At 44.8% G+C, this 141,627-nt stretch overlaps 2 protein-coding genes and 2 long non-coding RNA genes across 21 annotated transcripts in view; 3 read left to right on the top strand and 1 right to left on the bottom strand.

Annotated features, from left to right (window-relative positions):
- The window catches only part of LOC137858149 (uncharacterized), a 4,736-nt gene extending 378 nt beyond the window's left edge, over positions 1-4,358 (bottom strand). Inside the window, exons 1-3 of the long non-coding RNA XR_011097519.1 lie at positions 4,221-4,358; positions 2,619-2,819; positions 1-336 (exon numbers count right to left, since the gene is read on the bottom strand). The exon at positions 1-336 is cut by the window's left edge and continues 378 nt beyond it. This is a non-coding gene — a long non-coding RNA (uncharacterized lncRNA). The remainder of the gene's footprint in view (positions 337-2,618; positions 2,820-4,220) is intronic.
- Positions 4,359-11,306: 6,948 nt separating this feature from the next.
- On the top strand, positions 11,307-38,211 carry LOC137856867 (uncharacterized). Its single transcript, XR_011096833.1, has 5 exons — positions 11,307-11,431; positions 30,000-30,186; positions 30,364-30,472; positions 33,229-33,443; positions 37,542-38,211. It is a non-coding gene; the product is annotated as an uncharacterized lncRNA (long non-coding RNA).
- Positions 38,212-46,046: 7,835 nt separating this feature from the next.
- TRAF3 (TNF receptor associated factor 3) lies at positions 46,047-117,903 on the top strand. 16 transcript variants are annotated; one of them, XM_068682694.1, is made up of 15 exons: positions 47,136-47,338; positions 47,493-47,584; positions 48,233-48,288; positions 63,060-63,202; positions 68,074-68,211; positions 83,463-83,719; positions 86,525-86,576; positions 88,854-88,958; positions 89,863-90,030; positions 94,130-94,210; positions 96,914-96,988; positions 98,796-98,888; positions 103,541-103,681; positions 108,659-108,833; positions 110,057-117,903. In XM_068682694.1, the coding sequence occupies exons 6-15, from the start codon at positions 83,478-83,480 to the stop codon at positions 110,626-110,628; spliced, it is 1,704 nt and encodes a 567-aa protein (XP_068538795.1). In that variant the 5' UTR covers positions 47,136-47,338; positions 47,493-47,584; positions 48,233-48,288; positions 63,060-63,202; positions 68,074-68,211; positions 83,463-83,477; the 3' UTR covers positions 110,629-117,903. The 16 variants fall into 16 exon arrangements, with proteins under 16 accessions (XP_068538797.1, XP_068538801.1, XP_068538809.1 ...); XM_068682696.1 differs by lacking the exons at positions 47,136-47,338; positions 68,074-68,211 and adding an exon at positions 46,047-46,187; XM_068682698.1 differs by lacking the exon at positions 68,074-68,211 and having other exon boundaries at positions 47,138-47,338; positions 63,063-63,202.
- A 6,487-nt stretch (positions 117,904-124,390) lies between these two features.
- AMN (amnion associated transmembrane protein) lies at positions 124,391-141,423 on the top strand. Of its 3 annotated transcripts, XM_068682690.1 has the most exons (12): positions 124,742-124,894; positions 127,206-127,324; positions 127,455-127,499; positions 134,232-134,319; positions 135,328-135,563; positions 136,797-136,934; positions 137,045-137,147; positions 137,932-138,014; positions 138,244-138,430; positions 138,988-139,162; positions 140,990-141,092; positions 141,226-141,423. In XM_068682690.1, the coding sequence occupies exons 1-12, from the start codon at positions 124,825-124,827 to the stop codon at positions 141,334-141,336; spliced, it is 1,458 nt and encodes a 485-aa protein (XP_068538791.1). In that variant the 5' UTR covers positions 124,742-124,824; the 3' UTR covers positions 141,337-141,423. The 3 variants fall into 3 exon arrangements, with proteins under 3 accessions (XP_068538792.1, XP_068538791.1, XP_068538790.1); XM_068682691.1 differs by lacking the exons at positions 124,742-124,894; positions 140,990-141,092; positions 141,226-141,423 and adding exons at positions 124,391-124,520; positions 140,122-140,386; XM_068682689.1 differs by lacking the exons at positions 140,990-141,092; positions 141,226-141,423 and adding an exon at positions 140,122-140,386.
- Positions 141,424-141,627: the final 204 nt, after the last annotated feature.

The raw sequence follows: 141,627 nt of genomic DNA, 5'->3' as shown, positions 1-141,627 counted from the left end.
CTAAAAAGTTTAATGTTTACTTAATGCCCCATAAACACTCAGGAGAATAAACCTTTGTTTAAAAATTCAGAACCTGGTAAAGGCTTCAAGCGACTGCTGTTCGCTTGGGGGGACTGACAGCACTGCTGAGAGCCATTAACAGGCTCCTGGAGGAGGAGCAAACTATAATTTCTGCTAATTTCTGCCAGAGCTAAGCTGATGATAACTCACCTGTGAACACAGGGTAGAGAGTGGTAATGCCAGTGTGAAAGGGGACTGGAAGTACTGGGATGCGTCCTTTCTGTGGATGTTAAAGAAGTCCTAGTATAACGCTCAGGTAGGGCTTGGTTTTCCAGTCTGTTGGAGAAAAAAATGTAATGTGGCACACTGTAGAGGAGCAGTTATGTCTATAAGGAAGAAAGTGTTTCCCAATAGCCATGATGCAGGGCTACCAAAAGTGCCAAGAGTGCCATTTTGGGCAGCTCAGGCAAATAAAGTGTCATACAAGAGATTTGGAGCATATGCTTAGTAGCAAAGGATGGCTTTCGGCTTGTGTAGAATAAACCCTATGAAACCTCAGTGCTGGTGGGAAGGAGGCTGACCTGAGGAGCTGCGTGTGGCTGTGTGCCTGGCCCTGCTGGGGGAACACTGCAGAGGCTGAGGTCGAGTGTCTGAACGTCAGGCTGGAGGGGTGAGTCCCTGGCTGGGTGCAAGAAACTTCTGGAGAGGGACGTCCATGCAGGCCTGCTCCTGAAGGCCTGTGTTTCCTGCCCTTGGCACTGGCTTGCTCTGTGGCACTAATGGTGTTTGTAGCAGATTTTCTGGAAAGTCCTACCCAGGGATAACCAAAGCGCAGCTGAAAATGCTCAGATAACTGAGGATTGCTGTTAACAGATAACTGTTCACTCTGCCTCGGTCCCACTGTTCCTGAGTGAGCAATTTGGCCTGTTTTCCAGGCTGGCTCTGGTTGCACGTCACAAGATCCATTTTTCATGATAAACTTTATGGCAGGTTGTTTTCTTAATATAGCTGGGGCTTTGGAGAATGCTGTCCAAATTTCTTTAGCCTGTGACTATTTTGTTTCTAAATGAGTTGTTTTCGTCGACGGACCCCAAGGGCTGCTTGCCTGGGTGGCTCTAGCTCGGTCTGTTTTATTTTTCATATACTAATTATTCCTATGAGATTCAGTTTGTGATTTCTGTTCAGCTGTTTAGGTGTCTCAGTTGTGAAGACAAAGTAACATGTCATTTAAGTAAATTAGTATGTGAAAATTGTGTGTCCTCAAGTGCTTGATTAATGCTTGCAGAAGTCTTTGGAAGCCACGTGTGTGTAGCTGGAAGCCGGGCAGTGTGTGCTGCTGTCTTAAACATTACCTGCAGCAGAAGCTTGGGAATAAATCACAGACCCTACAGGAGGAAGGGGCACGGATGTGTGCTCTCATTTCCTCTCTTCTGCCCCCAACAAGAAAAAGGGATTTCATGTGCTAAGCTTGATGCAAGCCCAGATTCCTCTGGCCATTCAAAGATACTGAAATCAGCATCTTAATTAAATTAAAGCATCTATCTATTGTCGGGTTGTGAAGCTGAGGTTTCAGGAGGGTGATGGCAGGAATGGAGAGGTGTTGGAGGAAAGTGGTGCGAGTTCTTTGCATGCAGAAAGGAGGCACCTGGTGTGTGTCACACTGCAGGAGCAGAGAGGAGCCCACAGCTGGAAGGGCTTCTGGGGGAGACAGCTTCTGGCCACAGAAGGTGGGCAGGTGCTGCTGCAGCCCAGGCTGCCACAGGGCCAGAAATCAGCTCTTGACAAAGGAAGTCCTGGAAATGAGGCGGCGAAGGGAATTAATCGTTAGCAGAGCTGAGTGACAGGTGTGCCACATCCTTTATTGCTGCGAAACTTTGAGTTCGGAAGTCTTTCTACGCAAACTGTTCCTTGACAGTTTGTGTTCAGCACAGGATTGCCAGGTGGCACTTCCAGCCGGTGTTTTGCCAGCACTGGTAAAGCTCTGAGGGGAAGAGGCTGGGAAAGGTGTTCCCAATGGCTCCTGAAAGCTATTAATCTTGTCAGATGACAGCCCAAGTAATATGTAGCCCAACGGCTTGGGAAATGCTTGAATAAATTATGAATCACAGATGATTTATTCGGGGGGTTTCTCTGAAGAGAAATCTAGATGGCTGTAATTTGAGGGGGAGGCATAACCTGTGCTGGAAAGCATGAAGGACCCGCACCTGTAGTGATAAATGACCAAGTGGGATGAATTCATGCGGGTTTTGAAGGCCAGCAAGGCCCATACTGATGATTTGTGTGGATTATCCCGCCTATTTCCACTCAGGCTTTAATAGCCCTAATCCATCTCAGACTCTGCCCCACAGCTTCTGCACAGGGACCCCTTCCTGACCCTCATCTGGCCGTACTCACAGCTCTCCTGGGCCTCCTCGGGGACTGCAGGTCTTTCTGGTGCCTCTGTCCCGTGTTCCTCCAGTGCCTCCGGGGTAGGGTTGTAAAACTGCAGCTGCTTTCTGATTTACTGTGGTGATTTCCATGCATCTGACTTCAGGTGGGCCTCCACAGCTGTCAGGGGCAGCAGCAGCCCCAGACGCCCTCCCACAACACACGCATGTGTGTGTTCACGTGTCCCTCACCTTCTGCAGGGCGAGATGCTTCCCCCGGGTCTGGCAGCGCTGGTATTTAGCTCGAGGGCCTCGTCGGGCCTTCTGAACCAACGGTGCTGTTTTCTTCAGGAGGTGATGTCTCAGAGGACAAACCATCTATGTAGGCAATGGCAGGAGCTTGCCTTAATTGCCCCTTTCCCCCCTTTCCTCTCCCACACACTTCAGCAGTTCCTGTAGGGTAAGAATACCAATTTATTCGTAACGACTTCTGCTTGATGTGACTGTTTCCCTGGCCTTCATCATATCTCTGTGCTTCCAGAACATCAGCTCTGTCACACCTGTAATTTATTTTTTGAGCTGTAGCTCTTGGAAAGGTGCCCAGGCTTGACTTCAAGCAACAATGAATTCACAAGGTCCCTAAGCAAGTTGCTTCAATAGTAAGTTACCTCTGCTGCCTTAATTTGCGCAGCATTTTTTTTTCTTTCCACTTGGTATATCTCACTGCATCTCCTTCTGCTAGACTAAAGGCTTTTATCAGGCAATTCTTCCCAGCCAGGTACTTATAGGTGTGTCAGAGTCTCACTTGGGATGGACCGAGTAGCACAGTTTGTCTGCTCTTCTCATGAAAAAGCAAGCTTTATAAAATTGAAATCACTCCTGTCACCCTCCCCTCAGAACCATGGTGTTTGGCATTGGCTAGCACGTGGCGGTGAGTCTCCCTTCGCCCTTGTTTCCTGGGATAAATTGTCTGATATTTATGTTATCAGATAGGTTTCTGCTTTATAGCTACGTTGAAGATGCTTTGGAAGCCAGAGAGCCCTTTTAGCATGATCTTATTTACGAGGCGTTTCTCTTAGAAAACTGATTTCCTTTCTTTGTGTGTGTCCTTGTGTGTTGGCCGCAGCTTGCAAGGGAAATAAATGTATGTGTGTGGCTGCTCTGCCTGTTGGAGCAACCTGGCAAGAGCCCATCTCCCAGCATGGTGGAGGATACTGAGTGCAGACAGTGATTAAATGTTTGTCTAGCAAGCAGAGCAGTGTGTTAAGCTGCCTGGAGGAAAAGCAGGCTTGTGGGACTGGAGCTAAGCTCATTCATTTTCTGATCCCTGAGCTAATCTAACTGAAAAAATGAAATACAAAATGAGAGCAATTCTGCAGTCGCTGCAACTATGCCTCTAATTGGCAAAGGCCAGAGGAGAGGCTTCAGGTGTTAAAAGCACGTCCCTAGGGCAGGTTGTGGCTGTCAGGGCCTGAGGGGGGGCACTGAGATCTGGAGGCAAAACCTGTCCCTGGGGCAGGAAAGGGGGCTTCAGCTAACGGGGCAGGGGGAGCTCCCGTCCCCGTGTCCCTTCACAAGGATGCTGGAGGTGATGGGGAGCACGATAGACCAAGTGTGCCGGTCTCTTCCTGCAGCATTTTCCTGATGTTGCCTCTCATTCAGAGGCACTGCTGTCGGGCTGCTGTTCCCCGCAGCGCTCCTCTGTGCCGTGCTTTCGCCGCCGTAAGGAGCGATGGGGAAATCATCCTCCAGCAGCGCACCGAGGTGGCTCATCAGTATGCCAGGCAGGTTGGCTTCAGCCTTTAACTTCTCCTCCTCCTCTTCTTCCCCCCCCCCTTTATCTCCCGTGCCCACCTGTTGCAGTTTGATCCAAAAAACTGGGGGGGATCCAGTGCTGCCTGTGAGCACGGTGCCCAGGAAAACCAAGCGCCGATCCCTGCTGCAGCTCCTGCGAGCAAATACTGAGCACGGCGAGGGATTATCGATAAGAGCCCTGCGTAGACTTGTTGGGCAGGAAATGCCGGGCACAGACGGGAGAGCCTGGTACAAAGCTGAGGACACTCGTCAGTACGCAGTAACTGTAGAAACCGACGGAGCAAAAATAAACACGTTCTAGCAGCATTGCTAAATTGCTCATAAACCTTTACCCTGACAGCACGGCCTGTGTTGTTCCAACTCAACCCAAGTGCAATCGGTTGAAATGGGAAAAGGGCACGGGGTGCTCGGTGCCAGTCGGAGGCGGCTGACGGCTGAACCCTCGTGAAGGTGAGCTTCCAGCTGGGGATGGCAGCGCTCGCACCTCATCTCCTGGAGGATCGCTTTGCCCCTCAGTTGATGAAAGCATCTCCGGAGTCTGAAATAATTGGAAGGCTCTGGGATCTGTAAAGGAGGCTAAAGGAACAATAAATGAAACTATTGAAATCACCCCCCGTTAGCACTGACATGAAAGTGCGGGCAGCGCTTCAGTCGGTTGGTTAGGAGGAATCATTATGTAGATGCTCGATTCTGACCGAGTGGGATTTATTGGAGTCAGCCTGCTGCCATCCATGAGCAACAGACAGAAATTATGTTCTGCACTGGGAGAGAAATTTGCAAACCCCGGTACAAAATGAGTAATAAGGGTAAATCAATTTGAGATGCACTGTGCTTATTCTGGGAACAGCAGAATGTGCAGCACAGCATTTAGCTCAATTGGTAGTGTTAGATAAAATGCTACATTTCATACGCAGACATTTACTGGTATTTCCTTTATTTTTAGAAATACACTTGGCTTTTATAATCACACTTCATTTTGGTGCTGCAACAGGATTATTGGGAAGAGGACCCAGCGGCATAGATGCTGGGTTTCTTCTTGAGCACCGTCCCTGTGTTTCTTCGGGTCTTGGCAGTAATTAGGGCCTGAAGTCCCTGTGATTTACAGCAATCCCAGGGTGAGGCACGCTGCCCATGTCCCCCACCATGTCCCCGTGCTGTGCCGCGGGCTCTGTCCCCAGCCTTTGAACAGCACCTTCAGGAACGTGTCCCCTCACAGGGCATGTCCCCAGGCCACTGCGCTCCGCAAAGGATGAATAAAAATGATCGTGGCTTTTTTTTCTCCCCCCTCTAACAGAGAACTGTAATTAAATGTCCCTTTCCTTAATGGCTCCTATGGTAATTTGAGACAACTTATTAAAGGCTCAATTACTGCTGGTACTGTACAGCGCTGCCTAAGCGTGCCCAGCACCCCGAGCAAGGTCAGGGGCTGCGGTGGGAGATGCGGCGCTGATGTACATCAGGATGCGGCTCCTGCCTTAATGACCTTGTTCTCAGCACAGGGTTGGTGTGTGTGAGCCCCTGAAGGAGGCCTTTTTTTAGAAATCTTCCCTGAAAAATAGGAACTAGAAGAATACCATATTTCTCTGTGATTGCTTTTAAAGAGAAATGGTAAGTCGCTGGAAATGTTACACAGACCTTTGTCAGTCCACGCTTGGGCATCTTGATGTGATGGACCAAAGGGGAAGCAGCTGCATTCAGTAAAACAGTAGGAAATTTCCTACATGAAAATCTACCTGAGTAAGGGCAATGCAGAGATGAAGTGTCAACATGAAGCTTCAGCTGAGGAAAGGAAAATATATTACAGCTGTGAGGAGAAAAGAAATTCAGCTTGCTTTACATGTACGCTTTGCTAGGACTTCTACCGTTCAGTCAGGCTTCCTTGCATTAAAAAAAAAAAATAAAAAAATTACAGTTGGTTAAAAATTAAACTGTCCCATGTGTACGAGTTCAAGGGACCGGGCCGTTTTTTGAAATGTTTACTTCATGCACTTACACTAATTGAAATGCTAGTTATATTGAATGAGTCTTTAAAAAAGCCCTGGCCTCACTATATCCTAGCAAATGTCACGGGAAAAGGACATTTAATTATAGCCTGCTTCAGGAAAGAAAAAAAAAATCAAGATTAAATTAATACTAATGTCTGTTTGAAAAATATAATAAATGTTAGACTAGGTGAGGAAGCATGAACAATCACCCAAAGCTTTGCAGGATACTGCTGCTTGCAAATTCATGGAAAATTAAAACCCATTAGCATCTCAAGCGCTTTGTCCACGGACCGGTTTTAGCAGAAGCCGTGGCAATTCCCGGGGGCCACCGAGGAGGCAGAAGGTAGGATCCTATCCCACCGTGGGAGCTGGGGCCTTGTGCAGCTGCCAGCAGCATCCCCGTGGGTCTCCAGGAGTCATGGGAAGGGGAATCGGGGGTCTCACAGCTTGATGAGGGGTGAGGCTGCAGGGTGCACGTGGCTCCTGGCTGCCCGTGATGGATGGGGCACAAATCCCATCACTACCTGGCTGGATGTAATGCTTGGATGTAGCAAATTGTTAAATATTCTTGCCAGCCGAGGAAAGGCATCTTCTGCTTGTCTCTGGCTGCAGGCACTGGTTATTCCCAGAAGTGCTCTGTCTGGAGTGCTCTGGGACTCCGCGTTTCGGCCCTGGGGTCTCACAGGGTGAGTAGGAAGGAAGGATTTGTGCAGCACTGCAAAAGCAAAGCAGCAGGACCTGCTTGTGCTCAGAGCTGGCCTTGCTCCTGTGTGTCCCAAGCACCTCTGCACCCACCCCTGGTCCCCCTCACCGCTGTTACTCTGCAGTGAGCTCAGCCCCAGCAGGTTTGGGTCTGCACTGAGGATGAACAGAGCTGCCACCTCCCCTTGCTCTGAGGGAACTTGAAAGGATTTCTGTTGCTTTTACAGGAGAGCTTTCCTTTTTCCTTTGGCAATTCTTTGTAGGCATGAGGAATGTGGAACTGCCTCCCTGCACGGAGAAAAACACCTTGTTACAGGCTTGTATGCTGCCCTGGGACTGCGAGCATCACTTCCCATGAGGTGGATGAGTGTGATCCCAGGCAGAGCCAAACTGCCTCAGACTCTAAGGAGTTCCTTCACTATCACCCCCAAAACAAACAAACAAAAAGAAAGAAAGAAAAACAACAACGACTAAAACCCAAAATCACTTAAACTTGTAACAATCAAGCTGTGTTTGGTTAGCGGCTGTTTCCTTAGTTGTTATGCCATGACTGACAGACTTTTAAACAGGAGACCACATGGTTACTGGTTTGTAATCTTTAATAATGTTATTTTTGGATTCTAAGGCCGATGATCTGAAATCAATATCTGTTTTCCCAGCATAAAAAGGCCTGCGCCAGCCTTGGACTGCGAATCTGGCTTCCTCCAGTATGTTCAAAAATGTCAGTTCAGTCTTTTTTTTAAAAAAAAAAATAAATTCTGCCTTTTTTATTTTACTTTAGAGGTATTGCTTTCTCTATTGTCTCCACCTACTATCGGAAATCATGCTTTTATTTTGTTTTTCTTCCCTTCTTGCATGCTGGAGGTGTGGGCTCCTCTCCCTTACCCTCCGAGAGCCCCCGGCCGGGTGCTGCAGATGCAGGTTCCACGCTGGAGATGTGAAAGTTTGGGGAGATGAACCCAAGCTGAGCTGAGCTCAGTGTGTTTTCAGCCCTGAAATAGGAAGCTGTTCCTTGAAACAAACTCTTCGACATTCTGTTTTCCTCTGACATCTAGCTTGGTGATATCTACAGCAGAAATCATTTTCCTACCGCGATATCTGAGTCACTTGTTCAGCAATGGCCACAATTACATTTTCTTTTCAACCCCTTCATTGAAACTTCAGATAATCCACCCTCACATGACCGCTCCGTTTATAAGATGCCTTCACATTTATGCTGACGTTTCCTTCACTGGTTGCTGTGGCTTTCCAAGAAATCCCCGCCAGCCGTTCTCCTCCTTAGCTGCTGTGGCTTGTCTTTGCACCAGGCCACTGAAGGCAGGTTTCTAAAGGTGGTGGTTTCTAAAGGTTTCTGGTGGTTTCTGTGGCTCCTCACGATGTTCTTGGTCATCAACTGGTCCGCAGACAAAGTGCTTGAGCTGCTAGTGGGTTTTAATTTTCCGTTAACCTTTTCTTGGGCCTTGCAGTTCTGGCTTTGGCTCTCTGTTGCGGTGGGATTTGCCGACTCGTCCCCGCCGTGCCACAGCGTGGTTGTGTGCAGGGCTTGCTGCTGTCTGCAGCAGCAGTGGCTCCTTGCTGCTCGTCTCAGGCTGCCATCAAATCAGGCCCTCTTAGCAGGCTCTTTTCCAGCTTTGTGTCTCTGACAGCCCTTGCAATCTAGCCTTAAACTAGGCATTTTGCTAGGCTGTGGGTTTGATATAAATCTGCTATTTCAGACCTTGGCAGCTTCTGTCTTTGTATGAAACTGATATCCCTCTATTTTTTATTTATTTTTTTTTTTGTAAGACTGCAGTGTTCTTCAGTTTCTAGTGTAGTCTAATAACCAGCTTGTTCTTCCCACTTAGCTGTAGACTATTGAGCAAAACTAATCTTTTTGACTGTGAAAAATTTTATTTATTTTAAAGCCACGCTTTGCTTGTCTTCATTTGGAGTACATCTTCATAAAAATAAAATCTTGCATGAGCCTTTTTTGATGGCTTTTCTGGTGCTAGGCACCTCACTGTCTCACATTTCCAAATTCTCACAGGCAAGAGACAAGTGTTATAATCCTTTATTTAATTTCATATCTTGTTTCTCCTTCACCTTTTCTGTTTTATCCACTTGCTTCTTTGGGTTCTTAAAGCTTTGCGTGTTGGTGCCTAACTTTCCTGCGATAAAGGGAAAAGATTTTTTTTTTTTTTTTGAGGAAAAGCAGCAATTTCAGTAAGTTCTGTTGCCTTGATCTTGTCTGCATCCAGCATGCACTGGAGATGTAAATCCTGCCTGCAAAACTGGTGTGGCTTTCCTCCAGTCCCGAAATGCATCGTGCTGGGAAGGGAGACGGGGCTGGGGCATCCAGAGACATTTGGGTGCTTTCGAGGACCAGGAGGTTTCTTTTGACACAAGGACTTGAGACCTGATCCTGCCTTTCCAGACCCACAGGTACACTGTTTTTTGTTTGTTTGTCTGTTTGCTAGTTTTTTCCAGTGCCCCCTTTTTTTGACAAACATGTTCTTAGCTGGCCTACCGAAAACAACACACCTTGCAATGCCATTACATGGTTTGCTTCCTAGATGATTTCTGTGAGCTGCCCTGATGGGAATACAATGATTCAAGCCTGCAGCTGTATCCTCTGGTATACAAAATCCTGAAATGACAAATTAAGCTTTCAAAAATGGGCACAGCGTAATTCCAAACACACTGCAGAGTGTTTTGTGTACATGCTGTTCCTCTGTCTGATCACCCATCATGGCTTATGAGTCTTTCTTCCCCTCCCCTATTATGTGCAGTGAAAAAATGGATTATTCCGAGCATTTGAACAGATATTTCCATCCCTCCTAATCCACAGGCAAGAGATGCTGTAATATTTATTGGCCTGGATAATGAGGATGCCTGGAGAGAAAAAAGGAGGTCCGAAATACAGACATGGGAAACAAACGTATGTATAAATATATATATATATACATATTATTATTTTTTGTATGTGTTATATATATACACATATCAGAGAAGGGAAATGTAGTGCCACATGACAATATTCTGCAAAAACTAGCAAAGAGGAAACAAAGTGGTGTGTCCACTGCCTAGAAGCCAGATGCTCCATCAAAAGCAAGAAGAGCACTCTCTTCTAAAACCTCCCCAAAACTGCAAATCAACATCCTCTGAGCTGAGCCAATGCAAAAGGGGCACCTCTGCATTCTGTTTCTAAATTAATTTGTATTAAAAACAAAAACAAACAAACAAAAAAAACGAAGCACACATGCAAAAACCTTGACAACTCTCCAGCCACCTCTGGTTTGTTTCAGTGGCAACACTATCCAATTTTTCTGTACAATTCCCTGGTGTCAGACTGTTTTCCTGATGCATTTTCCTTGAGCTGGAAACGTTTTGCATCTCCTTTCTCCCCTGCTCCTCGAACTTGGAGGAAGCCCTTCTTGGAGGCTGTCTTCCCCCATCTGTGACTAATTGTTTCACATCCTGGAAAACATAAGGGGAGGTGGCAGGTAAGGCAAAAGCAATAATTCGTTGCTATATGACCAAGATGAGGCTGCAGATGTGTAAAGCTGTGAAGCATTCCCTCACATTTACCAGCAACAGATCTGGATTTGTTGGTGGCTGTGTGTTGGAGTGGTGCCTGCTCTTGTGCTGTATTATCAGCCTGGGTAAGGTGAGGAGTTTCCAGGGGCTGTGGTGAACCAGTAAAGCGGATTATTTGGAGAAGGCTGTTCTCTGCTGCTGCAGGCTTCTGCTTGTGGTGGCCAGCACTCACCTCACGCACACAGCTCGCACCCTTTTGGACTAGTGGGGAAAAAGTCTTTGAAAGGAAATAGAGGTGTGGAGATTTGGGACCGACCTTGGAGGGGGCGCTGATGCTCTTTCCCTGAGCAAGGCACAGCTCCCAGGTCAGTGCTGGGCATGGAACAGGGAGCAAGGCAGGAGGAAGGGCATGTCTCCTGCTCCTGCCACCCTCCCCTGGCCATGCTTTCAAGCTGGGTTTGTGCACCAGGTGCCAAGGCGAACATGATTGCTGAGCTTCCTTCACTTGGTGGTGGTGAGCAATTGAGCAAACAGAGTGTTTCAGAGTGGGGAAACAGCAAATGAGGGCGTATCATGCAAGGGTTGTTAGGTGTCATGCTGTGTCCCCAGCTTCGATTGCATGGTGTTGTAAGAGCATCTCAGGCTGCAGCGAGCACAAAACTCCGGGTCTAGGCTTGTAAATTGAACTATTCCTTGGAATTTGAACATCCTAAGTTTAAATTTCCCTCAGGGCAGATGATCTTCCAGTGATATCATGAGAATTAGTCAGAGGAGGAGGGGGGCAGCCATTAGAGCAGTGGCATCACCCCTGTTCCTGGCTAGTTGCCCGTCACAAAGGAGACCATGGGGTGGTGTAGAGCACAACCCCAGCCAGAATGCTGTCAGCTGTGACTTGAGGTGCAGCCAGATGTGCCAGTTCCTATCAGCAATGAGAAACTTCATGTCCTGGACCTGGTGCTTGCTTCACAGGTCCCGGGCACACCCGTCTTAGCAGCAGGCAGCAAGGTTTCTGCTTTACCAGCTCCTGGACAACTTGGCAATCTGCAGGTCAGTCTCCTGCCAAACTATGATCTACAGCTTATCACAATGTATGCGGTACTGAGTGCTGCTGGCTGGATCTGGCCTTTAAAGGCAATGTGAAATGGGTATTTCAAAGGAACTCCCATTGTTCAGCCAACACAGCCCAGCTCCTTCAGGTACAGGGAGTAGGTGTGCCAAGTGAGGGAGCGCTGGGACTGGGTGCCTGGGCTGTCATCACGGGGACCGCTCTGTGCAAATAAGTGACAGCTCTGCATCTGCTCAGGTTGAGGGCGACATCGTCAAGCACTCTTTGCTCATTTGGGCTCTCCAGACACTGCCTGCAGTGTAAGAGAAAGCAGACAGGAGGTAGAAAAGGAAAATCCAATTCTTATTATCTGTGAGCTTGAAATGCATAATAGAGATAGTAATCCACCCCGCCTTCCGTAACTGTACACAATGTTAGCTAAACCATTGTTTATTTCTGTGTCTGTGGAGTATTGGTAACTCCTGGAGCGCTCTTTCCCTCTGTGTACATAATGTAAGTTGCAAGAGATTTTATGAGAGGCAGCCTGTTAGTGAAATGCTAAACCAGCGCTGCAGCTGACTACGTTTCATTTGGGTGTCTTTTGCTTCTCCGTTCTGGACCAGCAGCCAACTGTGACTCAGGTTCCAGATAAGACGCTAAACAGAAGCAGCTATTGTAAGCAGCCTCCCCTCTGCCTGCTCTGCACTCTTATGGTAGTTTTAGGAGCAGATGACCCAAAGAAATGCATTTAATAACCACGGACTTTAGGATGTGGTGGTCCAAGGAGCTCTGCTCTTTGGCCAGGCTGCAGTCGCTGTCTGCTATTGCTGTCCCAACCCCTGGAAGTTATTGTGTGTGCCTTTAACCTGAGCGGCTGTGCTGCTGGGTTGGGTGCCACCCTGTATAACTCACAGGGAGAGATCAGCCCAAGCAGCCAAATTCATAGCCATGACTATAGGAGATCATTACAGGTCCTTGGTTTTGAAGCAGCGATGCTGTGAACTTCTGAAGGGAAACTTCAGTTCTGCCCCATCTAACCAGGCAGCTCAGGCAGCACTCAGTTTTGTTCATCCTGATGATGGTATATGTTTTTTTTCTTTCAGAGAAGCTTTACCTCCTCCTTTATACAGAGGTAGCAACCAGAAATCAAAAAATATGCGTAGCAAAATGTGGCAGAGCTGTTTTCTGCTGGGATTTGGGTAGTGATGTGAATTGGTGAGGAAAGGAGAGGCCGAGAAAAGCAAGGATAAAGAGCTCTTGCAATGGCAGAGGTGAAGTTCAGGAGGCCACAGAGAGACTGGTGGTTGTAGAGAGCTGGGAAGGGCAGGAGGAGGTGGCTCAGGAGGGCTGTGACACTACTCAGGGGGCACCACCTGGTATTGAAAAAGTGAAGGGCCAAAGAGGAGGCAGGTAAAGTTACCTGAGGACAGAAAAATAGCCACCCTGCTCCCCTATTTTTGATGAAAGGGAACAACGTGTGTGCTGAAGCCCTGCCGTTTGGAAGGCAGCATGTTATGTTTAAGACCAGAGGTAACTTCATTAGAGTTGTTATATTTAGTCGGTCCTGTAAAGACTCGTATTTCTATGGAATAGCACATAGAAACTGTTACTATGTACAGCACAGTAGAAAATGTGCTTTCTATCCCACAGAGCTCACAATTTGCCTCTGCAAATTAACTTTGCTGACAAAGGTTAAATGGCAAAAGGTAGAATATTTGAATCCGTGAATTATCAAATACATGGGTGGTGAACTCTGGGGAGAAGGTCTGGCTGGGAGACCACATCTCCTGTGCTTACGTGACCATACTTCTGAGGTGGTGGAGGTTTGCATGGGCACCAAGGAGCAGAGCTGGTCTGGGGACCTGCAGAGGACATCGGTTTTATGTAGAAGAAGGGAGAGTAGACAAATGGCTGCTCGAGGTCCTCAGCCTCAGCCATCCTGGTGTCTCAAAGCCCCCAGTGCCCTCCAGAGCCTTGTTCAGCTGGGTGGGGGTGTTTGCTGCCCTGCTGCTCCTCCTGCTCCCTCCTTCTGCTTGGGGACACATTTGGTGCATCAAGGCCCTCTTGTAGAGCTCCAGGAGCTTTCCCTGAATGCCTGAAATGCCAAGGAGGCAGCAATAGGCTGGCCCAGGGCATACAGGAGGGCTGGAGGGTTAATTGTGAGAAAGTGGCACCGAAACTCACCTCTGCTCCCTGGGGAGGGCCTGCAGCTGCTGCTTCCCCTCAGAGCCACGTGCGCCCAACAGGGGCCTCCACCCAGCCCCCAGCCCTCGGTCCCCAAAGGGGGACCCTGGAGGGACCCAAGGGATGATCTTGGGGCTGGGGCAGAGCCAGCCTGCACTAACTTGTGCTTGCCATTGACCTGTGTGTTAGCCAGGAGTGATTAATTTGGAAAGAGCGTGCCCCAAAGCAGCCTTGACGAGGTGGAGATGGTGTAGCAGCACATCCCACATGGCTGCGAAACCCGTGCTCTGGGGCAGAGGGCAGAGCCTGGAGGGCAGCTCCCCCCTCAGGCTCATCCCACCCCAGGGAAAGGAGCTTGCTGAGAGAAACCACGAGCCCTTTGGAGACCTTGGGCAGGGGCTGCTCTGGGCAGTGGGCTGGGGCCTGGGTGGACATTGGCTTGCCACGGGTGCTTTGGGACTATGAGGTGCCGCAGGCTTCACGCAGAAAGCGAGGGCTGAGGAACTGCCTTGGGCCATGAGCCTTCCTCGCGTCTCCTCTCACAGGGGAGCGTGCTGTGGGCTGCTTGCTCTTCTTACACAGCAAGCAGCCTGGCCTGGAGAAATGTCAGACAGCTACGAGCTGCAGCAGTGCCGGCGTCTTCTCACCAGAGGAAGGCCGGCCCTCTGCCTTTCCTCATTTTGGGAAGAGCAGCCACCAGGCAGGCTGTGCGTCTCCGCACTGTATCGCCGTCAGCACTGATGGGCTTGTGGGGGGAGATTTGCGACCCGGGGAGTGATTTCTGGGGAAAGGAGATAATGCTCTAGCAGGGCAAAGACTGCCTCTGTCAGAGGCAGGAGCACGCCAAAGGAGGCCTTGCTGCAGTTTCAGCAGCACAGTGCTGCTTGGTCCAGGCAGTCTCAGGGGGTGGATGGGGAGGAGCTGCTCAGGGTGTCAAGTGATGGCAATGAGATAAGAAATACTGCAGGGAAATGATTAACCTCAGCTGTAAATACTCTGTTAAATCACCATAAACTGGATGCAGTCATAGCTTAAGATGCTGGAAACAAATGGTCATTTGTTCAAATGCTGAGCAGGACTCCCAAACCACAATTAACATAGAAATGCTCTACCTCAAAGAGCCGGGGCTGCATCCTATTGCTCTTCTGTTCAGAGCGATATCATAGCACTGGAATGTGCTTCACCAACTTGTTAGCCTCTGACCGTAATAAAGCACAGTAATTTTCCATGTGTTTTTGAAAGAAGTGGCTGTGTTGTCAGCAGCAGGGTCTGAACCCTGTGGAGGGAAATTCCTGTGGGGATAGCCTGACTGTGAGCAAGAGAGGTTCAGGACTTGCTGCTGGAAGGAAGGGATTTGGAGAACAGGCTGCATCTTGTGTTTAATCTGGGCCCTCCTCTTGTATGGGAATGTGAACCCTAATGACAGGTGAGGCAGAGGAGGAAAATGGGGTTAGGGGAGGCTCGAGGGCTTCAGCTTGTGTGGATGGAGCTGTGTGCCCCGTGCCAGAGCAGCAGCACATTAAGCTGTCACTGGTGATATGCGTATCCAGCAGTGGGAGATGCCAGAGATTTCTTAGCCAGTAACCTCAAGTCTGGATGACTGATTTCTTTCCCTCTCTCAGAAATCTCTCTTTTTTCAAGGCTCTGTTAAAATCGATCAGGTTTTGGTCAGTGGTGCCTGGAACATGCTACGGACCAGCAATGTTCCACCTGCTTTACCTTAATGCTTGGACTTTTCCATTTCCCTGCTGTGGCTGCGTGGTCACCTACCTGGTAATTAGGACGTGCATCTTCAAACAAAAAGCCTTGCTTTCCTCCTGTATATTTATCTGCTCCACAAATAGATTTGCATAGCATTAGAGTGGGATTGACCACTTGGCATATTTTCTGTTGAGAAACACCATTTCTGAGAGGAAACTGTTTCAATTTATTTCCAGCAAGGATCTGAATGCACCCAGATTTGAGTAGGTCTTGATTTATGTGTGCCTGCACTTGGTTAGCTGGCAGCCCAGGGCTTTACGTGGAGAAAAGCCTCATCCTGAAAATGATTGTTTTAATTTCATTCTCACACTAAAGGTAGAGGATATTAGAAACCGAAGTCTTAATGGATCACGATAAAATATGGAATAACAACTACCCATTACATTTGTTATTGTCTCTTTCTTCTGTAAATCAATATAATTGAATTTCTCCTAACTTCCCCAGTATTGCATGTAGCCGTGTGCAATCACAGGGGACATTGCACAAAGATGAATAAGCACAACACCGTTTTAAATGAGAAAAGCACGCAGTAGCCTTTATGTGAGATTTGTTTTGCAGCACGCTCACGTCCTCTTGAGCCGTTCTGGCTCTGTCCTAGGGGGAGGACTCCTTTCCCTGCAGCAGCTGGGACTTTCTGCATTATTTAGAGGTAAAACACGAACTTCTATCTGCCCGGATTGTCTGAGTCTCGGTAGTTGACGAGACCCTCTTCTGAGGGCGTCAGTGAATTGGCTCCCAACTTGTTTGTGCTTGTTTCTGCTTCGCTTTCTCCAGCTGTGTCAGGCTTCTCACCTGACTATTCATTTATTTTCCTTTACCCAAGATTATTGCTTTCCTTTCACCTCGGGACCTGTCAAAGGTTGGTCAGAACAGATCAGACCTGTCAGCCCATTTTACAGGGAGAGAAACTGAGGCACAGAGAGAGAAGGGGGTCTTGTATAGGATTACTTGGAGGCAAAGGTGGTGCTTGAAGTAGAGACGTTGTTTCTCAAGGTCTGTGCTCTCAGCTCTGGGTTGCTGATAGCTCAGATGCCTTTTACAAACGTTTATGCTGGTTTGGAGGGCAAGGAGCTGCAACATGTCTCCTCCAGGACGCTGAAAGCCCCTGATACAGGATGGGGCTGCCCCTTCTATCCAGGGGGCAAGCCAGGTTTCGTGCTCTGCTATACACAGTTACAGCTGCACAAAAGCTCCTGAGGGACCCCATGAAAAAGCAAATGAATGAATCGTGCATGCTGGAAATTCCCCAAACAGGGTCTAAAGCTATAAGCTGAAGTGCTGTCGTTTAGCTCTCCTGAGCATCTTCACAGAAAAGCTGCTGGTCTTCTGCTGCTCCTGCCTGCAAAGGCTGCTAACGCAGAGCTCGCTTCTCCTCCGGTGAACCCTTTGCAATGATTTCTTCCTACCAGGACAGCACACCTCCCCCTCAAACAACGGCAGCCAGGGGCTGAGCTAGCTTCTGAGCCTAAGCTAGTCTTAACTGACACGCAGGACAAATCTCCTCAGATTCGAAGTGCCTCCCTCCAGCATGATAAACTGCTCAGATCAGCTCTGACGTTGTAGCCTGTAGCCGAGGCTCATCTTTAATCATGGCAGTCATGAAGAGAGGACCTCTGAACTGGGTGAGCACTGCTCAGGTGGGCAGGACGGTGCCCTGGCTGCTCCTGTGGCCTGTGGCTCCTCTGCCGGGGGGGAAGCAGCTGCCCCTTTGGGGACGCACCAGTAAAAGCCAGCTCTGCAGAGCACCAGCTGAGGATCCCGAGGTCGGTCAGGCTGGAATCACTCTGTTTTTTGGGGGGTTAACCACGCTCCCAGGACACAAACCTCCGGCATGAGTGACCAGTGATGCCGGTGCCTCCAGATGCCACTGTGCATCAAAATGGGCACATCTGCCAGCTGGAAGCGATTGCATGCAGCACCCTGCAAAGAGGGGCTTTGCTTACTGGATGCAAGGGCACGGGCTGCAGTTTGCTCTCCTGACTCACCAAGAGGCCAGCCCGTGAACTTACCAATTGTTAACCTCCTCCCCCACCACCAAGAAACCCCCTAAAAATCCCAAACCACCATAAAAAATGTGTTGGCAGAATGCAAGTGAGACATGCAGGGAGATGTGGAAAACAAGATCTTGTTTTCAAAATAGATTAATGATGGGTTTGGTGCCGGGGAGTCTGCTCCTCCCCCCACCCCCCACCCCCCTTAGAAAAGCATTACGGGCAGGTCTGCAGTCTGGCACTATAACTTCCTAAAAAATAAATAAAAGACTAGCTAATAATAACAGCACCGCTACTATTACTACTAATAGCCCACTTCTGGCTGGCAGCGTCTGTGCTTTTATGAGTCTGCTCTGAATGAGAGGAGACAGAGAATGTGGAGGTCACAAGCCCAATTAAGTGGGCTCCACCCTGGCAGGGGCAGCAGCATTTGCTGATGGGAACTAATGGAGAGGTTAAACCGATGCCCCGCCAGGTCCTAATGCGGTCCATGCCGCTCGGAGCGTGAGCTAATTTGACAAACCAGAGGCTTTTCCCTTGCATCTTGCTCGAGGCCAGGCTCTGGCCTCGCCTCGGTGCTGGCAGAGCTGTGCTAGCTGGAGGTGTGAGGAGAAGCAGTAGGTGCCTGACAGATTTGTGTTGGAAAAAAAAACAAACACAACAAACCTTGGATGTACCCCAAGCAGTTTTTTTTTCCCTCCTAGGGCTTGTTTGGGGCAAGGGGAGCAGAGGAAAGATTAGGAACACTTAGCTGGCAGCAGTTCAGTCTGGCAGATAAATGGTGTCTGCACCCAGGCTGCTTTCCCGGGGTCTACGTCTAGTTGTTGTGGTAAAACCCCACCAGCGCAGCGCCTGCAGAGCGTTCCAGGCTGCCCCGGCCATGTTTTGCTCTGCAGCACTGCCTGGGAGCAGCACAAGCTCTGCTCGCGTGGATTGACGCTGCATCGTGGAGCAAAGGGCTGCATTTCCCGGGCAGGCAGGGCAGAGCAGGGCTCCGGGACCGCAAACAGTCACATGCTGCTGCTGCTGCTGCAGGGCTGGAGCAGAATCGGTAACGCTTGCTGCAGGATTCCCACACCCTTGCAGCACAGACCAGCTCCGCACCCCAGGGGCCTCTGATTCAGCTCTTTCTCCCCTTGGTCTAGCTTGCCAGCAGTCCGTTTCTATCAGGTATTATGGGCTATAAAGTGATTTTCCTAAAAGCTGCTATTGGGAACAATTTGCCCCTACCCTGTGCTATTATTTAATGAAATCAATACACAGCGTTGTTACGTGTTATGTTGTTTGTAAGCTATAAGCTTTCAAGCTAGGAATTGTGTCAACACAATTCAAAGCCTTTTGAATTCGCCATCCCTGCCAACTTATATGTTGATTGTGGTGTTCTGCCCAAATAGTATCAGCTTGCTAAATCACGGGAAGAAGCCTGGGTCTGTTAACAAGAAGGATGAGAATCCGCCTTCAGCATTTACCTGCGTGTCAACAGCGATGTGGCTGCGTGCACTTTGTTTTTCGCTGCCTCAGTTTGCTTGCATGCACGTGTAGCTGTAGCACAGCCTCCTCTCCGGCGCTGTCAGACTGCACCACGCACTGCTTGCGACAACAAAAAGCAAGGCACAAGCCTGCAGAGGCACTGGAAATTGCACTCAGGTTGTGCCGAGCGTCCCTGCATGCCCGAGCACGGCACCCGCTGCTGGGGCAGTGTCAGGGTGCCCTCGCCCCTCGCCCCCACCCGTGCCACTGCAGCGAGGCGTGCGAGAGGGCTCGGGCACGGCCGCTGCCAAGCCAGGCGTGCAGCTTCCCCTTTCTGAGATATTTGTTAAACTGTAATTTTGCAGTCGCGTTAGCACACGGCTCGCTATTGAGCCGCTCTTCTTCTTCGTGGGGAGGAGGCAGGGGGGAAGCGAGCTTTGCTTAATAACGCTATCGATTAAACGGTCCCAACTCATCCATGAAGTTCACTGCTCATTACGGTGCGCAGGCTGCAGCAATGTTTTTTGGCTGTTTGCTGCCTCCAGCAGCGCTCCGCAGATGAAACAGCAGCACTGCAGCTATCACAGACAAAACGCTGTCTCGCTGTTGTTGTTTTTTTTTTTTTTTAATTATTATTTATTTTCCATGAAGCCCATTCAAGCTGTTTCCCTTTGAAACAAAAGCTTTGCAGTTTGCAATGAGAACCGTGGCGATGCTACCGGGTTACATGCTCAGTGAGGTCAGGAGTGAATGAGCGAGTTACTGGGCTGACTCGCAGCATACGGCCCTCGTCTCCCGCAGGTCCTTTGTGTTTGTTTACTCCGGGTTTTGGCTGGATCCTCAGGAGCAGCTAGCAGCACAGCCCTCCCCTTCCCGGCAGACCTGGTGCTGTGTGTGTAAGCAGTGCTGGGGGAAAGTGGGGACGGAGAAGGGGGCACAGGAGGCAGACCCCGTTAGAGGTGCAATGCCCGGTGCTTCTGTTTGCCAGCTTAGTTCCACCGGTTGGAGCAGGGGCTTTTTACCCTTCTCTTGCCAAAAAAAATAGCTGTGCTGGCACAGGTCCCAGTGCTGATGCAGTTGTATCACTTGCAAAGGACTTTGCTGGCACGGTTTACTCTCTCAGGAGCCAGCCTGAGATCTCCAGCCGAAGGACGTTGCGATGAGCTGCGTTTCCGCATGGGTGTTTGCTGGGAGATGTTGCCTGTAACGGGGGAAGGTGGGGATGATTGGAAGGGAAGAATATCCTTTTTACAACATTAACCAACCCCTAGCAAGCCTACATGCATTTCTGTTGCCAGAAAAATGAAGAAACAAACCGCAGGATTTAGGGGTGCTGCACCACGTGCTTTTTGAACCCCCGCAGCTACTGTGGGAGCCAGGCAGGCACAAGTGGAGAAAGGAAGTTGTTTTATCTTTGTGAGGATGGCTAAGCCACAAAGACTAAGGGCTGGGTCAGAGGAGGCCCTCGGGGTCCTGTGGCAACAGTTTGAAGCCTGATTGCCCCTATCTGATCACCCCAGTCCTCGCTGGACGTTACTGTCCGCATAGCTGCAGAGGGGAGTTCCCCTCTCAGCTGCCCCGGCTCCGAGCACAGCTGACAGCTGAAATGTCAGGCCCCAAATGTGGCCCAGAGAGAGTAGCTCGTTACTGGGAGAGGCTTTTTTGGTCTTGGTTTCTTCTTGAGCAATGAATGTACCAGTCCTTGTGATCCTGGTCTTGCAACCCTACCCCTGTTATGAAAGCTCACCTCTGTATTTCACTGCGAGAACAGTCCCTGGCATTAGTGGGTCAGTGAGGAGAAAATAGCACTGGGCACCTACCCATTAGAGGTGTCCCGTTCGAGGTGTGTGACACACACACGTTTTCCATGGCAAACACAGGTCCATGGCACAGGTCCTGCTGCTGCCTGTCCCCTACCCCCCATTTCTACCACTCCGTGGACAGGGAAGAGGCAGCAGCTCATCTTTGCCAGGGTGTCTGGCAAGACTGCAGGCTCACTCTCAGGTGATGCCTGCAGAAGGTTTGTTTATTTTGCTGTAGTACTACCCATTTTCTTTTATTGCACTTGTCTGTTTTACTGGATGGAGTTCCATGGTAGGGCCTCATGATGCTGAGGCTCAGGGTTTTCTCTGAAACTCAGATCTGTTTAAAGCACGAGTGCAGGACAGCCTCCCCAGTGTCTGATGATGAAAATGGTGGCAGCATGGTAGAGATGAGGGATTACAGGCTGTAATTTCCTGCTTGCATTTCAGGAGGAGGATGTGTGTGAGAGCTTGCGACACGCTTTGTGCCAAGGTACCAAGATACCTTAGAGTTGTGCTCAAAGACCATTAATGAGTGCATGTGCTGCCACTGCAAACCAGCGTTGGCACTGACGCAGTTTGGCTGGAGGTGCTCCGGAGGTATTCCAGGGCAGAGACACGAGCAGCGCACACCGAGGCTCCTGCAGACACTCGCAGTGCTGGCACACGTGGGGTATGCCTCTGGGGAGAGCTGTGTTGGCACAGGTGTGGCAGGATCAGCTGGTTACTGAGTCATGGAGCTGAGGGCTGGGCAGGGATTTCTGAAAATTTGCCTGCCTGCCCTCGGTGATACCAGCAGCGCTATCCCTGGCACTGGTGGTGTAGGACAGACTTCTCCTCATGGCCAGATGATCATGGGATGTTCCAAGCTCCTCTCTTACTGGTGTCATGAAACAGTGTGTGAAACTCTCTGGACTCTGAACTCTTTATGGCCTTTAGATACAATTTCTGACCTGGTTCAGCCATCAGCATATGGCAGACAAAGGAGACAGGGGCCAAGCGTGTGTCCTTTGGAGCCTGGAGGAATTGCTTGGCAGACAAGCAATGGATGAAGTATTGTGGAAGCACCATCTCTAGGCTCCTGGCAACAAAGAGAAGGTGAGGGAGAAGTGGGCAGCTCTTCCCCCATGGTCTCAGGGAGCCAAAGGAAAGGGCTAAATTGTGAGGATGCTGGTAGGGGCAGTCCTCTTGGCATGGGCCCTTACCCCACCACAAGGATTGACCCAAGCAAGAGGGATAAATTCCTTTTTAGATGCTGAAATCTAAAACAAAACCAAAAAAGATGGGTCTTCTGTACACAAGAACCTTGAAGTAGGACAAATAATCTCAGTTCAGAAAACAAAACCAATCCAGACACAAGTCTCCAGGTGGAAGTTACAAGAGCAAATGTTCTCCTTTACTAACATTCATAGCAGAATTCACTTTACAGCAGGGTAATGTCATAGCACCTACTACGTTGACACAAACAACATATTTTAGACAAAAATAAAACTTACAGTCTGAATTTTATTTTAAGTTCATCCTTTGTTTTGATGCTATTTATATATGTTATGTCATCCACTCATTTCCTTAAAAGAATTAGGAAATAAAGTCTTGATAGCAGAGGGAGGTGCCTGTATGCTCCTAATATGAGAAAACCTCATTGCTTAACGATGAAGAAAGTGCTGACCCTCAATGCAAACTGTAGGCTTTTGCTAATGCTAAAAAGACGCTACCTGCTTCAGTAACACACCACTATTACCCAAAGTAATTAAAATATCTCTATTTTTTTTCTAGTGTATTCACACGGTAATTTTGAGGATATGTTCTGTATAATCAGTTTTACTGCTATTTTCTTGTAAAATAGGCTATTTTGTTTCCTTTGCAGTTCTTGGCTCTATTCTAGAGTGAAAGGGAAGCTCCGAATGCAACTGAAATTATGCTTCCACAAAAGCATTCAGTGTGGGGAGAAGAGTCAGGTGTAATATGTGAAATTGCTCATACTTTCTAACACTTTCTTAATATCAGGCTGAAAACGTCCCATGAAATTCACAGTCATCTTAAAATAAAAAGGAAAAAACCCCACAGTGTGAGGATTTTCTTGCCTTTGTTCAGATTTTTGGTTAGGTCAGAGAACGCATATTTGCAGTATTCATGCTAATTATTCTCCCTGAAACAAAGCCCTCACAAAGCAATGTTGGAATTTTTTTTCTTTGGGCCAGCTTTTGTGGTGAGCATTGTGTTTGCCTCTGCAGCACATTTTTTCCATTTGTTTTCATGTGCATTCATAACTTCCTGCAAAAAAATAGCTTTTGAAGGATAACATAGGATGAAGTCTTAGTATTTTCCATGGTACAAGTAGTACGCACAGCTCAGCTGGTGATGTACTCCTGTGGCTCTAAAGGCATTTTTTTTGGTGTTGTGGTATCCCACTTAGATAATTACGTAGGTACTAGTGAACACCACTTTTAAGTAGTCAATAAAGTAAGGTGAAAACTTTGAATTATCTTTGTTTTCACACATTTTGGGATGCTGACAGAAAACTTAAGCAGCAATGTGAAGAGAAGTGTGCATTTAAGGCTCAAGAGTGTAATGTCAGTTGGGTGCGATGGATCCCACGGAAGAGGATATGAGACCAGACCTTGTTCTCATTCATTATATGGCACTGACCCATATACTTCTGTTCCAACAGAAAATGTTAGGACTGATTTAGATAAGAGAGCACTTTGTGGTCTGAGGTCTGAAATTACACCTGACGTCGCTGTATGTGCATGCAGACAAGCAGACCCTCGGGGTAAGGAAGGCACAACGCTGTGAGGCACAACTGCACACATCCACCAAGAGCCTTGAAATGGGGTGAATTCAGTTCCACTGAAGCTGGTGGGAGTTTTATCATCAGCTTCAGTGTATTTTGTTCTGACTGTCTGGTTCTTTGGCTCCAAAACACACATTTTTATCTCTTGAGCAAAAAGAGAGTTCCTGCAGCTGTCAGTAGTAATAAGTCTCTTCAAGTCAGTCACCAGGGAACAACTTCACTCATTTGTACACACAAAGCCGGTGTAATGCAGGATGTCAAAAAGCGACAGTGGCCAGCACCTGCAGGCACACTGAAAAAGTCAATTCTCATCGACTCTGGAGAGGTAGTTCCATATTGACTTCCAAAGAGTTTTCCCTGCATGAGAGCGGTGGGGTTTGGAAAATGCTGGAGCGAGGTAAAAGAAAGTGCAATTATAGCTGCTGATCATAGATGAGGAATGTCTGTCGGGATCCCCCTTCCTTCCCTTTCCAACCCAGAGGAGTTGCTTGGATTGGAGAGCAACCAGCACGTGGAACATGAAATGGGTTTAAACTTCAAGTATGTCTTAAAGGTGGCCAGCTGTAACACTTCCTAGCGAGATAACGCTACTTCTGTTCTGAAAGAAGGAAGGTGAACCTCTATTTTTTTATATATTTTATTTTATTATTGTATTATTTTGAAACAATTGACTGCGGAGGATTTATTAGAAAATGAAGCCCAGACTTTTATTCTGCATTTTTGAGTGGTAACTGAACTAATGTTGCTGGCAGTGACAAAGCTGCTACTGAGACAAAAGACAGCCGAGGTTCCTGAGCTTGCCAGCATAGATCCCCCTGGGCTAAGTCTGGCTTGGTAAAAAGTTTTCCATATGGTCCCATATATCCGTATCTATATCATCTATATCTATATCTATATCGAGAGAGAGCTGCTGACATGCATGCATATACATACATGTAAGCAAGAGGGGTTTTTAAATGAAAAACTAAAGTTGAGAAAATAAACCATCCTGTCACCGCCCAAAGGGCTCTGCTCATTTAAAAATGTTTTGTTTCAAAATATTTGTATTATTTAAGGCAGTATTGTCTGTGAGGTCAAGATTCACAAGTACTGTCCCAATAGACTGCATTTGTTGGCCATGTGGAATGGGATGGACGGTGAGGTTAAGTTATCAGAAATATCAACAGCAAGCTGCATTAGCATCGTGTCAGTTATCTGAAAAGTACATTGCGTTTTGTGCTGGGTTCACAGTCTGGTGAAGAGCTGCATCATTATAATTTCCCTGCTGGTATGATGAAGTGAAAACCTGCTCCTCTGCCCGTATTTTGCATGTGGGACAGAAAGAGCTCTGGGACTGTTACTTGTCAATAGGGATGAATTTGGGTTTCAGAACAGGGATTTTTTTTTTTTTTTTCTAGCAGCTGATGTAGGAGGAAAGAGGAAACTAGTTTGCTGGCTTTGTGCACTTGGGCCCATTTACACATACTAATTAAAGTGATGATAGTTTGAAGGTAGTAGTAGGATCATCTGTTAGTCAGACTTTGAGTTAATTAACCAGCCAGCCTGCTCACAGTGTGAGGGGCTCATGTATGATCATGAGTCACCCACTCGGGTAACTGATATTTGTTTATTTTTAGGCAGACGACGAGGCACCCAGACGCCACGGCAATGGGTTCCAGATCAGTACTTTAAATGTATGAAATATATGGGTGATTTGGACCTTGCAGTTGAGAGGAGCGTCTGCTTGCTCACAACCGCTCCTATTGTAGATGATGAGGTCAGGCTCATCACATGAAGACAAATTCCTTATCCTAAGTATAGTTAAGGCTCATTCCTGAAATATATATAAAGCATTATTTTGGGATGGATCTGTGTGTGCTCTTGCAGCACTTGATTGGCCCTGTATTCATGAGTCAAAAAGTTGGTCCTTATCAGTGTAAGAGTATAAATATGTATGGCATTACATTAATGGTTCTAAATTTGTGTTATGTCTTTGTCCTTTACTCTTGAAGTGTGGTGCTGCTGAGTCCATGAAAGCAAGAGAGGTTGGCAAAAGGGGGGCTCAGAAGGCTCGGTGGAATTTGGGAATGGGTTTTGGGGTCTTTGGGATTGTTGAAACAAGTTCCCTGACTTTGTGGGTGATTGCCCCATACAATCCCTTTAATGAGTGCATCACGCTCCATTTCACACCGAATTCAGCTTCTGCCCCTTGCTGCTCCAGAACCACACCTCTCATTTCCCCCTTAAATGTATTCATGGCCACTTCAGACCCATTTGTTCTTGTGCCAGTGCTGACTCTGCTTCAGCAGCTTTTGTTAGAGGGCATGTTCCAATTTGTTTCATCGGGAGCAGGAGGAAAATTGTTCTTGTCCACATTTTTGTATGGGGAATTTGGAAACTGAAGGGAGGCTTTGTCTAGATGGGAGTCAGTGCCTCCCCCTCAAACTGACTGGAGTAATTTTCTTTGTTTTTCCTTCCTTTCATCATTTTTTGCATCCTCAGTCCTTTCCTCTGTGTCACCTTTCTCCCACTGGTCTCTGGCCTTGTTTTCCTTGGCATCTAGCACATGCATTCCCTGTCACTTCTGCCCCCATTTGTCTCCACCATCGCTTTGATGCCCAGGCCTCCTGGAGACCATCTCCTTCACCCCTCTCAGCTCAGTTCAGGCTCCCTTTCCTCCTGGCCAAGCTCTGCTCCATCCAGGGCCAGGCCCAGCTTTACAGAGGTGCCTGAGGCCTTCTACTGCGGGTAGTGTTCAACCCTCAACAGGGGCAAGATGTCACCCAGAGCATCTCTTCTCCATTTCAATGGAAATATTGAGCTCTCAGCCCTTGAGCCCTTACTTGTTCCTCCTTTCAGGGTCTACCCGGCGCTGTTGTGGTGCCTCTCTCAAGGGAGGCCTCATACTGCTGCAGGTGGGCAACGAGGAGCGTGTGGGAGAGAGGGCTGAGGGACATCCCCTGGGATAAGGCAGGGGCTTCCATTGCTTGTTTCTTGCTTGTTGTGCCAGGGGAGGCTTAGGTTGGAAATTAGGAAGAACTTTTTTACTGAGAGGGTTGTTAGGCATTGGAATGGGCTGCCCAGGGAAGTGGTGGAGTCACCATCCCTGGAGGTCTTTAAAAGACGTTTAGATGTAGAGCTGAGTGATATGGTTTAGTGGAGGACTGGTTAGTGTTAGGTCAGAGGTTGGACTGGGTGATCTTGGAGGTCTCTTCCAACCTAGATGATTCTGTGATTCTGTGATTTTATTTTTTTGGGGGGGGAGAGGGGGGTCAGGGGCAAGTATAAGGTAGGGAGACATAAATGTCACCAATTCCCTTGCAGAAGTGGCTTTGGGCTGTGGAGAATGATGGGAGGAGAGACAGCCGTTGTTAAATACAGTCCTGGTAGCTTGGTCGTATTTCTGGATGTCTTGTGTCCCATATATTTAATTTAGCTGTGACTGTGAAATACAGAACACTATTTAAACCATGTAAATAAATCATTTATTTATTCTTACTCTGTGGCCTAGTACATAGAAAGAAAATGTACTGGGAGTAAAGTATCTTTTTGGAAAAGTGACATTTTCATAAGAATGAATTAAGCAGAAACTTGATTTAATTCAGAATTCCCCTTTTGTGGATTTAGGTCTTAATATTTTAATTTTAATGTTGTGGTGTTTGGGTTTCTTTTCAGTGTATTTTGTGTAAGCCGTCATTTAATGGGCATTGACTTTATCTCATCACTACAAAGCTGATTTCTGCGTTTTCTCATATTTGTTTTAGCATTGCAATTACAGAATCAGTCTTTCTGTCAGTTTCCAGACCAAAACCCCCATGTTTTCATTTTCCAGAGATGTAATCTTTTAAGATTTTCTTTGAAATTCTTTTGCTGAATGCATTTCATATTTGGTCACTTCTGCAATGAAATATTTATGAGCTTTCATTATAATAGTTTCCAGTGCAATAGTGCTGCAGCACGAGTGCCATGATTCTGGCAAATGCAGTGAGGTTTTTGCATGGACTCTTTCTATATATTGTGGTTTGGGAGGATATGGCAAACAATTTTTGACAAATAAGGTGAAATTAAGGATGGACCCCTTGTGCATTGGCTCCAGATTTTAATGAGTCTGGCCTCTGAGACAACTTCTCACAGCAGTTTCATCCCAAGTGGTGCTGGCGGGGAGGGGACAGCATTTAGGAGGTTTAGTACTGGGTGATCAGAAAGGGATTTTCTGCAAGCCATGGAGGCCTGGCAACAGCAGCGTGATGGGGGAAGTTTTTCTGCATGCCTTCTGGCACTTGGCTCAAGCCAATAGTACAGATCTCTCGCTATTGCAAACATTCAATTAAATCACCACTGTATTTAATAAACAATTTAAAAATATCAGTTGCAGCAAAACAAACATGGAGATGACAGAATCAGTTTTGTTTTTAGAGGTGGCGGGGAACAGAATGTCCTTTTCTTGGAAATGCTACGCTTCCAAGAGGAAAGCTGCTCTTTCGCAGCATGCGCGTCTCGGCGTCTCGAGATGTTGTTTCCAAAATCTCAGAGAGCCCTGTACCATTGAAAACTGTGTGCCAATGTTTGTAGGAGCATGTGCTGCCCAGCTCTCCCTGGAATTTTGGTTCAGTCTCTCGTCCAAATAAACATCAGTCTTGCAAGACTTGCATACGAGGGCTAACAAGATTTGATAAGAACTTAGGAAATAAGTAAAAAAAAAAGTAATTATAGAGAAAAAAAAATGTTTTTCCAACTTCAAAGTTGTTGTCCATTTTGGAAAAAAAAAAAAAAAAAAGCCTGGATGTAGTCTTGAAATATGTTATTTTAAACTGACCAGCAAGAAGAAGGATGTCTCACCATGCCTTCCACCCAGACAGCTGCAGCCAAGGGCTGGATTTGGCTGGCTGATGTGTGAGAAAGGGAGACCGGCCTCCTATTGTAGGTCTTGGGTTGTGCTGAGGTTTGGCTTGTTTGAAAACATACCAACAGCCTCTTATTTAATAAGGGAAGTGACCGACCCTCAGTTCAATATCCAGAACACCCTGAATACACCGCATTAGTAAATCATTTCCGCAAAGTAACCTTCCAAAATTAAGCTAGAGACAAATCCTCCTTTGTGTTGGTGTCCTAATATACATGAAGTTCTCAAAAAATTGCCTAATTTTTGTTCTATTCAGGCAAATATGCATTTCTTGAAGGCTTCCTTGTGGATTGTCCTGTTGCCCCCATTTCGTGATCACCCATCAGGTGTTGAGGAGCCGCAGTGGTGCTGTCTGTCCTCACTTGTTGGTGTGCTGGTAGAGGTGCTGGTGCAAGGAGAGAAGCTTACAGCGGTGATCCTGAGGGGCTCATCACTATGTATCATGGGTGCAGCAGTTCTGGAAAGCTGCCTTAACTTGTGTGGGTGCTGTATTCCCAATGGGTGTTACAGCAGCAGAGATTACTGGATGCCTCGCTGTATTGGTTTTTGCTCCTTTATCCCTTCTACACCTGGGCCTAGCAGCTCTCTTTGAGGTACAGATTTCCTCTGCTGGAGTCACCCCCCAGGAAAGTTTTACAGTCCTTTTGCCTTGGCTTAGCTACTACATGCCTTGTGGTCTGGGAGAGTCCTGAGGCCTTTACCCCTGTAAGGCAGAGCTGGTCATCCTGAAGGGTCTGGATAACTGGATGAATGAGATGGCCTCTCACAGGACCCTTCTTCTGTCATCATACTCCTCAAAGAGATCCTCCAAGGGATGGTAAAGGGACTAAGGGCTGCCTGAGGGGATGGAGGCAAAGAGACTTAAAGTAGGTATTTCCATGGAAGGGCAGGAAATGGCACTAAGGACTAAAAAAGACTGGGGTCCTCCTGTGAGTGTTTGCAGTTAACTCCCAGTGTCACACATCATCTGTGGGGCTTGGGGGGAACCTAGAGAAACCAGAACACTGCAGCAGCTGGAGAACTCATGTAACTCTTGGCTCCATACCTTTAAAAATGCATTCAAAAGTATATTAAAATATTAACTTCTATTCCGGTAATGTTTAATTTCTGTGAAGGATTACTGGGTTTGTTCTTCAGCCAGCATGCTCTTTGGCTACCTATGTTCCCCAGCGTTAACTCTCCTTCAGCTCCTGAGGCTTCTCTTGAAGCAACGCCCAGGGCTTTCAAAAAGACGACAGTCCCAAAGCAAAATCAAAGACCAAACCAATTCAGAGCATCAAAGTTTATGGGGGGGTGGAGGTAAAAATCTGTTTAGCTTTTTCAGTTTTGCTGGCATAAAATTGAGATGCAGATTCCTGCCAGCAGCCTCCTCAGTTTTCAGCAGCCTGGTTAGGGTCTGAACAGGGCTCTCCTGCCAAACCAGAGACGTTTATATCCTCCTCCCTTCCCGGCAAGTAGAGGGAGCAGAGGCAAGAGAAAATGAAAAATCAAATCTCTTCGCTGGGACCTGGGCAAATAGCTGGCTCTCTGGTGTCTCCAAGTTCTTCCTGTTTAATAAAACACAGCAGAGCAGGCTTTCTCAGGAGGCTCTCTTTGCTTCATTCAGTACTTCAGGGCCAACATTTTAACAACTCATTTTTTCTCACATTTGTACTTTTACAATATGTTTCTGCTGGCATGACTCAGGTGGGACTGGCCACGGTAAGAAACAGGAAGAGGAGAATTAACAACGGGGATCCTCAGCCTGTCACATAACAACTGAATAAGAAAATGACACAGAAATGGGTCCCTGTAGGCAGCAGGTGCTTCCTCGGGTGCTGCTACCCTCTTTGCAGAGGAAGCACACAAACAGCGAGCAGCAGATCTGCACTGGGTAAGTGGGAAACGATCCTGAAAATCCCTCCTGAGCTAAAACCTAGCCAAAAGACCACCTTGGCTTCCAAACTGCAAATTTGCTGGACACCCGATGTTTCCATGTGTGTGGAGGTGCTCCAGCCTTACTTATAGCTGTAAATGTGATGCTAAGATCGTGCCTGTGCTCTTCCCTCAGGGACACCTGTGTGGTGTGTGCTCTGGAAGTGACAACAGGATCCAAATCACCTGCATGAGGATCCAACCCACCTGCCACGTCCTGGCAGCCGTGCTCTCCTTCATTCTGGGTGAGGGGAGGTGAATTTGGCAGAGCCTGTGAGCATTCCCAGGGGACAACCTCACTCTGCAGTGCCTCTCCTGTGCTCCCTTGTTTGGGGCCAAGGCTCTGATCTGGTTTATGAGGGGATCTGAGGCTCCTCAGACCATTTCCAGAGACTGTGCTTCCTGCTCTGGGTGGCCTTGCTTGAGCAGGGCTTGGATCTGGTGGCCTCCAAAGGGCCCTGCCAGCCTCCAGCACTCAGTGATGGGGCAGGTTTCTCTCTTGTGTCACAGGGTTCACAGCTGAGGGGTTCGCTAAGTCTGAGTGTGGCAAACTGAAAGGTCATTAATAAGGATAAAATGGTGGGAGAGTGGGGTTTCTGCCCATCTGGGGTCTGCAGCAGGCACAAGGTGAGGAGGACAGACTGGTGAGGAGGTTGTTGCTTTTGGGGCTGCCCTGCCCAGGCTCTTCTCAAATCTCAGCAACCACTGAGTTATTGATGGGTTTCTTCCACCTGCTTCTGGAAAAATGATTTAGGCAGGGAAATTGAGGTAAAGGAATCATCTGAAATCTTAATTTCCACCAGGGTGGACTTGTACGTGTTATTTTCTTTTTCCTTCTGCTTATTTCTTCCTCTCTCCTCTGTCTCCTTGTGCCCCTGTTTCAAAGTCTGGATCAGCCAGAGCCATGACTGTATTTTTGTTACAGTGCTGTGAGGGTGCTCAGACAGGCTGAGCTGTGCCCTGAACGGCTGAAAACTGGAACAAATCATCTCAAAGGAAATGATAAGACTGCGTGCTGTGCCCTTTCTTTCACAATGAGATGGAGAGGAAGAGTCGGCACCAAAACAGATGCTGTGTTTTCTGTCTCCGCAGCTCTTCCACCTCTCTCTCTCTCTCTCCATTTGTGTGCTCTTGTCTTTTTTCCTCTGGAGGAACAAAAGAAAACAATGTCTGCTCTGGCCCATTTAAAATAACCTTTTCCCTTTTCGCCAAAGCGGACAGTTGTTGTCACCTCCAGTACCTTGTAACAGCCAGCCAAAGAGTGGCTTTCCCCGATATTAGGTCATTCTGTAAGCAGGAAAAATAATGAAGCCTGTTTCTCTGCAGATCTATGTTCCTATCACGTAAAGGGCAGTATTGACTTTTAAGTGAATTATACTCAGGTCTTCTGTTATCTCTGCATAAAGCATAAATGATACTGTGCTCTTCCATGTTCTTCGGCCGTCCTGCCTCCCCGGCCTCGCCAGTGCTTTTCTGCTGCCTTCAGCTGGCTGGCTTTCTTCCTCCTCTCCATCGTCCCTGCACTTCACGGCTTCCCTGCTTTTCTGCTGCTCCAGGCTTCTCTTGAGATTGTCTTGTCGTTTCCTCCTCCTCTTTAACCCATCCCTTTCCCTACCACGAGCGTTCTTCTCTTTGGGGGCCTCGCGAGCTGCGCTTGTGGCCGTAGGGACCGGGAGGGCTGTGCTCAAGCAGCAGCAGCAGCAGCCCCCTGTGCAAGGGGAGCCCCAGGGCAAGGGGAAGACTCCTTCGCCCCACGGCCCCATAGCGGGTGCTCTCTCAAGGTCTCGCGCCTCCCCGTTAGCCACAGCAGACTCCAGAACTGGCCGTGCTCCAGAGATGGGACCCAGCAACTCCTCCACCGCTGGCCATTTACCAGCTGACCATACTCCACTGGGGAACCTCTTTTTTTCTGCTGGCTGCCATTGCACTACGAGGACTACAGCTCGTTCATGCGGCTCCTGACAGCTCGGGGCTCACCTCGGCTCTTTGCACAGGGGTGGGACAGCAGACGTGACACTGGTACCGGGGACCACACAGCACAGCTGCTGAAGGCAGATGAATTGGGCTACAGCTGCTCCCCGCTGGCTTTCACTCAGTCCTTTCTGCACTCCCTCGTTGCCCGCTAGCTCCTATCATGCATTTTTAATTGATTAATTCTTCATCCTTATACTAAGGTCGCACGTTCGTGGCAGTCATTGTCAGCACCCCGTGTTCATCTAATGTAAGCTATATTTAGACATTTCCAGGATGACATGTCCCCTAACGCCCAACCTCCTTTCCTGGCTCATGGAAGTCAGACTTCAGACCTTTAGAGCAGGGTTTGGGCAGTCTTTGCCTGGACCACTCAGAAGTTTATCATTCACAGCAGCATGGCTGCAGCCACACAGCTACACGAGAAGTTTCCTTTGCTTTTTCCTGTGTTCTTGGCATTGCATTAACCTGCCCTCATCCCTTTACCACCCTCCTCGGGCATGCTGTCTGCACACAGCCGGGAGGGCTCCAGTGCTCGGCCTTTACCATGGTGGCACTGGGCGGCTGTTGTGTGTAGCACCCTGTGCGTGCCCACCAAAGCACTCTGCTTCCCCAAGCACTCCACTTCCCCTTTCTTCTCCCTGACAACATTCTGCACACACATTATTTTAAAGATAAGTGATATTCTAAAAACTGGGTGATGGGAGAAAAAGCACCGGAGGTCAACTTGGGAAGGTTCAAACCACACTCTCTGCTTCCTGGCCACTGGCTTTTATAAATCCTGTAAGAATTTAATTATCTCGGAAGAGCTCTACTTTCTCTATTCAATTCTCTTGAGATTGGCTGATGGGGGAAAGAAGATGGGGGAGAGGCATGCATTGCCCGGTTGATCTCATAAGCCTCATTTCTATAGGAAATTGGGATAAAAGGTAATTGGAAATGGAATAAGGAATGTTAAAAATAACAGCCTAACTTGATCCTTTGCGTCTCAGATGCTTTTAATATTTTCTCTCTCTTTCGATACATTAAGGCAAACACGCAAGCCTGAGATGTTGTCTGAAGCCTCGGACTTCATTTAACAAGTTGGAGTTGAGTTAGCACCTTCGAGCCTCTGGGGCTGTGTCTTGCATCAGAAAGAACACAGCTCGTTATCATTCCTGAACTCTGCTCCTCTCAGCCGCTGCGCTAGGTGATGCGAGGTGACACGTGGAGGAAAACAGGATCTCTTCCAGAATATGTGAAAAGGTGGGTTTGACACAGGATTAAATCAATAAGGGGAAGATGGATGAGAAGTTATTACCTGTATTTATAGGGGAGTCTGTAGTAAGAGAAGGGAAAGTTTACCTTAGGACATTTGTTCGCCTCCCTTTTGTTGTACAGCTGCTTGTCAGTCAGCTCTTTGGCTGCCACAGTTGGAAGTGTGTGCTTCAAGGTGAACCACTGCTTATTTTGGTTTGCCTTAAAATGTTGCCTGGCAAACTGAGGTAGTTCAGGAGATGATTGATGAGCAATGAGACAAGCACGCAGCAGGGACAGGCTGGACAGCTGAGATGACTTCAGCCCCGGTCCAGAGCTGATCCTTTCATTTAAAGGGCAGGGTTGGGTTGAAGGGAAAAAGGATGCTAAGGAAGAAAAGATGAATGAGGGAGAGAGAGAGACGGTTTCAACGGCTGCGAGACAGGCTGTGATATGGTAGTCACCATAGTGATAACGAGGGAGGGAGGTAGGAGACAGGACAAAAACAAAGTCAGTCGATAGTAAAAACATTCCAGGTTCAAAAGGCAGTCTGCTGGCTTGGTGCATGTCTGCAGATCGTGAGGACTGGGCAGGCACCAGCTGGCTTCCCCACACCTTCCTGCTGCTATTGGATTTTGGTTGCTGAAGGCAAATTTAAAATTATTCTTTGGACCATCATGTAACACAGACAACAATATTTTAGCTAAAGGATATTCCCTTTAGGAACAACTGGCTCTTGCCTAAGCCTGACTAACTTTGCGGTAAGATTGATATGAGAAAAAATCCCTATCCTAACAGTTATTGGAAAAGCATATTTTTTACATTTTTTGTAAACGACTCCTGTCTTTTACCAATGCCTTCAAATTGTTAGTGCATTTATTCCCTGTGAAGGGAGGATTGTCCTACAGCTGGGCTCATAAGGACACAGAGATACACACCAGCCACAGAGCCCGTGGGTCGGTGTTAGCTCCCTTGGTCCCCCAGCACATGCAGACGGTAAGGGAGTGTCAGGAATGTCATCAGAAGTGTCAAACACCAGTATGCTGAAGTGCTGCTTACCTAAGACAGTCCGAAGGAGGCCCTGGAAAGAGGAGACATCCTTAGATACACACAATCACTTCAGAAGAGGCCGTAGCCATTTAGGACATGATCGTCTTTTCAACTGTTTGCCGTGTCTCTCCCCAAGATTACCACTGTCACCTCAGTGTGGTTCATCCACTCCAGAGCAAAGCCAGACCAGGTGGGTTTTGTACTAAAGAAGATGAGCTATATCATGAGCAACTCTGCCAGCTCTGCTAGCGGAAAGCAGTGGTCTACAGACAAGAAGAAGTAGTGGAAGGGCAAAGAGCTAGTTCCTTAGCTGCCACAGATACATTTTCAAGAGACCGTCTGACCAAAGCTTTAGATCTGCCCCTTCCCATAGACATCTCACTGCATGCCACCAGGCAGTGCCTTTCTCCGTCTGAAATTCAAACTGGAGCTAGATGGCTGAAACTTGGCTCTGTTGCATTAGTCTTTCTGTTGTTGTTTCTGCTGTTTCTGTGTCAGCTGCTGGAGATGAGACAAGAGACAGGGGTTAGAGCACTTGACAAAGAGATCCATTCACCTACTGCCCATCAGCGGAGCATCCAGGCGTAGCTGCAGCTATGCTGGAAGAGAGGACCCCGCAAACCTTTTGAAGCTTTTCTCTGCTGCATGAAATAATTAGAGATTCTGGAGGGAAATGAAAAGGACGGAGGAGAAAGTGTGAGGAAAAATTCTGTTCCAGAGATTTAGGCACCTACCTCTGAGTCCCAGCATCCCAGTCTACACTAATAATTTATGTAGTCAGTCTTGTTTTGTCTTTGTCCCCCCCAAACTTTATTCCAGACTGCAGCATTTCTGTGAACTGTGGGTAAAGAGACACATAAGCTTAGAGAAAAAAAAAACAGGCTTACACAAGTTATTACTGGAATACACCAAGGACATAAACATTTGACACTGATGTATTAAGTGTGTTATTGCTATCACTGAAGGCTTCATGATATGCCATATTTTCTCTGACCCTTTTACTTGCAAGTTGTGTCTTTTCCTAAAGCTTCATGGTAAAATCATTTTTTCTTCTTCTTTTTTTTTTTTTTTCTTTTTTTTTTTTTTTTTCCCTCTTTGTTGAGAAATTAGATGAGTTTTAGATTTCCAAACCTGTTATCCTTGATCTTCTTCAGTGGGGAAAGGCCTCCAACCATGCCACAAGAAAAGTAGTGATTTTTGCCTGATTCTTTAAGGGTGCAAAATGGACCAAGCCCCTGGATTTACCAAATCATTCCACTGTATATCTTCACTTCCAATAAATATCCTGACCAGACTACTCCTCCCATTTCATTTGGGTTGTAAAAACAAGTCTAGGAGCCTCCAGGAGTGATGGTGTCAAGCCTAACGAGCCCTTTTCCTTTGATTTCTTAAGCAGACGGGAGCACATGTTAACATTCTTAATTCTTGGATCCAGCCTTTCAGGTTTTCTCCTATAACTCTTTAAAGTTGTGTAAGTTCTGTGAACTGTATTGTGCAATGGGCTACAGAAATTGTGAACTTGAATTTCAGACAACCATATTAACCCTTACTTCTGGAAGTATTTTTGTGGCATTTCAGTACTTGTGTTAGGTGGTACCAAGCCATAGCTCAGATTATACCATGGCACTCTTCAACAACCTCCTTTTTTATTTATTTATTTATTTTTTTTTGCAAAGATTTCACAGTGGTACCCTGGTATGGGGCATAGGCCTAGAGGTGAGAGGGAGAAAAAGGAAAGGGAAATTAGCAATAGGGAGGAGAAACAGGAATTAACTTCATTGAAAGGCAGCTGTCCTTGGTGAAAAGTCATTGAGAACCGTACTTGGATGGAAAATCCAGAGATGGGGGTTACAAGCAGGTCATCAGAGAAACTGGGATGAGGATGAGATCCCTAAGCAATGGAGAGTGAAGTGAAAACAGTGGGAAAAGTGGATAGTGCAAGAAGCCAGGGTTGTAAAGAAAAGAATGGGGCAGAGATGCAGAAAGGTCTGTATTAGGGGAATGCCCATTAAGCTGTGTGACACCTCCCCATCAGAGCACAGACAGGCAGGCTGGCTGCTGAGCCTCCCTGTTCCGTTATCAATGAATAGCTGTGAAGCTGTGAGGGCAGGATGGGTGCTCTCAGACTACAGGGCATTGTAGTACTGTGAGCAGATATTCCATTAGGTCAAGGAGCAGAAGTGCGTGGAGAGGATCTGAAGAGTCACCTCTTCCTGAGCATGAGGATATGAATGATTCCAGATGCCACATCAAAAAAAAAAAAAAGTATTAAAACTCCTTCCCCACTCCCCAAAATAGAAATCTATACGTGCAAGCGACAATGAGGTTGAAGTTCAGGTGATTCAGAAATTCAGATGACTCAGAAAAATGACAGAATAAAGTCTGCATTATGAGGCAGCTCTTAATGGGATACTATTTTTTTCCAAAGGACTCAAATTTCTTTGGTACAAGAGAGAGGCAGAGGATCCCTTAGTCATTTTGTTTTATCTGCAGCATTTAATGAGTTGTCCCCTACACATTTTATTGCATGTTATACAGACTTGTTTTAAAGACCATCTATTTCCTCCTAGGTAAGGATGCCATATATTTTTTTTTTTTCCCCTGGCACATCCTTCTTTTCTGCCCTTTGAATCACATCCAGGTGATTTTTAGTAAGTAACCAGGATTTTAAAGGGCAGTTTGAGGGATGAGTGCTCTTGGAGTTGGAGGGTGTGAGAGTTAACATCTAAGACTTTTACTCCCCTCACTTTATATTGGCGATACAGTAGCTCAAGCCCTAAAATTTTCTCCAGTGCTCATCACTGCTGGTTTTGAGGGCTTCACAAACATTAAGTTCATCCTCATATCAGCCTGGCAAGGGTTTCATTTTGCTCTGTTATTTTGGGGAAATTATGAGGGGCTTTAGAAATAAATTTCATTATCTGTCTTTTAACTTCGATTATAGAGTACATCTGTCCCTGCAAAGACCTTGCCAAGAGCAATGGGTAACACCCTCTGATTATAGATCAAAAAACTACAAGGTTGACTCCTGGATTGTTTTTTTTTTTTTCTTTTCAGGCCATGTGCTTTTCTTTCGCATTCAAGGTATTTCAAGCAGAACATGGTAAACTCTCTTTGCAATCTTGGACTCCTTACCAGCTGGGTATGCAAATACCCCATTCTCACCTACTTTCTGCTGGACATGGTTTGCGTAGCTCCAAGTACTCCTTAAGATTAAGATGAAACAGAGATCTGGAAGTCAAGAATCTCTCCTGCTGCAGATTTCATACCTACCCCCATCAGAGCGATCTGTTACTTAGAGAGGTAGATGGTCCTGTGGGAAGTATACGATCACATCATTAAAGGCTTCAGAATTAATAATCAGAAGCAGGACAGAAGGGATATCAGTCAAACAGAAGTTGCACACTCAGGCTTAATGTTAGTTCTTCCTCAATTCCCCAGTCACACTATTCTTACTAGATTTTGATATAAATGCTGCAACTAGAAATGGAATGACAAATACACCCAGCAGAACTGATATCAATTCACTGCAAAATATATTAGTTGTGGCCAATAAAGTCAGATTATTTTACTGGATTTACTCTGGATTTACCCTAGTGTAACCCAGAACAGAATGTGGTCCTGTGGGTATAGGAGAAGTTACACTGTAAAGAAATAAATCTCAACTATTTCAAGTTTTATTAGCTTCTTTTTCTGTCGGGCCTTTCAATTTTTATATTTTTCATATACTGGGGGTTGGCTGGGATGAAAGCTATACTTTTCCATTAGTCTTCATTGTGTTATAGAGTTTTTGTAAAGAGTAGATGATGTTTTAAAAAAGCCAAGAATAGACAATATATGTAATTGTTTATAGTGAATTTACTCTTGGCTCAGTTTCGCCTTTAGCGTGACAAAGAATTTTATCCAAGAGCATAGTCAATCTATATAGTATTGCCAAATCAAATAATTTAAAAATCATGAGTCACATCTTAAAATAATAATAACAAAAAATGACATGGGCTTCTAATTATAAAGTTTAGAAGAGAATATATGTTCAACTCATTTTGCTTTGCCTTCTGTTTTCTGAGCCTTTGCAGTGTGCTCAGGTTATATTTTTAAGCCTCCCCTCTGCAGCCATGAGAGCAAGAAAATTACTGCCTTTTTGTTTAAGTGAAAGAAAAATGAGAGCTTCTTGTGTAATCACATCACTCCAGAAGCTGGTACTTTGAGGAAAAAGCCTCAAATATCACAAAACTTATGATAAAAATTGGGAGAATTGGCAATTTGTAGCTCCTCAAAGGTGTCTGAGTTTTAGATATGCCCTTCTTACAAATAAAGCATTTCCTGAAGTATATAAAAGATGCAAGGCTATACTTCTGCAGCAATACCATTACCTGGAGGAAATAACTTTTCCAGGAAAAGACACAGATTGCCACCTTCTCTCCACAACCACTGAAATGGAAGGCCCAGCTAGAGAAAAAAAAAAAATTGATCTCAGCTGAGTCGGCAATATGTTACCACAGTATGGGTTGGGAGCAGCTCCAGGAAAGTCAGTGAAAATGCCACAGCTTTCCACTTTGCATCTCAGATCAGAAAGTTTCCCAATACCTTGTGGAAATTGGAGGTGGCAGGGATACTATTTTTTGGTTTTATGACTGTGTATTATCTCTAAAAGAACAGGAGAGGCTAGGGCCTCCCATCTGCTCTGGCTTACTGTGGTTTAATTCTGCAGAGGCTGCACGAAGACCAACAGCATAGGTAAGACCAAGGCCAAAGAATAATTTAGCTTTCTGCAACTTTCAGTTCCGCACAAAAATGATGTTAGATTTCGTACATTTTTAACTCACATCTGTCTGCATGAGGGGAACGCTTCATTGCTAAGCAGCGAACTAAAGTTAGGCAGCTAGTTTGGGATGTGGAAGCACCCTTCTCAATGCCCCAGGGGAAGTACCCTAGAGGAGACCCTCCAGAAATTGAACCCAGGAGAACAGTGCAGGCTCAGATGTGGGCTCTTATCTCTTCAGGATATAATCTAGGAAGAATGAAAAGAGTGAAGAACCTGGGGACCGTTGTGGGGTGACCTAGTGAATGGTGAAATCCCCCTGTCCCATTCCCCTGTGGATCCTAAGTAAGCTGACCAGACGACTTCTCCATACATCTCCCGCTGCTCCAAGGGTTCTTTACAGAGTTGTAGCCTCAGCATCTCTCCTGAGTTTCAAAGGAGCTCTTTTTTATTGTCACGATGGAAGATACTCTAAGTATTACCTCTCTTTGTCCACTTTTCTGCAGGGTGGATGCCTGTGATTGATATGCCATCCCACAGCTATGGGAGATGACAGCCACCAACAGCAGTAGGTCACTCATTTCTTGTAGAAAAAGATGGGTTTCTTTACAATTTCATGACAATTTTGTCAGACACATTTCTTTCCAGTCATCTGAAGGTTCCAAAGGAATTTTTCTAATACTCCTAGTTCATACCTTTGCAGGATCTGAGCTAATATTTCACCATTTCCACAACAGGCCTTTCAATATCGGGCACAACAGGAGGGGCTTCTTCTCCAGTGGATGTGGCTCTTGTGTGCATTGGTGCCAACAGAACTCGTTTGTTATCCCTCCAGTTTCCAAACAGGAGCCTTACAGCTGAGCAGTTGTGGCTGCTTGGTAACCTCATGTCCAACAGCTCTGTCTGGCTTCTTCCTGCTGTTCAGGCCTTGGTGTGGGTCTGCACCAGAGGCCTGAATAATCCTGCATGACAAAGCAACTCGGGCTAGAGGAGGGGTTCCCTGTACCCCCAACACCACAACTCACTGCAGCTACCTGGCACTGGCCTTCCTCAGGCCACGAGGCCTCCTCCTTCCCTGTCCCCATGCTGGTACGAGCCGTCCCACAGCTCTCCAGCTCTCAGGCTCACCAGAAGCCTTATCCTGATAGCCAGCTCACATTTTTCCTCCTCAGCTTTTCTCCCCAGTCTATCTGCTCTTGAGTCATTGCTTCTTTATGCTAATCACTGGAGCTGGATTCTTTCTAGCTCTGTTTAATTACTGTCTAGCTTATATATAACCCCCTCATACTGTAATCATAGAGATAGTAAAGATTATGCAAATGTTGATTAGGGTGTAATGTGGCTTGCAGAGCATTCATCATAGCTGGTGAGAGGTAAGAAGAAGAGAAGCTTGATTCTTAGGGGCTAGGCTGAATTTGTCTTGAGAGCATTTAGATTTATTTAATTTTTTTACTTGAAAACTGAACATATTTGATATAGAGAATCAGAGAATACTGAAGCTCAACATGGAAAGTATTTGAATATCATCTTGCATCCCTGAAGATACATTTTAAGTAGATGGTCTTGGATCTCACCTGTGCAGTGTGTTGTGGTTGCTAAGACAGTCAGTTGTTTGCATCACAAGACAGCCGCTCTCATCTTGATACCACTCGGAGGCTTTTTGTCATTTTCTTCAAATTCAGAGAGCAGGGACCTCCCAAAACCCTGTGATAAAAAATACAGGTGAAAGTGAAATCATCCTAAATATCAGTCAGCAAGTAGGCTGATCTTTTTTCCTCTCCTAATTCTGAAGACTCGGGGGGATAAGCAGAATCCCAGCTAAGAGGTATCTTCTGACAAACAGCTGGGTAGTTTTTTTCCCCTAGAGTTACCACATTTCCCACATATTATCACGAGGCAGAATGAATGGTAGCTGCGAAACTGTAAATCTGAATTGCTATTTATTACACAAGGTGAGAAAACTGCCAGGAATAGTGGGGGAAAAAAAATGTTGAGTAACAAGAGGCAGACCATCAGGAAACTACATGTACAAGCTGTATGCTAAAAGCCAGAGAGGCAGAAGGACGTGATATTGGTGCGAATATAGGCCTTGGATCCAACACTTGTGGATCCACTAGATTGCTGGATATATATTAGACAAAGGCTGGCAGGGAATTGTTAATGACATGAAGCAAGTCCCAAAACTGTATCTGTAAGACCTAGATCCGGGACAGAGTATCCTTCAATAGGATGATAGTATCTGTCATACACATAGGGTAAGATTCACGCAATTTAACGTAGAGAATCAGGGCTCCACGATGAAAAGCTATAGCTCCCAAGGGAACAATGTTGACAAGAGAAGTTTTATTTTCCTCTAGGCTTCTTGAACAACTATTCTTTACATGATTATTGCTACTGACTGGATTCTGTCCAGGAATCTGCTGGCAATACTGTGCAGAAATACTGAGGTTCCATCTTGCAGTAACCTCTTTGGTACCAAGGCCAGCTGGTCTGCCTGCATCAGGCTGTTGATGAAGTTGGGTTTTCAGGGTTTGGAAACACACCTTTTGCAGGCAGTTTGCTTATGACAGAAGAGCACCCAGAAGCTCAAATGATCTTCAAGAACACTCTGAAACTCCCTTTAAAACTTGCTAGAGCTGTGTCAAAAATAGGGGAAAAAACATGCCTCTTAGCTGGCATGACTGGAACCCAATCTGTTCTGATGCGCTCATGGTGCTGGAGATGATGCACACAGCTAAGCTGGAAGCCAGGGAAGCGATGAGACTCAATGACCACCTCCCAGTCACCTCAAATGCTCAAATTGTTCCTAAGTCTGATTCTCACAGGTTGGTTTGTGTTCCCATGACTACATGTAGAAAAGGTGAAAGTAAAAATAGTTGTGTCACCCTGAAGAAACAGCTATTATTGATTACTGTGAAGAGCCAGTAACAATTTCTACAATAATGAGCAATTCTCAGCATTGAAAGAATACTTATCTGGTCTTTCTGCCAATATTGGGAGAGGCTTTTTTTTTTCTTTTCTGTGATTACATTCTGAGATTCTTGATGGAGAAAAGATCCCAAAGATATTTTCAGAGATGGGTGTATCACCCAGAAAATGAGGGCATCTGGATAAGTCAATACAGCTGTTATATTAATCTCAGCCTTTTAGTTTGCCAGGTATTTCATAGAACCCTTGCACTTGTTAGCAACAAGCTAGTATCATAACAGACATCTTATGTCTGGGGAAAACTTTTGGACCAAATCCTTGATCCCGATAAAGCTGCTTCATGCTGCTGAAAAGGCACAAAGCAGCCTTTAAGATGCTTTTACTGGTTATATTCGGATTCAGCTGTCACAGGGAAATCTCCATATGGTGGAGAGCAGGTCTTGCTGAGTCTGCAGTCTTCCCATCACAGCTCTGGATCTGGAGATGTACTGAGGCACAGACGTGTAGCTGAAGAATCGCTCTGCTCTAGTAATTCCCTGCTGTAGTAACTTGCCTTGTCTCTTCCAGGTACAACTTAGAGTTTATGTGACCCACTCTACAGGCATCTTTGGACATCTGCTCAAAATTTTCATTTGACTCCAAAGCCAATTTGGCACTGGCACAATGGCAGTCTTGGTGGTGGGGGAGCCTGGGGATCTCACTGTGTTTTTTGTTTGTTTGTTTGTTTGTTTTAATGGTCTCAGCAAGAGAATAAGAAAGCCCTAAGATTTCTGAGACACACTTCTGATATGTCATACTAATATTTCTTGTCAATCGCGAAGGATGTCTATAAGCGGACGTGAGAATTACAATTAGCTTGAGAGAAGCATTGAAAAATGTCACATAGCATATTCTTAAACTTCTGGAAGACTTAGGGAATGTTTCACCTCAAATGCTTGTCATTTAAAAAGCCATCACTTTCTAGGAATGTAAAGTACAAATCACTGCTTGGGCAGGGGAAATCTTTTTTTCCTTAAGCAAGAGGGCTATCATGTTAGACTTTCCTGCTTAGCAGCAGTTGAAATAAACTCAGGGGAATCTTTATCTCATGTATAGGATGCAATAAATGAATGTGTATTCCCATGATACAAATTCTCTTCAGCAATACAAAGGAATATAAATTTAATGATTTTATTGTTCTGTTAATTAGCACCTTCAATCCATAGCGTAAGATGAGGAAGCTGCAAGTCAAGAAGCTTCCCCAATGCCAGATGCAGAAGCTGTTTTGTGCTAAGTCCTCCTCAAATGCACAATAGGCATCGATTAGGAACGTGACACAACCGCCTTCTGAAAACACATCTGCAGAAACTGTGGAGAGGGCAGGCACAATGCACACGACTCACAACATTAGAGGTAGCATTATGTATAGGAGCAGTGCCAAAATGCACCTGAAACAGCAGGGCTAATAAGGATGTACTGTATCATCACCGGCTACAATAGTTCAGCTGAATGACTGTTAATTGCAGGAAACCGCTTCACAGAGAAACAATGGTTTGCTGTCCTCTCTCTATCCTTCTCCCAGGTTCACCTCCAGCATTACAAATAATCTGTTGATGCTGCTTTCAGAGAGATAGGACTGGAAATGATCTCCCCCTACAATGGTGAGCAACAACGCAGTGGAGGTTTTGTTCAGGATGTCTCACATAACACCTTTTCTGCAAACCCCATTCATCCAGGGTCACAAAACGCTTCTGAGTATCGGATAATAAACTTAAGAGCTGCAGCAAAAGACCAGACCTCACACGCACAGCATCACAGAGGACTGTGACAGGAGATGACACCAGTATCCCTGCAGCACGGCATTTGCCAAGTAAATTTCCCAGAAGATTCTGAGAAATCGGCAGGGGCGGGGGGCAAAGGGGAAGCAGTCCCCTGCCAGCCTCACCTGAGGGAAAAGGTTTCTTCATGACCCAGATCCGTCAATCAGCTCAACCGTACGCCTATGAGCAAGATGCACCACAAACCACCTGACGATTTCATGTCACCAGTGTCCTTTCTACATCCTGTCTCTGACTAATTTCCAGTGCTTCAGAGGCAGTTGAGAAAACCCTGAGAAGCCAAGTGCAGCTGGGGTAGAGGACCAGAAGCAGCCCTGAAGTTTGGGAATGGTAGAAGTGCAATGGAAAAGGGCAGCAGCTCGGTCCCCGTTAAATTCCCCTTGGACATATCACGGTACCATGCCCCGATTTAAAACCCTTTGTGTGCTTGTGCCTAGGGCACTGTTTGCTCACTCCTGGCATGGTCAGAAAGCTTTCCAGTCCGAGTCCAAGCTCGTGAAAGATTTGTAACCATACATCCTTGTGCTTGTGTAATTCTTTCATTAATTTAAATAATTCTCTTCCTTGATATTTGCTCTTTGAATGTATTTACAGTGAATCATCACGCCTTTTTGCAGCCTTCATTTGGCTAGCTAAGGAAGCCAAGCTTGCGTGCCTGTAGCTCCGGGCCGAGAACACAGGAGCCCCATTCCCCTGTCACCCCGCTGCTCCTCCTCTGCACCTGCTGCAACCTGAGTCAGCCTTTTCTGATCGTAAGTCACCAGAAACATACATAATTTTCCAAATGAGGGGATGGTCCCCAGCAGTGCTGTGTAAAGCCATGTGAATACTTCCCCATCTCTTCTAAAAATACCCCAGCTGGTGCATCATAGGCTCACATAAGCCTTTTCCACACAGCTCTGCGCGCTGGCAACTCACAGTCATTTTCTCACAGACATACACCCCCGTATGAAGGCCAGGCGGGCAGGCCTAATGCCACCATCATCGCTGCCCTCCTCCATTCACTACTTCTAACCTTGAACAAATTGGTTTTGAAATTGTATTTTCATTTGCCAGTTTCTTTTGGTATCTGTGGGTAAAAATCAGCTCTGGGCTCCTCAGTCCCATCATGAGCATCCTTTGTTTCTCCATGTTCTGTGACCCCCGAGCAATTTGTCCCTCTTGCAGTTTAACAGGAGCTGAATTAGTCTGTGATTGCTCAGTTTCAATACTACAGCCTTCTACAAGGCCTTTGCCACTTATTAATACGAGGCCTGAAATAGCATCCTCGTCCATGGACCCCCTGCTTGCCTAGCTCCCATCACCCTCCAGAACATTTAAGCCCTGCCTCTTCCCAGTGATATTTTCCAGCCTGTACCTGAGGAATTATGGTTTCCCTTAATCACACGATATCGACTCGTCCACATTTCCCCCACAGTTTTCACAGATAACTGTCCCTATTCAAGTTTCTAATGGATGACCACCATTCTTTCTATGGATTTTTTTTTAATTCTTCTCACATGCAATTTTCCGAATCGATGCCCTCTCATTTCACTTCTTTGAACCATTTCGCTAAAATCCAGGGTCCCTTTTCCATCATTTCTGTGGCTCCAAGCGGCTGCCCCTCCAGGACCGTGTTGCAGGCACTGCTGCCAGCAGCGCTGCGTGGCGGGGACGTGCAGCGTGCCGCAGCAGCGTTGGCAGGAGCTGCTTTGACTGAAAATGTTGTGTGTGCCATGAAATCCCTTATAGGCCAGGCACAGGGGACACACATCACTGCAATAATCGCGTTTGAATTCTTTGGAATATTGTAATTGTGATAAGGAAAAAGACATAAGGAACCAAGCACTTGGAATGGGAGGTATTTCATCAGATTAATGCTTTATCCCTCCAGCTACCGACATTTTTAAATATGGAAAGGCTCTGTCTGACATCTCGTAGGTAGCGTAAGACTTTGTTTTCAGTCTCTTTTTGGGGAAGAACACGTTAGTACAGCTGCTGGAGGTACCGGCACCGGAATCCTATTATGTTTTTTTTTTTTTTTTTTTTTTTTTTTTCTAGAGCAAAACAAGAGGACGCGCACACACAACAGCAAAAAGAGTGGCAAGGAAGGAAATTGCAGGTTTGCCTCTGACAGAAACTTATTGGCAGCCCCACCACCGGAGAAATCCGGGCTGGCTCCTCGCAGCCTTCCCAGCGCTGGGCAGCCTGGAGGAGGTGAGGGGAAGGTTTCAGACCTCGCTCTCTGCCCGTCCTCCTGCCCGCAGGTTGACGGCAGCGCTTCAGCAGCCGCGGCTGCCTTGACAGCAGCGCCAGCCCCTCGCTGGGGACACGGCAGCGAGAGGAGGGAGCGGGGAAGGAGGTGGGGGGGGGGGGGGGGGGGGGGGGAGAGAAAAATCGGACAAGTGGGGACGAGGAGGGGATTAGCCGAGCCGGTTGTTTAGGGTCTGGTGAGGACACCGCCGGGGCTGGGGACGCCTGCTGCTGCTTCGCCGGGCGTGGGCGTTGCAGGGATGCGGCTGGCAGCGGCTCCGGGGGGCGGCGGGCAGGGGGCTGGGGGCTGGGCTCGCCCCCCCCCCAAACCAGCCCCTTCCCCAGCACCCGCACTGCTCCTCACGGCGGCTGCCACCCCCCTCCTCCTCCTCCTCCTCGCGACATGTCGCGACAGCAGCGCGCTGCGGCCGCCCGCAGGGGCCAGCAGCATCCCCCCCTCCCCTCAGCCCCTCCGAGGGGAGCCCCCCTGAGGGGGGGTGGTGGTGGTGGTGGTCGAGCCGCCCTGCCCCCGGCTCCCTCCTCAGCTTTTCCAGACTCTTCTCCCCCTCCCCTCCCCCCTCTCTCTCTCTCTGTGTGGTGGTGGTGCTGTTTTTTTTTTATTTTTTTGGTATTTTTTCCCCTCCCCTTCCCCCCTCACCCCCCCCCCCCACCTCAGTGGCGTTTTTTAAATAAAGCCGACCGCCTTCCCCACAGCGACCGGCTCCTCTCCCCCACATCCCCTCACACTCCCTGTGTACCCCCCACCCTCCCCCAGCCCCAAAACCCCCTCAGGGGGACCCCCAACCCCTCATCCCGGGGCACTGTGGTGCTGTGGTGATCCGGGGGGGGGGCGCCCAGAGGCATCAGGTGCAGGCGGGCAGGGCAAAGCCCGGCCCCCGGCTGCCGCCTGCGCGCTGGAGCCGGGCCCGCCCCTGTGTGTGCGGGGAGGAGCCGGGCTCGCAGCGGGCTTCGCCGGGGATTTCCAGCCTGAGCGGGCGGGAGAGGAAGTGCGGGGCGGGGGGGAGACGGCGCAGGGCGGCCGGGACTTTCCGCCGGGCTTGGCGGGCGCCTTTCGCCGGGCTCCTGCAGCCGCCGCCGTGCCCGCTCGCTCGCAGGTAGGGGCGGCCGCGGGGTGCTCGCAGCTCCCCCGCCGCCGCTGCTGCTGCTGCTACGGGCTCCGATCGGGGGCTGCTCCCCGGAGCCGTGGTGGAGTTGTTGGGGGGTGTGTGTGGGGGGGGCACGGCGCTGACACGGGGCATCTGCTGGCAGGCGGCGCCCGGTGCCGGGACCTCGGCGGCGGCAGCGGCCGGGGACGGAGCGGCGCGGACTGTGCCTGCCCGGAGGCGCTGGGTGTTGTGCAGGTGCCCCCCGTTTTCTTACTTTATTCCTCCCCCCCCCCCCCTCACTCTCCCCGCTTCCCACCCCCGCTGCCTTGCGGCGTTTGAATGCGGGAGCCTCGCTGCGCCCCTGGCTCGCTCCGTGTGCGGCGCTGGGGGCGGGCCGGCGGCCTTTAAAGAGGCGCTGCCTGCCCGCAGCCCCCGGCACGGCTGCTCCGGGGGGGCCCCGGGCACCTCAGCGCCTTCCCCGGGCTGCCCGGCTCGGCACGGCTCCCTTCGCCCCCCTTTGGCTTAACCCCGGCCCTCTTCGGCCCCCCTTGGGCTCGCTCCGGCTGTCCCCGGGCTGGGGGGGGGGGGGAGGTGTGAGATAAACCCGTGGCCGTGGCTTTATTTTATTCTATTTTATTATTATTATTATTTTTTTTTATCCCCGTCTGCAGCCCGGGCGGCTGGCAGGAGCGGAGCTTTGTGTGTGTTTTGCTTTTTTTTTTTTTTTTTTTTTTCCCTATTTATTTATTTATTTTTAACGCCATTCATTTTTCCTGCGCTGTTTTTCGCAGCATCGCGGCGTCGCCCGCTCGAATTAGTGACCGCGGTGCGGGTTAGGGAGAGAGGGGGGGAAAAAAAAAATAACGAGTGTTTAAAAGTTTATACTGAGTCATTCCTCTGCAGATGAACCTATGACTGACTCATAATCTGAGAACTGCAGCGGCTTGTAAAATAGGAAGGTAAGGCATCCACGTCTTGATTTATTTGTATCCGAAGTGCCTGCGATCCGAATTACATGCGGAGGGACGAGTGAAACCGTGTGAATGCTGAGCGGCGTCAGCTCGCCTGCTGCCAGTCTGAGCTTGTGTGTGACATGAAAGGCTGTACGTGCACCTCTAGGTGGATCTCCGCCGCGCGCTAGGACGTCTTTCTGTCGTTTTCTGTTTCTGTAGTAGTAAAATGTGGGAAGTTCCAGTGATACAATGTGAAATTTGCAGTCTGCTTGGGTCCCTGCCCTCTCTGCCTCGCTGAGATCTAACAGGGTCTTGTGTACCGTAATCCCTGTGTTTCATCTCTTTGGTGGATCTGTGTATTCCTCGCTGTGCGTCTGTCCCGTAGGATTCATGCAGGGTTGTTGTGTACTACTCCGAACTCGCATTCATAGACCGAAAGGGAGCTTAGCCTGTGATGGCAAGGCGTGTTAACCGTATGCAGCTCAGACGGATAAAATAGTTCAATGTGAAATAGTAAAAGTCAGTGTTTAAAATAGCTGTTGACTCGCGTGGAAGCCTGGGTTTAAAGGATGCATTGAGCACTAGAGTTACGACTAAAGAGATGATAACATCATGTATGTTGTCCTTTAGAATGAGCTATTTGGCTAAAAGTGCCTATAAAAGGCAATCTCTACATGCTGAAGTCTATGAGTAACGTGGATGTAAACGTTGTTTATTTAGCTTAGGGAGAGGATTTTTATTTTCAGACAAGGAAACATTTGAATATTTGGACTGAATCTTTTTTTTTTATGGCTGGACTGGGAAACCCCTTGTAATAGGGCTTGATAACGGAAACATTGATGTATCATGAGTTGGGGCATCACAAGCAGACAGCGCTATGAGGTTATAAAAGTTGCTTTGGTACAACGTGAAAATGGTAGGTGTTTTACTGAAATTTGACTTGATTCAACGCTTCCACTAGCAGCTGGATCTAGGATGCAGAAAGGTAAAGCGCATTCAGTATCAAAGCAAATTAATTGTAATGGAAAGAGGACACTAAATGACGGAGTCCTTAGGCTTGCCTGAAGTCCTCCTGCGGTTAGCTGTGATGATCCTGGTTTTGAGAAGCAGTTCTAGTATGGCTTCAGAGAATTTGAGCATCATGAAAGCATATTTACTGTTGGTGTCTGCGAAAACTGTGTAAGATGGCAGTAGTTAACATCAGTAACAGAAAATTCTTAATGAGGTCTTACCAGTCCATGCTAATACGGTTTGTTTCTAAATGATTTCAACAGCCTGCTGCATTTCAGATCTTTGCATTGCTCTTGTTCATAATGAAAAGTTTAAGCGATGGCAGGGGAACGTGTTTTCCAGTGCTGTATTAGTAGCTACGGCAATACTGAAAACAAGGAAAGTCAGCAGTCCTAATTTTTAACTTTTGTTGTTAAACCACTGGTATGTAAATACATTGGTAAGTAGACAATCACAGTTCTGCAGATGAAAAGTGAGGCAGTTTAAAAATAGGCATGACTTAAATCTAATCCAATATCCTAAATTGGCTCTGTATGAATAGATACTGCAAGAATAACAGGTTTTGATCTCAGATAGCCAAGATGATGCAATAACTGGATTTCACGTTTTTTAGCATAATAGTGTTTCTTAATTGGAGGTGCTGAATCTTATGATGTCTTAAAGAGTGCTCATTACACGTTGGTTTCAGATGTCTGTGTTCTTGTGCACCGTTCCTTTAAAGAATTGCCAAGGCTTTTTATTTTTTTATTTTTTTGATTCTTGTGGGTGGGTACTTTCTGCATATGATGCTTGTATTTAAAACCTCCTGGCATTTTTGGCCTGTGGCTCAGGAACACCAAAAGTGGTGGCGGAGAGTGAAATTGGAGATTTCAAGATGTGGTACGGGGTAGAGAAGCCAAGGGAGGGAGGGTTGTGTGGGTTTTTGCAACAATATAAAGGTGTGATTGTAGCACAAGAAAGAGAGCTGTAGCTTTGCAGGGTTTTATCTTACTCTTTTAAACCTGCAGTGATGAAGTAGTGACATAGAAACCACAGCAGCAAAGGGCTGGCAAAGAAAATAGAGCTGGTCTGCCTGCTGGAAGCCCCTGCCGTCATAAGCAGATAGATTGAAGTCAGTGTATGTTTGTTTTGACAAATAACAAAACATTTAACTGTTATGTCTTCAAGCTTTTTTCTTTTGTTTGTTTGTTTCAGATAGAAAGAAAAAGAAAGGACTAGAGAACTCGGAGGAAAGGGGTGGCAGCTTGCAAGGAAAGATGATTAGGTGTCTGCAGATTAGGAAGAGGTGCTCTCTTGGTCTGTGCTGATGGGAGAGAAGAGAAAATAAAGACAACTCCCTCCACCCCTAGCAAATGAGCAAGGAAAGCGTCAGTAGAAAGATCTAAGAGCACAAGAAGAAAATGAGGCAAAAGATGATTTGATATTGGAAATTGTGATATATCCATCTTATGTAGTGGGGTCTGAGAATTGTTTTCTTCTCTTCCTGGATTTTTTTCTACTTCAACACAGACAGCAAAACATTATTGCCCCTGTGACTTCAATTCCTCCTGACTGTTGGCTTTGTAACTAGGTTAACAGGGCGAGTGTCTCTAAAATTATATGCAACAACTGTAGGTCACTAATCTTCTCCACACCCCCAAAATGTTAAGCCTTTGATTTCCATGCTGTTGTTCTTCCATGCCGATTTTCTCTGCACATGTAAGTGTGATTTTTTTGGTAGAATCCTGCAGTCCATCTGGTAAAGGGCAGCACGGGAAGGGAAGGCTCACGGTGTGCAGAAGTTCCATGTTGGACGTGTGGGATGGCCTCCATCTCTGGCTCCCTCCTTGTACTTTAAACTGGGTCGTTGTGTACTCTGACATCATGATTGGCTATTGCAAACTGCAAGCATTGGAACTGTGTTGGCCATAGCAGGAATTCTTTAGGTTGGAACATTTTATAGTTCCGGTATTACTTTATATGCTGTCATAAAATGCTCACTTACGAAACAGATTTAGCTGATGCGTAGAGGAAACGTTCTCTAGGTTATTTACCATGATAAAATCACTGATAATTCTCTAATACAGTGTAAATGCTCTGAGGTGAATATAATGCTTTCACATACAGTATGCGTAGCAAGTGCTCAAGACCAAACCTTAGTGAAAGAAGGGGTGAAACTTCTTTTACATGCTCCAGTGATGGCTGCAGGGAGGCTTGTGATTGCAGAAGCTTAACATTTGGAGTAATATTGAACTTGTCTGACTTCGTTTCTTCATTAAAACAAAAAACATCTTTTGGTAAATCAAGTAAGATGCGCCCATTCAAGACAAGCTTGGAGTGCCTTGAGTCTTCACAGCATTCTTGGGTGTCTAGCAAAATGAATTCTTTTGATTTGGTTGGTCTTGAAAAGCACGTTGCAGATGCTGCTCTAGAAGAAGCAGTCCCTTCCTGGCTGCCACTCTGTTCCCACAAGCTCTGACATCTCTTGAGAGCAAGAAGCTGGCCTGTTGAAGATAGTATAAGATCTGGGAGACCTGGAGGCTGTTGTTTTGTTCCTGTAGATGTTTGCAGTGTAAGTCATTGGAAGGCCAAAGCACTCAGGGCCTTTGATGTTGTGGTGCCGAGCGGTGTGATATCATGCTCACGTCCCCGGGGCAGAAGGGGGATTCCAATCCAACTTTTCTACTTCCCTGGGGAGCATTCTCACAATCAGCTCACAGGCCAGTTAAGCACAGTGTCACTTCCTTCTCTTGAAACTCTTCTGCTATGCCAGGAATAATCAAAACTCGCTGTGCCTGTGAAACGGAGCAAGAGGAAGCGCGATGGCTCAGAAGGGTGGTTAGGATGATTACCGAGATGAGGAAAGGCATGCATGCAGTCTGCTGATGCTTCTCTCCACCGATGTCTTGTTTCTTGTCTTCTGGTGCCTCTGAACCTTATACTGAGGTGCTTGCTGAGGTGACCAGCCTTGTCCTCCAGACAGACTGTTCTTGAAGCACAGAAGATATCTTCAAGGTGCTGTTGGGGTGAGCATACTGGTACTTAGGTGCCTCTAGGGTTAGGTGAGAGCTGACTGGGACTTCTGAGAATACTTGTCATACGGCTTGTGGCTTATGTCTCTCTGCTGGCCTCATGGTCTCGGCTTTTCCTGCTCTGTAAAATGGAAATAGTGGTGCTTTCCTGCCCTCTGAGGACATCAAAGGTGATGAGGTGCTGAGGCGCAGCAGGGCAGTACAAGCTTTATCCATTGATAAATGACATGAATTGCAACAGTTGTGTAGAGGCATCCTGTTTTGTCTTCTCCACAGCGCTGTGCCTTTCTGCACCGTCAGCGTTATGGGACAGGAAGCAGAATTTGCTTCACAGCTCTTGCACTGCTGCATACAGCAAGCATGCAGGGCTCCATGAACCTGAGTGTCCGGGACAGAATCTGTCAAAGTGGTGCCTGTTCTGGTGCTCTTAAGTGTTCCCAGCTTTCTGCCTTGGATGCTCTAGAACAGCAATGGGCTTTCCTTAGTCTACGGAACCAGGTTACTTGCACAATAAAGGTGCCTAAAATAACTTTAATGGCAAAGCCCAAAATTTGGCTCATGAGCTGGCAATGTGAATAAAATTCACTTTGTGAGCTGGTCCATGTACTTGTGAGAGATAATTAGAATAATTGTTAGAGTTTTCTGTTACGGATATGTTGCGTACTGTATCAGTTTGTACCTATCCCCTATCTTTTCTCTTTCCACAGAGAAGAACCTTCCAAGAGTAAGTTTGCTTGAGTAATGTGTCCTCTGACCATTTATTTAATGTCTTGCAGCTTTAAGGAATTGTCTTATCTTGATTTTATTTTTTTGCTTAGGAAGTACTGCCTTAAAATTTCCATTAATCTTCCACTTGTTTTAATCTTTAAAGCATCCGAAGTCACTCGTCTTTCTGTGTTTTATGCTCTTTAGCTACCAATGAAATACTCTTATCACAGTGTTTCTATTCCATCTTAAGTTGTTTGGCCAAACAGTGTAAACGCTCTTAATTTTGTAAGTTGGTTCTTCTGATTCTGAGAAGTGGCTTATTTTGAACTGCTTTCAGTTGTTCCATATCTCCTGTAATTTTAAGTTGTGCAGGGATGACTTTTATTCCAAGGTGGTCTCATCCTTTTACTTGACCAATATGACTGACTTCACTTTCCCATTCACTTTCCTTTCCATTTGCATCACTTTTCTCTTGAAATACTTGCTTCCAGGCTTGTACTTATTTTCATACTTCCGGCTAATAGTCCTTATCTGTAAGTCAATTTTTCTTTGACCTCTCTGTAGCTGCCTGTTTCTTTCATTTTCCCCCAACCCAAGGCGAATTAGCAAGCTCTTCCATGCCACTAAAGATGGATCTACATAATACCCTCCTATTGTCTGAAGTATACATGTCCTTAGATGTACAAATGCTCTCTTTCCATCCTTTTCACTGTCCTCTTTTCTGTTTTCCTTGAGAGAGGAGTATTGTGCTTTTACCTGGGAACGTTTTAGTTCTGACTGTTGTAGCTTCACGTGATGAGGGTACCAGTTCTACGTTCAACAGGTGCCAAAGGTAAAGTGCATGTGGTTGTAAAGCTGCATATTCTCAAAATCTTGTCATTAGTTTAAGTGGAAGGAGGTTGCCTTCTTAAAAAAGTGAATGCTGTTGATACACGTGTGTATATCTAGTAGTTTTCAGACAGTCTCATGCAGTAGTATTTCTGTTGCCTTTTAGAACTTACAACTTTTTTTGGGGGAAAAAAAGGATTTGAGCCAGCTTAATTTGAAATTCTTAACACCCAGTGCTGATTTGGAGTGCAAATGTCTTCTCTGTTTTCTGTTAGGAGTTGAACTGTTCTTCTACATGCAGAACCTGAGCGTGCTACACTTAATATTAGTAAATGTGCCTTACTGCTCACTGGTGGTGTTGGTGAGTAATGGAAATGGCAATGGATCCCGCGTTGTAGTTAGAGTAGCAGACATGGCTGTTGTGTTGCTCTTACTGTTTGGCAGGGTTTTTTTTTGTTTTAATCTGTGTTAAAGTGAGATAGTTTCACACTTTCTTGGAGCATGTGCAGAAGAATGCTCTTGGCAGTATCCAGGAACATAAAGCAAGTTTATTGCAGTTTGTGTGCTGTACTTTGTCAGCGATTTTTTCAATACCTTGGCCTGTAAATTCCCCTTCTTCCTCTTTCCTTCTTGCAAATTCCTGAAAGCTTCACTTTCATTTTGGAAAGGATTATTTAGATACGTAACTTTCAGTACTCCAGCCAGTAACTTTTTGAGGGAGTTTTGGGGGATTTACTCTCTTGGCAGTTTGTTTGTTTTGTGTGTTCTTTTTTTTTTTTTTTTTTTTTTTTAAATTGTTAGGACAAGCAAACAAATATCCGCCTACTACATTCTGTGTATCTTCTGCTGAGGAGATTTTCCTAAAATAAGCGAAGAAGTGATTTGGAGTTTTCCTCTTTGTGCATGTAAATCCTGTAGTACATGTAGCTGAAGTCTGACGTGTAGTGTAGCTTTGCAGACTTGTTTACCGGGAGTTGTCTTCTAATACAAACTCTCAGTGTATCAGTTGACTGTTCTGAGGTGAGTTGGGGCAGCCAGCCTTTGAAAGTCCTTTGAGCTGTACATAAAAAGGCAGCTATTCCAGAACAAGAGTGTCAGTGTGCTGAGTTAACTGGCGAAGTTCAAAGTAGTTGAACCCTTCCTTGAAATGCTGTGATTTAACAAACCATCCAAAGAACAAGGAAGGTGAAATGAGGTGAGGAAAAAAGTTCGTATAGGTCAATTACATCTGTAACTATATACTTTCCTGTCATGTTTTCATGAGAAAATGTTAATGAGATGACTATTGGCAGTTCCCGCTATCTATTGTGCTACATGCTTTAGTGATGCTTTTTCTTGATCTGCTGCCCATCTCCTGTAGCAAAAGAGCAACCTTCAGGATGTCTTGGAGTGCTCAGCTTCATTTTGAGCAGGTGCAGGTAGTGACTTGGGTTACTATGGTTAAGATCCAGGGTTGTCCGTATTCCTTAGACTTCAGAGGCACTGGCATCTCTTTTTCTCTTTTGGAGAGAAAGCTTAAACATTCTTAAGGTGTTTTTAAACTGGCATTGCTTTTTTCCACAATTCCATATTCAAATACTTAAACTAAAATCTTATCTCCTGATTAAGCAAACTCCCTGTTGTACTTATGTCATATCTGTGAAAAAGGGCTGTCTGACTGTTCATGGAGAAATGGTTCGTCTTCTCTTGTAGCTAATCAGTTTCTGCAGAGTATTAGATAGGCTATGTGTTAAAATATCAGTTGTTATCATCTCCAAAACGTTTGTCATGTTAAGGGGGAAAAAATTGGTGAGCTCTCCATTAGATGGTGCTGCTGGTATTGAAATATTTAGGTACCTAATAGAAACGGGTTTCTGCCTAGAACTGTTTTTACACTTTTTTTAAAGGACTGCTTTTTAATAAAATACTTTCCAAAGGCAGTGATACTTGCAAAGATGTTTTTTTTTTTTTCAGTTTGAAATGAATAGGTAAGATGCTGAAAAGACAGGCTGTCTCCATGGGAAGGAGATATGGCAGAAGTAAAGCATATGCTTTTCGCATGGATGATTTCAATTCTAGCAGCTGCCTCTTTTGTTGTATCCCTCATCTGTTTAAATGACGACTCTGTGTTACCTTCATACACTGCTATCATGTGGATGGGGATGCTACAGTATTAAAGAAATTCAGTGTCAAGAAATACTTGATTTTAAAATCCCCAAGTGAATTAGATTGACCACTGCAGCATTAACACCCTGGTGAATTTGAGTTCCTGTCTTCTTGCTGTTCCCTGTCCACCTGCATTTCTTTTTTAAGTTGAAACAAAACACTGCTAATTAAATGTGTAGTGATAGCATTCATTTGCCTGAACCATGGCTGACTAGCTAGTTTAGAAAAAAAAATACAGGAACAGAAATGGTGCCTACATGTAGGCACATGGTACCATCTTAAATGCTGTAGGTTATCCCAGACAGTCTCAAGTTACTGCTCCAAGACTGTGCTCCATATGTCCAAGCATGTATCTGCCAGTCCTGTACATCTTGGGTGCTTTAGAGCATCTAAAATTGCACCAAACTCCCATGATTGGACACCTAACTCTTCATATATATTAATTGAAAATGTGCACTATCAAGTGTATCCATGCTGTTAGGACTCCTTCAAAGATGGTGAGGCTGGGTTGCTGAGGTCATTGAATTCTTCTGTGCCATGAAGGCTGCAAGTAGAAAAATAACCAGTTTTTAGAACTGGTGTTGGATAAGAGAAATAGAAGTTGATTTTGGGCTAGAACTAGCTGATCCTTAAGGTCTCTTCCAACCCAAACCACTCTGTGATTCTAGGTTGGGTTCATGAAGTCACAGCTCTTTTCCCATTACAGGTAGAAGTATTTTTAGTATGATTTAACAAGTGCAGGTGATTGTGACTAGTCAGCAAAAGAGTTTCATAGCATGAAATAACACTTAGCAAGAAATATAGATGAAATCTTTTTTAAGAAACAGATTTTTTTTCTTTTGGGAAGGTTTTTATTGAAAAGCATTCATGAAAGCTGGCTAGCAGAAATGGCTTAAAAACTCTACCTCTAGGGGTTGGAAATTTTAAATAATTTTGTACTCAGCAACAGGAAGCCTAATGTAACAGACTTGGCTGGAGTTTAACAGCCTTTTAAAGCTGGTAAGGAGCAGCCAGTGGATTTCATATGTAATTTTCTAGCTTCAAGAGAAGTAAGTGAGCAGCTTGCAGATTCTTGGTTCACTTTCTGACCTTAACTGGGTTTAGAAGGTGTGACTACAAGGTGCTGTTAATTCCCCAAAATCTAGCAAGTTGGAGTAATAAGGCAGAGGGATGGTTCTCTCTTCTGATCTTAACGATCCATTTGGGGGAAAACTCAAACAGGAAAAGTTCCCAGTTATGAGGTAACTGGGAAAACGGACAAGCTGTTGAGAACGAGAACTTTGCCATAATTACCTTACCAGTTTGCTAAAAGTAACGTGCAGCTTGCTCATAATAACAACCCTTTAAGGACAGTTAAAAGATTATGATGTATGACAGATTAGCTAGAATTCAGAAAACTTGTAGGTAAGATGCCTTGGGAAGCATGACTAAGACTAAGGAATTCAGTGAAGTTGTTCCTTAAAGAGCAGGTAAGTGTGAATTACTAATTTGTACTTCTTTTGCACTGACACATAGCAACAGACTGCTTTGGCTAAATCAGTACACTGCTAATGATCTGAAATCCAAGAAGAAACTGTATGAAATTAGGGGACAGCGTTAAAGATGAGCAAGACAGAATGGCACGGGCATGTAGGGAAAAAAATTGGAGTGTTTGAGGCAAAGAACAATATCAAACTAATGAGGGAGATAAAAATATGTTCTTGTTATTCTTTCATGCGGTCTTGAGCAGTTAAGAGGATATTGTTCTAATAGTCAATATGAAGGAAAAAGTAACAACAGTTGATGCCAAGAGAAATGAAGTAATTAATGCTGCTTTCTTCTATGTAAGAATGAAATATTACAATGCATAACCCAATTAGCTATTAACTCTTCAGCATATTTATGGTAATTCCTGGAGGGTAAATGCAATTCCAGATGTTTTCCATATTTGATTTTGTGACTTCTGTAACAAGTAACAAGAGTGGTGTGAAACTGTGTAATATAATTTTATTTACCAGAGAAAAATAGAAAAAATGTTTTGTTTGTAAACATCTGCAAGATAGCAGAATGATCCTAAGGGTTATATGAAACTTCTCCGTAGTATTTCTATTGCAGTTCTTTCTGTGTCATGATTAAGGATGTAGGGGGACTGGGGAGAACCATCCCATTTTAAAAAGGACAGCTGCAGGACTAGTATGGAATGGATTGGAGAAGAGAGAGGAAATATGCTGGTAGCTGTGATCATCCTGGGATGTATTGCCTAAGCGTCTATGGGATGGTTATAATTTTCAACAGTGACTTAAAGGATTGAATAATAGGGAATAAACCTATTACATTCCAAGATGGATACCAAACCAGGAATACCTGCAAGTATTTTGGAGAACAGAATTCCAATTCAAAACGAACAGGTCTTGATTGGGCTTGGTTGTTGGCTTTGGGTAGCTGACTGCTCTTAAGTTTTCATATAGCCTACAATTTTCTTGCAGCCAGGGTGCAGCCTCAATTTCTCTTGATCTTCCGAATTTCAATACTGAATCCAAATCAAGATGTCATTGAGCTTCGAAGTACTTGTCCTACAGCCTCATCTTAAATGAGATGCCTGAATCTGAAGTTAGACTAACTGCAACGTGTCAGTCCTGATGCCATTACTAGCAGTGAAATGAAATTGCATCTTTTCCCCGTTTGTAGAGTAGACCCAGAGCTGCAGCGTGCTAGAACTCACTTTATACCATGGGCAATGTTTAAATGATCAGTGAACATGAGTTTTGTTATATAAAGCTGTGAAGTGAACTGTAAAATGAAGGAGCTGTTTTTTAAGTCCTTTTTTTTTTTTAACTACCACAAGTATAGCAAATGCAAAGGGAAAGATGGGAAGGCCAAATAAAGATGTAGCAGTATCCTAATGGCTGTAATTAGTCACTAGGGCTCAGGCGTCAGAGCCTATTGCTAAATATTACATACAATAAGAACAATAGGAGCAAAAGTATTTAGAGAGTGTTTAATAATTCACATGTGTCTGTATGGCCTGATTGTCCTGGAAGAGCTCCCTGAGCCCTTGTGATGACTCTCCTTAAACTGGTGTTGTCTCTTTGTTCCTCTGATCTCTACTATTCCTTCTGTAAATAAAAATGTTTTTAAGAAGCCTTCAATGTTTGCATGTCTGAGAGACTCTTCTACGGCCTCTAATTAAACCTCCCTGCTTATTGAGATGTTCGGTGCTCGAATAAAGAGGTTAACATATAATGGCTGTAAATTAGTGTGGCTCCTGTTATTCTAGGCTAATGTAGAATATTCATCCATTCTCAATAGCCAGGATGAGACTAAGTGGTGACTGGGTCATTCTTCCTGCGGATACTCAGAATGGTCAGTCCTCATCGTGACAGTGTCACAGCTTTGCCATGATTGCGGCAGAACGAGTTAAGAAGACAGCCAAAATTAACCAACTTTGGACAAACAGGCAGGATGAGAATTGAAGCCAGGCTGACTTCTCAGGATTATTTCAGTCGATTAAAACTAACTTCCTGTCAATACTGAGCTTGGCAAAAATGCATAGGGGAAAAGAGATCGTGGAATGTTACATGTCTTAAATCAGTAATAACATTGCCTGGAATTTGCCAAGACATAACTGCTTCTGGTGGTTGCACAGGAGGCTTCAGAGTTGTCTCCAATTCTAACTTGGGAATAGCTGGATTGGAGGTATAAGGTCTGGGCAGTCAGTTTGTAAGTAGAGAACTCTTCACTGTTTTAAAATAGTGATATAGGGGGCTTTTCTGTTATCCTCTTATTCTGTCCACAAGTGGAATGCTTTGGAAGGACAGAAGTCTCTAATACAGGAAAAAAAAAAAAAAAGGAGTCTTTCAGTTGTGTGGTGGTGTTCTGTTTGCCTCCATCCTCTCTGTTCTTCCTTTCAGTAGAGGATTACATCATGGGCTGGAATGCATGCTTGCTGCTGCAAGGATTGAATTTTTTAATTCATCCTTTGCCCCTTGTTTAGTCTGCTAGTACTGTGTGCTCTCACTGTGCAGTTCTGGACTGCTGTACTTGAGGCCTCTCCCTAAAGCACATGGAAATGTGTTGTTTGACCAGACTTACTGAACCCTCTGTAGCACTGTATCCCTATCAGAATAAAGGAAAGGTGCTTTGATGGCATGGCTCTCGTTTATGGCAGAAGCTCAGATACTTCTGACCTTTGTAGGGCTGTCTAGCAAAAGAGCAGGTTAAGCTCGCTCCAGCATGACTTCCAGATGTGTAACGCCCTAGGAGCAGCAATGCTCACCCTTACGGTATGAAGTGCAGCGATCGCCTTAGGTGGAAAACCTTAGGCAGACCACAAAACCAATATTGTTCTGGTTGTGGTTTTTTGATAAGGCACACAGGGAGTGCAGTCTGCCAGTTTGTGGAGAGGGAGGACTGGTAGTTGGTACGTGGATACAGATGATGAAGCCAGCAGAAGCACGGTGCTGTTAAGCCTGACAGGAAAGCTGGCAGGCTAGGTGCAGGTGAGGAGCTTTCTACATGAACTGGTGGGCACCGTTGGGTCCTCAGAGCCATTCGAACAGCTTGCTTTGGCCACTGCATGGCAGAGATGTTGCATTTCACCTGGTCAGTGCAGCTGTGTCGCTGGTCTTGGCCTGTATGTTCCGGGGGTAGAATTTGGGCCTTCATATGAATGAGTGCGTTCATCACCAGATAGCAGACAGGAATGTTTTTTATTTTCTGCTTTGCTTATGTCACTGTGTGTGTGTATATTTATGTGTATATTTATATATGCAACAATTTTGCCTGATTACAGGTCAGTTCCATCCTGCAGTAGAGGCAGACCCCTTTTTTACATTGAAACTAGGAAAGGAGCATGTAGTTACTGGACTCAGATGGCCTTTTTCAGTCACTTTTTTTGTTGATCCATTCAACCTGGCCTTGAACACCTCCAGGGATGAGGCATCCACAGCTTCTCTGGGCAGCCTGTGCCAGTGCCTCACCACCCTCGAAGAATTTCTTCCTTATATCTATTCTAAATCTATCCTTCTCAAGTATAAAACCATTCCCCTTGTCTTAGCACTTTACTCCTTGACAAAGTCCTTCCCCAGCTTTTTCCCGTAGGCCTCATTTAGGTACTGGAAGGCTGTTACAAGGTCTCCCAGAGCCTTCTCTTCTCCAGGCTGAACAGCCCAAGCTCCCTCAGCCTGTCTTCATAGCCCCTTGATCATCCTCATGGCCCTCCTCTGGACTCATTCTAATAGCCCCATGTCCTTCTTGTGCTGGGGCCCCAGAGCTGGGTGCAGGGCTCTAGGTGGGGTCTCACAAAAGCAGAGTAGAGGGGACAATCACATCCCTCACCCTGGTGGCCTTTTGAAGCAGCCCAGGGTATGGCTGGACTTTTGGGCGTCAGGTGCACATTGCCAGCTCATGCTGAGCTTCTTGTTAACCAACACCCCCAGGTCCTTCTCCTCAGGACTTTTCTCAAGTGTGGCTTTTACTGGCAGATAGGTAAGTAAAGTAAATCATCTGTGAGAAGAAAGAGTTGTGAGGTCTTAATATGTAGTGGGATGCTTTGGAAGGACAGAACTCTTCATAAAGAATTTCATTGCAAGAGTAAAATCGATTACAAAAAGACCGTAGGAACAATTTTTAATACATTGCACTGTGGAGTTCTAATGCAGGAGCTGGCAAAAGATGCTGAACTCTGAATTTGGGCTGCTGAATGTGTGGTGGTTTTATTCCTTCTTTCCTGAATGCTTTGTGGCCTGTTAGTAAAGTTGAATTATTCTGCCACAGTAAGAGAGTTGTGCCTCTTCACTACTGAAACAACTGTAATCTTTGTGCTTTTGAGACTTTACACAGATTTAACTTCTGATTAGTTTTGCAAATTGAAATATTTTAGAGTTCATAGAATCATAGGATATCCTGAGTTGGAAGGGACCCATAAGGATCATCAAGTCCAACTCCTTTAATTCAAATCCTAATACTTTAGCATTATACTAATTCAAAATATTTACTTAATTTGCAACTTTGCAAAAGTTGTATTTAAAAAATGTAGTCTTTAGTATTAAAAAAGTAAAAGCAGTAACTAAACTGTAAGTGATAATCTAGACAGTCTGAATTTTCAAATTTATTGTATTTCTAGCAGAATAAGGGAATAAATTTAAGCATTGAATGTATTGAATTTACTCAGATTTTATTTTTGACTTTCCTGACATCAAATATAGTTTTCAAGCTGTTCTCAGCCCTTGGAAGACTGAGGAAAGCTTCCTTCATTCCAGTTACTCTGTTTTGAGTGACCTGGATTTTATGTTGTAGTTGTGTTGCAGTATGTTTTCATTGGTAAAAGAAGAAAAGACCTTTCAGTTTGTTACTGACTGTCTGTAGGGATTCTTGGCTCTCTTGTTAGCTTTTATGTCACCATAAAGTGAAAATGGAAGAATTAAGATGGTATCGTGCTTTCTTGTAAATCCATTCCGATTGTTTCACTAGCCGTAATTTTTTTACATGAATAAACTGGTAACTTAAGTTACGTTCAATTCTCAGTATCACAGTTTAGAAATGGCCATGATGTGCTAGCCAATATGTCTTAATACTGTTTGGTGGCAATATTAAAACTACCTGTGTTTTCAGTCTTCGTATTTCCTCCCATTTTTATCTGAGTGTAAATTTTTCCTACGCTGAATAGGTTCAAGTACAGTAGCTAGTAAAATTAGACCCGTGTTGAGAAATGGAGCATGCATCTCAGATAGTTTCTTTTCTTGGTTTTGGTTCAGGTTAACAGAAGTATCTTTACATCTGCAGTTTCTGGAAATTCAAGAACACTGTGAACCTCTGGCCAATAAAAATTTTCCCATTATGTAAAACATTCTTGCAGATTAGCTTGACTCACTCAGTGGTGGCAGTGGTGACTTCCTCCATGAAGTAAATACACTTTTGCAATGAATTTCCTAGTCGACTAATAAATCTCAGTGTAGCTTTCTGATTTGCTGTAGTTTGTGTGGTTTCATGGAGCTCTAACCTACTATTTCTTATTTGTGCCTTCAAGCTTGAGAGAATTGTTTCTGTATATTAATAGGAGACACTTGAAACCGACTTTACTTGTTTGTTTCCCAGCAGGAAAGCCTGAGTGCTTAGGCTTTAACTGAATCAAGACCAGCTCTCAGCAGTGGGAGACAATATATTAATCCATTGGAAGTACAGACTGCAGTCTTGTGTATCACTGCGGTTTGTGTTGCGAATTTTTCTCATGTAAACAGGTAGGTTGCGAAATTTTTTCTCTGCTGCATACGTTGTTTTTGTAATGTGTATATCTAGAAACCTCGTGACAGTTGTGTGAGGTGGTTTTCTTTTTTTTTTCCTTTTTTTTTGGCGGGAGGCGTAGTTGTAGTATTTCTGTCATTGCATGAAACTGTAAAGTACCTTATTCTCCTTTGTGTTTTCACATCTTTAAGTTGATGGTATTAATTTTACAAATCGGCTTCAGTGCTTCGAGTTGCTTTAGGTATGAATCAGGGTGATAGCTCAAAACTCAAGCAAGTTTCTTTCTTGTTTCTGTAAGCCAGCCCTCTTGTAGTGTCTTTTGTGTTTTCCACACAATCAGTGGACTATTTGGCAAGTTCTTCTGCACTCCCTGCCTGATGGAGTTATGTTGCTTGATAGTATGTGGAGGTTTGTTAAATTCTGGGCTGTTTTATCAGTTTTGTTTCATTTGCAAACAAGGTAAGCAAGTTATTCTCTCTCTTTCATTGAACACCAGAAGGAAAGATTTTCGTTTCCTTTTTTTTTTTTTTTTTTTTTTTTTTAAAACAAATAGTTTAGAAATGTGATAAGAACTCAGATGGTAGCCAACTTCCTTAGTCAGCTCTGCCTAATTTGGGAAACTACGTTATACCTTAGTTGCGAGAGGAGAAAATCCAGCAGGAAATGCCCTGCTGGAATGGTTGGATAGTGTTGTAACCTTTTTTTTCTCTTTACCTTTCCCCCCAAATACAGGGGATTTTGAACAATTTGTGAAGCAGGCTTGTTATCTTTCTGTAAGATTTTTTTTCCCTTGGCCCTAGCATCTGACTTAATGCTGGATGTCATTTCTTAGGAAATGCTGTGTGCATCCTTGATAGTGTGTGAATCCCAGCCAGAAAGCAGCTAGGCTGCATGTCTCTGTCTTGAAGTCATTCTCAGTGTCCCAAAGCAAAACAGGTTAAAAAGTGTTAAAGTGATAGTTTTAGGCTAAATGCAGAAACTGAAAATTTACAAATCTTACTTTACCATTTATGTTCCCTTTTTAGGGGAAAGGGGATATTGCTGGCCCGCCCCCCCAGCTTTACCAGGATATAATTATGTGTTTGTGTTCCTTATTTCTAGTTATTTTTTGACTTTTGGCAGTTCCCAGCTTAAGACTGAAGTCCTATTATACAAGGTAATACATATACAAGTATGTGAAGAGGTGGGATCTTGGTAGGTGTCCAGGTAAGATGAGAGAAAGGAGGCATTATATCTGTTCCTTGATGAACGGGAATAGAAATGTGCAGAAGTGCTCCAAGTCATGCAGAAAGTTTCTAATAATTCTGATTATTTTTTTCCTGTTCCAATGCCAACAGTTCTTTCCCCTTCAAAATCTGTTATCATATTTTTTTTTTATGTGGCACTTAATGTTTGGCCTACAAGCCAGGGAAGAGATTCTAAACTGAAGATGACCTTTTGGCACTGAATAAATAAAATCTTTTTAGTAGATGCAAGCTTAAAATAACTAAAACTTTGTATGGGAGCCTAAACTTGAGTACGCATTGTCCATTACTAACTAAGCCATATTGGAAAAGGAGGAAAACAAACACAACCCCACAAGAAAAAAAAATCCAACAAAAAAAATAAGGCTGCTGTGTCAGTGCACGGGATCTCAGGAGCCCCTGTGAAGAGTAAGTGAAGCACTTGTGCCCAGCTGTGAGAAAGTAAATCTTTCTCCCATCTGTGGGTGGGGGAGTGGGAGGTAGATATTTTGGTTATATCCGTGAGTCTGTACCTGCGTTGCCCATTACCACCTTCTTTAAAAGGTCAGTGTAACCCCTGTTGAAGCTTGCCACTAAAAACAAGCAACCTTTTCACTGCTGTGAGCCAGAAGCCAAGAGGATGCACACACCTCCTAATTCTTTCCTGTTTCCTTTCTGCTTATCCCCAGATAGCATACTCTGAATGCTGGCTCCTGCCCTTTCTCCTTGGGCTGCAGCAGAAGGTAGGGAGGTGAGGCAGGGAGTGCTGAAGAGTTACTGGAGGCTGCTGAGCTTTCAGTGCCACTGTCAGCATGTGTTCAGCCCCACCTGATGTTCTGGTGATGCCAAAACAGATAAGTCTGGGCAGGATCCTCACCCAAGGAGGAGGTGGATGGATCTCGAGGAATAATAGCTGGCTGATGGTAGGCAGCTGGGCTGCTGTGGACTAAAAGATCTGGCCTTGAGCCTTGCTCTGCAGGATGCAGAGGGAAGGAGGGGTGAAAAGCAGTGATGAGCCTATTGTTGCAAATGAGCTCACTGGCTGATTGGTACTGGGGCTCTCATGCTGCTCCCTCTGCTCTTAATGCAGCTGTGAAGAGTGAAGAAGAGAGAGGGGGAAGGGAAAAACAAGATAGACTAAACTTATCTTTTAAAACAAGCATGAATTAGACCTCTAGCCTCTAAAGAGGCAGTGGGCATAAATAAATAAACACTAAAAAGAAATCATCTAAACACAAGGAAACCTTCTTGAGGGTTTGCCCAAGGTGAGGTTGGAGAGTCTCTTGTAGGGGAAACTCAAAACCCAGTGGGACACTGTTCTGGGCAGCCTGCAGTAGTGACCCTGCTTGGGTGGGTGGGTTGGATGAGATCAGCTCCAGAGGTGCCTTTCAACCTCAGGCAGTCTGAAAGTTTCTTTAGTATTTTTTTCTAACGTATACTTTAGCTGCTGTTGTGGAATACTTGGGAAATAATTACAAATGCTGCTGCTGGGCATTTGTCTTGCAAATGCTGCTGCTGTGTAATCATGGCAATTTTAATTGTATGGGGAAAGCATCCAAGTGTTAAAATAGTTAATTAACTAGACTGCCCTATTTAAACAGCATAAGCAAAAAAAAACCAAAACAACACCAAAAAGCCACAAACTAAACAACTCTCTTCCTTCCTCCTCCTCTCCCAAGAAAACCCTATCACCTTCAAAACATTAAAAGACTGCTTTATTTTTAACACCTTAAAATATGAGTGGTGATGGACATAAAAGATAGTTTTAATATGACTATAAATAGTGAAGTCACTAAAATGTTTATTTAAAATGTTTTTTCTTATTTACCTTTTTTCCCCTAATTCCCTCTAAGTTTGCTACAAAGTAAAACTCAAATTACTGAATTAAAAGGAGAGGAAAAAAAGAGATGCAGGAACGTGAGAGGGACAGTAGAGAAAATCCTGGAGATCCCACCAAACTCTGCAGTTAATTCCCTTAAGCCCACATCTGACGTGGCAGGAGATGATTTGAGCAAACTTTACTGTGACTGTTTCTTTCCTGGGCTCTTTCAGTCCTCCCCTGCCTGCATTTTGCGTAGCCATCAGAAAGACTGCAGTGCAGTCACTGGCAAGGAGGAAATTGCTAGGAGGGAAAATCAAGCTGTGGTGGCTCCTTGCAGTGTTGTGTTACTGAGGTCCGCGTTTGGGAGCGGGAGGTAATGCATGGATGCCTTCGGGTTCCAGGTTCAGAGATTGCTTGCAAAGAAGGATGTGGATAAGTCTTCATTGTGTCCCTCGTGCGTGCATGCCATGGCAGCCAGCCATTACGTTTGGTGATGCAGTGGTTTGTTTGTTCTGTGATACAAACTGCTTGCAGTTTCTGCCTAATGCTTTGTTTCTAATCCTCTGTGCTCAGACAGTGGAGAGCAAGGTAAGGTACTTTTTGTTGCCTAACATTTGAAGGTTAATGGAAGTAACTTCTGCATGTTGTAGCATGCAACAATGGCTACGTTCTGCTGGAGAGTAAAAGTTTTGATTACCTTATTGCTTGCAACTCATTGAAATTCACTGTAATAAATTCCCTGGATTATCTAGTATACTCAAGCTGATGAACAGTTCTTTTAATTAAGATGAATTTAAAGATTTTTTGGGGCGTGTTTTAACTCTGATGTTCCAATGTAGCAACGAAAAATTTATCTTCAAGAACAGCATTTTGAGAATGCTTGTCCTCTTTATGTTAATCTTAACAACTAAAAATCAGTCCTTTCTGTCTTGTTCTTGTCTTTGGATGATTTATTTTTTTAATGTAAGAAATTTAAGGTTATAGCATTGTCATAATGCTGCTATTTAGCTGTGGAGTGCACTCATTTAGTAAGAAGGAAAATGTGGAGGCTCCTAAATTCTCTGAATTGGAAGGAATTATGTGCAGGGAGAGAAAGGAGGGGCTGGAAGCTCAGAAATCGCTGCGCTAAATTAAGCTTTATAGCTGAGAATGTAAATGGATAGTGACCAGGGCAATTGTAATTGGTGTCTAAATTCTGGGTGGGAGCTTGAAAGAGCTTTAAAACTTGCATTTTTTGCTGAGTTAATATATAAAAAAAAAAAAAAATCAGTACTGAAATGTGTGACATCTGTAAGCATTATAGACTGATTTGGGGTGTGTGTACTAGTTTGGTGGGGGAAGTGTAAGACTGTAAATCTTTTCATGTGAGTAAGAGTTCGTTGGTATGGATTTTAGAACTGGGCTGTTTTTCCAGCTCTGTTGCTAGAATGGGGCAGACTGGGCTTTCGTTGGTCAATAAATTTCTTTTTCCAGAGTCTGAAACCACTCATTAGCCTTAATTAATAGGATTCTGGTCCAAGGGTGCATCATGGCTGTTGTTCTGTTAGAAGTGGTAGCCTTGCCTTTCCGCCTCCTGAGGACCAAAGGTGAATTGAAGTATGTGACAAAGATCAGAAAAGGGCTCATTTAATAGCTCTGAAAGCCTGTGGCACTTCCAACTAAATAAATGTGCCCTTGGTCTCATGGTGCAAAGTTCCTTACGTTAGTTGTGGTTACAAGAATGAGAGCCCAGCACGTGGAGTGGCAGATGGGTGATTTTTGTGACTGTCTACGTTTCTGTAACCCCTTCTGTGTAACTGCTGAGGTTGATCCATCTTTGCAGGATGAGAGCTGGGAACACGCTGCCGAGCTGGGCCCTCGGTGCCACCCTGCGTAGCGTCATCTGGGAACATCGTTGTGCTGGCACCACGGAATAGCTGGTCGGGCTTCTCAGACTTTGCTGACACTGTTAGGCTTTGTGGTAGGTGGCTGCAAGCTTCACTGCCAACAACTGAGAAATTGAAAGTGTTGCACAAGTGTGGTTTGATTGTGTGTAGTGTAAATGGTTAAGTGAGGTTTCTACAACACGGTCATGAAGTGTTGTCCTTGTAGCATGAGAGCTCTGGGGGCTTCACATTACCGTATTGGTTGTGTAAGCACTGGGGCATTTGTTGTCTGACCTCGACTGCCAGCTTTTAGGAATGGACATAGAGTTTGATGGACACTTCCATTAATAATGCTTTCAGACTCTTCCTCTTTGTCTGCGCCTGTAAAAATGTTAAGATCAAACAAGTTTGCCCCCAAACAGGTTGCTTTCGTCTAATACAGGTTTGAATACTGTTATAGGGTGAATCATTTTTGAAGAAATGCTCTGTAAAACACTTAGCTGCTTTTCCAGAATAACGTTTCCAAATGGAAGTCACTGTTAACAAGAAAACTGCATGACTTTGAAGTGTTTGTGTGTTTTTTACGTCTGTGATGAAAACTAACACATCAGGGTGGATAAGCTTGTACATGTGTGAGGGCAGGAAAAAAAACTTTGTGCATGTCCTTTTAGCATGTTTTGTTGTCATTTGAGCATGTTTTGTTGAAAAACCTGCTGTGAGTGATAGTGGAGAGGAAAAGAACAGTTTAAAAATCGTGCATTTGTATGTTACCTATACTGGTCTTTATCTATGTTCTTTATAAACCTTGTTATGTTAGTTTGTTACTCAACTTCATTAGACTGACTTTATAGATGCTGAAAAACCTATACAGCATTTTTGAATGAAGGTGATGTAACTAACTTTTTTTCTTTACCCTAAAGAAAGAAATGTGGCAGACTAGCAAAGCTGTTCTTACTGGCAAGAGTAAAGAGAACCCTTTCTGAGCATTGAGAAATTTTTTTTTTTTTTTTCCTGCTCTCACCTGAAGCTGCAGATCAAATAAGATTCAAATAAAACAAAGGAGATGTAAGCAATCAAAGAGCCTGCTCCAAATCTGAGAGAAGGGAGAGGATGTTAATGTATGAAGAAAGGGATTGAAATTTCATCAAGGAAGCTGTTCCAGGAGCTTTTAAAATTAACAAGTTGCCTTTTAATGTTGCAGTATCTTCAGTTGTCTTTCATGTGGAACTTACATGAGGAGTATGTGATTTCCAGAGTGATGTGCAGTTTAGCTGTGTATTTAGGATAGCTAGTGAAGAGGTTAGCAGAGGCAGAGAGTTAGGAGCAAAGGCTGGGCTGGGAAGAGGGCGAGAACTAGCAAGGATTTCAACCATTCTGCCATTCTGATAGCAGCAGTGATACTGCTGTGGCATTTAAATGAAAAAGAGTTTTGTAACCTTCTCTCACAGAGGACCTCTGCTAAAGAGCAGATTGCAAGAAAATAAATTTTTCATCTGTTTGGAGGCTCACCTTTAATCTTCTAATGCCTGTGACTTGACCGAGGGTAGCTTGACACTGAATTCACATTCGTGTCAAATTCTTTCGTGATGTTTTTAATAAAACTTTTTTTTTGGCTGCTAAGACAAACCTTGTTTGCCAAGCATAAAAATTGGATAGCATTAGATAAAACTTCAAAGGAGAAGGATATTCTTGGGAGAGCATTCTACATGTATCTGAGCAGGCTTTTCACTGGATCGATGTAGATTGTTAGGACTCTTGAATAGTTTTCTGCTTATGTGCCATTTCAAACTTTACTGGAAATCTCCTTTTTTTGCCTTGTTTTTGTTTCAGCATCTAGTTGTACGCATTTCCTCCTTGTGGACATCAAAAATGCAATACAACCTGTTGTGAGGGCAAGTAGTGTTCATTTTGATGTCTTTGGTCTGAATTTCCATGTCCAGCATTTAGTTTCCATTACACTGGTGCTGTTATGGACCATAGGCATCAGGAAAATACGTTTCTAAAAATCTGTTGTAGATTTTAATGTTGTACTTCAAAGTAAAACTCTGGTAGTTGAATGAAGCTACTGGTCAAAACTCAGCAGATAAGAGAAAAGGGGGCTGTGTAAAGGATAGTATTTCAGTACAAAATGTTTGTATTAATAAAGGTGAGCTCTCATTTGCTTTTTATATTCAGTTTTGACCACGTTTTTGATTCGTCTACAGATGTAAAAATTATGTGATGACATGTTAAATATTTAAAAATTTTTATATGGGTAGAGAGAAAGTTGGGATTAGCTTCATTTCAGCTGAACTTGGATGCTGCGTATTTGCCCTAATTAAAGCTGTTATTAGCCCTATGTCCTCTGTAAATGTGCCTACAAAATCCATTAATTCAGCAAGGCACAGTAGCTGTTTGGACTGGTAACAAAGTGTGTCCGTGTTCCAAAGTAGGATAACCTTCACTTATGTTATTTGCTGACAGCTGTGCTGGTGATAGCTGTGATTAGTAAAACCCTGGTGCAGTCAATGCCCAGGAGAAAAAAATGCTAGAACTTTATAAATTATGTATATATGGTGCGTACTTGTGAATACCTAGGTTTGTCACTTTTTTTCCTGAATAACTGTCTTGAAAATTAGATATAAAAAGAAGTTTATGGTTTATCTACAAAATTTACTGATGCTAGGAATGCTAGGAATTTTCTCTGCTTGGCCTCAAAATAATTGCTTCTAAGGTTAGCAGAGGGATAGGGGAAAGGCAAAGCATGCTTAACAGATGCTTCAGAGCTACTTTGTTTTTTTAATCCAAGTGTTGTATTTTGCCAGAAAATTTCCTGAGAGCAAATGCTCCTCTTCTGTAGGCTTGAACTAAATTACGGTGGGATGCCCATCTGTAATGGAGCCTGTGAGCTTGTACCTAGTATGTTGTAGAGGTTATTTAATGATGGGAAAAGATCCTGGGAGCAGGGTTGAGCCTGGCTCCATAGATGCTTGTTTTGGAATTTTCAACTGTTTTGGGACTTTATTCTGTAGTGTAGGAGGTGCATTTTTGTATGTTTTTAATTGGATTAAATTTGATGCCTTCTTTGAGATCTTCTAAAGGTAACAGTGTAAGAGCTGCTGGAAGAATGTAAAGCCATTAGAAGAAAGGGCTCTTCATGGAAGGCTTTATAGTGGTATGGTGGTAATTCTCCTTATGTATAGAGATGCTCGTGCCCTGAATTCTAGCTATTTGTCTATGATATATCTGGTGTTAGTGTTTCCAGATTCTGAAATTGCTTCATATAAAACACTGGGCTGCAGTTTTATTGGACAGTATTGGAGAGGAGACTTTTAAAAGTCTTCGAGGAGGATTTAGACTAGTGACTCTTAAATCTTAGTTGAAGAAGATTCTGAAAATAATACTTTCTGCTGATGTAGAACACTTCAGGCCAGGCAGGCTATAAAAGGTAAGCATTATTGTGCTTATTTTGTGGTAGAGGAGGAAAAAACAAAGTGTGAAGTCTTAAAATCAGGTAGCCATTCAATAGAATTGGTGGGAAAAAAATCCAAACTACTGCTATAATAAAGCATCATTCTTGGGTTCAAGTTATTTGCAAAAAAAAAGTGGGAAATTACAGCTGTCTATCCTCTGAATACTCACTGCTGATGCAGCATCCTTTAGGGTTTAAGCTGCTTGGTCTAACAGTGAATATCCTTTGCATACTTTTAAACTTAGCATTTGCTCCAGTTGGAAGCTATTCTTTGCATTTTGAATATCTCGACTGTGCCTGCATGGATCCTTATAATGCAAGCAGATAGTCTTTATCAGCATAAATTCTACAAGGAATCTGAGTACTATTCTAGTTTCTGGTGCAGCACCTGGAGGATTTCAGATTTGCTTTTTCACAAATAAAAAAAAAAAAATAGTTAAATATTTGACTGCCATTGATATACTAAACAATTACTCTTTTCAGTATTAATTTGGAGGAGTTGAACATGATTTTATTAATACTAATCAGAGGAGCCTTCTGGCTGGAGCCTTCTGGAAAAAGAATTTCCGGCTAAAACTGGCAGCCTCATGTTAGCAAAAGTCCTTCTAAGGTCCTGTGGATAAAGTGGAAGTTGCAAGTTTATAATGCATCTCTTACACAAAGAAGCAATACTGTATGCTTCTACCAGAAGTATGCTTGCAAGTTTGCTTATTTCTTGTGTTATAAACTTGTTTTGGCTGGCTAACAGTGGATAACACTTTGGACTAGTGATGTGAAACTTACTGGGGAAAAAAATTAGTAAAGTAGTCTTACAGTCTTCACTTTAAGTGTATCAAAGAGGACAAAATCCTCATCAACTCTTATTAATTCTCAAAATCCAGTGCCAGAGACAATTGTTCAAAAGGACCTGTTTTTTTTCTTTTGTCCTTGGTATGTTATCCTGTCTAAACTGATACTCTAAAGATGGCTTATTCTCAAGATGTCAACAACATCTACCGATCTGAAACCTCCAGGATAATTTAGTATACACCTGCAGGCAGCAAATACAAGAGTTAAGGTAGGCAACACAAAATAATCAAATGGTTTGCGAAAGTAATCGCAATCTGAATGTTGAAAGTAGGAAATTGCATCAGGTTCCAGGCAGAAGAATCTTTTAATAGGACTTTGCAGCTGGTAGAACAAACACTGTCATAACACCAGAAGGAACTCGTATCTTTCTCCTGTATAGACTTGGCCTTCAAATAGCACATTCCCAAAGCCTGAGTTTACTGCAAGAGAAAGCAACAAGTTAGTTCTTTCTTGCATTGATGGGAAAACATGTTTTGTGAGTCTGAGTCTTCATTTACAAAAAAACTCAGCTTCTTACATGAGTACATTTTAAAATATAAGTTCTTTAAACAGAATCTCATTGCTTTCTAGAAATTTATGACCTCAGATTCTGACAGGCCTGACTTAGGACTTTTTCCAAGTGTTTTTTTGCTCTTGAAAACTGAACTTCAGTAATGCATTTTTACTAGAGATATAGAAGGTGGAGTGTGCTTCAATATAACTAGAAATAGTAGCATAAATGTTCTTTTCAGATTCCATTTTAAAATGTATTTTGCTGGGATTTTTCTTTACTACAATAATCTTCACAACAAAAACCTCTCTCTTTTCCTAAAATTCAAGATGGTGGTCATGAAGAATACAACGCCAACACTGAAGTAGGCCATGTCAACACTGATGATAAACCCTGTGGTTGTATCATTGAACAAGTGGACAATGTTTTTGTTTTTCCCCACTTTTTGACCTTACATCTCCCCCCCTCCCTCCCCTTGCTTCCTGAGTAAGAATCAATGATGTCAGACAAAGCTGAGGTTGTTACCTAAAATGGGGAAAAGTGCACCTAAGATTAGTAAGAGAGCAATCTGTGCTTAAATGAATGTCTTCCAGGAAATTCAGTATTAAATATTCTGATGTCATTTATTGTTAGGTTCTGGAATTTGATTAATACTTAAGGCTTTTCCAATGAGAGATTAATTCTTACCTGTATTTTATAGTATAGGCATGCAGTAGTCAATTGGATTGGAAGAGTGGGAAATGTTTTATGTGAATAAAACATAGGTGAATGGATTTTTGAGCTTTGGATGTAGGCTTAGAAAACTTACCTCAGTTAGACTGGAAAGAATTTCTTGTGTCCATGAGATGCTGTCATCTTGGTGTTCTTGGACACCCATTTCTAGTTCCACAGCATTTAATTTCAGCATTGAATTCAAGAAGTGCAGAGCTATACTTGAAGTTGCATTTATTTCATTTACTAGCATGCTCTGTACTCTGCTGTGTTCAGAATTAGCTGGTAATGTTATTTTGTTAAACATCAGCTGCATTTTAAAATTAGATTGACTAATATCTTTAGGATTCTTGACAAAAAGCAGTTTTCTTATAGTTATTTACTATAAGACTCTTGCAGCACTTCTATTTATTTACTTGCTGGTCTCTGACACCTTTGCTTCTGGAAACAACAGCAGAAGATGAGGTAAGGGATTTTAAGATAGGTAGTACTGCTGCGTAGATTTCAAAGATGGTTTCATTTAGACTCAGCACAGATGTATTCTGCCAGAAACTGGCAATGCAGAGAGTATTCTTCATGTACTTGCCAGTCAGCAGACTAGATAGACTCTGATTTGAAGAGTATTAATGAGGCTTGAAACTGGAGATCTATATGATTAACAGTGGAAGAGAACAGCATCCAATGACGGTGTTTTTTTGTTGTTGTTTGCTTATTTAAAAAAAGACTAAAAGACAGCAAGACTTCTTGATTCTTATTTGGTGATGTCAGATTAAAAGATGTTGGTGTCTTGAGCTGATGTAGTTGAAAATCATTTCTGATTAAATCATGCAGCAGTTTGTTTGTCTTTCTTGAAGTCATACCTCAGTAGGAAAAATGACTTTTTAGGTCACTTGGAAATGAGACATCTTTTTCCAGGACTATGTGCTTCAGCCAAAGTGATTTGCACAGGGCATCCGCTTTAATCCTTATTGATCCTTGTTAGGATTTGTCATGAGTAGTTCAAATCTACTCTTTCCTCCTCATAATCGGCGTAACTGGGAAGTGGCATACATCTTTTCACCTGGATACATCTGATTTTTCATTACTACTTGTAAGATTTGGAGGAATGACTTCTATGCTGTACAATAAAGGTAGAAGAAACGTTAGACTTGCTCTGAAATGGAGGAACTCTGGACTGATGAAAATAGATTTCCATAAAACAGATTTCCATAAAGACGGAGTATTCATGATGCAAATATAAACAGGTTTTGCTGGCGCTCTCTTCAGAGCATAGGTAAAACAGTTCTGTGAAATGAAACTACCTTTAACTTGAAACAGATTTTTTATGGCATTCCCAGAGAATTCAGTCTCTTGTGATAGGTGAGTGTCTTTCCTTTAGAAACAGAGACAGAAGTTATGAAAATACAGGGTGTTGATCCACTTCCTTGACGTGTGGTTGGCATATCTCAATTGCGGACTTCCCCAAAACAGAAGAGGAAGATCTGCACTTTGTCCTGTGGTTATCTGGTCGTCTTTTGATCTTTCCTGTTCTTTACATGCTTCTACTAAAAACCTGTTAAAGGGCTGTGGGTCCCAGCTGGGAGTTAATTTGATGAATGACATGCAATAGCCTGGTAAGTTTTCTTTTTCTGACCTATGAATGGTGAGGTTGGACAGAATGTCTCTTATCTGTTGTCCTGTGAACCAGGCTTTCAAAGCTTAAGAGATCTTTGATTTCTAAAAGAGGCTTTTGATTTCTTGTACTTCAGATGATTTTATACTGTGTTTTGGTAGCCCACTGGGATTATGAAGTAATTATTAAGAGCTGTAGATAGCAAGTGCAAGTTGGAATACAAGCACTTCTTACTACTGCCTCAAACTGAATCTTGGTTGTTTTGCAATCACATATGTCATGATTGGAAAGAAATGTTAACTTTCAAAAAATTAAGTTATACATAGAAAAACTGACTTTTTAAGCAGTACTAAATTACACTGAATTACTTTTTCTGCTGCCTTTTTTTTTTTTTTAAATAACCTAAAATCAAATCTCTTTTTGAGTTGTTACTCCCACCCCTTGCTGCAGTTTATATTAGACTGGATGTTAATTATCCTACTCAACGTCGAGTAGTTATTAAAATTGTCAGTCTCTGGGCTCTTGGATTCCAAAAAGAATGAATACTACATTATTACTTATAAATACTCCTATTCTCAACTCTTAATAGTGGTATAATTACTGCTCAGTGTAATGAGTATATTAGAACTGTTTCCATGAAAGTACGGTCTAGTACGTTGCTAAATTGAGCTTGTTGTATTGGGGTACTGTCTTGTTTAATGCTGGAAGTCACTTCACGTGAATGTGTAGTTGAAAGAAATGGAGACAAAGAAAGTGTTAAAAAGTTAAAAGAATAAAATATGAAACTAACTTACCACTCACTTTCTGCTACTCAGTAATGCAAACTGGAACACAGGAAAGACCCAGTGTTGTAATATCTGTGGTTCAAGTGACATGCATGGTTGTTCTTTTGCAAGTACTTCAAGATACCAGATCTTTTTTTTTTATACTTACGGTTTCCCAGTTCACCTAGGAAAAGAAGGAATAGTCTGTACCATTCAACCCCAAAACAGTTTTGTTACTGGTTCAATAATTTTTAGTGCATCGAGCCCTTAAACATGGTGAAATCTGCTTTAGTTGCTTGAGAGCATAGCCATTCATGTATAAGGATAGGCCTTTTCTCTAGACAAGATCATATTGTAATCGCTATAAAATAACTTCTTCACAGCAGGACTTCTGAGCACTGGAACAGGTCACTCGGGGAGGCTGCGGTATCATCAGTCTTCAAGGTTTTGAAAACTCAGCTGGGCAAGGCCTTGAGCAGCCCAGTCTTTGAAGTCAGCCTTGTTCTGAGCAGGAGGTTGGGCTAGATAACCTCCAGAGGTCTCTTCCACGCTGAATGATTCCAGGGTACCGCACCTAATAACTGTCTGTGAAGAGCTTGTGACTGGCCAAAGCTTCTCATGCAGAGAGTGCTCAGTCTTTCCTGTGTGCCTTCAGATGCTAGTATCCTACCTGCTTATATCCAAGTAGGGATTCTTTCCCCCCACCCCCTGTTGATTTTTTTTCTGTTTTGCATGTGATCTCAAGGTCATGTTCAAAGTCAGTTTTCGTTAGTTTATGCAAGGAAGGCGGGTACTTATGCAAGTGTAAGATGAAGGTTAAAGCAGTTAAAAAATACACGGTTCTTTTTACTACATGAAAAAATTTTACATGCCAGCGCTGCTTTTATTTTTGTATAGGAATTAGTATTTGAATCTGTCGCATGAAAAAAAAACAACATGAGGAATGGTCTCGTTTTTCACTGTGTAAAGTTATACCCGAAGTTGGTGACCGCAACCCTCCCCTGTCCTCCCTGGTACCCCTCAGAACTTCCCCATAAAACGTACACTAGAAACACCAAAGCACTGTACGTGTTGTACAGAGACAGTTAACAGTGCATCAAACAGAACAAGCGCATGGAGGGGAAAAATCATTAATTTCCCTGTACAAACAAGAAGAGGGAAGTGACTTTTGAACTTGGTACGAGGCAAAATCAATGGATGAGCCTCTGCTTTCAAACCTGCCGCTCCAGTGCTGCTTTGGTCACTGCCTGGATACTTCTGTGGCATGAGTCAAACTATTTACATTTTATTTTCTCAGTTCTTCTTCTGTGCCCATCCAGACTCAAAAACTGTGGGGCTTTGGTCTGAACAGCAGGCCGAGGTGGTGCCTGGATGCTGTGAGACCAGGCCTCTGCAGGGAGGTAGCTCATGCTCAGGAGCTCTGGAGTCAAAATACCCATGGCACTCTTCCTGCTCAGCTTTAATTTTTTTTGACATTTGTTGCATTGGGTAAATTGATAATATGTTGTCACCAATATACTGCTTTCAGCTTGCATTATTGTTTTAACCAGTCATCGTGTTATGGCAGTATGCTGTATATTATAATTGCATTCAGAAGTGGAAGCAAAACTGAGTCTGAAGACTGTCTAAAAGATAGTAAAAGAGGGGTATGTTCTTTTCAATAAGTATGTACTAGGAATTTATTAGAAGCTATAAAATGCTGAAAGACAAAGTTAATTTTTTCATCGTTTAATGTAATTCTGTGCGATAACTTGAAGCAATAACTTTGTGATAGAAAAGCGTGGGCTAGGAAGACTGTAGAACTAGAAATACCACTCCAAGTAAACTATTATTTGGTTCTCTGAGGGTATCCTGTAAATTACAAAAGAAAATTCTGCGAAGACTGAAACTGAAGAAGTCTGCTGTCTGGTTTCCTACAAATCTGTGCGCTAGATCCCCTTCTTGACCCAATTCTCCCCCTTCCTCAGTAATTACAGAGGAAAAAAGAAGCCTTCAAACACCCTACCTTCCCATTCATGTACTAAAGGGGATAAAGACCACCCAGTTTATCTAGACAATGGGGAGCAGGTGGCTTAGACATAGCTTATGCAGACTGACCAGCTGATAGACCACACAGGCGGTGTTTGAGGTTGCACTTTCCTAACCTTTTACTCGCTGGGATGCTACATTAAGTTTCTCTTTCTGTTCCCCACAGAGCTGCCTATTTTCATGAGACCCGTCTGTACAGTTGGTTCCCAATTGGTTGTGTTGTATTTTTTTTGGAGAGGCTGATACATGAATGGAAGGATGGATAGAACAACAAGGAGCCCTATTTCAGTAAAAACTAGGTTTAAAAAAGAAAACACTCCATATTACCAAAAAATGACCTAGTTAGGATGGGACACTAAAGTTTGTGTGTTCTTCCTAGATAAAAATATAATACTGCTCTTTGAAGAAGAAAGGTTGAATCATCTTAATTGGTCACTGCTCTGTTGCGATCTTTAGCTCCCATCCAACTTCAGGTTTCTTTTTTCAGAGCTTAACTTAGGTATTGTGCATGCAGCACTGTTCTCTTTGGGTAACTTCTGTCATTGGTGTAGCTTGCAATTTGATGGAAAAGCTTTTCTGTCCTAAGTAAAACAAAAGTAGATTGCATCTTTTGTTATCTTTGTAACAAAAAACATTTTCTTGAAATAACTGCTTGACCTTTTTTGATTTTTAAAGCTTTGGTAAAAGCTTATCTGCTTTATATTGTCGATGTATTGAAACTGTCTTCATGCAGAGCTTTTGAACTAGTAAATCCTGTGGTCCGTTTCTAAATCACTTTTTTGGGGGCTCAGTAAGAGTTACAGATTTTGTGTTTTTTCAACTGTAAATTTATTTTAAAACTTATTAGAAGCTTTATTTTATTTCTAAATTGTAAACGAGTTTTATTCCTAAAGAGCAAATAAACCCAACAACAAAAGGCAACTATGTGGCATAATTCAAAAACCTCAGTGCAGATTTCTAGGATGTCTGCCCTCTCTGCAACAAGAACAGCCATTCTTGCTTAAACAAGGAAAGAGACAAGGAAAGAGCAAACTGCTCTTTTGGTAACTTCCATGCTGTCTAATTCTTGGAACATCTTTGTCGGTAAACTTACTTTTGCTTCCAGTTTCTAATATTAGTATGAGTTAAGAAAGAAGAAATTGTACTAACCTTTGTTGCAGTATGTGCAGCCTGAAATACTACTTGACACTCTAGTATCTGAGGCTGGACCTCACTTGTATTAAGAGGAGTGACAGAATAGAGCTCAGTGAGATGTGACCGATGTTGGGGGGGCAAGCCGTGTCACAGACATGATGACCAGAGAATCTCCACTTTTGTTCCTCTGAAGAAGTGCGACTGTAAGCATATGCTGACTGCATGAGAAACGGCTGAAAGAATTGTAATCGATAGTGGACAGAACCAACCTTGGAGATTGTGCCTTCTTTCTGTGTGCTGATCTGTCCTGAAAGATGATTGCTCAAGATTTAACAGTTTGTCCAACAGACTGAGTTTTAAGACATCTAAAATTCATTCTTGTTACGGTGATGACTTTTCCCAGGGATAAGGAAGCTGGAGCTTAAGGAAGTAGCCAGTGGTGAATTAGGATAGTGAAGATTTAGCTTGCTGAACAAGGACTGAAGTCTTCGACTTGATGGCAGCTTGCCATGCCCTTAGGAGTTGCAGCTCCCACCAGAACTATCTTGAATGTTCTAGCCAGGATCACCTCCCTGCTTTCTAGAAGTGCTTATCTTTACTACTGTAAGCACGTAGTATCTTACTGAGGTGTGACTTCAGAAGTGCCTCTTGTTGGCAGTTTAAAACCTGATTATGGGGGTATAACCTGAGTCCCAGTGGTAAGAGTCCTGAAAAGGAAAAGGCGATGTTGCAGATTTCACCTTGTAGTGGTATGTAACCCATAATAGAAAGCTGTTTGCAAAGGGATGGCAGTTGAATTGTAGTATTTGCACTTGCATTTACCATTGATCTCATCTACGTGTGTAATAGCACGTAACTCATGCCTGAGGATGTAGCTCTGTGCATGCAGTAGTTTGATTTGTGTGTACGGTTTGCGATGAACATCAAGTCTCCCCACCTCATTGTTAAATGCAGCTTTTGGGTTGTAATAAAGAGGTTTTGGTGTTCTTTTAAGCTCAGTTCTCTGTTGTATTTTTATTGCAGCGCTTCATGAATGGCTTCCTGGTTTTGCTGCCTAAGAAAATGCTGGCTGTTCAGAGCACTGTGGAAGAGAATTCCTCAGCAAGCTGGCTGCTGTAGTGCTGCACTTGTTTAGCTTTTCTTGTCTGACATACTTCTTCATGAAACAAAAATAGAAAAGCTGAAGCACACAAATCTCACCGTTAAGCATATTGCATAGTAAATGTTATTTATCGGTGTGCTTTCTGGTTGTTTTGTGACATGATATTCAATATGCCAATTCCAAAAGGGGAGTCATGTGGAGCACTGTGCAGCTTATTTTGGTATGAAATCTCTTTATCCAGCTGACAGTTCAGCCACTGAGCAGTTTCATATCTCTGTGAAACTCTCACCTGCTGTTCATTTGGCATTCAGTACTCTTTCTCAGCTGAATCTTGAGCATTCTCCTTTTCACCCCTGCCTCCTTGTGACCAATTACTTCAGTTTCCATGAAAAAAATAATGCTTTTGAAAGACTTTAAATATCCGATATTTAGCGTCTTTTTGTTTTTGAAGAAACAGGATGAGGAAACAAACGTTCAGTATAGTTGTTTTATATGGTATATGAGTTCAGGAACTTTGTGCTGTCTTGACTTGCCAATTCTCCCTGCAGCATCTCTTTTAGTGCCTCTTTTTGTTCTGTGGGTCAGAATCAGGCCATGTCTTGTTTTTTTCTGGCACTCTAAGGAATATCGCGTTCCTTGTATTTGTTGTTCTCATCCATCAATGTGCTTGAAGCTGGTTGTTGATTACAAGAGTTGACCAAATGGTAGAAGTCTCAAATGTGACAAAAAAATATGGAGTTGCAGAGGGAAAGAGAAATTATTGTCTGCACATTTTAAAGCACAGAAAACTGAATTGTAGCTTTTCCTGCAGTCATACACAAGATGTTCAGCAATGCCAGTGGAGTTGGGCAATCTCTAATGCTAAGCTACTTTAATTAGCCGCTTTCTTTTCTCACCCATGGCAGTTCTCTTAACCTTCTTGGCTCCAAGACTCTTGTTCTCAGCATCACGTCTCATCTCGTGTACTGGTTGCAACCTCTTGAATTGCCTCTTCAGCGCAGTTGTAGTCTGCTTTTATGCTTGCTGCTGAAACTTTAGTTCAGGCTTTGCTTGCTTCCCTCGTCTAAATTAATCTGAATTTCTTCATTAAGGAGAAGTGCAAATTACTTTCAGTTCAGCACTGATCTTCCTCTGCTTCAGACTGCAGAGTCTAATGCCTTGGCAGAACAGTCTTTGAAGGCTAGATAAGGAGCAGGCAGACATTAACTCAAATTATGGACCAGACTTTATATTTTTCGATTACTGTAGAAAATGTGTTTTTCATTGTTGCTTTGAGTACAACGCAATCATTGGCTCTATGTACTCATTATGAGGATGGTTTTCCTCAGGCTTTCTCCATACTTGATGGAGATACGGAGAGGCTTTCCCCTGGGACGGGAGGGCACTGAAGTGTGCATTCTTCTTCACTGAACACCTTTACCCGTGTTCAGATGGTGTTGGTAAAGATACGAAGTGATATCAGTGATTTTGTCTTTTAAGAAAAACAGTTGGTAACAGAAATGAATGAAATTTCCTTGTCTGTTTAGTCTCTGTGGAGAATTCTATACCTGAAGTATAATACAGGAATGATCTACAAGAAGATGCATTTAATTACGAGTACTTGTTTTGAGCTTGGCAAGGGAAACTAAGAGATTACAGAGAGTGTGTACGTGAAGGAAGCGTAGTTTTATGTATTTGGGAGGTCAGGTACTTGACTCCCTTTGTAGTGTTTGTGGATGTTCTTTCATAACTGAGAAACAAACTGGGCCTCGTTTCTTTGTTCTGCTTCTTAAAGTCGAATTATAGCTTTAGTGGTTAGGGAGCAACTGGAGCAGTGGAATAGGCTTATGCCTTAAATGTCAGTTAAGGTGGAGAGAGAGCTGAAGAAGGCCTTTCTCTTGTAAATAGTGAACTATTTTTCTTATGTAAATAGGTGTTTTATCCTCCAAATGTGCTTGATCCTTCATGTGCTGAGGTGGTGTTTTTTTTGTTTTGCTTTTTGTATTTAAGAACCCTTAGATTTTTTTGACTGCAGGATAAGGTGAGAAATGACAGGATGAGAGGAAATGGCCTCAGGTTGTGCTAGGGAGGTTTAAATTGGGCATCCTGAAGAATTCCTTCACAGAAGGGGTGGTTAGGGCACAGAAGGGGTGATTAGGCGTTGTGACAGGCTGCCCAGGGAACTGGTGGAGTCACCATGCCTGGAGGTGTTGTAAGAGATGTGGATGTGGCTCCTTAAGGACATGGTTTAATGGTAGATTTATTAACATGTGATGGCAGAACTTGGTTGGCCTGAAGGGTCTCTTCCAGCTGAAATGGTTCTGTTTCTGTTCTAAGATTCTATAAGCAAGGAAGTTATTCAAAGCAGGTTTTCAAATTTAATCCGCAGTGTTCTTCCTCTGTTGCTCTGCTAATTCATTGCGTGCTGACCTAGAGGTATCACAGTCCAGGATAATAGCTACTGTAATTCAGTCTTCAACTGCATTAATTATTTTCTCAGCTGCCTGTCAGTTGCGCTTCATTCTAGTGAATTAATCAAGTGGCCATGTTATGTCGACGTATCTCATCTGCCAATTAGAGTTGTGTCACCTGCTCTCTTCATGTGGGAATGTGTGATGAAGAGGTTGGAAAGCAGTTTAATGAGTAAAAACCTGATGTTTTGTTCTAAAACAGGCTTACAACGGTGCGTCTTACACATTGCTATTGCATGAGCTGGACAGGAGAAGCTGGCAATGGGGCTGTGTAGGGTCCAGATGCCCTGTATAGGACAGTAGTGGTTGTGTGCTTTTTGCAGTAGCATGTGAGCAAAGTTGAGCGTGGTGCTGTACCAGCACACCTTGTCCTCCACACACCCTGCTGCTTCCTCTAATGGCACGACTTCAATATTACTGATGTTTTTCAGTGACAGAGATAAAAGAATAAAAAGAACTCTTCCTTCTTGCTCCCAGAGCAATGCCCACAGATAACTAAGGCTATGTTTTCAGGAATGGGGCTTAATTCTTCACCTTCTAGAGCCTTTAAAAATGTAGAATACTTTAAAGAGTTGTTAAGCTTAATACATTTATGTAGATATGTTTACTTTATATGTGTAGCATGTGCATGACGTGTGGACACACCTTTCTTAGTGCTTTGTTTTTACATAGTCTATCAGATGCTAGATATGTTTTTTATTTAAATGGAAAAAGCCTTCATTTCTCAGAGGTTTTCTTACTTTATTTCTTCACAGAAATTATCTTAGAGCATGGATGCCAGTAAGAAGACAGAACCTCCTTTATCTGTAGAAATGGTACAACAAAGGGCCAACCCCGATCGCAGTCCTTCAGCATCAATTTATGTTCCAGAGCAAGGCGGCTACAAAGAGAAATTTGTAAATGCCGTGGAGGATAAGTATAAATGTGAAAAATGTCACCTCATCTTATGCAATCCTAAACAGACTGAATGTGGACATAGATTCTGTGAGACCTGCATGAATGCCTTGCTAAGGTAACTCTTCTTGTACTGAAACATATTTAAAACTTGTGAACTGCTGAAAACAGTATGAACACCACCATAGTTTTATGCATATATTAAGCTAATGCCTGGGGCTGGAAGTAGACTTCATCTCGTCGATTGCTTGCTCATTTCTTATCTATATGCTGGCACAGTCATTTGTGTTTTCCTCTGGGTGAAGATGAATTAAGCTTTCCATAAATATTGTTGAAAATATTGGTAATGTGTTTTAATTCCATGCAGCGTTGCATTAAGTAAAAATTGCATTGCCTGGAGTGTAGATTGGGTAGCTATTTTGGTCCAGAACCCATTTAATAATCTGGAGCTGTGGCTGTGAGAGGAAGTGAGCCTGCAGAGTGATAGTACCTGACCTACCTGTGGACCTGTCTTTGCAATTGAGTGGTGGGACCCTTGGGTAAATGTCACGTCTTACGGGGAAATGAAGCTCCACAAACATCCTGTATCTGTGGCCTGGGGCTTTTTGTTTTGTGGATTCTGGCTGCTCTGTTGCTGAGATCTTTGGTCCAGAGTATAGAATGTGAGTGTATGTTGCAGACATAAAAATAAATGCTGAGAGATACAATCTTTCCCAGTGTAGGTAAGGATAAAAGTGTGGCTATTGAAAAAGGAGTGTCTAGCTTTTAAGAAACATCTGTGCATCAACAGAAGTATATTTCTTTGCCTCTCAACTGGGGTGCATTGACAGGGATTGTATTCAGCAGTGTGATTTTGACACTTGGTCTGATATTTGGAGACCATTGCCCAAGCTTTAATCTCCTGTTGTAAATAAGCAGTCAATAGTTCCATTTACTCTTGGGAAAGCAGAAGTACAGAACAAAATGAGCTTGCTGGACGTTACACGTAGGACTGCTAATCTAGAGAGGATTTGTCTTTGGAAGCTCTTGGTGATCTCCCATTTACGTTTTGTCACCATTTTAATTCTAGGCAGCAGGCTATATTTCACTTGGCAATATTGTAAGCTCAGGAAGGTGCAAATTAAGAATACGTGCAATATGGCAAAAGAGGTTGTAGGATACTACATTACCCTGTCATGTAATAAAGAATAAGATCTGTACAGGGGAAATACCAGTGCCTGCAGCTCACTGATCAGCTCCTGTAGGTCTTATGCTACAGCATGCCAAATTGAGGAGGGGAAAAAGGCTTTTCTTTCAATACCCATTTTCAGTTAAGGTGTAGTTTGTTTTAAGAAATGCAGTTCTTTCTTTCTGAATGTATGTTTTGGAAGGCTCTTACATGCTTAGTAGCAGTGACTGCAGAAAAGCAAACACCTGGCATGCTTGGATGTGTACAGATGGACAGAGCAGACCCTTAACAATCTAAGCGGTAAGGATTCTGGCATTGCTGGAATCTGGGCAGTTTTCCTTCCCTGCTGCGAGACATGCACATGTGCTTATTACAGTGCAGCTAGAATATGTGTAATTTTACCTTCCTGTTTTTTTAACCAGTCTGTTATTGAAAAGAACACATGGGTAAGGCCATCTTCACGCTACTGTCATTGTAGTTACTTCACCATATTTAAGTGCCTGTTGCAAACAAATCCTTTAAAATTAAATTTATGTATTTTTTTAAGAAATAAAAAAGTGCCATAAAAAAGGAAGCAAAATAAGTTGAAATTGTTTCTGTATCTGGCACCAAATTTTGTCATTCAGTGTTGATATGCTGCTGCGCACGCACTGATTACATGCGAGCAGGTTCTTTTCCAGGGTTATTTGAGGACAAAGAACTGGGAGTCAGTGTAGATAACACAAAAAAAAAAGTCTGCTCAATATGCAGCTGTAGCTTAAAAGAGCAAGTAGGATGCTTGAGTGAATTCAGTCAAAGCAAGGAAAGGATGACATCGTATTAAACACTATATGCCCTCAAGTAGATTAGTTTCTCTCCCTTCCTTTCTTTTTTTTTCTATCTAAGAAAAATATCACAAATATTGAGGCTGTGAGACAGTGAAGATGCTCTGAAATACATTAAGACATAAAGAATGGTCACTTCAGTGAGTAGAAGCCAGTGGGGTGATTTGAAATAACTATACTGAACTAACTATACTGATTATATAAAATACTCAAATCAATTCAGCCTTCTACATTGATCTGCAATGCTGCAAACAGCAGCAATTTGCAGTCTGTCAGTGAGATGCTTTACAAAAGAACTTACCTAGCTGCTAAATAGTGCTTTTCATCCACAGATCCCAGAGCTTTATGAAGGTGATCAGTATGGGTATCCCCATTTTACCTGGGGCAGAAGGAGCTGCAAAGAAATAAAAGGATTTGTACTAGATAAAGGGAGCAGGGGTCTGTAACAGCTACTAAAACCATAACAGATGTGAGAGAGATGGACATGTATCCTTTTATGGTAAAACTACCTAAAATTCTCTGTCAGAGAGAGTAAAGTTTAATTATGTGGTGTTTGAAAAACATCTGGGTAATTGAAAGAGGCAATATTTTGCCTGTTTGCAGTGGTAAGAGAAGGAAAAAGAATTGCGGATCAGGTGCAGGCTTGTAAAATAGAGGATAAATTTTGATGACTTGAAGAAAACCACTCTGCAGTTGTCTAGAGGTATCATGGTGGTCTTACTGCCTTGGGAACGCCAGACTCTGTTCCAAATTCTTGAAATAACATCGTTACCTCATTATAATAAGCTGTATTTACTTCTAACAGTTAAAAAAAAATAAAAAAATAAAAAAATTGAACAGCCTTAACCACGTAAAATGCCTGTTAATGTGAAGTTCTTATACTGTAAAAATTCAGTTGAGTTAAAATACAGCTTTTTTCTTTTCTCTGCAGTTCTTCGAGTCCAAAATGTACAGCATGTCAAGAAAGCATAGTGAAAGACAAGGTATTGTTACAATTGTTTCTTACTCAAAGTACTGAATTGTGTAGCATATCTAAGATGTGTTAAGTGCTTTCTGGCAATTATTTCATAAGCCTAATAAGCAATCTACAGAACATAGTTTTGTTCTAGAATCTGAGCTGTGTATTTTATCTAGGAAGACAGCTTATTTTTGATGTTAACTACATGGCACAAAACTGTGCTGGCTTCATCCCTAATGGTCTATCCAGATGTTGTATCTTGTTTTCATAGCTGGAAGCTGCAGCAACATACTGCACTTCTCTCATCAGCTGGGATGATGGTAACAAATATTGCATCTACTGTAGGTTTGCAGAGGCTGTGACAGGTCTAAGCAAACCTAACTCCTGATTTGGCTCTAGACCATGTCTACTGTTGACTAGTTCTGTTTTACATGGTGGTGTTTTGTGAACCACACTGGAAACAAAACTGTGTGGAGTTACAGTAACTGTAACAGACTTGGAGACTTTTTATTTGGATTAGTTATTTCACTGATTATCTCTGTTGTATTTTGCAAGAAAACTGCGTTGCTTCTGAAAGGTTGAGGGTAGAGAAAATTATTTTTGACTATGCATTTCTTAATTAGACTTTTCTGAAGTGTTTAGTAAATTCTTTGTGTCAGTAGCCTTTACTGCCTGAATAAATGCTTCTAATAGTAACCATTTTCAAGAATATGCTAGTGGATACATCAATCTCTTCTTGTCTTAACACAGAGCACTTCTCTGAAAAGTGCTTAATTCAGTTTTGACATGGATGGGCTTTTGAGGAGCTCAAACCAATAATCACGATGTCTACTTTATTCATCATTTCAGCTCTGGCTTTCTAGCTCCCAGTATACATAAATATGTACATTTATGGTGAAAGTTCAAATATCTTTAAAATAGGAGGATGACACAAAGGGCAGCATATATTAAATATGTTAGACTAAGTGTGCAAGTCAGATGGTGATTTTCATGAAACTGGAAACCTGTCTCTTCCCACAGAATGTTGGTGTCCAAAATCATTAAAGAGCTTTTAGACAGTCTTGGCAAAACTTCAAGAATCATCTTCTTATCTTAACTTCAGTTGGCAAAGCTGTGCCTAGTAGCACTGTGTATTACTGAAGGGGGGAGGAATGACCTGCAGTGCTGAAAATTGGTTATTTAAATGAGATTTGTTGATTCATTAAACTTCACATGTACATCTGAAAAGTAAATAAAAATCAGTGACCTGTGTCAGATTGGTTGCAGTATTTTCTTTTTTTCTTTACTGATACTGGGGATTTATTCATATACACTGGACTGTGCTGTTGTTGTTATTAAATGCTGGCATGCAGAACAGTTCCGTGGTTACTGCGTAAGCTGTAGGGATACGTTTCACAAAACCCCAGTGAAGTAGTCATAGTTGGACTTGGTCTTTAGTATTTCCAAATGGCCATGGATGCAGTTTCAACTAACTAGGGTTTCTATCCATTCAGTTTGCACTCAAGAACAGCAAAGAACAGCCGTAACGGCATCCAGTCCTTTCCCAGTTTCTGCCCCTAGCAATAGGGCTTCTTGGTAGTGTCATTCCATTCTCTCTGAAACAGAATTTTTTTTAAATGGGATATTATGTGTAAAAGGTACAAAGTCTAACCCCCTTAGCTCTCTACTTCTAACTTCTTGCAGTTCTATTATAGATAAAAAGGCCGGAAAGGCTTACAAACATCAAAATGGAGAGATGGTTAAAGCCTTCTTATCAGTGAAATAGTAAACCTCCTCTGAACTAAGACCTTAGAATTTCTATAACTACGTACTATCAGAGAAGTGTAAATAGGTGTTCAAACAAACCAGGCTGGTCATTGGGTGACTGCCTTCCTTGAAATCCTCTCTTTAAACCACTGTTTCAACTCTTTTTTTTTTTGTCTTATGGTATTTTATCTAACATACTAGCTTCCCAAATAACATGAAGAGTTCTAGTTTACATCTACTGTAGGCTAACAAATAATAAAAATCATAACCTTTTACCTTCTGCCTTTACTGTATTTGTAGTAAAGGTGGAATAATAGTAGAGCATCTATCCAAATGTCTTCTGTCACCGGGCTGCTTCACAGTGGAGAAATCTGTGATGTGCACATTAAGAAAAATTGAATGGTAGCATTTTATTTTTGGCACGTAAGGTTAAAATTAAATGACATCGCTGTAGCTGAATTGCATGACTTCTTTCTTTGAACTTGCATATTCTTGAAGGGGTTTAAGTTTCTAAGATGAAGTGGCCTTTGATCTTATTTTATTTTTTTTCCTTCAGGTGTTTAAGGATAATTGTTGCAGGAGAGAACTTCTTGCCCTTCAGATATACTGCAGAAATGAAAACAAGGGCTGCAAAGAACAACTGTCTCTGGGTCAATTACTGGTAAGTAATCAAACGTAGTCATAAGCCTTCTTTTGAGTTAAAGAATGAGAAGAAATCTTGCAAATGAAAACCCTGGCCAGTGTCTTGCTCACACTGGTGATTAAGCTGCTTGTTTATAAAGTTGGAACGGAGTTAGATTGTTTTGGAATTCATCTTTTTGATATGCTGTGAGGGATTGTGGTAAAAAATAATATGGTTGTGTGACACTAAAGCTTTGAAATGTAAAAGTGCAAAGCAGGAACTAGAGAGAGAAGTAAAAAAAAAAAAAATCAGGAAAAATCCTAATATATACCTTAAAAATGTGAATTTTTTTTTTGTGTGTTTATTTCTTTTATTTTTTTATTACCAATGATAATCCTCTGACATAAGTGGTGCTTTATGCGTGGAGTTGTGTAACCTTTGGCTTCAACAGACTCATACAGAACTTGCAGCTTTGTTTCACAAAGGTATAACAGTAATCTAGTAATTTAACAGTCAGAAGGAATGGTTATACAGCAGTCTGCAGTGAGCTGTGTGGGTATTTAAACTTGCTGTGAGTGAAACAGATAAAGTATTTAAACCCTAAAACCTTGAAGCAGTATGTATGTCTGTCAGATAACATACATTGAAAAAGAATTCTTGCCTTTTAATTAGTTTGTGTGAAATTTCATATGCTTTCAGTATGAAAGTTGCGTATACATATCTTTACCTAGAGAGCAGATTTCACTGTATTAAACGCTGTCAATTCAGTGTTACCTATTCCTGAGTAGACTTGTTGTTATTTGCACGCTCTAGTATGCAAGGTAACTTCTCTTACTTTGGTCCTAAGGTTACTTTGGTTTTGAAGTTGTTTAACATGGGATGTCTTCAAAGGAGAGAAGAAATGCACAAAACTTAGTTGGCTTGACTTTTCTTCATCTTTCAGATGCATTTGAAAACTGATTGTCAATTTGAAGAACTTGCATGTCCTCGTGCTGATTGCAAAGAGAAAATATTAAGAAAAGATTTGCCAGACCATGTAGAGAAGACCTGTAAATACCGGGAGACAACTTGTAAATATTGTAAAAGCCAAGTCCCAATGATTATGTTGCAGGTGCGGTATTTTCTTGTTTCAAGTTTCCATATGTTAAAATGAAGAAATAACTCTTCATGTTATGTTTAATTGCCTATAGAGTATTGTCCTCTCAGACTTAGTAGCTCAAAACAGAAAATAGGTAGTCTTTCAGAACACTTCTTTTTTTCTGTGCTACATTCCCCAGCTACTGCAGTGACTGGGGAATGTATTCTGGTTTAGTTCTGATGTTCAGATACTGCACTTTAAAAAATAAATTAGATTCACTGCCTGATAATGACACTACAGTAACTTCTGCCTTGCTTTTCTCTTTTGCTTAAATTGATATAATCTAACTCCTATCACAACCGTTAAGTGTTATACTGGAAATACATAAGTATTAGCTATTGACTGGGGAAATAACTTTTTTGTCTAACCCTTCTTGGGTACAGTATGAACTGTTAGAGGAAGGAAGGCAGCAATGTGGTAACAGAATGTCTTAGTGTGACCACGAATGGTGCAGGACAGGCCTAGGCTGAATTTCTGCTGTTCTGGCATATAAGTAGCTTGCCTGATAAGCAGCCTGTTGTGAATTACTAAGTACAGAGCAGAGAATGAGAGAGACATACATTTTTTTTAGACATAGAACTGTAAGCTGAGTGTGTGCATTATTTCCTGTATTTTATGCTGATTGTCTCTTGCTGTAATTACAATAGCTCTCTATTTACATAATTTCTATAATTTGATAGTTTCTATTATTTGACAGCCTCAGATTTCAACCCTCTTAGTATGCTAAGAGTGGTCATTCTCAGCTATGTTCTTGTATGTTGTTAAGTGAATCCTCACAATGATGAGAAGCATTCCTTGCTCAGATAAGCTTTTACAAAAAAGCATAGGCTGAATCTTGCCAAGTTTGCAAGTATGTCTTTAACATATTTCAGTATATACTTGCAAGGTTTACTACAATTAGTAATTGTGCAATTACCTAGCATTAAGTGGTTGAGATATACAAAATAGGCAAAGAATATTTTATGTACCTATTTTATTCTTGCACATGCAAATGTGAAAGTGTGTTTAGTTAGATTATGGCTGGTATTCTCCCAGAATTTTCTTTAGGTTGGGAATGGATAATAGACAAAGAATGACACTAAAAAATGTGTTCAGTCTTAATGGACAAAATCAGTGAGTATTAGATAGGTCTTGTTATGCAACTGGTTTTTCATACCTAACGAACATGCTTGTGGGATCCTTGTAGACAATTGGTTTTTATTGGGGCAATGCAGTTATCACCATTACATTTTTTGAGTCTGAAATCATCCTTACCTTTTGAGGAACATAAAACTCTGTTTTAGTTTCAGAAATCTCTTTTATCAGATACTGGTGGATTTAACACTTACGAAATCTTTGAACAAGTGGTAGCTTTCAAGATACTCAGAAGTTGAGACAAGGTTTTCTACCAGATTTTAATTCAGTGATTTACCTTTTATGTATTCATGTTGGAAATAAGAATGACGTATTACACTGAAGTACAGAAAAGAATAGTTGTAAATAAAGTAATTGTTCTTCTCCTCCAAGATCTTCTCCAGATCCTTTCCTAGATTTTCAAAAATTCAGTGATTATAGAAATGCTGCTGCTGTTGTTTTTTATGGCCTGATTGTGTTACCTCATTATACTTTGGTAATGAGGAGAATTAGAAGCTTAATGAGACCGAACATTTGAACGAAAGGCTCCTTTTGACTTATTAGAGTTTTGTCACCCAGAGACTGAGTTCATCTCTAGCTTATGTAGCCTAATTTTTTTTAACGTAATAATGACTGAAGCAGGTCTCAGTGACTTGAACTGAAAATGGAGATAGAGGGAGCGTACTGAGAAAAAAGGTATGCAAATGGAAACAAAAATAATTTTACCGGAGTACATATGGTTTGTGTCTTCATAGAATCCCATGATCTTGGGGGGTAGGAAATCCCCGTTGTTGAAGGCAGACTCTCTAGTTAACCAAGTTAGTTCACTTTTTTAGATTGCATTTGTCTTGCCTGCACTGTTGATAGGTGCGTTAATGTTTTTTGATGGATAATCCACAAAGTTAGTTGAATGTTTATCCTATAAAATTTATAGTTGGGTAGTGTTAAGATACAGATCTGGAAGGACAGCATTACTTGGTGCCTAGGCTCTTTGCTACCTCCCTGCCCCTGCCAAGGCAATCTGAACTTCAGTCAGTACTTGGCAATACAGCTGAGCTGGCTGGGACAGCTGCTGGGGTAGACAGGAGACCTTGCTCCCTTGTTGCTGCTTTTGGGGCTAGATGTGTCCCTAATGTGGCCGTAGCTTCTCTAGAGAGCTGTTAATATTCTGCCTTCCCTCATCTGTGCTCACTGTTCCCCAGGTGGTGTGCTGCCTTTGGCTTTAGGTTTTATGTGCTTGGCAGCGTGTGAATGTAGGTGATGGGGAAGATGTTCTGCCATGGGAATGAGATCAGTCTGATGTATCCTGAGGTCACTGGTTTCACTGGGTGGACCTTGGGAGAGGAGCTGGAGAGAGGGGCTGTCAGTGGGTTGCACGGGGCCTTTTTGTTATCAACCGTGAGGGAACTTTTGAGCAGTTATTTCATAGCCTGGGTAGGTGAGAGAGAGCTAAAATTAGGGAAGGGATGTTAGAAGGGAGTAATTTTATTTTGTATTTCCCAAACAATTGGAGAAGTCTGTAGGACAGTAGGCTCCCAGGGCTGCATGGTAGTGTGTGATGTCTCTTCAACACAGCGACGTGTGCACTCAGGATGAGTGGGGTCCAGGTCCATTTCTTAAGTCTGTCAGAAGATATGATCCTATAGCTGTTCTTTATCAGAACACTGCAGTCACTGTGGCAGAAGCTGTTCTGGGGAGAGGTGTTTTCAGTCTGTGCTAGCACAGAGTCTGTTTGGGTAGCCATGTCCTGGTGGGGTAGGCCCGAACCTAGTTCCTTGCACCTTTCAGGAGGCTGTCCGGGCTGTCTGGCTGAGGAGCAACCTAGGCTTTCTTGCTTTCTGTCTCTGTGTGTGCTACACCAAGTGAGGTAGTGCAAGTCAGAGGGATCCCAGGAAGGACTTGCTTCACGCAGAAGGACAGCATGCCCGATCTGCTTTTAAAACCAAGGACGTATATGTTCTCTGATGCTCACAGATTTATGACTGAGTTCTGAACCAAGACCTTTCACATCTCAGAGCTTGCGTCTCTCTTGTCTTGGTTTTGTTTCAAAGATAGACATCTATACTGGGCAAAAATGGCATGCTACATCATCTTACTTTTCTAGTGGGCTTATAAATCTAAACCTTTGTTTCCTTTGCTTTTCTTAAGTACCAGAAATGAAACAGTTTGTTTCAAGTTGAATGGGACCTTTCCCTGACACAAAATGAAAACTTTTTTTCCAGATTTTTCATTTTGCTGAGAAAAACTGAGAAGAAATGCAAATTCAGTTAGACTGGGCCTGATTTTCTTCCCTTTCTATGGTGTTTTGGTTTGACAGCAATACTAAGGTATCTGTCATCAGCTAGGTTCAGATCAAAATGCCTGCCTAGCAGTGTGATAAATTTCATCTCTTTGAACATTGGATGTGTAGCAATGAGACTCAGTATCAGATGTTTTGGAATAAAAGTTAGAAAACCATCGGAAGGGAAATATCCTTATATAGGAAGGAAAGCTTATCAGAGATGCTGCAATGCATATTGCTGGAGAGCTTTTTCATGCACTGTATATTCTTTAAAAAAAAAAAGGGCATAAGGACATCTGCAGTGGTTCTATTCACTCTTAAAGGTGCTTGATTTTTTGTGAGTAATTCTTGAGGGAGAAAACTTGATTTTTATTATTTCATTGCTCCTGAGTAAAAACAAAATGCTAATCTAGATTTACTCTAATGAAACAAGACAATCTTTATTAAAGTTTTATTTTTTTGTTCTTAAAACAAGAAAATATTTATTTTTGGTTCAGAAACTATCAAAAGCATTAAAGGGTGTTTCAGCAATTGCAGTTGTGTAATTGCACAATTAGGATTAATGTTGGAAAAAATAGTGTATTTTTAATTATTGTAGGATGCTTTTCTTTGCAGGTAAGTGCTCAGTAACTTCAGAGTACAAGCTGATCTGTGGTTTGTTTGCTTTTTCCTCTGTAGAAACATGAAGATACAGACTGTCCATGTGTCATGGTTTCATGTCCTCACAAATGTAGTGTTAAGACACTCATGAGGAGCGAGGTAAGAAGTCTTGCCCAGTGTTGTGCTGGAAAATCAAATATCTTTTTAGTAAGATCTCGCAAGAATTTTGCCAGAAGCCATTTCCTTCATTAAAATGTGAGATCTAAAGAAAAGCTTTTTCTACCACACAGTTAAGTGTGATTAACACTCAAGTATCTTTAATGATTTATTGAAAAACTATTTAAAAAATAATTTCTTAGTTTTGTGTCTATATTACACTTGGCTTACCCAAGACTAGTGCATGTCTCTCCTGCTTTCTTTTTAACAGCATTCCCCCCCTCCACCCTAGTGTAAAGCATTTGTTGAGCACAATAGAGCAGCGTCTCAGGGTAGTGATAGTTTGTTTGTATTAAAATAGAATGAGTGAATGAAACTTTAGCGCACATTGACAAGAGTTAAAAACTAGAAAAATATAAGGAATTGCTAGAAAGCAGAATCATTCTATGGAAAAATGTAAAGTAAGGTTATTAAACATGGGGAAAAAATAACAAATGCTTGGAGAACTAGCATGACGTACAGGGTAACATGAATACAACATGCCTACAGCCAGATGCAACAATGCATAAAAATTTCTTTTAATGCATAGAGACTTACAACGATAGTATAGACCAGATTAAAGCAAGCAAACAAAATAAAAACCCAAACACACGAAGTGTCGTCTTCGAACAGATGTTTGTTCTTATAAGCAGGTATAGGTAGCTTCTGTCAGTTGATGTGCATTATTTTTTTCCTCAAATAGAACTTTCTGAGCATGGGGAAGAACTTATTTAAGTCTTCAGCACTCTGTAAACCTCATTTAAAGAAAGCCAAGTTTCTGATCTGAGGATGTCAGCTCATCTCTTTCTACTTATACTTCCTCGGTTGGATTTTTTTCAGTTACACTTGTAAATTATTAATCACACATCACAGTACCCAAGGCGCATAAAGCACCTCCCAAACATGGGCAGCATTTTCCTTTAGGATAATGAAATCTAACATGTATGTTAGATTAACAGAAATTAAACTGCTAAGAAAAGAGAAAGTATATATCCTGGGCCAATTCTGTCAGCAAGTTTCTGAATTAAACACTTCTGAGTTCTGGAGCACTCGTGCATAGTTAAGTCTTGAGCAGTTATTTTGTGAAGAGGTATATCTTACTGCTAAAGAGAATTGTCCCACTAATTTGCATGACATCAACCCAGGCTTTATCACTTCATTGCACATATAGCCAGAAAGGAGTTCTGAAACCATTGGTAGAATTAGAACTTGAATCTTGCCCTGCATCATCTGATGTTACATGTTGCTTAATTTTTTTTCTGATCCCATCAGTGTATATATATGTGTATATATAGCTTAGCTGCATGGTTAGGGACAACAATTCTAATGCCTAAAATGGGAAAATGCCTGCCTAACAGTTTGAGAAAATTCTATAGTGCACAAAAAGCGACTATCTAACTGTAGAATAAATGGCAATTTTTCATGTTTAATTCATAATTCTTTGGCAGACTTCTAGTTTGGAGAAGTTGAAAATGTGGCATTCTAGTAAGCCTGCTATACCACATGTCTCATTCTTATTTGGTCTCTTTTCTGAACCGTGTGTTTCTTTTGAAACTACATTATGAATTTCTACAGATAGTGAAATGTAATAGGTGTATATCAGAGATGAGTGACTGCATCTCGGTATCAGATTGTAAAGCCTGTCCTGTCCGTTCCAGAGCTACAGGTTCAAAGCAGAAATTGGTTCGCCCCTTCTTCCTTGGAGGTGGATGAGCTGATGAGTCATATGGGCCTTATTGTGTGGGAATTTCACATGAGATCTTGAAAGCCAAAAGAGTGGTACCAGCTGAGGAGCTAGACTCTAGCTCCTGTCTGCTTTGTGGGAAAGACAAATTGCAGATCCTCTTTTTGAAGAGAGGGTGTTTGTTGATCTGTCCTTCGCAAAAATGGCTCTTTGCTCCAACTTTTAGGCAGTTTGCATCTAGCTGCTGCCCTCTGTGCTGCAATGGCTGTTGTCTGTATATATGCATACGCTTCTGTGAATTGGTTTATTTTGAAAGGAAAAGTGGTCTGTGTTCATAATAATCTAAAATACCGGAATAAATCTCAATCTGTGAAAAATGCAGGCATTTTACTAATCAGTTTTAGTCCGGTGTACTGCATTTTAAAAAGTTACTTAACTGTACCTACTATAAAACCGTCTGTTTCATGCAGTACTTGTTTAGTCTTTTTTGTGTAATATAACCATTAATTTTGGCACTGAGAATTGCATGTTATGTTTTGAAAAATTGGTTCCTTGTGCAGTTAGAGTTAGAAAAGATGTACTTTGCTACAGTGAAACTGATCCTAAGACTTAACCAGAACACCAGTAAAAATCACTTGGTGAGCAAAGATTAGTCATTCATTAAAGTCAAATGAAATAATACGAATAATTGTAAACTGTTCTTGTTTGCTTTTTTAATTGGGTTGCTTACTGAAATAGTCTTTAGTAGAAGTTTCACTGTATATTAAATGTATCACACTGTATACTGTATTGGCATGTGCGTGTGGTTTACATATGTGTATATAAAGTATTTGCACTTTAGTTCAGACTGGAGAAAATATACACACGTGTATTGTATGTTCTGCAAATGGCACACTACAAATCTGATAACCTGTGCCCTTTATGTTTTGAGCATTATCATGCAAACGTCTTTTGCCAAAACTCACATTTTTTTCCTATTGCAGTTGAATGCACATTTGTCAGAATGTATTAATGCCCCAAGTACCTGTAGTTTTAAGCGTTATGGCTGCACTTTTCAGGTCAGTATATAACAATTATACTTCCCAATTGATGAAAGTCTGCAAGTAGAACTTAACTCTTTGACGTGAAAGTTCTGGACTTCTCTAGTCTTGGTTAAGAAAAAGTCATCCAGTTACACCAAATGATTAAGCAGCAGAGATGATTGTTGTTTTTTTTTTCCATTTTAAAAGTAAATGATATTAAAAACCCATACATTCCTTTAATGCTTTGAGAGTTCACTTGTTAGGTACATCTTTGTTGAAACAGGGAGGTTGACATATTTGAAGAACTTAGTAAGTTAGAATAAGAGTAATGTTGCTTCTGTTCTTCAGAAAATAAACCAGTAACTTCACTTGTTTCTACGAAAGTATTTATTTTCTTAACCTAGGTATGTTTATATTTTCTTTCATTTGTTTGTCTTAGCATTTTTATTAAGTTTAGACGTAAATGAGCCCATTTAAAACATGTATTATGTGCATTCATATGTCTATGTGCACATAGGTGTATAATCAAAGTATAGCTGAAATCTGTTTAAAAAAAAATGTTCTAGACTTCAATCTTAGCGCTCCCTGTGATGTTAATTAAAAAAATATATATAGATCTAACACTGGATTCAATAGTAGTATTCCAATCACTTGTGATGTTCTGCTCCCGATGGCATATATCGTAGCGATTTTGTATGCTTATATAATGAAAGGATTATTCAGAAAATTTCAGAAACTGCTGACAGGAAAAAATTGAGTTTATCAGATAGTGTCATTCGTTTGTTAGTCCATGATAGCTTAAAGAGACAAGAACTGTAAGTAGCAACACTTCCCAATAAACTACTTCCAGCAGGTATTTCCAGCTTTTTTAATAATGAGCATTCATCATTTTAAGCGTTAGCAGTAATGCTCTTAGTTGTAGAATTGATCAGTGCTATAATCCTGCCCACTGTTATGTCGTATGTATTGCCATTCATTTTATGTATGTATATGTGTGCATATATGTACATATATCCACATATATATTTTTAATACTTTATATAGAGTACATACTTTGAGGATCATTGAAACCTCTTCTGTTTCTTTGGAGCTTATCTGCCATCGATGCTAATATACTCTGCATTGCAAAACACTTACTGAAGTAGGTGTAATGCAACACAATACAAACAAAGCAATATGGTCCCCATCTTATGTACTCTGTATATGATCTATGTGTGTTCTGTAAACTTCTTATATAGTGATTATTTGTAACAGCATTTATAGCTTGTGCAGAGGCAGCGTATTTGAATATCATAGAGATATCATGGTAACATCTTAGGATGACAAACTAGTCATTGGAATATCTCTCAAAGTAGTTGATAAAGCTGGCAGTTTCCAGTGATGAATTTGTCTTAAATATCTGTCTTTAATACTCAACTGAGGGTAAATTTAGTGCTTTTGAAGCTGCTTATGAAATACAACAGAAGTTTAAATTACGCTTTGGGGAATTGGACACTTTAGGTTTTGTATGCCTCAAGAGTTTTATTATGCTTTATTTAGTGTAAAGCTACGCAGAAGACTCTGAAATACAATTCATTTTGTAAATCTTGCTCGCCTTTATTGTCTCTGACGTATAGAGTTTATTGGATGGAGATCTATGGCAGTTGTATAAAACACTTGCTATATTAACTGTTTTCCTGACTTTTGTAAATTCTCAAGTAGATTTCCCTTCTCTCTACAGTTCTGCAACATGCATCCGTGAACCAAAATACATAGTGTTGGTTCGATGTCTTGATATACTCTTTCTTTGTAGGTTTAAAAGAAGTGGAATTGGCTAAAATGTATAAATTCTTTGTTGTCACAGGGAACAAACCAACAAATTAAAGCACACGAAGCCAGCTCAGCAGTGCAGCATGTTAACTTATTGAAAGAGTGGAGCAATGCTCTAGAAAATAAGGTATATCTTCTACTCACTTCTAATTTTCATTGATTTCTTTAAATCATCTAAAAGTACTGGAAGAAGCACTTTTTTTGTTTAACAGCTGTTCAACAGTACAGCTAAAGCAGTAGTAGGCTCCAAAAGCACTCAAGCCACATATTGTAACCCTACCTTTATTATAATAGAATGCTATAAGAAACTTGGCTTCGCAACTCCATGTACAATTTTCCTCATTGGTAGCTTATTCGTTAAAACACTCTGTTCACTTAGATAAACCACTTTAATATTTAATATAATATCCAATATTAAATACCTTCTCTGAGCTGCCTTCTTACAAAAAAGAGGGTTCTGAAAGCTATGGCAGTACTATGAGCTGTGTTTTTTCCACCTCAGTATTTTTCAAGGGGTAACATTACTAGAAATAGCATGTAATAAACTAGTTTTTGTTTTTTTTTGTTCTTGCTCTCCAAACTTGATGACATGCAAAGGTTAATTAAATTAAACTTCCTGTAACTCTTGGGGATGATGACTTCTGCTTTAGCATTGGATCAGAGTGAAGTTGTTGCAGTGCATCCTTGAGTTTCCTAGTATTTTAGATCGTTTGAGATTTAGGAGATTCTGGAAATCACACAAAGAACAGCCATGATCTTGGGAATAGTTTAAATGACTTAATTCTTATTTGGAGAGCAGATGGTTAAGCTTTTGATTTTTAAAGTGCAAAATTTCAGAAGTAGTTGTTGCTTTTTTGCATCTTTTGGAAAATGTTACTGTTCTTATAGTTCTACATATGTTAAATAATACTGTTGCTTTTTTTGGTGGTAGTGGAGACCCCAGAACTAATAGAACTGTTCTAGAAATGCAGGCAGAAGAATCAGGAGCCCCTTTAGGTTTTTCTAGAATGAGTTAAATGAGAGTAGTAATCCCAGCCTAACTTCAGTGGCACTTGGATATGTGTGGCTTGTGACTTCTGTCATATCCCAGCAGACTGCTAGCAATGGTTTAGCAAGCTGTCTTGAAAGTGCTTTCCTCTGCTGGTCTAGCACAGTGCTCTGTCATGCATGGGTTTCCAGCAAGGTCCTGCAGCTACAGGAAATGCAGTTTTAAAGCAGAAGTTAACAGGAACAGCAAAATACAGTTTTGTCCCTAGCACATTAGTCTGTGGATTGCATTTTTTTTTTTTGAACTTGAAGTTCTATAAGGGAAACCATTGAGCCTGGGAGAGGTCTAGTGCAGTGTTAACTTTTTTCACGTACAATTTTTACTAAGTGTGTAAATTTTAGTTTGTTGGTCAATATCAATACTTAAGTTTGCTTTTGCACTTGAATCTTTCTGTTAATGTAGGAACTGTGCATTTTTGGTTTTAACAGATACCAATTCATATCCTTAGTTTTGTTTTTCATTAGTCTGAGTAAAACGATGCAATTTATTTTGCATAATTGGGGAAGAAGCAGCGTTCCATGTGACTTCCAGAATAGATCACTTCCTGCCTTTTGTCAGTGTCCTGAGAGGTGCTTCATCATTTACAAAATGCTCAGCAGTTCTGTGTCTGTCTCTTTCAGAACTAAGAGAATATACACTTTACTATGTTTTTTAGTGTGTTGGTAGTTCTTTTAACTTCCATTTAGGACATAACTGCTTATCATTGTTTGTCCTTTTTTTTTATTTGTCCTTTTTCTTTTTCACTTCCTGCTTTGTAGACTTCTTCCTATTCATAATAAAGAGTTGAATCACTGGAAATCCCAAGACAGTGCCAAGTTACCAGAATAGCTAACCACATATCATATGTTAGTGACTTTATTCTAGAGAAGGGTAATAAAATTTGCAACTTCCTTGTTGTTCTCTTTGAGAAAAAAAACGCTCTGCACTGAAGACAGACAGTGCAAAGTTGACTTGGCTGACGAATACCACAAATCATGGCCCCACTGAAGTCGGTGGAAGTCTTGTCACTGGTTTCTGGAGAGTAAAGATCTCATTAGGGGTACTCACTGTGAAATGCAGGGGATAAGAGATACTGCCTTCTCCCAGTCACAGTGTTCTTTAACAGAGATGTGGAGTACACAAGCTGAAAGCCTTCATAGCTACAAAGGTTGTGCTGAGTTATGACTTAAGTATTTGAATGGTCTTATTAGCAAAAAGTAGTTAAGAGGAGGTCAGATTTAAAATCTTGAATCACAAGTTCGTGGGATGAATTAAAATTGAGTGTTCTGTTTGCTCTGTTATGGGACAGACTTGCAAACTGAACTCCTCTAGGTTTTATGGTGATGGAAGTAATGATTTGAACACAATTTTGTGGCTTTGTACCATTCTTAAAGAAATCTGGTAGAAACAGTTTATTTTTAATGTGACTTAAATATGGGACCTGTCTGCTCTAATCAGATTCTTTGTGGCTTGAGGGTTTCTTTCATTCTTTTTACTAATCAATAGTGGTAAGAATAGCTTTATTTGAAAAACTGCTGAATAAGAACACACTTCACCCTAGCAGTTTTTCAAATATGACCAAAAAGTAAAGGAAGCTGATGGTTGATGCAGTTTGTAAGTGGATGCCCTGTTTCCTTTACGCTGTTTTTCATTTAATTAACCTAAGCTCCAAAGACTTACGCCAAATGTAATTATGAAACTGCATTTAGTGTTTAAAGATTTCTTATTCACAAATTGCCACCTAAGTACAGTTACTGAGTTAACATCGACTGCTCTTTATGATTAAGGACTGCAGGACATAATTCTGTTTCTCTTATGATCTGTAAAACTGCGTGGAAAATCTTGGTACAAGATAAACCCACGTATTATAGCTTGTACAAAAATGGAAATGTAATGCTAGTGGCACAGTGTTACTGCCTTACGACTGGGAGGCCTGAGCAGGAAAAAGTGAGAGGGAATGTAAAGATCACGATTAACTGAAGAACTCTGATTCATTAAGGAAAAGGAGGATGTAAAAATGGCTACCCCAGCAGATCTGAAAGAAGTGGGAGGCAGGGGAGCTAATTTAAATTTGCACTTGTTCTTGAAAATCTTCTGACACCTAGGCATGCATTCCCATAGCCTCAGGATTTTTGCTCCCTGCACGGGTGAAATCAGCTTTGTCTCATTACTGATGACCAACCCTTTTGTGCTAGTGTTTGATAGATAAAAGGTGGAGCTATTTTAAGTGTTTCTATACTCACATGCTATGCTATATGGAAAGGTAGATACCAACCTATAATATGAAATATGATCTCTGTTTTTGGGCCCATGTTCAATGAACGAGCTGAATGCCTTTGGACTCTGGCGGTCCTTTTGTGCACAGTTTAGGCTAGTATAGAGATTAAAATTATTTGCCTTTTTAAACAGGCTAGCTGCTTGAGTCTGGGAGTGCAGTGATGCTTAAGTAATCCAATCCAATCTGTGTCTGATTAGAGGGCAGTTACAGTAGTGGAATTCTACAGTGGTATCCACATCAGAAGTAAAAATGGTGTGACCCCAAATGCCAGTGCATTTGCTGAGACAGGAGATAGATGCTTCATGTTCCCCCCAAAACCTAAGTAACTGGTCTTAATGTGGAATGTTTATCGAAAGATTTTGGTGGGTTGAAAACAGTGCTGCTCCTTATCCACATTAAAGATCTAACTGTGGAATGAGTCTGGATATAGGATCATTAAGGTTGGAGAAGACCTCTAGAATCATCTGGTCCAGCCGTCCACCTGAATGTCCATGTCCAAATGTTACTTTGGGTTGGTTGTTTTCCACGTTTTTGTTGTTGAATAATCTTACCTAGGGAAAATTAGATCAGGGGAAAAAAAGGCACCTTATCACCACCCTTATCCAAACCACATTAATGAACAGAACACAAAATAGTGTGTACCTGCAGTAACAGAATATTTACTGTATTACTTTCATCTCCAAGGAGATACAATATATGATATTCTTGTAACAAGGCTCATGTTTTAAAATCAGAATGAGTCACTAATGAATGAATTCATAAAATGTCAATACAGAGAGAACATAATCATCAGTCTGTCTCTGTAGCTCTTTATTCTTTTTTTTTTTGCTAGTAGACACCATTGGATTTTCCTTCAGATACATGGATCCCTTCTGTATTTGTTCATCAAAGGAGTCTTCATCACCATCACATTCCGTGAAGCCAAGTCAATCCCATTCAGATGCCATTTTAACTTAAATTTGCTATATATCAGAATAGATTGGAATAAGTGGAATAAGACTAATGTTTCCCTTTCCTAACTAGCTTTCCATCTGTCCAACTTTTCTTTGGTATCCCTGTCTGTGAGGGCTCAGGTTGGTTCTTCCAGCTCCTAGCCACTATGAAGTCAATGGTTGTTGCACTAACAAGGGGGTCATGGTTCCACTACCTGGTTAGTGGAAACTGGGAAACCAAACCATTAAATTACAAACCAAAGGAAAGATTATGCTTAGACACAAGTTCTATTGCTGTTTGTGTATCCCATCTGTACTTTTATTAGCCACAGTTGTACCAGTACCACTCTGGAAGTGGAAAAGTAGCTACTGGAAGGTTATGTTGGTTTTGTTTTGTTTTTTATATTTACTTTTTGGCAAGACATAGAGGAGATCCTAGTAAAATCTTTCTCCCTTTCATGTATGCAAGACAGTTTAAAAATAATGAAGTTACAGGTATTCTTAATAAACTCTGGCAGGAGTAATTGTAGAATTTTTTCCAGGTGGCCTTGCTCCAGAATGAAAGTTTGGAAAAGAACAAGAGTATACAAACTTTACATAATCAGATTTGTAGCTTTGAAATAGAAATTGAAAGACAGAAGGAAATGCTGCGGAATAATGAATCTAAAATACTTCATTTACAGGTAAGAAATTTAGAATATCCCCATTAAAGCAGAAATGGTAGTAGCTTCTGTACTGTACCTTTACACTTGGGAAGTGAGGTGTTCAAATTAAAAGGGGGGGAGAGTTGACCTTATTTTAAAGGTACTCTAAATTTTTTTCTTCTGGTCAGCAGCTGGCTTGTTTTTGTTGGAGTAAGATACTTCACTAGAACACCACAGTTGACGAGCCAATGTTAAAACAAAGCCCCATTAAAAAGGAAAATTATTAAAAGCAAAGTTAAAAATATCTGAAGAACAATCATAATTATATTTTACTCTGTGAAAAATACTTAATACTTGTTTGAGGAACTACTGTCAAACTACAGGAAAAGCTTAGCACCTTAAAACTGACATACTTAATGTGTATTTCTTTTCTACTTGCTCATATATTAAGAAGTATTAATCATGATTGAGATCAGTCTGGGGTAGAATTAATCCAAAGATAGTACGATGTATTGGAATACTCTTAAAAAATAAATTAAAAATCTTTCTCTTGTCCTTTGAGCCTTCTGAGAAAAATGTATCTATATGTTCCTTTGCTAGTAGGTCTGAGTTTCGTATTCTGTGGTCTGAATCCCCTGGCCACAAAACATAAAGTAGAAGCCCTCTGTGTACAGTAGCACAGTGCTTAGCCCAAGTTGAAATACTTTGCTCTGCCTTCAGACCTAACTTGGAATGTGGATGCTGGGAGTTTGTGTTAGCATGCGTGATGTTACCCACAAGTAGGGGAACTTCAGGAAGTAGGTTAGCAAGCTGCTGTGAACATACTGTTTACACATTATTTTAGCACATCTGCTGCCAGAATATCAAGTATCTGCTTTATCATCCATTTAAAAGGAATGTAAATAAAAGTAGCTCTTTCACTTACTGTTCACTTCCTATATTGAACTAGAGAAGTTCATACTCAGGACAGATCTAAGTCTCCAAATTATAGTGTAAGTTAAGCGACAGCAACTTTACTCTGTATAGCACGTACTCTTGCCCACATGGTAACCAGTCTAGCCTGCCTTAGCTGTTGTTACTTGGTCTGATGATAGTTTGGGATGTGGCTGCATGCTTACAGTGTTGTGTTCTGACATTGAGAAGCTAATCCATGTATGTATTGATATTGCTGATTGAATCTGCCTGAAGGTAAGTTAATTTGTAAGCCTGGGTTTTTACACATGCTGTCTCAATAACCAGTGATGAGGAGGGAAATGTAGAAAACATAGCAGTTTTTCTTGATTGTCTTGATGACTGATTGCAATGTCTTTGATTTCCCCAAGCCATAAGTGTGTTAACAAAAATCAATTTTCAAATGCTTTATGCTTAGAAAAGCAAAACAAATAGAGTTGGCAGATTGCAACAGGTATTTTTGATGGGTAATAGGTACTGAAGAGGGTGTGGGTTTTTTGCTTTTTTTCTCTTCCTGCCTCCTCCTCTTTACTTGTTTTTGCCAGTTATTTTAGTTTAGTTATTTTAAGCCAAGCTGCATTTTACAGCATTTTCTGCCAGATTCCTTTCACTTATTGGAACTTCCTGGTTCAGTCAGGTTGTTAAAGCCATCCTGGAAATTCACCTCAATTTACTCCTCCCTGAACAACTTGATTGGCCTCCTTCTGTTGCCTGCTAGGAGCTGAAGGAATTGGTTACCTGGTGTGAACAATTTTCTGAGTTGCATTGAGCAGCCATGACTGTTGCAGAGCCACAGATAGCTCCAGAGCTAACGGATTTAGGTCTGGAGAACTACTACATGCGTAGTCCCCCACGTCTGATGTGTGCTAGTAACTGCCAGTAGAAATTCAGTATTGTCATTTAGTCTTCTGTGGCACGGCAAGAACTGTTTTGCTGAGCACAACTGGCTTCATCTGCACTGTGAAGCATTTTAGCCCAACTCCTGAAAAAGCATCGAAGGTTTATGGGCACTGAAATGAACCAATAAATGGGTTCTTAGAATGGGTTCATAGTTGGCCTTAGGACGTTTTGATTCACATTAATTTTCTATATGCTAGTGTCTAGGGAAATAATTGCTGCTTTTTCTAGCTCTGTTCCACTAGCTTTACCAAGAGGATATGTGATATTTTTTTCAACTAGTATCTTTCGGAAAGGAACATTCACATCCAGTCTCCAGTACCTTTGAGCATACAGAATCATACTAGTAAACCAAGTCTTAAACTCAGTGTGGACATGAAATATGTAAGACAAAAGACAACCATCTTATGAATATAATTTTTTTGATAGATAATACATCCCTTCAAAGAAGGAAGGATACATAATTTGTTTCCCAGTAAAGTAACACCCTTGGTTCCTTTTCTGGTGTGTTCTTTCACTGTTCAGTTTTGCTCTATCAGTTGCAATGGAAGGGTGCAGTAGGAACATCTTAAAGAGAGAAAATGGCAAATACAGTTTTGTCAGCTTATGAAATTTGCTGCATTCTTTTAATCATAGTAGTGCTAATATTCAGAAAGTGACTTACACAAACCCAAACCTTAAATGAAAATCAACGTCCAGAAGAGTAGTTTTTCAGGTATATAGCTCTGTAGATTAATGATCTGGAGAGGTCAGTTGCTGGAATAAAAAGTTCATGCAGAAAATTGATGTCTACTTGAAAATTTATGAGTACAGTATGAGACATCTGTGTGCTTTCTAATGGCATAATTAGAGAGAGTAAGGTTCTCAACTGCTGCATTAAATTCAGATTTAGTACATCAGTATCTCCCAGCATGAGGGAGACTTGACTCCCTGTAGGGTAAAAAACATAGAGATCCCACTGCTTTTTTAAAAACGGGATGCAAGTTTATTTCAGATGATTTTGTATCTTGAATTCACATGAGGAGGTGCAAGAGATTAAATGCTACACACTTGTTAAAACGAAGCTAAAACCCCAAATCGGTGGTGTGCATACGAAAGCAGAACATTGCAAACAGGTTGATGGAGGGAAGTTGGTCCCTGGTAACAACTTTGAGAAAGCTTTCTTCTAAAAGGAAAATAGCTTATAACTCTTTGCATCTTTGGCACTCTCCCAATTCATCTAAAAATGTATTTTTGTGTGGTGCTGTGTTAGTGCCAAGAGGTCGCAACAGGAAATGAGAGCATCTCTGTGTGAGACACTGTACAAACCCCAAAGCATGTTATTGTCCTTGCCTTGGAGAGTTCATGTCTTGTGTGAGTACTGGAAAAGTGTTAGATTTAGGCACACCTTAGTTCTTAGTTCGCAGTAAACTTAATGGCCGAGTCCTGTAGCTCTCACAGTGTTCATTCAGGCCATTTCTTGGTGTGTTTCTTTTTGTGTATATAGCAAACAGCTGTTCTGTTTTGTTTTCTGATTATTGTCAGTCTAAAAGAGAGGGTGCGACTGTGTCAGTAGCTGAATGAGTATGTCCAGAAAAGTTGCTTGATTTATTTAATGGAACCATAGCCCATTGTGAAGGAAATCTGTCTTAACCTTAAACCACAGTCCTAATCTTGCAATATATATAAGTTTATATAAGCTTGTTTTAAAAACACCAACATAGAAATAAGTAGTTAATCTTGAAATATGTTGGATTACTTTGTGGTTTTGGGACATAACAAAATAAAACACTCCCACAACATGATTTTGCTAACTGGCTTGTCAAATTGACAGCCTTCAATTAAGCATTACAGACTTCCAGTATAACTGAAACCACATGATAAAAAAAAAAAAAATGCCTAAAAGGGAAATGAAGGTTGCATGAGGCAGAAGGTTTTTCCCCATCAGTGGGGAACATTGAATCCACATGGCTAACCAGAAGGCAAATGCAAAATAACTTTTTCTTGTTTTGTTCTCAAATGCCACTACTGTTTTTTGTTGTTTTTAAAGAAGTGAAAAGTCATTTTTACATGCGTTGGCATTATATGATGATAAACTATAAAGTTAGCCTTGGACTTTTAACTGTAGGTGGTAGCAAAAGTAGTTTCTTGTCTCAAATGTTTCTATCTATCATTTATACTTCATATATGAATATGGGGTTCTGGCTAAAATTCCTGCTAGTTTTAATATAGCTGTGACAACATCAAATACTATGTATTTCTTGCACCAGAATTGAGGTAGACTGGGGAGTATGTTGTCCTCTATATTTACTGAGGTGCTTGCAGTATTCCTCTTGCTGGGAAAAACAGTCTTTCTGTATCTGGTTTTTCTTGACTGTGGCTTTTAATGGCTTTCCAAAATCAACTATGTTTTTTTTCCCTTTGTTTTCTTAAAAAGATTTGACTAGCAAGCACCTTCAGGACGTGTGGTTTATTTAATTTAGGAAGTGAGGGTGGGAATTTCAAAGGTGCTTAAGGGGTCAGAAGTGCTAGTTCTGCTTATGTGCTTCAGGGCTTTTGTTCCTAATGATATGGGCACAAAATAACTTAGGCATTGATAGCTGGTTTATGGAAACTTGTAGCTTGCTGATGCCACTGTATCTGCACACATTCACACTCCTGCTCCGTGTGGAGTGCAGGAGTGCTGTTGTTTTTCCCGAGGGGTAAGTTACGTTGGTTTTACCCAATGATAAAAGCATGCGTGCTAATAGCCACTTGATTCACACCATGGGAAGTTGTTGTGCCCATACTATGTTGCTTAAGTACTCTAAAACGAAACCCAACAAATTCCAGCCCATAATACTGATATGGAGGCATTCAGAATATTGTACTTGCATCAAAAGGCCTTTTAAAAAGAAATCTTCAGACAAGAGCACTCTAACAATTTTGTTTTTAAGTGATTGTGTTGACAAGTCTAATAGTGCTCTAATACTAATATCTATGCAGCACTAAAGACTTCTGAGGTGTTTTGTAAATACTTGGGCTATTCTGCTGAATTTTCAGGTCTTTTTGTGTTATTTCAGTATTTGACCTAAGTGAAACTTTTTGTATCGGAAATGCGTCTTATGGATATCTAATCCTTGTTTATCTTGAATAAATTGTCTTTATGTTGAGTTTTTTCTTTTAACTCCAACTTACTGTTTCATGAAGCGAGTGATAGACAGTCAAGCAGAGAAACTGAAAGAACTGGACAAGGAAATCCGTCCCTTCCGACAGAACTGGGAGGAGGCTGACAGCATGAAGAGCAGTGTAGAATCCCTCCAGAACAGAGTGACTGAGCTGGAAAGTGTTGACAAAACTGCAGGGCAAGGAGCTCGAAATACAAGTAAGTGTAAGCAGAAGGGTCCGAAGTACTCAGCGCGTTGTCAAAGGAGAAATGGGACTGTCTGAATGCCACTCCCATTGCCATTTTCCTGTGGAGCATCAAAAATGCTGATCCTTCTGATTCATAAATAGGGAACTATGTAGTTGCTTTGTTAACGATGTGGCATTGCTCCATGATGTTTTTTAGGTTTGTTTCTTGTTTTTTTTTCTTGACCCTTGCCTTGATTATAGCTTTAGTTCATTATAAATGTTTCTTCCACTGATCTTTGAAAGCTAATAGCTGTCAGCAGCTTCTTTAAAATGTTGTCTCTGTATTGACAAGTCATCTTTTGTTACTGTTCTCACCCGTGAATAGATCAACATTACTGTTTCCCACTTGAAATCACGCGTTCTGCTGTCTATTACAGAGCTATATTTGTATCCCAAAGAATACTGCAGGGATGTGCTTGAGTAACAAGGTTATTGCCATACTTGTTGAATGAAGTGAAAACCTGGAGTTTATGAAGATAGCGTAGAACATTCATAAGGTTTTAAATGATAAGGGCAAGCAACTTGACATTTGAACAGATGTGTGTGCAACAAACCTACCTTACAAATGCATCTGCTTCTCAGTATTTCATGTTGGTCAATTTTGCCAGTATGCAGAGAGAATGAATAACGCTACTTCTCATGCAAGGGAAAGGAGACATTAAAAATAGCCCTTCTTCTGAAGTGACTGACTATACAATGCAGAGCTAAGCTTGAATTTTGTTCTGTTACGATGAACTTGAGACAAGGTAAAGGCACTTGACTTCTCAGTCAAATATTGAGAAGAACATTTTGAGTAATCAGTGGTGCTTCTGAATTTCAGAGGGATTATGTAGAATCTGTGACTCCTTCCAAGGCCTTCGCTGCCAATAATAACCTGAAGATAATGCTACCAGGTCTTCTCTCCAAAAAATGGAAGCCTCTGTAGTTACATTGCTCACTGATCTGACAAAATTTGGTAGATGACTGGACTTTCACTGCATGCATCACTAATACCTGTGGATGTAAAAATCCCAATTAACCTGGTTTCTGGCTGGCAAGCTGTTGGCTGTGGAAATTGTTTCAAAAGTGACCAAATGTGGTTTGGTTCTTGGGGAAGGAGATGTTTGTGTATACGATAGCAGTATTGGTGATAGATTTTTACAATCTTGAGAAAAAAACAGTTCTCTTACCCCAGTCCTCTCCGTTTTCTAACAGGCCTGCTAGAGACACAGCTGAACAGGCACGATCAGATGCTGAGTGTTCATGATATTCGGCTGGCTGACATGGACCTCCGATTCCAAGTGCTAGAAACTGCCAGTTACAACGGAGTACTAATTTGGAAAATTCGAGATTATAAACGTCGGAAGCAAGAGGCAGTCATGGGGAAGACTCTGTCCTTGTACAGCCAACCCTTTTATACTGGATACTTTGGCTACAAGATGTGTGCCAGAGTTTACCTTAATGGAGATGGCATGGGAAAGGGGACGCACTTGTCGCTGTTTTTCGTCATAATGCGTGGAGAATATGATGCATTGCTTCCTTGGCCATTTAAGCAGAAAGTGACTCTAATGCTAATGGATCAGGGACCGTCTCGACGCCACTTAGGAGATGCTTTCAAGCCAGATCCCAACAGCAGCAGTTTCAAGAAGCCAACTGGAGAAATGAACATTGCGTCCGGCTGCCCAGTCTTTGTGGCTCAAACTGTTCTAGAGAATGGAACGTATATTAAAGATGATACTATTTTTATTAAAGTCATAGTGGATACATCGGATCTACCAGACCCCTGACATACGATGGGGGAGGCAGATTAAACAGAAGACAACTCCATTTGGGGGTTTTGTATCAGTTTGTCTTCAATCAGAGGTCCTAAAGCTCACAGAACCACCTTGTGGAACAGACGGAAGAGTTTGAAGGCATAACTGCATAGGGTCCAATTGCGAAAGTAGCAACACATTAAGAAATCATACCATGGTGTATTTTTTAATAGAACTAGCGACACTTAAACTCTGAAGAATCATTTATCCCTCATGAGGATAATGATTATGGTCAGAGAGGGTTTTTGTTTTTGTTTTTAACTTATTAATGATCTAGTCAATTGGAGGTGAAAAGACATATACAGTATGTGCTGAATAAATTACTGACTTTTATTTCTTTAAGCTAGAATACAAAAAAAAAACATTCACATGTGGGCTAGCTGGAAATTGTCAGCATGTTAAAGAAGAAATGAAGTAATGTTGCAATTATATTATTTGAAAAACTGAGGTGCAATCTTGTCTGAAATATAGTATATTGTCTTTTTAAGGCCTCATCTGGTCTCTGTTTTAATAATTACTTTGTCAGAAGATCTTGGAAAAGTATCCATGTCTTCTCAAAAGTATCTGAATCAAAATCATATTTTTATTTAAAGTTCTATTGTTACAGAAAACATTTTATTTTAAAACTGTTGATAGACTGATATTTCTTGGAAGAAAAATAGAAGAAATCAAACACTGGTTATCACTTGTGATAGGAAAAAAAACTATTCAATTCTGTTATTTCTCTTTAGAAATGTAAACCTACAATATATGTCGTAGTTAATGACACTATTTCAAAATTAAGGAAAAATCACTCATGGATGCTGTGCATCATTATCAGATTTATAATTGTTTTCACCCTAAAATAGGGCATTTGTTGAACTTTGGAGTTCTAAACGGAATCCTGTACATTTTTTAAAGTTCTGCCCCATGCTTTCCAATCAAGCTATATATGTTGCACATTATGCTGTCAGCAGTATATAGTATATTCAGTATTGGGGAGGAGGATTAGTGCTGAAAAAAGCCTATATGTTTGTTCCGTACTAGCAGCCATTGCTTCTTAAGGACAAATCAGCCATGTCTTAATACAGTGATGGTGGCTTGCATGCATACATGTGCCTTAGGTGTGCTGTGCTGCTTATAAACCATAGCTTTTTATTCAGATTAATTCTGATATCTGAAATGGTAGTTTAATTGGACTTCAGGCATAATGTTTAGCCTTGTCTTCAGAGCCCGTAGGCACCTTGTGATGTGCAGAATCGAAGCCAAACCCCATTTCCTTGGCTTCTGGAGCTTCTATGACTTGGCCATTGCAGAATCCACCTTACTCAGGTGCCAAAACGTTATGCCCAGTGCTCCTATGGAGCTCGGACTAGACAGTCTCCATGGCCAGCGTGAAGGAAGGCGACATTTTTCCTCTAATGCCTGTGGTCGTAAGGTGGCATCACTTGAAACAGACTCATCCGAGAACTCTGTGGGGCTGTGAATATATATGCTCATGGCAGCTTTTCATGGTAGACGAGCATCCTAACAGGGAATGCCCAGGCTTCTTTCCTCTAACAGCCTGAACTTTAGTGGAAAGCATTTGCTAGCACTGAAACATGCTGATTGCAACCTGCTGTGTTCATCTGCTTCTATTTAATAGCCTGTGACAAGCAAGTCTAGTGACATAGCCTGACTGTGGTGCTTCTTAAAATCCAAGAACCGCTTCAGCAGAGCGGGCTTGCACCGCTGTGTTAAGCCTTCGTGGGCTTGAAAGAAGATGGTGCATCTTAGTCTTTAACGTCAGGTCGTATCAGCTTTCTGCTTTTTGAGGCATAGTCACAATTTTTGTCTAAGGTGCAGTTGAATTCATGCCTTTGTATTTCAGCTTGTCTTTGCTCTTGTCTTTTTTGGCTGTGCCTTCACACACAGTGCCTGCAAGAAGTATTTATGAATATACAATGCATGCTAAGTGGTCTTCATGGGTTTCCCAGGCACCTGCTAGAATACTGCCTGCTGCTGACAGTCCCGACCGTCAGTAGCAATTTGTCTTCCTTTTCTTGCCTTCCATTGTCCCGGTACTGTATTCCCGTTATGGTACACAGCTGTCAACAGGTGCGAGCTAAAATATGGAGGCACGTGCTAGCATTGAATTTCTAGCACAGAAGGAGGACGTTCTGCACAAGAGATAAATATCTATAGATATACCTGCATCTATATCTGTAGATATGATTACATGGCACTTGCAGTTTTATGCAGGCTGCACAAGCAAACCCATCACTTATGCTTTCGGGCGGAGGTTCGCTCAACTCGTGTCATTTTAATAATTGTGAATGTAGGCAGCTGAGCTTTTGTGTTTGTGCATCACAGAATTTTACTGAAAACAGGATTCCCAAGTGGAAATGTCCAAAGGACTCTCCTCCCATTGCTAATGCATGTCTTGCAAACTTAAATGAAAACGTTTGGCCATCTCAAAACAGTTTATATCCTGTTTCAATCTGGGACTTGGAGGAGATTTCTGGTGTAAGCAGGGCCCAGCATATTCTGCAGATTTGTGACTAAAGTTTCCAACTCCTGTGAGAGAATTGCGCTTCTAAATCCAGGCTCTAAAAGAGGAGGAAAAAAAAAAAAGTTTCCAGCCTTTGTGATTGAAAGAGGACTTTGAAACATGTGAAAAGTGTGAACTAATAGGGAAGTCTTCCTGAGTCTGCACACAGCCTAAACTAGTAGCTTTAAGAGATCTGAATATCTCCTCTTAGCGGGATATTGACTCAGAAACTTCGTAGAGAAGTTCAAATATGAACACTGCTAACTCTATTAATGCCGATCACTGTAGCAGAAACATCAGTCACTGTTGTTATTTCACAGATCTCTATGCTGCTTTCCACATCTCCCAAGTGCCAAAAGCACCAGCTGCCAGAGTCTTCAGCTTCACTTGGGCAGCTTTTATAATGCAGTAATGTGCTATCAATATAAAAATATTTTTGCATATATGCTTTTTATCACAGTTAATAAAACGGAGGCCTACTGCACTTACTTTTTAAAACTACATGAAGCTGCCAGAGAATTTCCAGTTTGCCAACCCTGTGTACTGTGAAATCCGGGATCTTGCTACACAAATGTAAACACCGCCTGCTGTGGAATACCCGAAGCCTTGACCTGACACCCCTCTGTCCGCAGAACTCACAGGCCATCTCTGCAGAGTTCTTACTGTGTACATAGGAATCAGTTTCCTCTGCTTTCCAGCAAGGAGTATGTAGCATTTTGTGAAAACAGGGCCGCTGTATATTCTCTAAATTGGAAGGAAAGATACCTGGTGCTTTACTCAACACTTTAAATTATTTATCTTTTTTTTTTCCTATCATTGAAATGTCCTTTATCCTTTCTACTCTTTTCCTGATCCAGATATCCAAAGGTTTTTAGGGAAGGTCTATTCAAAGTGATTCATAAGGCAACAGTCTGCCCCCAGACGTACTCTTGAACCCCTACCAATTTGTATGGCATGCCATTATTGCAAAAAGGGGTCCCAGAGTATTTCCATTACTATGAGCAGTGTTTCTGCAGTGGAACCTTTTTTCCCTCTGCTTAGTAGTTCTTAGCAGTGCATAACCAACGTCTCTTGCTAGTGTTCTTTCTTAGTGATGACGCTCCAGGTGATGTACGAGCCTCTTTCATTTCCAGCTTTCTCTAGGGAGATGCCAGTGAGAATCTGGATGCTGCCCTTCTTGAGCATTGTTCAGCACAGGGGCACACATTTGTTATTTAGAAAGTCTCGAATTCTAAACAGGATGAAACTATTTCGGTTCAAAGACCAACCCGCGATGATTACGATTGACCGTGTCTGCATTACTTCCCTCATCTAACTAAAGGGGTCTTGTTTCAGTTACTGTCTACATGGTACACCTTCAACTGCTGACTTACAATATGCAATGTGGATTTCAGCCTTGTACTGTAAATGTTCTTCACAAAGAGAATGTGCAATAGGAAAATGGGAAAGGTGGCATAATTTTGATGAAAAATATGGGTAACATGCTAGCTTTCTTATAAATATGAAAACCAGTTTGTCCTTTTCCAGTGGGTTCTCCTACTTGGAAAAGGAGAAGTTGAAGATATGTGCCTGTTTCTGTGCCTGGTGAATTTCTCAAATGCAAAGATAATAGAGATTTGTGTTAGTTGTAATTTAAGTGTTGAACCCATGAGTGTTAGGTTGTGATTGTATCGCTCGTGTTTCTCGGCTTGCCACAATTTTGGCTTATTGAGTTTAAAAGGTACCACCTATTTGTATTCCATCATCCGTAATAGGCAGTTCACCAACAATGCAGGGTTTCTGTTGTGTGTGATATTTTTTTAATTCTATTTTTTTCTTTGTGTTCTGTTTTTAAAACACTGGTGCTGTTTGGTCCAAGACAGAAGCGTGTAGGGAGTGACAAGAAAAGTTGCCTGCACCGCAGAAGAATGAAAAACGTTACTGCAGTATTGATGCCTTGTTATGATTTAACTATGCAAATATACAAATAGGTGAGGGGGGAAAATTCTTGGGTTGCATACCTAATCTCTTAGTTCTTGCTCTTTAAAATGCTCACAGTGTAGGTACATACATATGCGTACAGACATGCATGCACATATATATGCAAAGTCTTTTCTTTATGTAGAAGTGGTGAAACAAAACCCTTTCCCCCTAGTTCATACTTGATCAAGTGGTGCAAATACAACTTGCTGCTGCTAAGGGAAGGTCTGGGCTAAGGGCAAACTTTGGATTCCTATCTTTCAGGTTTGAAGGCTTGTGCATAGCAAACAAAGCGTTTGTTGACTGGGAAAATGAGCAATTTGCTTAGCCTTTCTGGAGACCTTGGAACGTCCTCTAGGACATGTCCTTCCTCATACTCAGCTAATTAGGAGATTCCTGTTTTTTAAACTAGCAGAGAGATGGGCAACTTGTTAATTGCAAACTCAAATTTTCTTTTTAATTTGGGAACAAAAGATAAAAAAGCTGGATCCCTTCTTCAAATTCCTGCCCTGTTCAGTCAGTACCTCTGTGGTTCTGGTTGACCTAGGAATTGTAGCTACTGCAATAAAATTGCTCAGTGCTGGAGTTCGGTCTGTCTGAGAGTAGCTTCTAGTGCTCTGTACAGAGATGGTGAATATTCTGCATCTGCAAATGTTTTCTTCTTACAGCAAGTGCTGTTCCTCTTCTGGAAGAAGGAAACTGAGGATCAGATGTGACAAAAGGGATCTCCCGGAGCCAGCGCTAAATGAGAGGTTCCAGTTCCTTGGTGTCATCTTCAAATCACTAGGTTTAATTATTAATGCATTTGCCCCTCAAAGGAACCGAAAAACAAGTTGATGTACCTTAAAGGCCCACATCAAGACAGTAAGGGCTAGAATTAAACATACAGCTGTCATGATTTGGGGTTGTGTGTGTATGGCAGCCCAGACATTGCTAATGACCTGACTGCTTTGCAGAGGGGAAGGCCAGCACGAGTGAGTAACAGCAGCAAACCTGTGTCCTGCTCTGGGTGTTGAGAATCGCCCAACAAAGCCCCAGCTGACACTCAGCTGAGGAGGGGGAACGATACCATTTTCAAGTGGATTAATCTTTGTTCTGCCAGCCTGTAGTGTGACTGACCATTTCTTTCTTGTGGTTTGTTTTTTTTCTTTAAACCAAATTACGGAGGGCTTAATTGATCTTTCCTGCCTCTTAATCTAGGCCTTTGCTGAGAAGCACCAGATAATGAAGGTTGTGGAAAACTTTGGAATGCCAATTCAGGGACATCCTCTTAAGATTTGGAAGAGTAGAGATACACGAGACATAAGGGATCTGACTATTCCTATTTCTCTTCTAATTTATAGGCAAGACTGCAGCTTCTGTCTTCCATTTCATGATCTTAGTGTAGATATTAGGCTGTGTTTTGTTTTGTTTTATCTTTTTTCCCTCCAAGTTAGGATTAGTTCCTTAGGGTTCAAATAAGTTCTAAATTTCACAGAGGAGCACCTGAACCAAAATCCTGGATCCAAACATCCCATCCTTGATGTGAAATTCAGATCTGGATCCCAACTCTGTGGCTTACTTACCTGCCCGTTCAGGGAAGGGTTTGTCGTCTCTGTGTGGTGTTCGTGTTTTTGGTCCTTTGGAACTAAGCTTTTAATTTGGTTGCCAGTTCTGCAAGGACTTTTTAACTTCTTAGCGATGCCGGTGTTCACACGCTCCATTGCTGGCAGTGCGATGCGTAGTGATAAAATTTGACTCTGTCTAAGGGTTACTGAGATAAACCAGCATTATCCATCCGTAAGGGTCATTTTCTTGCGTAGTGTTCTGAGCTTCAGATTTGAAAATAGCTCACCTTTGAAAGGACACATCTTCCAACTATGACCTGCGTCACTGGCAGAGAGTTGTATAATCTGTACTTGTGGAATGGGAAGGTACAAGCTTCCATTGTTGCTGATGCATCATGTGATCCACCTATTTTGTTTTTCTTATAGCTGTTGTTCAGTTAATATATTTTTTCAGTTTTATAGAAAAAAAAAAAAAAGGAAAGTTCAGGATTTTTTCTACAAGCTATAAAACTCCAATGATTTAGTTGTGACTAGAGAGCTGTGAAAAATACCCTATTAGGAGACGGTGGACTAGATGTAGGTCCATTTCTCTTAGACAAGTAGGATAACCTTTAAGATGCATGGAACAACATAATAATCGGGAAAACTAAAGCTGACATTTGTTTCCAAGAAATTCTGTAAGAAATATCTATGGAAAAGACATCAGTGATCAAGAACAATGTACAAATTAATGTGTTTAAAACTTGTGTAACCATTTCTTTAATCTCATACTCTTCAGTGAACGGTACACTTGTGTTCAGTTTTATGATCAAAAACAAAGACCAAAGAAGGCCAACCTCATTTGATTGTGTATATTCTGCCTGTCTTAATTATCAATAGCTGTAAGGATACAGTGCAAGTGATCTGGTAACCAGTGGTTCTCGTCCTTTTCTTTTAGGGGGAAAAACAACTTTAAAATGTATAATTTATTGCTCAGCAATAACCATGTTGTTAAGATAATAATAAAAAAAAGAGAATTAGCAACATGTCTTAATTTCCCAATAGCATTATTCTATGTTGTATTTCAGTTTACTGTATATTGTGTTTTTGTATTTATTTGTGTTTGGAGGTCTTGCTATGTCTTTTTGTGTTTAAATGCTAATAAACAAGGACAGTGTGTAAGAGTATAGAATGCAAAACTCTGAAATGCTAAACTGTGTTATTAAAGGAAAAATAAATCTAAGTAGGAAATCATATTTTTTACAAAAACTGGTGTGTTGAATTTGAATGATTGGTGTTGTCTTGCAAACAGGGTATAAAGACACATCATTTCTCCTCTGTGTACCCACTGATACCGTGGCTGTTCAGTGCTTTGCACACCTGATCAGCCTTATGACATTTCCCTTCCTCTTTGCAGGAAATTTGCCATAAATGTTATCAGAGTCCTACTTTCCATGCGATAACTCGGTTAGAGTAAGTCAGGCGATGGTGCTCATTCTAACATCAATGTCAAGAGTTCTCAAGCAAATGGAGTAGAAATAATTGAAATGGCTTTTCATGCCCTTGTGCCTTTTGCTTTTCCAGATAGACGAGTGAAGGAAGAGAGAGTGTGGCTTGAATGTCTTAAAATGTAGATTTTTTTTATTGTTCTCCCATGTTGCTAGTGTTTTTTTTTGGTTTTGTTTTTTTTTTTTCTTCCTCAACTCAAATGTATTTGAGGATGGGGGTTGGGGGTGGGTTTGTGTGAAATCATGGATGTCTGTAAAAGTAACGTGGTGTTTTGAGGTGGCTGAAGCAATAATATTTCCACCATGTTTCAAATTTGGTGTGGTGGAAGCAGATTCCCATGGTGGTGTGTGAAGCACCTCATCCCTACTGTGCATTGCACTGGTTTCTCCTACCCAGTAGCTGCCTGCATTGCTGGCAGGTAGTTTAAATGTGAGGAAAGCCTGGAGCATGTGGGTGCGCTCTGAGGTTTTTGGTTTTTATTTTTAATAGGGAGACCAGACAAAAGGTGAACACAGGAAGGGGGACAGGGTGAGAGGGTAGGGTGGCTAAGACATGCAATTCTGGCTGCGCACAGTGGGACTGAAGTGGATATTCCCTTCTGCAGCTGAGAGAAGTCACTTGTGACTGGATGCTCTGGCATGCCCTGCCTTGCACATCGCATTTTCCACTCTTACTTCCACTGCCAGCACTCGAGGCCACACTGAGTAAAAGCTCTTCATACCTCGCTGTGGAGCACAAAAAGAGGGTGAGCTTCCTCATCTTTTAATCCTCGTCTTTTAACTTAGTGGGTTACCTTCAAGCAGAGCCTACATAAGGAAGAGCAATCTTTGCTATCCCCAGAGCTCATTCTTTTTCCAAATATTTTGCATGGTGCTGTTCAGACTTGACCCTGATGTTACAGTGCAGCCGGATAGGTGGAGAAGCAGCAAATTGCTTTAAACACAAAGGCAAACACGGATCCTCTCCTCACCTCCCTCCTCCTCCTTCCCCCAGCCATGAATTATAATAGAAGTGATACACTACCCTCTTCCCGACAAGAATAAGGTTTTATAGGTGCTTTCTGTTGCACGACACGTCACGAAAGGCACCTTCCTGTGGCGTGCTTTCCCCAGGAAGGTGATGCATTGCCTCGGGTGACAACAGCAGTGTACCAGCTCTTGAAGCGTGGAGCAGCAGGTGACAGCGGGGTGAAGAGCTCCTGGTGTGGTCTACAGAGGGTGCTGTGCAGTCGTGTACATCTCCCAGACCTGGACAGGGTGCTGGGGTCATCACTTGCGAGAATTGCAGGGGAATTGCTATTTTTTAATGTGTTTTAATAAGTTTTCTAGCATTTCAAGCCTTGGGTTTGCTTACTGCCTTGTAAAGATAAATGTTTTTAAAGCCTCTGACTTCCTGGCCCTGCGGAAGGTTTTGAAAACTCCCTAGCCCACCAGGATTGCCTACTTTGGTGTGTCAAAGTCCTGGAATTGTTTGAGGAAGGCTGAAATAGCCGGTGGTCAAAAGAAGTGGTGAAAGAGGTGATCGCCCCCTTCCTTCCCCAAAGCTGTTGTTCCATGAGTCAGCTGTGTGGTTGCTTCCTGCGCAGCTGGGTTGAGCCCTGAAGGCTGTCACTGTCGCATAGTGCCTGGTTTGTCCTTGTGTGGTGCCAAACTTCTGCTGTTTGCCTAAGCAGGTGATGGCCCGTGTCCTCTCTTGCCACCCTTTGTGATCACCTGCTTCTCTGGGAAGTTTGCCAGAAGGAAGTTTGCCAGAACTACCAAAACCGGAGCCTTGGGGTGACTCAACCAAGCAAACTGGCAAAACAGTTTTGCTGTGGCTGTTAATTTTCCAGAAGCTGGGCATGGAAAGCACCCTGGGAGAGATCACGATGTAGAAATACCCTTGATTAGGCAAATTGTAAGGTCGCAGTGGCACCTAGAAAGGGCAAGTCCACCCCAGCTCTTCAGTCCATTGGAGTGGCCACCAGGGCTGAGTCTGTCAGTAGCTGATGCTGGAATGTGATTCTTGCTCTTGTGTGTCCTGTGGGCTCATGAAAATGGAAAATGGCTCAAACTGGGAGACAGAGGGAGAGCTGAATGCCCATGGGCCAGGCTGGCAAATGCAGATGAGACTCCATGGGAATGGCTTTGGCCACAGGGACTGCAAATTGGATTAAGAGGTGTTTGGCCACAACTTGTGGTACCGGCTACAGCTGGTGGAAACCTGTGTTTTGACAGCATGGCTGAGCTGATTAGAGGCAGGACTTGTTTGCAGACATTGCTATGGACACTCGACTGCTGCTTTGTGCCAACACAGCAGCTCCTGCAGAGGAGATTATTTCAATCAGCCCTGGCTGGTAAAAACAGCATCTGTCTGAGGGCGGTTGGTGAGGTGCCTCTAAGAGTGTCTCCTGCCACTGCCAGCAGGCAAGGCTTGAGCTGGTCCCCAGCTATTGCCCCCTTAGAAGGTGTCTCAGGGCAGAAGGTGGGGGCATGTAACATCAGGGTTTAAAAATAAATCTTTTCTGAGCACGCGGGGATGAAGAGGGCTGGTTAAAAGTGTCTGGCAGAGCATTGGCTCAGGACTTGAAAATCAAGCCAGGTTGCTCAGATCCCAAATTCAAGCATGATGTAGCTCTGTAGCTGCTCCTTGCTCATGTGCAGGGAGCACTTGATCTCCTGCTTGAGGCTCCAAGGTAAGCATGTGCAATTTCTGAGTTCAAATGGCCATTGGCATCCCACCTGTCTTTCTTCCTCAGGCTGAAATAGCTGATCCATCATCACCCACACTCAGGTGTTGCTCTCCCTGTGACATTAGGAAGAGTTTGTGCCCCTCCAACCTCCCCAGTGGAGCACAATGCCCCACCGCACCCATGGGGAAGGCGCCAGCCTCCTCCTTTGCTCACCTCAGGCTCCCTGGCTCCGTGCAGCATGTACAAGCTAAGCTGTCCACCCAATGCCATCCATAAGTTTGTGGATGACACTAAACTGGGAGAAGCTATTGACTCCATCAAGGGTAAAGAGGCCTTGCAGAGAAATCTTGACAAATTAGAGGGTTGGGCAATCACTAAGAGTATGACGTTTAACAAAAACAAGTGCCAGATTCTGTACTTGGAAAGGGGCATCCCTGGATATCTGTACAGACTAGGGCACCAGAGGCTGGAGAGCAGCCCCATGAAAAGAGATCTGGGGGTTCTGGTTGACAGCGAGTTGAACGTGAGCCAGCAGCGTGTCCTGGCAGCCAGGAGGGCACAACTGCACCCTGGGGTGCATCAGGCACGGCGCTGCTGGCCGGGGAGGGGAGGGAATGGCCTGTTCTGAGCCCCTGCGGCCTCACCTCCAGCACTGTGGGCAGTCTGGGGAGCCACAAAACATAAAATAAGACACAAAACTCTTAAGAGAGTGCCCAGAGGAGGGCTATGAAGATGGTGAAGGGCCTGGAGGGGAGGATGTATGAGGAGCAGCCCCTTGGTTGTTCAGCCCCGAGCAGAGCAGGCTGAGGGGAGGCCTCATGGCGGCCTGCAGCTCCCTCACGAGGGGAGCGGAGGGGCAAGCGCTGAGCTCTGCTCTCTGGGGACAGCGACAGGACCCGAGGGGACGGCATGGAGCTGGGACAGGGGAGGGTCAGGCTGGGGGTTAGGGACAGGTTCTGCACCCAGAGGGTGGCTGGGCCCTGGGACAGGCTCCCCAGGGCAGGGGTCATGGCACCGAGCCTGACAGAGTTGAAGCATTTGGACACCGCTCTCAGACACAGGGGCTGATTTTTGGGTGGTGCTGTGTGGAGCCAGGAGTTGGACTTGATGACCCTTGTGAGTCTTTTCCAACTTGTGACGTTCTGTGATTACACACGAAGCGCTGGATGGTTCCTCTTCATTCGACACCGTCAGAGAGCACCTCATTTCTGGCTGGCTCCTCCTGCCCGCGGATCACAGGGAAGGCGGCCATGGGGCTGCTGGAGGCACACACCAGCTGAGCTCCATGGCGCCTGGGCTCCAGGGCTGGCCAAATGTCCAGCCTCAGCTCCCTGGCTTCAGCTCCCTGGCTGGCTGCTGCACAGCTCCCCTGCCACCAGGGATGGGCTGTGGGGATGCACATTGTGCTCTCACACCTGTGACATTAACGTTTTCTCAGATAAATGAGAATCTCACGTGGTGTCTCATCCTGTGCCATCTGCCCCTGCTATTATTTTTATCACAGAGTAATTTTCCTCTCTACTAAATGGTTTTCTGGGGGTGGTGTTATTGCAGCTTGGCCATTTGGAGGGCTGCAGGGAGTCGGGGGCACATCACCCACCTCAGGGATCAATGGTCACAACCATCAGTGCTTTGTGCCACCTCAGCAATCATTGGGCTCCCTTCCCAGGCAAGAAGCGCCTGCTGAGGACTGCCATGGGACGAAAAGCTCCCTGTGTTTCTTATTTCTGCTACAGGCAACGACTTGTAAACTGCAATAAGAGATGTGGTTGTACAGCAGGGGAATTCAGAGAGGCACTGGGTTGAATGACTAAAGTGACTGGTACCTCTGGCTCTGATACCAGTTTATAATTCACTGCAGGGTAAATCGAGCATCTGCTGTGCGTGGCTTGCCATTCTGCAGTGCTGATGTGCTCAGTGTCCCTGCAGCACCACAGAATCACAGAGCGGTTTGGGTTGGAAGGGACCTTAAAGCCCACCCAGTTCCACCCCCCTGCCATGGGCAGGGACACCTCCCACCAGCCCAGGTTGCCCAAAGCCCCATCCAGCCTGGCCTTGAGCACCTCCAGGGATGGGGCATCCACAGCTTCTCTGGGCAGCCTGTGCCAGTGCCTCAACACCCTCTGAGTGAAGAATTTCTTCCTTATAGCTGATCTAAACCAACCCTCGTTGAATTTAAGGCCATTTCCCTTTGTCCTGTCACTCCAGTCCCTGACAGAGTCCCTCCCCAGCTTTCCTGTAGGCCCCATTTAGGTACTGGAAGGCTGTTAAAAGGTCGCCCTGGAGCCTTCTTTTCTCCAGCCTAAATAACCCAGCTCTCTCAGCCTCTCTTTAGAAGAGGTGCTCCAGCCCCTGATCATCCTCATGGCCTCCTCTGGATCTGCTCTAACAGGTCGATGTCTCTCTTATGCTGGGGCCCCAGAGCTGAGCACTGCTCCAGGTGGGGGTCTCACTAGAGCGGCGATGATCACAGACAGTTAGCACTTGCACTGGCAGGCAGCAAGGAGTAAATGTGCTAATCTCTGGGCTGGGGCAGCAGCTTTCATTTCTGGAGATCGATCTCTGCTTCCTTTCATCTTTGTTTCTCTCTCTGTGCCTCTGCCTGACCCCAGCCTCGCCCTCGTTCAGCCTCCCGGTGCACTGCCTGCTCCTTGGGCACAGTTGCACCGTGGTGATACAGCAGCAGCATGAGCTGGGGCAGAGGGGGGCAAATGCTGTGTGTTCCTCCTGGAGCTGTACTGTAGCCACATTGCAGCTGTCCCAATACCAGGGGTTTGCTTGGATTCCTGTAATTGCCCTTCCCCATCTTACCAGAGCAGCAGAAGTGGGGCCTGTCCCTTGGCAGGCAAAATTTCCCAGATCTCTGCCTGAGAGCTGGGTGAAAACAGGACACAAAAAGCAAAATCGGGGATGTATGAACCCAGACTGTGTGCGAGGGGAGGCTCACCCCACCCTGCCTTGATGTCTCCTGGCACCTCTCGCTGCGTGGGGACTGAGTGGTTTCTCCTCTCCCATCTTTCTCAGACACGCCAAGCGATGCTGAGGCCATGGACAAGCATGTGCCCTGCCCTCTGCACACTGTGGACCTTTCTTCAAGCTGTTCCTGCTGAGCATCGCTGATTAAATTTTTTTTTTTTTTTTGCCCGTTAGAGTACAGATTTCAGCGCAGCCAGCAATCACCCAGCGATCCCCAGGGAGTGATTTGTGAGCGGTAATGAGTGTGGGAGCCTTTCACCTCGAGGACATCTCTTGGCATCCAGCTCCCTGCCTGCATGGAAAGTGCTGACTGCGTTTGGGCTGGTGCCCGGGCTGGGAGCTGCTGCTCGAGAGCTTCTTCGCTTGGCGAGTCAGCGGGCTGTGCTTGTGGCACCGGTAGGGACAGGGACATGGGGACATGAATGGAGGAGAAAACACCCATCCGCAGGCTCTGAGGCTCCTTAAAATGACAGTTTTCAGGGGCAGTGGGGGCACTGGGGATGGTGGGGACCTTTGTCCTCCTCCTCCTCCTCCTCCTGTGCTGGCGCCGCCGCCACCTTCGACCCCCGGCAGCCTCAACAAAAGCAGCGTGGGGCTGCGCGGCGCGCGCCAGGTAATGAGCGAGTCAGCTGGTGGCCAAAGTGCAATTACAAGTTGTTGCTGGAAGCTGCTCTCTTCCAAGGGAGCTAATTGAAAATACACGGAGACCATTATGGTAATGATGGGGTTCTGCAGGGGGGGGAACTGGAAGTGCATGGGGTGAGTTTGCTCTCGGCCCCCCTCCAGAAGCCACCACCACTGCTCTCGCCTCCTCGCCTCGCTCCCCAGCGGCTCTTCCAGGCTCCCTGGGGATGCTGTGAAAATGAGGAGCCTGGGAGAGGAGCCGAGAGCAAACTGGCTCCCGGGGTGGCCGAGGCTGTGGTCGGGGCTGGGGGAAGGCTGCCTCCCGCACAGCCTCCCGCAGGCTGAGCCCATCACGTGCCTGGTGCAGTCCAAGGTCCGGCCGGGCAGGGCCGTGGATGCGAGCACCAGCAGCCAGCAGTGCCATGGGGAGCCTGCTGTTCCTCCTCGGTGTGCTGCAGCTCCTTGGTGAGTACACCCAGGGCCTGGCTGCATGTAGAGAAGGGCTGGCTGAGGGATGATTTCCCCATTTTCAGGTGTCCTTGAGCAATCCCGTTTCGGAGCAGAGCTGCAGTGTCACTCACAGCGTGTTCGTAATGCAAAGAGCAAAATGTATTTCCAGCTGGACAAAGAGGAGGAAGGAGAACCAGCCTGGGAGCCCAGGCTGCTGTTTGTGTGTGGCACTCGCTGCACCTCTGCAGCTCAGGTTTTCCTGCTCCCGCTCGAAGCCAGCAGCTCCGCACTGCAGGATCCATTTTCTGTTGCATATGCATGTCGCTTTGATGTTCAAGGACTGTGCTTCCCTGGAGACGAGGCTGATTAAATAGCACGCTGATATTTCCCGGGCTGCGGAGGGTGCAGGAATGCGTCAGCACAGCTGTATGGGGAAAAGAGGGTTGTGCGGGACCAGGTTAACCTCTGCGGCCCCACAGCCCCGGCCCCACAGTGGGCAGCGTGCCGGGCAGGCACACAGAGCCTGGGCTCGCTCCACAAAACACCTCACAGCCATAGGAACACGAGGTGTGTGTGCTGTGGGGCTGGCAGAGCCTTCCTGCCATGGCTTTAACCCAGCTTTTTGGGGTGGGAAGGACACGGGTCCCTAGCATGGACAGAGCAGCTTGCAGTGGCTATCTGGGGGCTTTTTCCTTTCTTAAGCTCTTTTTGACTCCAAGCCAGCAAGGACCTCAGATCGGCCCGTACCTTCCTTTGACTGCCAGGAAGGAAAGTTTCTGTGCTGTCTCTCGGGACATCTCCCACCCGTGCTGAGGCAGCTGAAATATGTGACTCCTGCCCCTCTGCTCCCCTCCTGCCCCAGCTGCTCGTGCCCACGCTCCGGTGCCTGCTAGTGCATTACGCCTTCCTTTCAGGTTAAAAACATATTTTCTCCTCCTCATCCGGCCATGGTTATGTACAATAAATGGTCTCGGCAGAGCCCCTGGCAGAGCCAGCCAGTGCAAGTCTGCAATTATGCTCCGAAGGTGATCATTACACACTGATAATGCCTCTGCAGAGCCTCCTTAGCACAACCAGCCAGCTCTCCTCCTGGTCGCTGGGACCAGCAGGGCTCTGCAGCACACCTTCCCCACCAGCCACAGCCATCCACACCCCTCCCCTCCGAGCTGGGGTCCCCATGGCCCCTCGGTCCCTCCCCACCCCACCTCCAGCCCCAAACCGTGCTCCTGCCCCTCCTCTGCCCACTCCCCTCCACCACCTACTCTGTGTGTACCCCATAGTGGTGTTATTTTTTCCCCTTTCCTAAGGAAAAGACGAACCCTATTAAGAGCAAACGTTTTTTATTTTACTTTTTTTTTTCTCCCCCTCCTTGCTGTCTCATAAATCACTTTCCCGAAGCCATTTAATTCAGGCTGTTGAGAATCATCTCCAGGTGAATGTGAATTTCCCAGCCAAGCCTGGGAAATGTCAGGCTGGCAGGCAGATGCTCCCGGAGCTCTTGTACAAACAGAGGGGATTAGGGTGGAAACCAACCTCCTGCAGCTCAGCGAGCGGGGCCCTCTCTGCGGGTGGTGTGAGCGGCACCACCGGGGTCCCGGCAGCCCATGGGGACAGCTGCTGGGGGACACCCAGCCTGGTGGGACCTCAGGCACTGGGACACAAGCAAATCCCCATCACTGAGCCCCAAATATATTAAAGCAGCCAATATTTTGTGCTACAGGCTGTGCCAAATCCCCTTTCTCCTCTTGCCCTCTCCTCCTGGCACTGCTGGCTCCATGTGCTCACCTCCAGGAACCACCAAGGCCAGGGGCTCTGTATTTTATTCACGCCTCATGGGTTGGGGCCCTAAAGGCACCAGAAAACAAGGAATTGAATGCTTAGGTACCAGGTGGTGTATATCATCCTTACCCACTGCCTGCAGGCCTTTACTGCCTTGTCTCTTGTGTAAAGTACCTCTCTCTTATTTGTGTTTCTTCCTGGCTGGGTAAAAAAATATCACTCGGCCAAAAAAAAAATCCCTTTTGCAGAGGAGGCAGGGGCAGGAGGAGTGGGGCTGCGGACCTGCAGTCACACAGAGGCTGAAAATGGGCAGAAAATCCCCAGGTCCAGCTTGAAAAGGTCGAAGCATCCCATAGAGCATCCCGTGGTGCTGGGCACTGGGACAGGCTGCCCAGGGCAGTGGGCACAGCACCGAGCTGGGCTGCAAACCCCGTCCCTGCATCCACCTTGGGAGAACCAGGGGCTGCGATGCCCTCTGAGGGCCTGGCCCTCGCTGGGACATCTCCCCAGCGGTCCCGGGTCACATTTGCTTCCCTGCTCCTCCCAGCTGCTGCCAGGGCTGCCTACAAGCAGTGGATTCCCAACACCAATTTTGAAACCGCGTCCAACTGGGATAAAGAGCGGGTCCCGTGTGCCAGCGACGTGATTCATTTTGAGAAGAACAAGGTACCAGTGCTGAGGTTTTTCTTTTTATTTATGTGTTTATTTGCAAAATGACATTGGGCATTTGGCAAGCCCTTTACCTGCCTATGGAAAGCGCCCTGAGACTTGTTTTTATTTCTTTCTTTCCTTCCAGGTGCTCTCGGTGTTCGTCGGGTCTCCCCACACGGTGAAAGAGATGGTGAGCAGCGTGCCACGGGGGGATGGGGGGGGCACTGGTCTGGTCCGACCCACGGAGAAATCTCAGCTGGGGCAGCAGCTCCAGCATCCTGAGCTCCTCCGTGCAGAAAGCCTGGAGCTAAAAGCCCATTTCCACATTTATTAATTTATTTATTTTCATCTGGGGGAGCAGGGGTTGAAACGTCCCAAAAACCTGTTGGAAGGAATTAAGTTTTCTTCCCCAAAAGGAAGGAAAATAAAAGCCCTGACCGCTGAGCTCCTTGCAGCAGCCTGCTCGGGAAGCACCGGCTGACGGCGCGGCTGGTGCAGAGCAGACACTAGCCCTGGGCTGAGGCTAAGTGAAGCTGACAGGAAAACACTTTGAAATGAAAACAGGCCATTCGGGGAAATCCCCAAATGTTGCTCGAGAAATTTCCTTTCAAATGCCATCGCTTTCCCTATTTTTCTCGGGCACTCTTGTCCCGGAGGCGGTGAGACGGGCAGGATGCTGAGCTGTGATGCAGAGAAGCCCATCCCGACACCCACAGCCAGCCCAGCCGGGGCGTCCCACCAAACGGGACGTGGCCACGGCAGAGTTTTCTCTCTGGGCTTTAGGCTCAGCAAAAACCCAGGATTTTGTTCTTTTCTCAGCCATTAATTCTGCATGAGCCCTTGAAATTTACGTCGCGTAATTTGTGCGGGCTGTCTACCCCGCTAATAGTTTTGATGCTTTAATAACCCCACGCGCCACGTTTAATCCCTCTACAAATATTTGGAGGAGTTACTCTATTTACGTGGCATTTTACATATGAATTTTGGAAGGAAGGAATGTACTTGGGAAATACGAACAAATGTAATGTAATAAATGAGGTGGAATTTACCCAGAGAAGAAAAGAGCAAAATATCACTCCAGTAGATTTTATTTTACTTACAGATGAATGTATAATATTTCTAAAGCACTTTCATCAGAGGACTGCGAAGTGCATAATTGCAAAGCAGCATTATTCATTACAGCATTAGCCTTTCAAAAACAAGCTAAAGAGCTGAAATTAAAAAGACCCAGGGCTGGGAACAAAGGCGAGAGGCCAGCGTCACACCAACCATCCCACCTGCGGCACCAGAGCCCTGCTGACCTCTGCCTGGTGCCTGGCTGGAGGTTTCCAGGTAGAGCTGGGGGTGAGTGGCCCCAAAATCCTCCCCCAGCACAAGGCCAGGCTCCGGTGGGGCTTTCGAGCCCTTTGCAATAGCTGCTGCTGGGCAGCTGACAGCATCGCACGGCTTCCCAGCACGCAGCTCCCTCCTCCTCGAAGCATCCCCGTTTGCAGTGAGCCGTCCCATCGAGTTCCCAAACCTGGCTATTCAATTTTGCAATTTCACCTCGACCACCTCCCTGTGGCTGCAGTGCTCCGTGCTCACCAGGTGATAAGGGGGTTGCCAAGATGAGGGATTTTTAAGAAGCCGAAATGCAGCACCTGAGCTGCCCGGCCGCTTGTGGGGATGGCGTGAAATTTGGCAGCGGGGTCGTTCGAAAGCAAATTGGTTTCGAGGCTTTTCGCAGCCAGGCAGGGCTGCACCTGCTCGGATGCCGGCCTCGCCGCGCCGCAGAATTAATCACTTAAATCAGCAGGAATACATTAAGCTTTGGGGTCGCCATGGAGATGCTATACAGCCTTTGGCCAAAATAAAAAATAAAGAAACAGGCGAGCGGTGCCTGCTATAGCATCACAGGAGGGAATTCGTGGCCAGGGAAGGGGCTCGGCTCTCATTGACTTTCATGAGGACGGTGCTGACTGCGCAGGGGAGGAGATGCTGGGGCTGGTGCAGGGCTGGTGGAGCTGTGCGCTCGCTGCTCCTCTTCTCCGGGCCGAGCTGCAGCCCCCAGCCCCTGCCCAGCACCCTGCAGCCCCCCGGAGCTGTCGGGGTCAGGTTGGGGCTGCAGGGACACGAACCCACCAAGCCCACCTCCCCGGCATCAAGGGAGGCCCCCTCGCTGTCCGATTTGTCCCTTTGCTCTGAAGGTTAGAGCGGGTCTCTGCCTCAGCTCCACGCGAAATCCAAATCCAGCTTAAGCCTAAGTGACTTTGAAGCGTAACCATCACTATTAGGCTGGATTTTCTATGGTCTTTAGCTGCCTAAAGATGCAGATAAGTATTTAGCAGGCTTCCAGAGGTGCCTGAGGGTAAATCTGAAAAAAAAAAAAAGGATGGAGGTGCTCGGGGCAGCAGTGCCTGATGTGCCAGCAAGGCACTGAAACCCCAGGACCCGGCAAGGGGCAGGGGGCCCAGAGCCAGCACCCCCTGCCCTGCCGGTGGCTGCGGGGCTGCTCCTGTGCCTCGCACCGGGTGCTGTGACCTGGGTGCAGCTGCACCCCTGGGTGCTGGCCCTGTTTTTGGCCCTGAAGGGCTGCAGGCTCTGCAGTGCCCCCGGGAAAGCCGGGCACGGCGTTCCCCAGCCTGCACGGGCCCTCGAGCAGTGCGTGCCCCAGCCGGGGCCAGGGCCGGCCCGCGGGGTCAGGGATGATGCCACTTGCTATTTTGGGGGGCAGGAGTCAGGTTCAGCCACGTGGGCAGCGCAGCCTCCTGTGGTCTCGGGGTCAGGGCACAGTGAACATCACCTTCTGCTCCCTGCTGCTCCCTGCTTGGGGGGGAAAACCCCGATGTCCTGGGCATCTCTGGTGGCTTCAGCCCCCGCAGCCCCCTGCCCGGTTAGCACAATGCCTGCACCCAGCTGGTGGCCACTCATCACACCCCATTGCTTCCCCGTCCCCACCCCGAGCTGGTGGGGGTGAGATTATCCCCCTGGGACCTCACTGCCCGCAGGGTGGGCTCACACCCGAGCTGTGTCCCAGCGCCCATCCCACAGCCTCTGAGGTCCAGCTGCCCAAACCTTGTCCCTGCCCACCCCTATGGGGCCCTAACCCCCAGGGAGGGTCAGGAGCCGGGGTCCAAGCAGGCCCTCATCTCCCGGCGTTTTATTTTTAGCTGCCTAATTGTGAGAGCAGAATGTACTCGGCTTTGCTGCAGGATGCTCCTGCTTGGTTCCTGGCAGAGATTGATCTCGAAATGCCAATTGCTCTCCAGGGGCGCCGGCTCTAATGAATTGCAATGGGTTGTGCTCGGCCCACGCACCCGCGCTCCCCTCCCCCTGCTTCCGAAAGCGCGGCAACGCAGGTTAACGAGACCCAGACAAGGGAACGGGTTCTCTTTTCCCGAGATGAAGGTAAAAAATTTATGGGAGTGTGTGTGTGTGTGTGTGAGGACACTTAATTACAAGCCCAGCCCCTGCAGGCTGCTCCCCGGCAGCGTGCCTGCGGAGGGGCTGCCTGAGGAAGGGGTGCAGCGAAGCAGCTTTTTGCAGCCCTTCATGCCGACACCTCCCTGCGTTTATTTGTTCCTTGCAGGCTCGTTTGCAGCAGGAGGGAGCTGCAAAGCCCGCGGGGAGCAGCGCAGCGTGCCAGCACCCCGGGGGCTCGCGGGCTGAGGGGGAGCTGGGGCAGCTCTGGCTCCGCGCCTCCGTCCCTCGGCGAGCAGCTCCAGACGCCTTCCGTCTCTCTCTGACCTTGGGCGAGGAGAGGAGCTCAGAAAAATGAGCTGAACTAATCCCGAGTAGATTTGTAAATAGCTCTAAGCCTCTGTTTGCAGTCTGCAGCCATAGCTCAAGTGTCTTAGCCTGACTTGCACTCCCGCAGGTGCGAACGTTTCACGGACCGGCTGCTCGGCGTGGGAGCTGCGTCCCTGCCCTCACTTCTTGGGCAAAACAGTGAGGATGCTCCCCGTGTCCCCTCATCCCTCTGCCCAGGCACCAGGACACCCCATTTCTGCCCAGGGTGGCTTGGAGCCCCTGGGCAGCACCCACACATGGGCCAGGAGCTGGCCAGGAAAAGTGGCCAGTGGTGCTGGGATGCTCCAGGTGCAGGAGCAGGGGAAAGAGCGGGGTCAGGATGGACACAGCAGCACCGGGCTTGGAAGCGAGCTGGAGGATGCAGGTGTGAGCTTCATCCGGGCAGGAGAGGACACAAAGGAAGCCCCTGACAAACCAAAACAACCCCGTGGCGAGCGGAGCCCTGGCAGCTCTCCAGAGCCATCCCCAGGATTTACCTGTGGATGAATCTGGCCCCGTGCCTCGCTGCTGGATCCCACCCAACAGCCCGCACACCTGGCGGCACTCAGGGCCCCCGAGGGCAGGGGGAAAACCCCCGCATTTCCCATCCACAGGCAGAGGCAGGAAGGCACCAGAGGCTGCCTGCCCTCCTGCCTTTCCCCCTGGCAGATGCGTCCCCTTTTCCCTGTGCTGATGGACGTGGCGCTGCTCCCGTGCTCACCTCAACCCCACGCTCAGTGCCAGAGCACTGCCGGGACGTGCCAGAGGCTGGGTATGAGCCACACATCTCCAAAGCTGCCCTCTCAGGCCTCCGCCTTTGGGTTGGAACAGTTTCAGGTCATTCTGCAGGAGGGATGTGCAGGGATGTGGCTCCTGCCCTGCCTTCCCCTCGCCTCCCTTTTGCACCTCAGCAGTTGGAGTTGTTCTCCCCGACGTGCTGGGGCAGCAGGACTGCGCCTCATGCCGCGGCGGTGCTGGCGTGGCACAGGTCATGGCTGAGAGTGAGGTGGGGTCTATCCTGTCATCTTTTGGGGTCTTTTTTTTCTGACTGATGAGAAAAATGATGGCTGTGTTTCAGTTGCCGTTACATCTGATAATGGAGACCAGGGAGATGAGCCAGTCCCAGTGTCAGGGCTGGGAAGTAACCAGTGGGACTCCAAGCTCGTGGTATTAACGGCCCCGGAGTACGGGTTGGCAGGAGCCGAGGAAAACAGATGAAACTGCCAGCTTTTTGGCTCTGCTCCTTTGGTACATGTCATTGCTCAGTTCAAAATGTACTTGGAGAGGGGCCCAGCCTATATGTAATTCCTATACAAACTCCCAAATGCAGAAAGCCACTGCCCAACCAGCGTCTCCACTCGGCCTCTGCAGTGAGCCGAGCTGCTTAACTCTTTGCTCTGCTGGGGAGACAAAGTGCAAAGCGTTGGCAAACCGAGATGCTCTGGGCAGCAGCGCGTGCCCCTGGGGAGGGTTTGCCCAGCTCTGCTGCCAGCAGCAGTGGCCCCGTCGCTGCCTGCCCACGAGGCTGGCAGGGGTGGGTGCAGCACACCTCTGCAGTGCTGGGCAATGAGATGTAGATGCAGCTGCTGCTGTGGGAACTCCTGCTGGGAAGCGAAAGTGCAGGGCTCCTTTTGCGTTTTCTCATGTGCAAGGGGATGTGATGTGGGACCTGGCGGGTCACTGGGTTTGTGTGTGTGGCTCTGCAACCAGCCGAGGTCCTTACCAGGCTGCCTTCCTTTGCTCCGGGTGTAATGCACGTACAAAATGCTCTCGCATCGCTCCTGGGAGCAGTGTGAGTAATGCAGATTACAAATGTATGGACACACTCGTCTGAGTGCTGCCTTTGCAGCTTTTTTCTCCCCCTTGTTAATTTGTGATGCTCTGAACAAACCAACCCGTGGCCACCTCGGGGTGTGTGGGGTGCTCTGAGCCACAGCCGTGGTCAAAGTGCTCGGAAACCTCCCTGGGGACAGAGATGGCCACCAGGCAGGGGGCAGAGACGGGACTTCCCAACCTGGTGGTCTCAACCTAGCAGCAAAATTCACCAACGTCCTGGGAAAGTGACCAGGGGCCAGCTGGTGACAAGCTGCTGTGGGTCAGACACCTTCCTGCCTACTCGGCACAGTCACACAGGGCTGCAGAGCCCAGTGCTTGGCCTGGTAAAGGAGGCTGCTAGCACACAGCTTGGCCAGCTCAAAGCAGGCCAAGTCCCTCAAAATGTCACCAGACACAGCTTCTGCGTCTGCAGGCAGAGGGCACGCTGCCATTCTCATCCTGGCAGACCTTTCAGCCTCTCTCCACGCTGGAAAAATTGGCTTTCCTCAAGAGTGAAGAGGTTTGGAGGACACAGTGGTGCAGCTCCTGGTTAGGCACTACCCGTCCCGTGGTCTCATGGAGCAGCACCCGTGGGCAAATATCCTCGGGGCAGGAGGAGCCTGGAGACCCAGAGCTCTGTGCCGCGAGCACCCGCGGGCGAAGCCTCCCCCAGGACAGAGATCTGTCGCAGCCACCCACTGCCATCAGTCCCAGGTCTCGCTTTCTCCAACCCCCTGCATATTTACAGGCCAATTAAGCAGATGAAAGCCCAACATCCCATCTCACGTGCCTGTCCCCCAGCGCAGGGCCCGCTGCACAGGCACGTTGCAGCCCCGCGGGCTCCCAGCGGCTGGTGGGAGCGATGCTGCGTCCCCACGGCCTGAGCTGCAGGAGGGCAGAGCCTCGCACATGACTCAGCCCTTGACGCATGGAAATGCTGGGGGAAAACCCAGCTTTTCCTCTGGCAAGCTGTGCATGGAAAATGAGGCGAGCGGGGCTGAATAAGCGGCGCGCTGCAAGTGAGTCGGTCGCTTAGTAGTGCATCTTTATAAACTCTTATCTTTTAATAAACCCACTGTTGGTTTTCTTTTTCTTTTTTTTTTTTTTTGTTGTTGTTTTGTTTTTTTAAACCTTTAATAAACCCACTGCCCAGCCGGCAGCCATAGGGAGCCCACTGTTGTGCCCCCTCTGGGCGCTTGCAGGCAGGATTTGGGCTTTGCATGGCATTTACGAAGCCATTTCGGAGCTGCTGGGACTGTTTGTGTGTGCCAGGGGAGGAGGGAGCCATGGAAATCTCACCCGGCTTTTCCTCTTTTCTTGTTTTAATCCCTTCCTCCAGTTCCTCCCCCTGAACGGAGAGCTCCTCCTGGCACCTGGCGCCGGCTTCGCGGCTTTCGACGGCAGCTGGGACTCGGGATGTGGCTCAGGTACCTCGTGCCGGGCTGGCTGCCCAAACAACGCGCGCTCGGCCACACGAATTCAGCAGCAGCAGCGCTACCACGGCCTCTGCTGTCCCACCTCGTGGCGGGGTGATTCACCCCCGCTGAATCCCTGCCTGCTCTTTGATGGCTTCCCTCACACCGCGCCTCGTTTCTCCTGCTCCATCACCTGTCTGCTCAACCAGTAATTATCCCGGGGGGCTCTTTGATGTCGGAGCGGAGAGGTGAATGTTGTTTGTGTTTCACCCTGCCTATTAAGCATGCAGCCACATCAAAGCCCTCGTTCTGCTTTGCCACGGCGGTTCTAAAGGAAACCGGTTACCAGCTGCACACCCGGGCCTCCCAGCACTGAGCTGTGGCCATTTGGGCCCCGCAGGCATCCGTGGGGGTGTCTCGGACATCCCGCTGCCTGCCGTGGCTCTCAGACCACAGCGAGCAAGGTAGAGGTTTGGTTTGGGCAGCGCCACTTGTTTGCCCCGACGCTGCTTGCCCCAGAGATGGGGACGTTTCACCCAAATCAGAGCTGCTCTGAAAGCGACCTCTGCCTTGCACGAGGCTTTGGCTGCCGGCCGCAGGATGCTCCCAGGGAAGCAGTGGGTGTTTTGGGGCCACGTTCCCAAGTGAATTCCTGGAAGCACAGCTTCAGAGTGAAGGCACACGCTGCAGGCACTGAATTCCCACGTGTGAGCTGAGCTGGTGGAGGTTCAGCTGCTGGGGAAGGGGGAGCAGGAGCGGGGCACGACATGGGCAGCAGGGACATGGCTAACGGCAGGGTGGTGCTCTGGTTTTGGGGCTATCCACCGAGGGGATCAGGGCTGGGCATCCTTCTGCCGCTCTGCCAGTTTGCTTAGGATCAAGGACATGAATTATCACACCCATTTTTACCCAATTCAGCTGTGTTTCAGGCTTGGTGGCTGTTTTCCCAGCACTTTTACCCACCCAGAGGCTGGGGGTCGGGTAACTCCACCTCCCCACCTCTCCTCTCGCTTGTCCCAGGCGCGGTGCTGAGGTTTGCCGACGCCGAGCAGCGCTCCTGGTTCGACCCCGCGCTGTGGCAGGATGTGTCCCCCGCTGGGGGCCGGGAGCCAGCCGGGCGCATCTTCTCCGTGGATGAGGAGCGAGTCCCGTGCCAGTACGACGATGTTATCTTCCAGCCCGAGACCTCCTTCCGTGTCAACCTCGACTCGTCGCAGCCAGTGATCCGTCTCCGGAGCATCTCGCTCATGGGACAGGTAACGAGGAGCTGGGGGGAACGTCCTCAGCACCTCCTCAGCGCATCCCCAGGGAGGTGCAGCACCAGGCAGTGGATGATCCAGGGGTTCGGAGATTTTTTTCTCCCCACTGTGCCACCAAGGGGCTGCCTCTGGCCCAGGCACGTGTCTGCCACCGCTGTGCTCAGGGCCCCTCGGGACGCCCGCCTCCTACCCGCAGCCTGGATGTGCCCCGCGGGCTGACAGTTGTCTCCCAGCTTTGGCTCCGTGCCGCTCTCTAATTGATCGGGGGGATAATTATAGGAACGCCCGCAGCCTGCTGCGCTTTGGGCCAGGCAGATGCCAATCCCTGTCCCTCGCGCTCGGAGGAGCTGAAGATCACAGCCTCTGCAGCAGCACACAGGCGCTGCCTCCAGAAGTGGGAGATGCAGTAGACATCTCGCAAGTGATTTATTATTTCTGCTGCTGTGCTGCCTGGGATCAGCCATTTCGGGGCCAGGCGTCAGGAAACCCGCAAGCCACCTGTGCCAGAGCCCCGATGGAGCTCATCTGTGGGGTCTGGGGGATGCTGAGGTGGGTGCTGGAGTGATGCTGGTCCTGCTGATGCCCAAGACCCCCCCTCCAGCACTGAGTGGCACAATCCTGCACCACCAAACCCCACTGACAGCTGCAGTGCTGTGGGGTGGAGGCAGCTGCTGAGTGTTGAGATGGAAAAACACTTTGTATGTTTGTGTATATCTCGTATCTCTCAAAATCCAACCTTATAATGAAAGACAACCCTGTCCCTTTCCATCCAGCCCACTTCTTACTGCCCGCAGGGTATTTTCACCCCAAGGACTGAGAAATCCTCTTGATGTGTCAGGAAGAGCCTCCTGGGGAAGGCAGCGGGTGCAGGGTGTGGGTGGCTGTGCGGGACGAGGCTGGGAAGGCCAGCTCTGCATGTGCTGAGCCGAGCCCACTGATGTTCCCCGACTTGAAGGCGACCACCTCCTATCCAGTCCCTTCCCCCTGTAATTAAAACCACAAAAACTGAGCTCCCTGGCCCAGCGGAAAGAGGCAGAACGGGAAAATTCTCATGATTTATTTATGGTCCTTTAAAAATAAAGCTAAATTGGACAAGACTTTTCTGTTGCCCCTCCTGGAAAAGCCAGAGCGGGCAATTCGCAGGGTTCCCCTGCTGTGTGGCTGCCACAGGCTGCCTGCTGGAGGCGGTGATGGAGGTGCTCATCGTCCTCCTCCTCTCCTCCCGGGCAGGAGCTGAGCAGCGCCGAGGCTTGGGCCGAGTACCTGGGGGGCCCCTTGGCCCCGCGGCAGTTCCACGGCAATGGCACCCTGCAGGTGACAGGCGCCCGCTGCCCCCACAGCTCCGGCTGCGCCTGCGGGAACACCCAGGTGAGTCCCCCCGGGGAAATTTGGGGACATGCTTTGGGAGCGGGGGGCGATTCCTCCCCATGGGAAGGACCGGGGGGACGAGGGACTGACGCTGCCCTGCTCTCCTCCAGGACGGACACCGCATCTGCGCCTCCCTGCTCGGGGCAGCAGGGTGCCCGGCGCTGCCCTGCCAGAGCCCCCTGCGGCCCCTCGGGCACTGCTGCGGGGTCTGCGGTGAGTGGGGGCCCAGAGTGTCCCGGTGGGGGTCACAGCGCGGCGGTCACACCTTGTGCAGTGCACAGCAGGCAAAGGAAGTGTGCCCTTTTTGCACCTTTCCAGCAGCAAGTTTGTTTTGCTTCATTTAAGATACAAACGTGCAGAGTGAGAGCATTCCCTCGGCTGCGGGCACGTATTTGTTAACCTACCTGGCAGGCACGGCAGGGCAGTGCTCCATGCGTGCCTGTACCCGGGCGTTTGGTGCGTCGCACCGAATTCATTAGAAAGGCACCATATGTTTCCCTGGTACGCTCCTAAAAGCAGAGCCTTTTAAAGCCATTAGGGGAATTTCATATTTCACCGAACGTTTGCCAGCATTGTTCCCGAGGAAAACGTCTGAACCACTGAATGCAGGGCAGTGACCGAGGGAGCACGAGCACCCGCTGCTTTGTGCCTCCCCTCCAGCGCCCTGGCAGCACCGCAGCCCTGAGCCCCCGCTAAAAGCAGAGCTTCCTGCGGGTGTATGCGGGAGAAAGCTTTCAGGGGAGAGCTTCCCGCTGGAAATACGACGCCAAACAAAAGCCTTTCACCCAAAGCAGCTGCTGAAAAGGCCAGAGAAGGAGGCAAAGTTTCTCCGGGCAACGCTGCTCAGATGCTGCTCCGCTCCCCAAGCCCCGTGCGACCCAGCTGGCTGGAGGTGTTGGGGTCCCTGGGTGCCACCTGGGGCAAATGGATTTGTGCCACCACCACAGCACTCTGTTTTTGGGCTGTGACTGCTTGTCTGTCTGCTTTTGGCCCACAGGAGCTGTTGTCACCCTGGATTTCACACCCGATTTTGACCTGCAGAAGTACCAGGACAGAGTGGTACAAGCCTGGCTCAGCCTGGTACGTCCCAACGTTGCATGGTGTCTCGGTCCCCACCATTTGGGAGGCTTTTCCTCCCAGATTCAGCCTCTCAGGTGTGCCACCTTGCCCTGGGGGCTACACTGAGCTGCTTGGGTTCAGGTGAAGATTTAGATGTGGTCCTCACTGGTCCATCAGTGCTGCCTATGGATGGGATTTGTTTCTGCCCACTGCTCTCACGGGCTTTATGTGGCTTTTGTGTTTTGGAAAGCCCAAGTACGAAGGTGTGCAGATGGCCATCTCCAAGGTGCACAGCGCTCAGACCTTCCTGGGACTCTTTCCGCGGGGCTCCGTGCCCGTCATCCAAATCGTGCTGGTCGATGGTGGGGCAGGAGAGCAGGCTGGCACCGCGGCACAGCAGCTGGCCACAGACCTCGTGGGCGACATAGCACAGCACGGTAACCCTGCCATCCCCTAAAACACGTCCCCGGGGCACTCACAACCCCCTTACCCCCCCAGGGCCTAACACACACACTGCTTTTCTCACCATTTCCTCAGATATGCTTATCCCAAAGTTTCACTGTTTTAATCACAGCGGTCAGTGGAGCACCATGAAATAAAACTTATTTTTTCCCCATTTCTTGTGCTTCAACCTGTGCCCAACCTTGCCCCGAGGGCACTTACCTGCCCGTGGCCAGCCTGGTGCCCACAGGACCCAGGTCCCTCTCTGCAGAGCTGCTTTCTGGCCAGTTCACAGTGGGTGTAAGAGGCAGAAAAGCGTGTAGATCCCAGCTGGGGGACACGCACACAGCCCTGTGGGTCCATACCCACACAGATCCATCCTGGTTAAGCCCACCCAGCTGTTTATCCTACCTGTTATCAGCTGTTTATCAGGGCATGGGGCTAAAATGGGTGACCCTACTGTGCCTGCTCCCTCTGCCCTGTGTGTCCTGGGGCAGTGTGCAGGTAGCTCGCCCCCTCCAGCCCTCTCCCCTTTCTTCCTGCTCCTTCCCAGGTGCAGCGCTTGGCATTTCGAGCAGCAGAATGGAGGTGGCCACCGGCAGCACCCTCGGTGGGCACGCAGGAGGCCGCACGGCGAGGAGGATCGCAGCGGGGACGGTCCTGGGGCTGCTCTCCGGGCTCCTGGTGCTGGGAGGAATCCTCTTTCTCTACCGAAAGGGAAAGCTGAGGTAGGGACAGGGCTTCTGCGGCAGTGTACAGCTGATGTTGGTGACCTGCAGGCTGTGTCCTGCTGTGCTGGCTCACAGTCTGGGCCGCTGGGGAGGTCTGAGGTGGCTGAAGGGCAGCTTCGTGGCCATAGCCTCCTCCGTAGCCAGGAGGGATCCGCTGGGCACAGCTGCCCCTGCTGCCTGGGGAGATCTCCCCATCCTTGTAGGCTTCTGCCTGCAGCCTGCCGGGGATGGAGAGCTGTAGCTGCCAGCTTCTAAATAGAAACCACATCAAAGCCATGCAAAACAGCTCTGAAACAGCCCTGAGAGGGGACAGCAGCACCAGGAAGCAGCCGCAGCTCTCCCCCAGCTCATCCTGTGTGCTGTGCAGCGTGCTGGGCACCCCCCGTATCTCCATCCCCTTCCCCATGACATTTGGCATCGGGCAGTGCCCACAGCAGGCTCTGGCTGCCTGCAGCACCTCGGCCTGCAGCTCCCCACCCCTCGCTGCCCCAGGGCGAGAGGCACCATGGATTGGATTTCATCCCCATGGATTAAACGAGGCAAGGGGTGATTCACAGGTTTATCAGCATGGCTCGCCCCACTGCCCTGACTGCGGGCAGCAGGGATAGACCCCAAACACGTTATAATGCTGAGGGCATCGAGAGCATCTGTGTGTGCCCAGTGCACTGGTACCTGCCAGGGGATGAGGATCCAGGGCCACTGCTGGCTGTGCCGTGGGCTGACAGCAGAGCAGGTGGCCGGGGACGCTGCCCCTGCTGCGTGGCACGTGCTGGCATAACGCTGCCCAGCCATAAAGCAGAGCCTCCGTTTAATTTCTAAATAAAACTCCCAGCCCCGTAATTGCTCCTTGATGATTTATATCCCACTGACACTTCCTTGGACGCCGGACAGGCCTGCAAAACCCGCTCCGTCAGCAGCGGGAGGGAAGGGTGTGCAGCTACCGGAGATGGGCTGAGCCCGTGTCCCCAGCCGCCCTGCTCCTGTGGCACGTCCCTGGGCGGCTCCAGGGCGGGGAACATCCCCCGGTGGGGTTTTGGGGAGGGGGTGACCTGGGGGTGCTCCCCCCAGGCTGCCCTGCTGGGCTGCAGTGAATTTGGAGGCAGGGCCATAGAGAGGCGGTGTTTTTGGTTGGGTTTCCTACTCTTGTGGGTTAATGGTCAGCCTGTCCCTGGAGGTCTTCTTCCAGCAGCCACCGAGTCCCCATGAGGGCGTTTTTGGCTGGACAGGCTGCACATGGAGTCTGGCTCCATGCAGCGGAGCTGTCCTGGCCACCAGCAAACCAACAAATTCACCTTGTTCCTACCAAAAAGAGCCCAGCGCTCCCGCACTGTGTATGTGAGCACGCTGGGGGTGCTCGGGGGCTGCGGTGACACATGTGGAGCCTCGTACCTGGCACAGGGACCAGGACCCTTAGGATGAGAGTAACAAGGAATCTAATGAAAGCAATGGTAGCGATTAAGGAGATGAAATGCTAACATGGTAAAAGTAATGACAAAAAGTGATTAGTGCTTGTTGAGATCGCAGTGGGAACAGGTGGCAGCTCGGTGGCAATTGGTTTTAGCCCTGGAAAGGCGAGCGGTGACTGAGGCGACCAGCACCACGCAGCTATCTGCAGGCAGGTCCTGGAGCTGCAGGCCCGCTGCTTTCTGCCCAATGTGCAGCCTTCCCCGGGGAAGGGGCACAAATGTCCCCTTTCAACCATAACCCAAACCTTTGGCCCCTATTTCCTACCCGCCTCATGTATCAGCAGTGTTTCAGCTGGGGGTGTGCAAGGAGGGAGCTGCAGGGCTGGGGTGCTGAGGGTGACACCACGTCTGTCCCCAGGCCGTGCCCCCTGCACCTCCACCGCCTTTGGGACCAAGCAGAGGACACGGCCTCCCCCGAGCCAGCGAGTGACAAAGGCTTCGACAACCCCATGTTTGACGTGGTGAGTGGCCTCTGCCTGGGGATACGGGTTGCTTGGGGATGTGGGGGTGCTCAGGGCTCTGCGCTGGGTGTGTTTTGCTGGGGCTGCTGCTTCCCTTCCCCAGCCTTCACTTTTCCTTCCCCTGCTGCTGCAGGAACCACTGGAATCTGGCTCAGTGGAGGAGGCGCCGCAGGAGCTGGCTCCCCAGGCCCCGCCGATGTTCTACCTCAACCCCCTGTACGACCCCAGCGAGACCGAGACCTGACGGCGAGGCCCTGAGCACGGGCAGCCGGGAGGGCAGCCGCAAGCAGCGGAGCCCCCCTGAATAAAAGCAGCCGTGTGGTGAAGCAAATGGCAGCAAACCTTCGCCGTGAGGGCTCGGCCACGCAGGCACAGCCTCCTGGTGTCACCTCTGTTCACATGGCACACGTTTTGTTGGTGCCATAAGGCCACTCAGGTGCTGGGTCTCGTGTGGCACCTGCTGAGGTGGGGTCTGACTCCACGGGGTGCTGAGCGCCCTGCATCGGGGCCAGCCCCATGCTGGATGTGGCCTGGG

This window comes from Anas acuta, chromosome 5, assembly GCF_963932015.1.
Source record: "Anas acuta chromosome 5, bAnaAcu1.1, whole genome shotgun sequence".
Taxonomy (NCBI): domain Eukaryota; kingdom Metazoa; phylum Chordata; class Aves; order Anseriformes; family Anatidae; genus Anas; species Anas acuta.
The sequence above is the reverse complement of the archived record's forward strand: the minus strand, read 5'-3'. Positions and strand labels throughout refer to the sequence as shown.

What these genes read in the sequence shown, in the direction of transcription:
- TRAF3 (XM_068682696.1), top strand. Translation starts at nt 83,478, where the DNA reads ATGGATGCCAGTAAGAAGACAGAACCTCCTTTATCTGTAGAAATGGTA. An exon ending in TGCATGAATGCCTTGCTAAG is followed by an intron (nt 83,720 to 86,524) that starts GTAACTCTTCTT and finishes TTTTCTCTGCAG; the next exon opens with TTCTTCGAGTCCAAAATGTA. An exon ending in AAAGCATAGTGAAAGACAAG is followed by an intron (nt 86,577 to 88,853) that starts GTATTGTTACAA and finishes TTTTTCCTTCAG; the next exon opens with GTGTTTAAGGATAATTGTTG.
- AMN (XM_068682689.1), top strand. Translation starts at nt 124,825, where the DNA reads ATGCGAGCACCAGCAGCCAGCAGTGCCATGGGGAGCCTGCTGTTCCTC. An exon ending in GGACTCGGGATGTGGCTCAG is followed by an intron (nt 134,320 to 135,327) that starts GTACCTCGTGCC and finishes CGCTTGTCCCAG; the next exon opens with GCGCGGTGCTGAGGTTTGCC. An exon ending in GCACTGCTGCGGGGTCTGCG is followed by an intron (nt 137,148 to 137,931) that starts GTGAGTGGGGGC and finishes TTTGGCCCACAG; the next exon opens with GAGCTGTTGTCACCCTGGAT.